The sequence below is a fragment of the Nycticebus coucang genome, chromosome 5, assembly GCF_027406575.1.
Source record: "Nycticebus coucang isolate mNycCou1 chromosome 5, mNycCou1.pri, whole genome shotgun sequence".
In the NCBI taxonomy this organism is placed as follows: domain Eukaryota; kingdom Metazoa; phylum Chordata; class Mammalia; order Primates; family Lorisidae; genus Nycticebus; species Nycticebus coucang.
Window position 1 is genome coordinate 38,294,629 of NC_069784.1, and position 144,179 is coordinate 38,438,807.

General features: G+C 38.4%; 1 protein-coding gene, 1 non-coding gene and 3 pseudogenes across 2 annotated transcripts; 4 read left to right on the plus strand and 1 right to left on the minus strand.

The window, feature by feature from the left end:
- The window catches only part of LOC128585446 (zinc finger protein 621-like), a 10,038-nt pseudogene extending 6,226 nt beyond the window's left edge, over window positions 1-3,812 (plus strand).
- Window positions 3,813-5,173: 1,361 nt separating this feature from the next.
- LOC128585447 (calcium-binding mitochondrial carrier protein SCaMC-1-like) lies at window positions 5,174-88,557 on the minus strand. Its single transcript, XM_053590559.1, has 10 exons — window positions 88,282-88,557; window positions 54,919-55,045; window positions 48,928-49,015; window positions 38,667-38,778; window positions 23,643-23,801; window positions 17,266-17,418; window positions 11,120-11,227; window positions 8,846-9,013; window positions 6,794-6,944; window positions 5,174-5,548 (listed from the first exon to the last, which is right to left on the minus strand). The coding sequence occupies exons 1-10, from the start codon at window positions 88,555-88,557 to the stop codon at window positions 5,367-5,369; spliced, it is 1,524 nt and encodes a 507-aa protein (XP_053446534.1). The 3' UTR covers window positions 5,174-5,366.
- Window positions 81,510-82,179, plus strand: LOC128586287 (glutathione S-transferase A4-like; annotated as a pseudogene).
- A 1,816-nt stretch (window positions 88,558-90,373) lies between the features above and the next one.
- On the plus strand, window positions 90,374-91,214 carry LOC128585448 (cdc42 effector protein 3-like; annotated as a pseudogene).
- A 15,217-nt stretch (window positions 91,215-106,431) lies between these two features.
- Window positions 106,432-106,538, plus strand: LOC128586879 (U6 spliceosomal RNA). Its single transcript, XR_008380337.1, has one exon. It is a non-coding gene; the product is annotated as a U6 spliceosomal RNA (small nuclear RNA).
- Window positions 106,539-144,179: the final 37,641 nt, after the last annotated feature.

The window sequence follows — 144,179 nt, forward strand, 5'->3', positions numbered from 1 at the left end:
GCCTATGTTTTCATTGGGAGGAGTGTTTTAAATTTTTTTAAAAAAAACCTATACAAACTCATTTATTTGAGGAGTAATATTTATAAATTAAATGTTCCATGGATTTTTAATCTTTGTTTTTATCATGTATTTTGTACATCAACAATTTTCTCAGTTTCTGGTTAGCACAATTTTATTTGTAGTATTTAAAAAATATACTTTATCTAAGTATTAAAAACTTTAGGCAAATGTATTACTATTGTCCTTTTTTAAACAGTTTTATTGAGATATAATTCACATATCACATAATTCACCCATTTAGAGTGTAAAATATAAAAACTTTTAGTAAACCCACAAAGTTGTGTAACCATCACAATTAATTTCAGAACATTTCCATTATCCCTCTAGAAAGCCACATACCTCTTAGCCAGCTCCTCTCCCAACCTCCCCATCTCTCAAGCCCTAAACAACCACTAATATACTTTCCATCTCCATAGATTTGCCTATCGTGGACACTTCACATGAATAGAATTATACACTAGCTTGTCCTTTGTGGTTGGCCTCTTTATATTAGCATAATATTTTCAAGCCTCATCTAGGTTGCAGCATGTATTGGTACTTTCTTTTGATTGCTGAATAATATTCCGTTGTACAGATATGCCACATTTTCTTTATCCATTCATAAGTTAACAGACACTTGGATTATTTTGACTTTTGGGCTATTCTGAATAAAGTTGCTATGAATGTTTGTGTACAAGTTTTGTGTGAAAATATGTTTTCAGTTCTCTTGAATATATACCTAGGAAAGGAATTGCGTGTCATACAGTAATTTTATTTTAACCATTTGCCAGACTTTTCCAAACTGCTTGCACCATCTTACATTCTGACATTGTATGAGAGTTCAAATTTCTGCACATTCTCCAATTTCTTTGCCAATACTTGCTACTATTTGCACACTCATATGAGCTTCCTAGTGGGCGTGAAGCTATATCCCATTATGATTTTGATTCACATATCCCCAGTGAACAATGATGATAAATATCTTCCACTGTGTTTTTCGGCCATTTGCATATCTTCTCTGGAGAAATAGCCATGCAGAGCTTTTGCCTATTTTTAAATTGGGTTACCTGACTTTCTATCATTAATTTGTAACCACTCTTTATCTATTCAAAATGTGAATCCCTTATCAGATATATGAACTGCTAAATTTTTCTCCCATTGTTAGTTGTCTTTTCATTTTCTTGATGATGTCTTTAAGAAACATAAAAGTTTTTTAATTTGATGATATCCAGTGTTTTCTTTTGCTGTGTGTGATTTGGATGTCATTGCTAAGAAATCATTGCCTAATCCAAGATCAGAAAGATTTCTAGCTATGTTTTCCTCCAAGAGTTTTACAGTATTAGCTCTTACATTTGGGTCTTCAACTCATTTTGAGTTGATTTTTGTGTATGGTGTGAGGTAGGGTTCAATGTCAATCTTTTTCCTGTGGATATCCAGTTGTCCCCAGCACCACTGCTGCAAAGACTATTCCTTCCCCATTGCATCATCTTGGTGCTCTTGTCAAAAATCAGTTGACTATAAATGTGAGGGTTTATTTCTGACCTCTACATTCCATTGATCTATACATCCATCCTTATATATCACATTGTCTTGATAAATGAATTTCCATATAAATTTTTGCATCAGCTTGTCAATTTCTGCAAAGAAGTCAGGTGAGATTTTGATGGGGATTCCACTCTATCTGTAGAACAGATCCTCTGATCCATGAATATGGAACATCTTCCTATTTATCTAGGTCTTCTTTCATCTTTATTTTTTAATTTTAAAATTTTATTTCAATGGATTTAGGGGAAACAATTTTTTGTTACATGAATGAATTGCATAGTGGTGAAGTCTGGGCTTTCAGTACATCCATCACCCAACTAGTGCACATCGTACCCAACAGGCAAGGTTTTAGCTTTCACCCTCTCCCCCTTCTGAGTCTCTAGTGGCCATTATGTCACTCCGTATGACCAAGCATACCCATAGCTTAGCTTAGTGAGTAAGTTAGAACATGTGGTATTTGTTTTTATGTTCCTGAAATGCTTCACTTAGTATTTAGCCAGTGGTCCCACATCAGCTGCTGCAAATGAGTTCCTTCTTTTTCTGTGGTGCACATATACACACACATACAGAGGGTGTCAAAAAAATGTACACATTTTAAGAAAGGAGAAAACTTGTTATCAGCGAGTTCTGCATACCAGGTCTGCCCAGTGCTGGGCTCCTCGCTGCCAGAGACTGGCAGCACATCAAACCCTTTCCCCAAAACTTGGTCCTAATGGCAGCCCACTCCTCCCTGGCTAAGAGCTTGGGTATCTGGGACTCGCCAAACCCACTGAGAATGGCTGCATGGCTGTCTAGAGCCCAGGTCCATCCCCTTATCATGGCTGCATGATCATCTTTTCTGCCCTAAAGAACTTGTCCTGACAGCCTTCTGTGACCAGACCTTGCTTTTCCAAACCCAGAAGACAGTGCATGAAGCCAGGAGACGTCAGTCATGTGTCTCCTGTTGGCCTCAGGAGTCAGTGACCTTCAAGGATGTGGCTGTGTACTTCACCCAGAATCAGTGGGCTAATCTGGACTCTGCACAGAGGACCTTGTACAGGGAGGTGATGCTGGAGAATTATGTAAATGTAGCTTCCTTGGTAGCGTTTCCAATTCTCAAACTCCTTCTAATCTCATAGCTAGAGAAAGGGAAAGCACCATGGGGCCCAGATCCCTGAGACACAGAGGTTCTGAGAGGTATCAGTTCAGGTGGTGAGTCCTGGATCATGAATGAAGAACCAGTTGTAATGCAGGAGCCCTCTGAAAAAAGAGTTGCACAGAGCACAAGTAGGAGGACTCTGAAGAAACAGTTCTCAGCACTTTGATTTTAAAAGTGAGGCGGACTTTTAGTCTAAATCCAAATCTGATATTTCTAGGTCAAATGAAGTTCTATAAATGAATGTAAGAGCAGTGGGAAAATCTTCAGATACAACTCAAAGCTTATTTGGCATCAGATGAGTCATGCTGAAGAAAAGCTCTTTAAATGTATGGAACATGGCGAAGCTTTGAAGTCCAGCTATGACTCTACTGTACATGAGAAAAACCACTTCAGAGAAGGGCCCTATGAATGTAAGGAGTGTGACAAAGCTTTGAGTTCCAATACGGCCTTAACTCACCATCTGATGATCCACACTGGAGACAAGCCCTCTGAATGTAAGGAGTGTGACAAAGCTTTTGTAAGAGTGCAGCATACCTTCAGCATCAGAGATTGCACACAGGGGAGAAACTCTATAAATGTAAGGAATGTTGGTTGTAGGTCACTTTTTATTGCCCATCAGAGAATACATACTGCAAGGAAACCTTACCAATGTAAGGAGTGTGGCAAAGCCTTCATTCAGAAAATAGCCTCCATATAGCACCAGAGAGTTCACACTGGGTAGTAACTGGATGAATGTAAGGTGTGTGGGAAAGCCCTCAAATGGTATGGAAGTTTTGTTCAGTGTGAGAAGTTGCCCTCCTAGGAAAGAAAGCCTGTCAAGGTTCTTGGGTCACCTCTGGTCAGTCCCCAGTGCCCCTCTCCAGCCTTATCTCCTGTTCCTCTCCAGGGGTCATGCTCTGCTCCAGCCATGGCTGTGCCTTCACTTGACTTTCCACATACTATGTTCATTCCTGCCTCTGGGCCTTTGTTCATGCTGCTGCCTACAACTGGAATACCTTTGTCACCCACGCAAACAGTACACGTCTTCCAGGGTCTTCCTCCCACTGTGAAGCCTTCCTCAATTATTCTGACCTCCTCTTTTTACCCGTGAGCTTTATCTTGGTGCTCCTATGGCTCAACAAATCTTCAACCTAATTTATGTTGCATTGTATTTTTCCCCCACCATATGTTTGTTACAACTCTTTCAACAAAAACTTCTTTGTAATGTATATACACTTAAAGATTGTGAACTTCCCCATTTTCATGTTACTACTGTAGCTGTTTAAAAAGTCTTCATGTACAATGACCAACATTGCTCAAATTTTTTTACACCCATTCTCAGAGTTCACATAAGATTTGCCTCTCCCCTTCTAGTGATCTGTGTCTTAGCTCAGCTCAATTTCCCAATTCTCTACATTCTCCTACTTTAGGTTTCAGCTCTCCTCCCTTGTATACAAGGTTCTCAGTTCTTACCACCATAATTGGGATGGGCCAGAGTAGAATATTTCTCAAAAATTTCTTCTCTTTATTCTAATTCCATGTCCATCTTCTAGCTACCTATTTAGTTTCCCAGATACCTTGGTACTAGGAAACAATGTGCCCTGGAGGATGAAAGTATTCTGATTAATGGAAAGTAATAAGCTCTACTATAAATTAGTGATTTTGCATTGTGATCAATAGCTCAGTCTTGTTAGTTATTTTTGTCAGTCTAGTACCAAGACGCTAATAATTTTGAGGAAATCAATACAGTGAATTTTTTGAATTGGCAGGGGTAAGGATCAAACCCTAGACTTTAGTTTAGTTAGGCAGTCCTTCATTTGAGAGCTATTTGTGGCCAACTATCCCCTTAATACTGTCTCGCCGCACTTAATTCCAACAAGAATATAATTTATTTTTTCATAAAATTGAGGAGTAGATATTTAGGATATCCAAAGGTTGACTCAATAATCTCTTAAGTTGAAATAAGAATTACTTCAACAAGTAGAAAATAATGGATTTAATTTTTAAAATTCTTTCTCTCAAAAGTTTCAACCAAAAGATAGAAAAAAATTTGTTCAATGTTGATTTGTTCACCATACCAACTTCCTGATAGAAGCTGAAAATATCAAGAACTAAAATGAACCAACAGTGTTTATATTTACAAATAAAAGTGCCCAGAGATGTAATAAATATGTTATTATTCCATTAACAATGTAATAGAAGCAATTATGAAGTCAACTTCCCTTGGTGCTTAAAGAAGTGAAACAGAGACTCCAATCATATACTATAACATCAATTTTAAATGCATTGATTTTTCTTTTTGTGTATAAAACATTTTTAAGCCCAGCTTTTTAAAGAAGTTCTTAAATACAAAAACATTAATTGATGAAATGTTTTATAATGTTACTCCATATATATTCAAATTCAATCACAAACAAATTTCAAGTAAGAATTCAAGGGAGAATACCAGGAAATGTAAATAGAATTCTATGGTTATTATGAATTTTAAATTATTAAAGAATGTTACCAAAATTATTATTTAATTTATATATTTTGTAATAGATGAAGAGAAAATATTTGAACAATTATTTGATACTTCTTTCTTTTTAGGAAAAGATACAATCTCTTTATAACATAGGTGTTATCTTCAATTAAGTGATTACAGCAATGACATCAATATGATATTTCACCTCTGGGTTAATCCCAAAAGTGGTGTCACTTTTTCATAAGCCACACAGCCGATGCCTACTGCAGGAAGCAACTTTATGATGTTTGGGGTGATACCCCTGAAAAATCCCAGTTTTCCTTCTTTACTATATATTTCTTGTATGAGCTTAATCATAGAAACTGGTTCTCCTTTTTCTGTGGCTATAAATTGGGGGGAAAAAAGTGCAGTTCAATATTTAATCTTTATACATTAAAATAATCCAATTATAAATGAGAATTTACAGAGACTGAAATTACTTCAGAATAACCCCCTTTCCCTACCTACAGAATAGGCCTGTGTTGTTCTATCTGATAGCCTCTAGACACCTGTAGCTATTTAAATTTAAATTAGTTAAAATTAAATAAAACTAAAACTTCAGTTCCTCAGTTGCACTAGCAACATTTCAAGTACCTCATGGTCACTTGTGAAGAGTGGCTATTGTACTGGACAACACAGATGTAAAATAATTCCATCATCACAGAACAGGGCTTGACATTGGTTCATGAAGGACCTCAAAGCAGCATTTGGAATTGGGTTTGACACAGATAGTTTGAGAGAAGAATGGATGCGCGTGAGATGGATAGAAAGAGTCTGCATCTGGATTACAATATAAATTAAAAATTTAACTAAAAAGAGAGGGATAAAGAGAATGTAAAAGAGTGTCACTTACCATATGATCTGTAACTAGTTTCCTAAAGAAGATTAACAATAGGATGGGGGTGGTGGGGGGTAGGTTTTTCTTGCAAAGTGATAAAAATAATTTCTTAAAATCTAAATTCCTACCACTTCACTCTGAGAGGAACAAAACAGATACCCTCCCTTCTCCTTAATGTCTCTCCCCTAAGGGGACTGGAATACAAACAACTGAGTTCAATTCTACACATGCTTCAAGTTCTTGATGCAGGATATGACAATGACAGCAGAACTGGGGGGAAGTCCATGTTCATATGGAGTAAACGTTGATTCAATTTGTAGAAAGCAAAGTCTTTTCTATTTGTCTGTATAGTACTTCCTAAGTGTAAACCCCTTAAAGAGATCATCCATAACTGAAGAAAAATGTAGAGAATTTCACACGCAACTTTAGGAAGAAATAAAATCTAAAATTCACAAAAAGCTCTATTCAACAACATGATGAATTAAAGATTCTTGCTTTAAAAAATCAGAAACTTAGCTTTTGATTTATCAGTTCCACACATTTTCTGGTTTTGAAATCATTAATTTATACTCACTTAAAACATACTTTTAAAACATAGGGGTTTTTTGTTTGTTTTTTTGCCAGGGCCGGGTTTGAACCTACGACCTCCGGTATATGGAGCCAGCACCCTACTCCTTTGAGCCACAGGCACTGCCCAAAACTTAGTAATTTTTAATTCATTAAAACAAACCCAAAACAAAAAGGACCTCACCTTTAGCCTGCATGCGCGTTCTGAGCAGGTTCATAGGGAAGCTGGCTAACTGACCACAAGTGTGAGACAATGTGCTACACCCCAGCAAAATCATTATCCCAGGATTTACAGAGTTTCTTGAATAATGTTCTATCCAATAATTCTTCAAAATCTGGCAGAGAAGAGAGTAGTAAACATTCTTTAACTACCATGTAATTCCAAGTAGACTAAAGCTTTATTATAGAGAGGCTTTGACCCAGGATAAAGCACACAGATGTTTTCAAATAATCGTATTCATGAAACCTCAGTTTGAGTTCTCCTATGTTTGTGTCTGTGTGTTTTGTTTGTTTCTTTTTTTGTTTGTTTTGTTTTGCCTTGCTTGTTTTTGGTTTGTAATGATATTCAAAGACCTGAGCAAAAATTTGTAAATTATCACAGTAATTAACAGAATATTGTAGAGAGAAATACTAGACAACCCACTCTAGGTTAACAACATTTTCTCAGCTTTTAAGAAAGTCTTTCCATATTTGCTTTTCCTTGAATAAAATGGCTGGAAGAAGTTATTTAGAAATGAATTTAAAAAAATCACCAAGTACCTTTAAGAACTGTTCATTTATTAAAGGATAGCAACTTTACCATTTCATATCAGGGTGATTACTACAAAATTTGTGTAACATGATGCTTTTGAAAACTAAATTACAAAATGTCTTTACTGAGTGCGAACTTATTACAGTAACAATAAAGAGAATACATAATGGCATTCTGGTATGCAAACAAAAGATGCCAACCTATAAAAATCAAAGAATGGTGATAGCCCAACATAAATAGCAGCAACATTTATTTTAGTAAGATCATAGAAGCAAGAAATCAAAAAAGGAAAAGAAAAACACACACATGGTATATTAATCCCACACTCTGGTTCTTATGACCAAATGGGATATATTGTTCATGAAACAGATAAAAGGTCAGAAAATGAAATGAATAGCTGAAAGGGAGGAGCAGGGAGAACCTAGAATCCTAGCTGAGCTACACTGCACGGCCAGGGTTTTTGTCACATCTCCACAATGCTCTCTTCCCCAAACCCCAATTACTCCTATCTTTCATTCTAATTTTTATAATTGTTCAAGTATTTCCTCAATCTTACATTTACATACATCAGATTCTTCTGGGCAGTTAAAAAACCTGATTCCCAGGCCTCCCCTTGGGATAATTAAACCAGAAAATCTTGAGATAGGGCTCCAGGATCCACATCACTGTAGGTGATTCTGATTGGCATCTACTATTTTATCAGAATTTAAATCTATAATTATTACTTTAAAAAAACAATCATACACTATAACCCAACTATAGCACAAGACTGTGGGGAAAGGGCCAAGGAAGGGGAAGGGAGGAGGGAGGTTTTGGTGGAGGGAGGGTAATAGGTGGGGCCACATCTATGGTGCATCTTAGAATGGGTACAGGCGATTGCACTAATGTACCCAGCTATGATTTAACAATAAAAAAAATACAAAAAAATTAAAAATTATTATTAGAATACCAGATGTCTAACATACAAAATGATAAGCTAAATAAAACAATTTAATTTACTTCCTAGTCAGAAGCTATTTTGTGGAAAGTCATTTATAACCATATTATTTTTTAAAGTTTGTTTTTTTTTGGGGGGGGGACACAGAGCCTCAAGCTGTCACCCTGGTCAAAGTGCCATGGCTTCACAGCAACCTCCAACTTCTGGGCTCAAGCGATTCTCCTGCCTCCGCCTCCCAACAGCTGGGACCACAGGTGCCCGCCACATTACCCAGCTATCCCTTCCTGCAGCCATCATTGTTGTTTGGTGGGCCCAGACTGGATTCGAACCTGCCAGCTCAGGTGTATGTGGCTGGTGCCCCAGCCGCTTGAACTACAGGCTCCGAGCCTATAACCATATTTTTGAAATAAAAAAACTGTTGTGTTCTTTTCAAACCTAACACATACTAACAATATAATCAGTATAACCTAATTCTTTGTACCCACAATGAATCCTAAACAATAAAAAAAAAATCTAGCACATAACATCATATGAAAGAATAAACTCACCTCATAAACAGCAAAATCTAAGCCTGCATAAGGTATAATACCCAGGAAATTAGGAACATAACCTTTGAAAAAGGTTCTGACACCTTCCTGTTTCAGAAGCTTCTTGCCACAATCAATAATCCCTGAATACTCTCCAGTTTTACCTACAGCTAGTCTGGTCTTTAGTACCTAAATGCAAAAGAAGACAATAAAGATATATTGGTCAGATTCACTCAATTTATGTAGCAATCCAGTGAGCTGTATACTACTTCACAATGTTTACAAGTTATAAAAATAAAAAAGAAAGCAATCCTAAATGTAACTGTTAACGTCCCAATAATTTTCTCTCAATTATAAACTGATAAAGGACATAAATTTTTAAATTACTGAAACAGGAAAAAAATTAATCACTATACCTTTGATTAGTATTGTTAGTGTTTCAAAATAAAGCAAATACAGCCAAAATTTGAGGTGAAAAAAAGTATATGGTCATGTTAAAGTGAAGGACCAGTTGAAGAAAAAAAGACTCTGTATACGCTTAAAATATATACTCTACAGTGACTGTTGTAACAGCGACACCAATAAACGGCAATTTTATATGACCTGGGTTCACTTTGTGCTCATAAAGTAGTGATATCACAGAAGCTATGAGGACTAACAGCTTTTAGTCCTCGGGCAGAAGAGTAGGCTCCAGTAGGCTGAATATAATCAATGTTCTATGCCCAGTGTAGCTCCCCTCATAGTCTCACTACTCCCTGTCATCTTAATTCCCACTAATTTAATTTAAAGATGCCCTATGTCTATTTGGAGAAATGGCTCTCCAAAAAAGCCAAGACAAGCAAAGTATAAACTTTGTCTTGGTTGGGCAAACTATGTGTCGTGAAGGGGTGGCCTTTACATGGTCAGTAGGAAGCCTTTTGTTTCAGGGACTTCTCGGAAGGACCAGTTAGTTACCGGTTCTCAACCTTTAGTCGCAGCCCACAGGAACTGTATTAAAGGGCTGCAGCATTAGGAAGGTTGGGAACCACTGCTTTAGATAATCCCGTTCTTAAAATTCTGCCCTCTCCAAGGCAGTGAAGTCTCCTCTTACCCAACTTAATCTGTCTTCTTCACTGGCATGTTTTTTTCTCTTACTTCCTAAATTAAGGTCTTCTTCAGCATTCTTTTTAAATACTACTTTTTTCTTAGGCAATTCCATGGTTTCAAATACCAACTCTCTCAAATGAGACATTAAGATTTGAAATCTCATGTCTCAGTATCACATTTGTTGAAAATCATAACTTGATTGTCCCACCAACAGCTCAAGTTAAATATATACAAATCCAGATTCATCACCTCTCAGAGGCTATCTCACTTCCTCCATTCTCTACCTGTGCAACTCTCCTAAACACTCAGGCACAGAACCCAGAACTTCATCATCTTCCTTTCCCTTTCCCCTGCTTTTCAAGTTGAAAGTTCTCAACACAGCTCTAACAGGAATCAATTTCCCTAGTCACTATCATATTTCAAACTCTTATTATCAATTCCCTGAACAATGGCAGTGTCTTGTATCTAGTTTTCCCATGTTTCTAGTCTCTCCCACTCTAAAAAACATCACTGAGGTCAATATTAAGGCTCCAAGACTAATGGCTTCTTATTTTTTAAGAAATTAAAATGAAATTCCTTAAACTGTATTCAAGATCCTTTCTAAACTGGCCCCGGCCCTTCAGCTATGCTATTGTTCAGTCCAAACCTACAAATTTACCTTTTGGAAACCTCCATTCCTTGGTTTAAGCTGCTATTCCCACCTAAAATGCCTTTCCTTGTAATCCTTTCATGTCAAAATTCTAAGTTAAATGCACATATTCTATTCATGTCTTTCGTGAAACTCCTAACTTAAAATAACTTCTCTCCCCCTGAATTTCCATAACACTTCATATGGAGTTTCTATTTCTTATTTTAGATGTTTTATGTCCCCTTCTAGATTGAATCCCTACATGGCATCTAGAAAAATGCCTTAAGCTTATTATCTGTACAATACAAATTTGCCTGATAAGTGAATAAGTGATTCTATCAACCAATCAACAGCAAGAATATCTTCTTGGTCCATCTACAGTCCTGCCTTTGTCCTAAACAACAACAAAATCTATGGAGGCCAACTGATACTTGATATAAGATTTCAATTCTACAGCTATTCAATTCTATAAAGCTATTAATTTTACAAATACCAATCTAGGATCCATTTATTAAAAGTTATAAATTGCACTAAAAGCATGACTTTAATTAAAATGTTATAATAATTATAATAATACATACCTCCATGGGGTAAATACAGGTCTGGGCAGTTACACCAGCCAATGACCCAGATAGAAATCTTTCAGAAATTCCTATTTGAGCACCATCAAAACTAAGCCATTTCTTATACTGTATAAATAAAAGTATTAAAAGTATAATATTACTGAAATAGGATATACATTTTTCTAAGTTTATAACGTTAATTAGTAGTATAAACTTATGTTTAAAAGTGTATTAGATATCCAATATTAGCATGACGTAGAATACCTGATTTAAATTTTTATGCAATTAATTATCCAATAAGGAAAGCCCCTCTATTTAGTCTCCTTTTTCCTTTTTTTCCTGAAGAATAAGTTAGCAACATTAAATCACTTAAGCATTTATTAATGATTGTGTCATTTCATAAGGGGTGTACAAATGACATAGGGGGACAAAGATTGTATCTTTTATCTCTTTTTAGCACCATTTATTATGTGTGGAAGGTACTTCATATTGTTTAGTTACTGGATAATCAGGAAGAGCAACTTAATGTGAGAGGCTCATTTTTTTAACAAGGAATGGTTTACTCTGATTAGTTCAAGTAATAGGTAGGTTATTCCAAGAACACGTGTGAACAAAAAGGAAAATGTCAATCTAAGCCTAAAGGTCAGGCTTCATGGGGAGTAAAGGTAAGTCAAGTTTCATGGAGGTCAAAATGGAAAATCATTTAAGATCCAAGATAACTCTAACAAGCAGGATGATTTCTCGCTTACCTTTTCTAGTAGTCTATCATCAGTGTGATTTGGCTACTTTCTATGAACTAACTGTCTGGTTCTCAGATCAGTAACTCACCATCAGCAAGTGTTATTGCTTCGTCTAATACAGCAGAGATGGCTGTCTGTTCCCACTAGCCACTTTCTTCTTCCTTTTAGTAAGAGGACTGATGCAGCTATACACGACATTTCCTTTCTCTCCCCTGAAAATAGGCTGCATAGCTAAGTGACCAATTTTGGCCAGTGAGATATGAGGGCCAGTTGGGTGTAAAAATACTGACACATTACTTTAAAAATGCTTATGTTTCTTCCACCTGAGAAATGACCAAACTGTTTTGGTCAACCTTTGAAGCCATGTTTGAAGATGGCAGAGCTATACTGTTAAGCCCAGTCTGACTTCCCTCTATCTTATTTAAGCTACTGTACTTTGGAATCTTTTTGTCACAATAGCTTATAATGAGCCCTAACAAGTACAAAAACGGGTTGCTAGATGTAGGGTGATGCCATAATAAAAACCTGGTTTTATTATCAGGACACAGATAGTACAGACTGAAAAGATGATGACCTTTTAATGCTCTGTGCAAATGCTTGATAGAACTGCTTCCTGTGAAAACCTAGAGGGTAGACCAGGTGCTTTTTGAGCCTAAAGTTCTAAGAGAAAACTGGTTGCAAAATCTCTGACTGTTGGAATGTTGGTCAGTGTTGCCTGCTCTTTTTACTGTTTAGAAAAAGATCTATGAGACATGCACTAAAACATCTCTTAACTTTTTGCTTCATGGCCTTCTCCAAAGCCAGTCTGCAAGAAGTGGAAGGGAACAGAGCTCAGCTAACAGAGTTTTCCTTGCTTAGCTTGACAATCAAGATACGTGTGGCTTCAGATTTAGTAGAACCACCTGTTTCTGTACCCCCAACATGAGGAAATAAGATTGTACTAAAGAGTTTGGCTATCTGCAAAAATCAGATATTCACAACAGAAACATCAAAGATCACTAATCACAGACCCACAACAGATACAATAATAATAAAGTTTTGAAATATTGCCAGAATTACCAAAATGTGGCACAGAGACTTGAAGAGAGCACATGCTGCTGGAAATACGGAAACAACAGACTTGCTTAAAGCAGAGTTTTGACCAAAACAAACCTTCAATTTGTAAAAAATGCAGTATCTGTGAAGCACGTTAAAGTGGACCACAATAAAATCTGGAACTGTACCATTTGCTGGTGGCTGATATAGGTTTCCCCAGAATTAGATGCTCACAGGACAAGTCCCTGGATGACCTTGGCAAACCAGTCTCTCTTTCCTTTCTTTCTTGTAGTTCTGAAGAGTAACTTCAGACTGTGCCAGAAATGCAATATCCTGATATGAGGAAAAACAGGCCAAAACAGACTGGGCTGGGCTCCCCAACGATCCTAAAACAGGATGTCCTGTGATGATGTAGGCTGGCATGCCAAGTTGCCCCCAGAGATGAATGCCTTTCAGAATCCCCCAGCTGCAGTCTGATGTGGGACACACCCACCCAGGATAACGTTCGTGAGATCTGGAAAACTGAATCCCCATGACTCTTAGACAACTGTTGACCTTTTTGTGTACTGAGTAATAAAGTTACTTCATTTAACTTTGAGGAAGTCACTTTGGAAAAGTGTCCTGCATAAAAGGGGATATGTCCTCCTTTGGTTCTTTCCCTGGTTGTTGCCTGGAACTTAGATGACATGGCTAGAGTTCCATCTCTAACTCCAGAAGAAAAGGACCACACCCTACAAGATGATAGACAGTGAACTTGGAGCAAGGCAGTTTCTTTTCACTTTCAGTCCTAAACTGCCAATCTTCAGACTTCTCTTTGTGAAAAAGAAGTAAACTTGTATCTCATTTAAATAACTATAGTTTGGGGTTTTCTGCCACATATATCTGAACCTAATTCTAGCATATAGAAATGGTAAAAGCCTAAAATATACTATGGTAGGAAAAGGAGACACCAAAGTAGGATACTTATCAGGAAAGGCCAAGACTTGGGTATGTGAGACGGAGAAAGGGGTAACCCAATGACATAGAAAATGTGAGCAAAATCAGGAAGACAGGGAAAGTATAACTTATTGAAGTACAGTAAAATTCTCTTCATTGAAGCAGTATGTTGTCAAGCAGTAGAAGCACCAGACATGTTCAACAGGGATAAACTATGGAAGGTTTTAATGCTGGGATTTTACACAGGGTTAGGAAGTAAATTATAATAACTCATTTTGCCTCACTCCATACAATACTGTTCCTATGATAAGGTGCTCTGCTATAGGTTATGGAAAAAGATTGAGTCCTCAAGAAAACAGTTAAGAAAAGAAGGTTGGGCTTTGAATTGGTGAGAAAACAAGTGAGATCATAAATAAAAAACTGAGCAGGAACAACTTTTGTTTTTCACATCCCATGTGGCACTCCTTTCATTCTCTTTCGTTCCAGAGGTGGTGTGCCCGTGGAAAGGCTAACAGGAACCAGGGTGGAGCCTAGGGGAGCAGAAGCAAGAAGAGACTTAAGACTGTCTCCAGTCAAGTCTTATGCTAAAGAGGGAAAAAGATGTCTTCTGCTGATTATTTGTGACTGTAGGATAATATTTAAAAATAAACATATCCTACATCAAGCACACAAAGTGAATTCAGTGTGAGTTTAAAATGACTTGCTTTTCTTCCAGAGGCTTAAGGGACCCCCCTGTGATACACGCAGAGTTGGCTTCCCTGGAGTTATTCCATAAGCCATTTCTCTGAAGCTGTGCACCCCGTGAAGCCTGAGATCAAAGGGCATGCCGCCCTTCCTCAGAGATACGGGCCAGAGGGTTGACGTATGTTAACAACACATTGTCAGAGGTCTATAGGTGCTCTGCCCTGAGGGAAAGACACAGTCATTACTTCATATTGAGTAAACTGAGTGAATGATTGAAGATATTCTTCCATTAACTCTGTTCCCCTGTGGCTACTTTCTTCTTTATGATTTTGTTTACACACCTGCCCAGAGATTAGTCAGTGTTTAGAAGATGTTTACTGCAAAAGTGATTGTGTTGATGTGGTAACAGGATATTTCCTTTTTAGTAGATTTCAGATAGATAAATTGAGGTAATGGTGAAAATAACAGATAATAGATTGTGTATGTGACTAGAAAGGTATAAAATCAAACCCCTAAATAAAGATCTTTGCTACACGCCATCTCATCTCGTGTAGTCTGTTTCTTGACTTAATAATTACAGGAGTGAGTTTACACCCATGACAAAGCTGCTGTTTGTTTGTGTCTCTGGTCATGCAACAGTGACCCACTCCAACTCATCAGGGCTGCAGATTAGAAAGAAATTTGAAGCCAAAGTTCCAGTTAGTAAGAAACAGCACATTTGCCTGGAATGTCCTTTATGCCGTATGTATGTCACCATAAGTAGTGAGTATGGCATATTGATGATTTAGGGTCCAAGTCATTTTTTTCTATCCATGCCTGATCTCATAAAAAACAATATATATATATATATTGGGCGGCACCTGTGGCTTAAAGGAGTGGGGCACCAGCCCCATATGCCGGAGGTGGCAGTTTCAAACCCAGCCCCAGCCAAAAACTGCAAAAAACAAACATATATATATATTCCTGATAACAATCATGAATACACAAATTGATATCCTTCCTTTAAACCTTTGCAACATAGTATTTTTGTCACCTGAACTGATATTTTCATTTATATAACTGCACCTTGAACTAAACTTGAAATTTAGTTTGGTAGAGTGTAAAGTCTAGAAGGGTAGAAACAGTATCCCCACTCTCAGCATGAAACCTAGCACATGGTAGGCACACAATAAGTATGTGAATGCACAAAACTGCCAAAATTCAAAACCTATTGAAAAGATTTTTATAGACACACTTGCTACCTGCCATCACTTTAAACTCATGACTACTAACTTCAATGACCCTTGCTACCAACAGTCTTATTTCATTTCCTCCATCCCTGCTTTCCCACTCACCTTTAAGACTATTTCATACCTTCTTCTCTTTCCCCCAAACCTCCTGTGTGTCCTTGCCTCGCATTTCACTGGAGGAACTGAAGCTCTAAGAAGAGTTGCTGTGCCTGGTTCACTATGTAGCACTTCTCCTGTAACTGTGTGTAACGCATCTTGCCAAAGCCAAATCCTTCCATGAGCACTAGTTCTCATCTCCTCTCACTCACCCAAAGATTCAAGGACAATTCCCTACTAAAACTCCCCTTTCTTTGTATTAGTGATTCCTTCTCTATTGACTCACTCCCTAAATGTCCAAGATTTCTTCTTCCGTTTCTAGAAAACATTCTCCTGGCCCCACCCTCTCCAATTACCACTGCATCTTCCTTCTCTTCACAGTAAAACTCCCTGAAGAGTTGTAAATTTCCATCTCCAGTTTCTATCCTCTATTTTCCCCAGGGCCATTATCACAGCCTAACGTACCATATACGCATTTTACTTGTTTGGTCACTATCTCCTCCCGCCTACATTCTAGTATGAATTTCACAAGAAGCAGCTGCTGGGGGTGGTTGTTTCTGTTTAGTTGAGGTTTTTCCCCCCTGTTTTATTTGCTGAAACATCATCATGTAGAAAGGGGTTTGGAACACATTAGGCACTCAAGAAACATTTGTTGCTAAAAAAAAATACTTGAATGAGTAAGCCGATCCCCATTTAAGAAAGAGATGTATGCTTTTAAGATGTGCATTACAACTAAGTCTAGTATCCTATTGATTTATTTACTTGTTTTTCACATGTTTGAGTTGAGAAAGGATATTATCAATCTTTTATATTTTCTTATAATTTTGAAATCCTATAACTTTATGAACAAGATCCTACAAAATAAACAGTTTAATGCTATATGCTATAAAAATGTTTAAAGAAAAGGGAATTATTACAAGATTTGGAGCAAATATGGAACACTTGAGAAGCACACAGAGCTCTCTAGAACTTATAATATTTGAAAAGAGATAATATCTCATCTCAAAGTGAATCGTCTAAGCAAAAGTAAAATCCTAAATCAGATTAGTAAATTTTAAAATTCAGTGCATATTATTAATCTGTTCATCATTTAACTAAAATAAGAAATTGATCTTGTAGTCAGTGACAAATGACATGAAATTTCAACATTCAAATTGTTCAAAAGATAACCCAATGATGACATGTTTTGTGGGGCCTTCCCAACTGTGACATTGAAACTAAAAGAATAACTAATAGACAACAGTGGTCTATTGGAACTACTCTTGTAAACAATAGCAATATGAAAACACAAAAATAATCAAATGAGAATAAAGTCACTAAGATATATATTGACAACTATTGGTTGGGCACACTCCAGTTTTCTCTTTCATGGAAATCTAAATATTTTTAAATTAAATTTAAAATCTGATTTCTGTTTAAAATTTCACAGATAATATTATTTTACCTGTTCATATGCCCCGACCTTCAGTGCCGTCTCTGGTGCAATTTTAAAAATATTTACACCATTTCCTCGCCAAAGAGAAAAAATTCCTCCTTCTCTTATCATTTGCTCAAACCCACTAATCAATCTCAGTTTCCTTGTCTGTGAACTTTGAACCTAAAAATGAATAACAAATTTATTTATTGTATTCATTTTATAGGTATTATGGTATGGGTGATGCTATTGCTAATAAAATAAATAAACACATATATAAATTCACTATTTTCAATACCATCTAAGTTTTCCTTCAGAGACAAAATTGATATATTAATTTTTCCTGCCTCCAAATACATATTTTAATGACTCTAACACATCAAATAAAAAAGACTAATGTAAGGAGAACAGAAATAACTAAATAACCAGAGAATTTCAGAATAAGATGTGTTGATGCTACCAAAATATTACAAGACTATTAAAGAGTACATTGAAATATCCACTGGAAATAGGATAAATGAAAATCCATCATTTCAGCACTGGACACCCCTAGTACAAACCTCTCCCACATGTTGGGGGTTGATATGTGTCCCTCAAAATTCCCTCAGAATATGACCTGGTTTGGAGACAGGGTCTTTTCAGAAGTAATCAAATTAAAGTGAGGTCACTAAGGTGGACCCTAATCTGACTACAAGCCTTATAAAAAGGGGACATTTGGACAGAGACACAACACACACAGAGGAAAGACAACGTGAACAGAAAAGGAGAAAAGACTGCTGTCTGCACGTTAAGGAGAGACCAGGAACAGATTGTTTCTTACAACACTCCAAAGGAGCCAACCCTGCCAGCACTTTGAATTTGGACTTCCAGTCTGCAGACTATAAGACAAGAAATTTCTTTTATTTCAGCCAGTTTGTGATACTCCATGACAGCATCCATAGCAAACTAATATACACGGATTATAGGTCATTTTAATGTCTTCCTTTATGCTAGTCTGTGTTTTCCCATTTTCCTCAACTTTTTTTTTCTATATACATATACATGTGTTTATTTGGTTTCCACTTTTTGTCTTCACAAAATTAAAAAGGTTTAAATTTTAATAACGATAACAATGTTTAAGATAAGGACTAGAAATAAAAACCTCGTAAAGAACGAACGAAGATGGGAGGCGCCTGTGGCTCAGTCGTTAAGGTGCCAGCCCCATATACCAAGGGTGGCGGGTTCAAACCCGGCCCCAGCCAAACTGCAACCAAAAAATAGCCAGGTGTTGTTGCGGGCGCCTGTAGTCCCAGCTACTCGGGAGGCTGAGGCAAAAGAACCACTTAAACCCAGGAGTTGGAGGTTGCTGTGAGCTGTGTGAGGCCACGGCACTCTACCGAGGGCCATAAAGTGAGACTGTCTCTACAAAAAAAAAAAAAAAAAGAATGAACGAAGATAAATACATTCAGAAAAGAAATCAGACGATTGCTGCAACAAAATATTGTGCAATAATAATAATAATAATGCAAAAAAAGTAACATTCACATTGTCAGATAAGAGTATGTCTATTATAGAATGCTTTGACTCTGAGGTTCAGTGTGGAATCAGCATTAACTTCTTATTGTTTTTTTTCCAAAGTCTCAAAAAATAGACAACTAATATTCATAAATAAAAATAAAAGATAATTTCAAAAAAAAGATCATGCCAAATCTTATAGACAACAGAAAAAGAAAAACTACTTCAAAATCATTCTACTTCATGTAGATATACCTGATATTAAAGTTGGAAAAAATATATTATAGACGGAAATTACAAACATATTTCACTTATAAATGAGGATGCAATATCCTAAACAACATATTAACAAGTTGAATTAAAAATCAATGTTCAAGTAATGTACTTTGGTCAAAATTAAATCCAATTTATGTGAGAATTAGTCACTATTTTCTTTTCTTTTTTTTTCCTTTCCCTTACCCCCTCCCTCCTTCTCTCTCTCCCCTTCCCCCATGCCCCACCATGTCATTAATTGTCATTAATTGTCCTCATACCAAAGTTAAATACATAGGATTCATGCTTCTCCATTCCTGTGATGCTTCACTAAGAATAATATATTCCCATTTTCCTAATGTATTATTTTATTGTAAGAAAAATGTTAATTTTAAAAAGCAGAAAGTTAAAACATTAATAAAATATCCCCCTGTCTATAGTAATAAAAGAAAAAAAATAATGAGAAAACAAGGCAAAATGGGCAATCAGATCTCCTATGGGCAGAATACTTCTAGAAAAGAATTCAGATATATATATATATCCTTAATAATGTTCACACCATTACTTGAACTTCTAGGAATTATTTTGAACAAATAATCTTAAATACAGAAAGAATTCCTAAACCATGGCATTTAAAGTAAAATTATGAATAATTTCTTTTAAAGGGGGGGTTAAAAACCTACATGTCAGGCTGGGCACAGTGGCTCACGCCTGTAATCCCAGCACTCTGAGAGGCCAAGGCTGGTGGATTGCTTGAGCTCAGGAGTTGAAGACCAGCCTGAGCAAGAGTTTATTTTTTTATTTTAAAAATAAAAATGTACATGTCTAAGAATAGGAAAAAATGATAAGTTATGACCTATACACTTGAAATAGTAGATAGACATTAAGAACTATACTTAAAGAATATGAAGTAACATGAAAACACGCCCATCTTACAGCATTAATCACAAAATCAAAAAAGTAATCACTACTCTGTAAAAACTTTTTTTTTTTTTGGTAGAGACAGAGTCTCACTTTTTCACCCTGGGTAGAGTGCCGTGACATCACACAGCTCACAGCAACCTCCAACTCCTGGGCTTAGGCGATTCTCCTGCCTCAGCCTCCCGAGTAGCTGGGACTACAGGTGCCTGCCACAATGTCCAGCTATTTTTTTGTTGCAGGTTGGCCGGGGCCAGGTTTGAACCCGCCACCCTTAGTATATGGGGCCAGCGCCCTACTCAATGAGCCACAGGCACCACTCTGTAAAAACTATTTTTAAAGGACAGGAGCATAGTATAATGATCATTTTGGGTAGCAAGAAGATAGATAATTTTCTACTTTCTATTTTTCTATTCCAGATGTTCTTAGTAAGCACATATTCATATTATTTAAAAATACAATTTTTTTCTTTTTTTATTAAATCTTTTGTACATAGATCATAAATACATTTATGCCATTTTCAATGTGTTGATTCTTTGTACAAATTGGAGTGCTTACATCATACTAATCAACATAGCTTTCACCTCATTTACCCAATTATAGCATTAGGATATTTGTGTTCTACACATGATAGATCCAACTTGTACTTGCAATGTGCTCCATAGGTGTGGTCCCCCACTATCTTCATAACTACAGAAAGTCTTTAATATGGCTTTGATAAAATAGTGTTATTTATTCATTTTATTTCTCTACAAAAATGACAGCCTTCAGTTTTTGAGCACTATGTGCTAAGCCATATGCTAAGTCCGTTATAAAATATTTTTCTTTTTTTTTTTTTTGAGACAGAGTCTCACTATATCACCCTCGGTAGAGTACTGTGGTGTCACAGCTCACAGCAACCTCAAACTCTTGGGCTTAAGCATGATCTTGCCTCAGCCTACCAAGTAGCTGAGACTACAGGTGCCCACCACAACACCCAGCTATTTTTTTTTTTTGCAATTGTCATTGTGTTTTTTGTTGTTGTTGTTTGTTTTTTTGGCAGTTTTTGGCCAGAGCCAGAACCCGCTACCTCCAGCATATGGGGCCAGAGCCCTACTCATTGAGTCACAGGCACCGCCCAGTTTTTTTTTGTTGTTAATTGTCATTGTTTTTTAGCTGGCCGAGGCCAGGTTCGAACCTGCCAGCTACGGTGTATGTGGCTGGCACCATAACCACTGTGCTACGGGCACCAAGCAGTCCCTTATAAAATCTTATTTAACTTTTAATACAACCCTTGTATTAGGATCCCATTTTATAGACCCAGTTTAGAGTGATCAAATGATTTGCCCAAAGTTATAAAGTAAGTATCAAAGCCTGATATCAAACCCAGGGCTCTCTGACTATAAAATTCTTGCCCTCCCTTAAACGACATTAAACTACCTCTGACCACATAACACACGTCTTCCACTTCAAATAATTCCTTTCCAGCTGTGGGAAGATCAGAGTAATATCAGCATCAATAAAGATGGCAAGTTCTAGCAAAGTCATTTCACTGTCAAATATATACATAAAAGAAAGCCATGAGTTCCAATCTAGAACAGCATAAAAGGACAGCAGTTCCTTCCTTCCCTTGCTCTCCCCCTTCCTATGTGTCTCCGTCTCTGGACACTACTTTACTCTGTCTGTGTCTATTTCATTTACACTTCTTTTAAATTTTCTAACATGCTCAATTACTGATGAAGCTGAGTTTTCTATTTTATACTTCTACCTGAAATAGAGGATTTTCAACTGCTCCTCTTTCTTAACAACTGACTGAATTTACAGGAGTCACTCAACTAAAAAGAATAATAGGTTACACATGAAATCAAACACGCAGAAGGATGCTGTGTTATTTGTCTTGCTATGGTATGCCTTCAAAGTATGTTACCTGGCTCGGCGCCTGTAGCACAGTGGTGATGGCACTAGCCACATACACCCAAGGTGGCGGGTTCAAGCCTGGCCTGGGCAGCTAAGCAACAATGACACTGCAACAAAAAATAGCTGGGTGTTGTGGTGGGCAGCTGTAGTCCCAGCTACTTGGGAGGCTGAGGCAAAAGAATCACTAAAGCCCAAGAATTTAAAGTTGCTGTGAGCTGTGACGCCATGGCACTCTACCCAGGGTGACATAATGAGACTCTGTCTCAAAAAAAAAAAAAAAAAGAAGGAAATCATCAATATTACCTATATTAGCCTACTGAATTAAAGGTCATTTCTACTGAATGCCTTGACCAAGATACCACCAATATTTGTATGAGAAATAATAGGCAGGAAGTAAATGGTATTTACTACCCCCTTGGTGGTCCCACAGTACTGTGTGTATCCTCTAGGCATACAGCACTTATATCACATTTTATTATTACTTGCTTCATTGTCTATTTTCCTACACAGACTATAAATTCTCTAAGGACAAAAACTAGGGCTAACATACTATTATAGCCCATAATGCCTATAGGAGGCCTGACATGAGATGTGAAATGAATAAAGGAAGCCTCCCCCCACCAAAGCTATTCTTCTATCAGTCTTCATATTCCAAAAATGACATATCTATATAAATTTAACTCTTAATTGAGTCAAATATTTTTTAGAATGAGGATGAAGTATAAATAAGTAGTTTTTAGATGTATATCATTATAGCTTTTACACAGGTAATTCACATTACATCATAAGTATTTCTATTACCAAAATGTACAAATATTATTAAAAAAAAAAAAACAATAAAACACCCAGGTATATAAATTTAATTACAAATTTAAATTCACTAGATTGTGCATTATTCATTTTTATATCTTATATTCTAAAACATTCAGCAAATATTGAACTTTTAATTATGATACTTAACAGGTAAACCCAGGGACTATTTTATAACTACTATTGACAATCTATTCATTGAAATAAAAGTAATTGGACAACATACAATAATACACTTTAAGTAACTTATTTTCTACCTCTTAGAAATATTCTTAGCACTTAAATATTACAGTAGAGTAAGAACCATGCTATTAAGTTGATGTCAAGAGTTAGAGATAATCAATAATAGATTAACAGGGTCTTATCACTTCTCTCATGGATTTAGTTAAGTTTTGGAAAAATTCAAATGGAGTGGTTCTATTATTATTTCAAATAAAAATTACTTTGAATAACACATAAGCACCTTTAAGAAAATTAAGAAATCTTTTTATTAGAGAATATACATATTTGTTTAAAAAAGAATTAAAAAAATAAAATTAAGGAATATTTTAATACTGAAACTAAGAGAATTTACATTCTCATAAAAATATAAAACTTTAGGCCAGGCCCAGTGGTTCACACCTGTAATATTAGCACTCTGGGAAGCCGAGGCAGGTAGATTGCTTAAGCTCAGGAGTTAGAGACTAGCCTGAGCAAGAGGGAGACCCCGTCTCTACTGAAAAAACAACAACTAGAAAAGAACTAGCTGGGCATTGTGGCAGGTGCCTATAGTCCCAGCTACTCAGGAGGCTGAGGCAGGAGGATCATTTGAGCCGAAGAGTTTGAGGTTGCTGTGAGCTGTGATGCCACATCACTCTACCCAGGGCAACAAAGTGAGACTCTGCCTCAAAAAAAAAAAAAAAAAAAGAGAGCGAGAAATGTAAAACTTTAATGAGAAGTAGTATAAAATGTGCCAAAACATTTTTTTAAAAATTTGAAAACTGGTAAGGACTTTTCAAGTGACTTTAATTCTTAAGGAAGTGAAGCATGCAAACTACCTGCATCATGACTTTCAAACGGTCAAAAGGTGCCGTGCATGTCCGTGCAACTGCACTAGCTATTCCTGCTGCCACCAAACGTTTCCACCACTCTCCAGACTTTTTTTCGTGTTCGGTAAATTCATCCGGAATAGATATACTCTCTCCAATGTCAATCATCTGATAAATTGGGGGAAAGAGAATTAAACAATAAAAGTGTAAACACTTGATACATTAAAAAGATAACTTTTTACAAAATTCAAGAGTAGCATCTTACATGCTTTCATTAACTTATTATTTGCATTGACTTTTTTCAAATGTCACCTTTCTTTTTCAAAAGTCTTTGCATTTCACTTTATTTTCAGTAATCATACATGCTTTCACTTAAGGTTGACCATTTTTTCTAAATTTTGGGGCCATGTGGTTCACTGAAAGAGTGCCAAATGGGACTCTGAGGATCTAGATTCCACTATTTGTTAATCAAGGTGGACAAGTCCCCTCTATGCTTCTTATTTTTCCCACCTTCATCTATTCATTCAGTTTGTACCCCTCCTTCCAAGCACCTTTCCACCTCTGACTTCATTTACCACTCCCTAGAACATTTCTCCTCAGCTCTCTACATGGCTTCATCCCTAACAACCTTGGTCCATGAACATATGGGTGCTCAATATTTGCTGAGTTAATAAATTAACATGCCAGACCCATTGCTATATATTAACAATACAATAATGCAGAAGTAAATTTCTGCCCTCCTGGGGCTTACAGGGTAATATAGCAACAGAAAAATGAATTATAATGCATAGAGTAATAAGTATAATAAAAACGTAGCAAATAAAGATTTCTTAAGAAGAGAGTATAGAGGCACTTAGTGGAGTATAAGTTTTATTTTTTATGAAAGAGGGACTAATGGAACAGTCAGGGACTGCTTTTAGATGAAGTAACTTAGAAGCAGCAAAACCTCAATCTGACTGTGTATTCTGACCTCAGAGGCTATCTTCTTGTGTGTCACACTATATTATCTCCCTGTAGAAGCAGGAGTAACAAAGGGAGTGTTCTAAGCAAAGGAAATAGTGCATTCAAAGACATTATACACTCTGAGAACTGCAAGGCTATATGTAGCCATAGGAGGAGGGCAAAGGAAAGTGCAAGGCCCAAGAATAATGTCAAGGTTTCTGGTTTGGGCAACTAGGAAGGTGGGAGTGCCATTCAGTGAAAAAAGAAAAGAAGGTCTGTGGAGCAGAAGATAACTAGTTTGTAGAGGTTGTGTTTGTGTCTCTCAAGTGATAGTGATGTCCAATAAATACTTGCATTGCAAAAGGAAGATGTAGTTTAAAGACATAAGATTTAGAGTCACTAATCAGCCTATATTTGGTAATTCAATCTGGGACACTAAGTGAAAGTGGCTTAGTGTCAAAAGAAAAGGATCAAATAAAGAGGCCAAGGGGGGGGGGGGGGAAATAGCTGAACCTAGAATACAGAAAAAAAAAAAAAACTAATATATAAGACAGACTGAAGAAGATCCTTAGAGGAGATAGTAAAGTAATGGCTAGGCTGGGCATGGTGGCTCAGGCCTATAATTCTAGCACTTTGGGAGGTCAAGACAGGAGGATCACTTGAGGTTAGGAGTTCAAAACAAGATTTAAAAAGTAACTAAATCTCCAGAAATGTCAACAAAAACAGAATGAAGAAGCAAAAAACAAAATTTAGAAAGAAAGATGAGAAAAAGGTAGAATAGAAATTAACTGTCAACAGGTACCAGGGAACTTTCTGGGGCAACAAAAATGTTGTAAAACCAGATTATTCTAAAAATGATCACACCATTCTAAGAATTTACTAAAGTCATTGAATTTAACTGCATACTTAACAATGAATGAATTTTATGATATACAAATTATCATTCAATAATTATTTTTTAAAATTTGAAAAACTTCCTTACAATCTGTAACTATAAAAACAACTTCTACCAAACATCATATTAGTAGAGAAATTTTAGAATCATTTTCTTTAATATCATGAATAAGAAACAATGATTGCTATCCCTGTTACTATTTAAAATAGTATTACAGATTCTAGACAGGATATAAGTTTAAAATTTCTTTAATGTGAGAACTCAAAAGAAATATAGTGAGATACAGGAATCTTCTTTTACTCTTCTACATGTGAATATCCAATTTCCCCAGGACCATTTGTTGAATAGGATGTGCCTTCCTCAGTGTATGTTGTTGTCGGCCCTGTCAAAAATCAGCTGGCAATAGATATATGGTTTTATTTATGGCTTCTGCACTTTTTCCATTAGCCTGTGTGTCTACCTTTATACAAATATGCTATTTGGGTTACTATGCCCTTGTACTACAATTTGACATCACGTAATGTCATGCCTCCAGATTTGTTCATTTTGCTTTGGTTATTCAGGCTTTTTGTGTTCCATATGAAGTTTAGAATTATTCTAGATCTTTGAAAAATGACAGTGGTATTTTAATTTGAATTGTTTTGGATCTATAAATCATTTTGACCAAAGTGGACATTTCAACAATGTTAATTTTTCCAGTCCATGAGCATGAGATGTTTCTCCATTTCATAGAAATCATCTATGACTTCGTTTATCAGTGTTTTGTAGTTCTTCTTAAAGATGTCATTCATTTCCTTGGTTAAGAATAATCCTAGGTATTTCATTTCTTTTATAGCTATCGTAAATAAAATTGAGTTCTTGATTTGATTCTCAGCTAGACTGTTATTAGCACATAGAAATGTTACTAATTTTTGGTACACTGAATATGTACCTGAGATTTAGATTAATTCATTGATCAATTCTAGGAATCTTCTGGAGAAGTCTGTAGGATTTTCTAGAAGTAAAGTCAGATTGCTGGTGAACAAAGATAGTTTGAGCTCCTCTTTGCTGGTTTGGAAGCCCTTTAATTCTTCTTCTTATCTGATTGCTTTGGCTAAGACTTCCAGTTCTGTGTTGAATAGAAGTAATGAAAGTAGGTATCCTGGTCTTGTTCCAGTTCTTTTGGTAAATGCTTTCAACTTTTAAGTATAATTCAGAATGATGCTGGCTGTGGGTTTGTCATATATGACTTTTATTATTTTGAAGAATGTTCCTTCCATGTCTAGTATATTGAAAACTTTTATCATGAAGGTGTGCTGGATTTTATTTAATGTTTTTTTCTTCAACTATTGACATGATCATATGGCCTTTGTTTTACTTCTTTTTATGTGGTGAATCACATTTATTGATTTGCTACTCAGAACCCTCTTTGCATCCCTGGGATAAAACCAAATTGATCACAGTGGACTATCTTTTTGATGTGCTGCTGAATTCAGTTTGCTAGTATTTCGTTGAGGATTTCTGCATCTATGCTCACAAGGGATACTGGTCTATAGTTTTCCATTTTCATTGTTTCCCTTCTTCACTTTGGTATCAAGGTGATACTGGCTGTGCAGAATGAAGCAGGTAGAGTCTCCTCCTTAATGTTACGGACGGTTTCAGTAGAAATGCATTAATAAATGCATTTATGGTACAATTCAGCTATGAATCTGTCTGGGCCAAGGCTTTTTCGGTTGGAAGTATGTAGGATAATATTTAAAAATAAACATATCCTACATCAAGCACACAAAGTAAATTCAGTGTGAGTTTAAAATGACATACTTTTCTTCCAGAGGCTTAAGAGGCTTGGACCCCCCTGGGTTACTCGCAGAGTTAGGCTTTTGGAGTTACGAATTTCTTAGGCCTTTTCTCTGAAGCAGTACACCCCGTGAAGCCTGAGATCCAAGGGCATGCCGCCCTTCCTCAGAGATATGGGCCAGAGGGTTGACATATGTTAACAACATATTATCAGAGGTCTATAGGTGCTCTGCCCTGAAGGAAGGTCACAGTCATTACTTCATACTGAGTAAACTGAGTGAATGCTTGAACATATTCTTCTATAAACTCTGTTCCCCTATGGCTACTTTCGTCTTTGTAACCTGCTCATAAACTAGTCACTGTTTAGAGGAAGAGATTTACTACACAAGTGATTGCATTGATATGATAAATATTTCCTTTCAAGTTAAAATTCATCTAATAGATAATGGATTAGGTGTGTACGTGACTGGAAGAGTATAAAACTAAAACTTGGAATAAAGAATTTTGCTATATGCCATTCCAAGGTGTATAGTCTGTTTATTGACATAATAATTACAGGAGCGAGTTTACACCGACAGCAAAGTTGCTGCTCATTCGCGTCTCCGGTCACGCAATGGAAGTATTTTTTATTACTGTTTCAATCTCGCTACTTGTTATTTGTCTATTCAAGATTTCTATTTATTCCTGATTCAGGCTTGGGAGGTTGTGTGTTTCCAAGAATTTATCCATTTCCTCTAGGTTTTCTACTTTTTGTGTATGGAAGCTTTTGTAGTAGCCATGATAATATTTTGTATTTCTGTGGTATTGGTTGGAATGTCTTTTTTTCATTTCTTATTTGTGCTAATCTGAGTCCTTTCTCTTCTATTTCTGCTTGATGTAGCCAGTGGTCTATTAATTTTATAAATTTGACTCAAGATGGATTAAAGTAATCCATCTTGTAGTATTAAAGTAATCTAAATGTAAGAGCTGAAACCATATAAATTATGGAAGAAACCATAGGAAAAACTCTTGTAGACATCTGTCTAGGCAAAGACAGATTAAATCCTAAAGGCAAATACAGCAACAACAAAAATAAATAAAAGAGATTTAATTAAATTAAAAAGTTTCCACACAGCAAAAAAAAGAAGAGAGAGAGAGTAAATAGACAACCTACAGAATAGATAGCTGCAAACTAGACATCCAACCAAAGGCTTACGTTCAGAATTTACAAAGAACTCAAATAAGCAAGAAAAAGATAGACAACCCCCTTGAAAAGTGGGCAAAAGACACGAACAGAGTTTTTTTCAAAAGAAGATATACAAACGCCCAACAAACATATGAAAATGTTCAACATCACTCATCATCAGGGAAATATAAATTAAAACCCCTATAAGAATGGCCATTATTAAAAAATCAAAAAGCAATAGATGTTGATGTGGATGTGATGAAAAAGGAACACGTACACATTGTTGGTGGGACTGTAAATTAGTACAACCTCTGTGGAAACCAGTAACTAAAAAACTAAATGTAAACCTACTATTAGATCCGGCATTCCCAAAACTGGGAATCCATCCAAAGGAAAAGAAGTCATTCTAACAAAAAGATGCCTGTACCTGAATGTTTATCGCAGTATAATTCAGAACTGCAAACATGTGGAATCAACACAGGTACCCATCCCTTGGTAAAGAAAATGTGGTATATGTACATCATGAAGCACTACTTGGTTATAAAAAGGAATGAAATAACGTCATTTGCAGCAACTTGGATGGAACTAAAGAACATTATCCTAAATGAAGTATCTCAGCAATGGAACAACAAACACCATGTATTCTTAATAACTGGAAACTCAATGATGGGTACACCTGGTCATAAATTGGTATAAAGCACATTGAAAACTAAGGAGAGTTCAGCAAAGTTACCAGATAGAAGATCAACTTATAAAACGAAGTTTTTCAAAGCAAAAATAACCAACTAGAAAATTTAATAGGGAAAAAAAAGATAAAATTCACATTAGCAAAATCTATAAAGTACCTAATAATTAACCTAACAAAGTGTATAAAGACCATTTCAGAGAAAAATGTAGTACTCTAGTAAAAAATATAACAGGAGATATGAACAGAGAATGATATCATGTTTGTGGATGAAGCAACTTAAAATTATAAAGATACATGTTTTACCCAAATAACTCCATTGCTACAACAGGCTAAATTTTTGTACCCCCCAAAATTCATATGTTGAAACCCCAATCCCAGTATGATGATATTTGGAGGTGGGGCCTTTGGACGATAATTAGATCATTAGGGCAGAGCCTTTAATGATCAGACACCTAGCTATCTCTCTTTCCACTGTATAAGGGCACAGCAAGAAGATGTCCTAGGCCAGGTGTGGTAGATCACACCTGTAATCCTAGCGCTTGGATGGCCCAGGGGGTGGATTGGGCAGTACCCATAGCTCATTGAGTAGGGCACCAACCACATCCACCAGGGCTGGTGGGTTCGAACCCAGCCCCGGTGAGTTAAAAACAAAAAACAAGGCGGGTGGATTGCCTGAGCTCACAGGTTCAAGACTAGGCTGAGCCAGAACAAGACCTCGTCTCTAAGTACATTGGATATTTTTTCTTCCATTCTTGAGATGCTTTACTAAGTAGGATATTTTTCAGCTCCATCCATGTAAACATAAAAGAGGTAAAGTCTCCATATTTTTTAAGGCTGCATAATATTCCATGGTATACATATAACACAATTTATTAATCCATTCATGGGTCTATGGGCACTTGGGCCACACTTTCATATGAAGAATAGATCACAAGATGATGGAGGGAGGAGGGGATGATGGGAGTGGAGGGTAGAGATCAGATCAAGGGAGGGTGAATGGTGGGATCACACCCATGGTGCATAATGCAAGGTACATGTTGGATCTATTAGTATAGAGTATAAAGGCAGTGCCTGTGGCTCAAGGAGTAGGGTGCTGGCCCCATATACCAGAGATGGTGGGTTCAAACCTCGCCCCAGTCAAAAACTGTAAAAAAAAAAAAGCCTTAATTTAGCATATAAATGTCTTAACACAATAATTAATTTAACGAGATGAGGTTATATTAACCAGTGTGAGGTAAGCATTCCTACTTCTATATGAAATCAGCACATTGTACCCCATAAATTCATTAAGGTATACATGATCTATGTGTTTATGATTTAATAAAAAAATAAAAAATGAAGACCTCATCTCTAAAAATAGCCTGGTATGGTGGGTGCCTGTAGTCCTAGCTACTTGGGAGGATGAGACAAGAGAATGGCTTGAGCCCAAGAGTTTGAGATTGCTGTGAGATATGATGCTACACTCTAGCGAGAGTGACAAAGTAAGACACTGCTTAAAAAAAAAATTTTTTTTTAAATAAATAAATAACCTTTTCCAAAATATAAAAAAAGAAGGAATACTACCTAACACATTCTATGAAGCAAACATCACCAAACCAGGAAAAGACCCGACAAGAAAAGAAAATTATAGATCAATATCACTAATGAATATTGATGCAAAAATATTCAACAAGATCCTAACAAACAGAATCCAGCAACGCATCAAACAAATTATACATCATGACCAAGTGGGTTTTATCCCAGGGTCTCAAGGCTGGTTCAATATACGTAAATCTATGAATATAATTTAGCACATAAACAAATTTTTTTTAAAAAGACCATATAATTCTCTCAATTGATGCAGAAAAAGCTTTTGATAATATCCAGCATCCCTTCATGATCAGAACACTTAAGAAAATTGGTATAGAAGGGACATTTCTTAAACCGATAGAGACCATCTACAGCAAACCCACAGCCAATATCGTCTTGAATGAAGTTAAATTGAAATCATTTCCACTCAGATCAGGAACCAGGCAAGGTCTCCAGTGCTCTTTAACATTGTAATGGAAGTTTTAGCCATCACAATTAGGGAAGAAAAGACGATCAAGGGTATCCATATAGGGTCAGAAGAGATCAAACTTTCACTCCTCGCAGATGATATGATTGTATATCTGGAAAATACTAGGAATTCTACTACAAAATTCTCAGGTTACAAAATCAACACTCATAAATCTGTAGCCTTTATATATACCAACAATAGCCAAGCTGAAAAAACATCAAGGACTCTATTCCATTCACAGTAGTGCCAAAGAAGATGAAAGATCTCTATAAAGAGAACTATGAAACTCCAAGAAAAGAAATAGCTGAAGATGTTAACAAATGGAAAAACATACCATGCTCATAGCTGGGAAGAATCAACATTGTTAAAATGTCTATACTACCCAAAGCAATATATAATTTTAATGTAATCCCTATTATAAGCTCCACTGTTATACTTTAAAGATCTCAAAAAAAATACATCATTTTATATGGAATCAGAAAAAACCTCAAATAGCCAAGACATTACTCAGAAATAAAAACAAAGCAGGAGGAATCACACTACCAGACCTCAGACTATACTATAAGTCAATAGTGATAAAAACAGCATGGTACTGGCACATAAACAGAGAGTTAGATGTATGGAACAGAATAGAGAACCAAGAGATGAATCCAGCTACTTACCATTAGTTGATCTTTGACAAGCCAATCAAAAACATTCAGTGGGGAAAAGATTCCCTATTTAACAAATGGTGCTGGATGAACTGGCTGGGGACCTGTAGAAGACTGAAACTGGACCCACACCCTTCACCTTTGACTAAGATAAGACTCTCACTGGATTAAAGATTTAAACGTAAGACATGAAACTATAAAAATACTAAAAGAAAGTGCAGGGAAAACTTTTGAAGAAATTGGCCTGGGTGAATATTTTATGAGGAGGACCCCCAACCCCTGGGCAATTGAAGCAGCATCAAAAATACACTACCGGGACCTGATCAAACTAAAAAGCTTCTGCACAGCCAAGAACACAGTAAGTAAAGCAAGCAGACAGCCCTCAGAATGGGAGAAGATATTTGCAGGTTATGTCTCCGACAAAGGCTTAATAACCAGAATCCACAGAGAACTCAAATGTATTAGCAAGAAAAGAACAAGTGATCCCATCTCAGGGTGGGCAAGGGACTTGAAGAGAAACTTCTCTGAAGAAGACAGGTGCATGGCCTACAGACACATGAAAAAATGCTCATCATCTTTAGTCATCAGAGAAATGCAAATCAAAACCACTTTGAGGTATCAAATAACTCCAGTAAAATTAGCCCACATCACAAAATCCCAAAACCAGAGATGTTAGCGTGGATATGGAGAAAAGGGAACACTTCTACATTGCTGGTGGGAATGCAAACTAATATGGTCCTTTTGGAAAGATGTTTGGAGAATACTTAGAGAAAAATCACATTATAACAAAGATATTTGCACCAGAATGTTTATTGCAGCCCAATTCATAATTGCTAAGTCATGGAAGAAGCCCAAATGCCCATCGACCCACAAATGGATTAATAAACTGTGGTATATGTACATCATAGAATATTATGCAGCCTTAAAGAAAGATGAACACTATATCTCTTTCATGTTTACATGGATGGAGCTGGAACATATTCTTCTTAGCAAAGTATCTCAAGAATAGAAGAAAAATGATCCAATGTACTCAGCCCTACTATGAAACTAATTTATAGCTTTCATATGAAAGCTATAACCCAATTGTAGCACACGAATATGGGGAAAGGGGCAAGAGGGTGGAGGGAGGGTAATTGGTGGGACTACATCTACGGTGCATCTTAGAAGGGTACAGATGAAACTTACTAAATGCAGAATATGAATGTCTGAACACAATAACTAAGAAAATGCCATGAAGGCTATGTTAACCAGTTCAATGAAAATATTTCAAATTGTATATAAAACCAGCACATTGTACCCCATGATTGCATTCATGTACACAGCTATGATTTTATAAAAAAATAAAATAAAATAAATAAATAAAATATAAATAAATAAAGGTGGCACCCATTGCTCAGTGAGTAGGGCACCAGCCACATACACCCAGGCTGGCAGGTTCAAACCTGGCCCAGGCCAGCCGAAACAACAAAGACAATTGCAACAACAACAACAAAAAAAATAGCCAGGCATTATGGTGGGCTCCTGTAGTTCCAGCTACTTGTGGGGCTAAGGCAAGAGAATTGCTTAAGCCCCAAAGTTTGAGGTTGCTGTGAGCTGTGACGCCACAACACTCTACCCAGGGTGACAGCTTGAGACTCTGTGTCAAAACAAAAAGAAGAAGAAGGGGAAGGGGAAGAGGAAGAAGGGGAAGGGGAAGAGGAAGAAAGGGAAGAGGAAGGAGGAGGAGAAGGAGAAGAAGAAGAACCTCTCTAAGGCAGGAAGAGGGCATTCACTAAGAATGGCACCATACTGACACTCTGATTTGGGGACTTCCGGCTTTCAGAACTTTCAGAAATAAATGTCTTCTGCTTAAGTAACCCAGTGTATGGTATTGTGCTACAGCCGAATGGACTAACTGAGACAGAAATTGGGACTGAGAAGTGGAATGTTGCTGTAACAAACACCTAAAAATGTGGAAGCAGCCTTGGATCTGGGTAATGAGTAGAGGATGTAAGAATTTTGAAATACATGCTAGAAAATGCCAATATTTCCACGAATGGACTTTTAAAAAGTGATTCTGATAAAGAATCAAAACTAAAACTGTCTTCTTAAGAGAATACATAGTAATCATGAACAGAATGTTAGTAGAAATTCGGATGGTAAAGGCCATTCTGATGAATCCTCCAGTGGAAATGAGGAACATATTACTGGAAACTGCAGGAAAGGGATCCTTGTTGTAAAATGGCACAGAACATTGCTCAATTGTGTTTGTGTGTTCTTGTGTTTTACAGAAGGTAGAACTTGTAATCAGTCAGTGAAAATTGGATCTGTACCTAAAGTGATTTCTAAGCAAAGTGTTAAAAGAGAGGCTTAGTTCCTTCAGACTGTAGTAAAAGGTGAGAGGAGAGAAATAAGTTGAAGATAGAATTATTAAGCAAAAAGGAACCAAACTTAAATTAGTGAAAAAATTCTCAACCTATCAATATTACAAAACATGGAAATCATGCATTCAGATGAGAACACTAGGATGTGGTGAACTGACCGTCTGGAAAGGAGATTGGTTTGAGTATGAACCATGGTTGTGATCAGCAATCTCAACAGAAACCAGGAACAGAGACAGAACCATACCAGCAGAAACATGACGGCTGAGACTAAAAGAAACAGAGAAGATGGGACAAATTAAGGAAGTCTGTCAGAATTTTTAGACCTTATAGGACTGAACCACAGAGCTATTTAGCAGTAAATATGCACTGTTCAAGACAAGGGAATGATCCCAAAGGTGAGTGGAAGATGGTCAGGGCTGCTATTCTTACCACAGGCCCAGGGTGCCAGGGGCTGAATCAAAGGACTGAACTGCCTCCACCTCAGTTTCTAAGGGTAGGACCAACACCCAGTGGAGCCAGGGAGCCAGGAACACCAGGAGCCACTGGAATACCACTCTCACTGGGCAGAGCCATGGATGAAAAACCACTGCCCCCAGAGGTCTGGAGGGCAGAACATTAAAATGGGTATCTTTTTTTTTTTTAAATGGTTATCCTTTAGCCTTAAGATCTCACAGAATTTGCTTTGCTAGGTTTTAACTCACTTGGGACCCATCATCTTTCTGTCTTTCCTATTTCTCCCTTTTGGAATGGGAATGCCCATCCTATGCCTGTCCGATCATTGTATGTTTTGGAAGTACAGTCTTGTTTAGTTTCACAGGTTCACAACTAGAAAGGAATTTTGCCCCAGGATAAATTGTACCTCAAATCTTACTCATATCCACTTTAGATGATATTTAGATGGGACTTCGGACTTCAGACTGTAGAGTTAATGCTGGAACAAGTTAAGAATTTGAAGGCTGTTGGGATGAAATTAATTTATTTTTACTTGTGAAAAAGACTGGAATTTGTGGGGCCAGGAGCAGAATGAAATGGTCTGCGTTCTGTGTAGTCTCCAAATTCATCTGTTGAAATCCTGATCCAAATGTGGTTTTTGGAGCAGAGGCCTTAAGGAGATAATTAGGACATGAAGGTGGAGGCCTCATGAATGGAATTAGTGTCTCTGTAAAATGAGGCCAGAGAGTGAGTTAGCTCTTTCCACCATGTGAGAATACAGAAAGAAGAAAGGACCACTGTAAATCAGGGAAAGGATACTCACCAAGAACCTGACTATGCCAGCACCCTGATCTTGGATTTGAAGCCTCCAGAACTACCAGAAATAATTTTTTATTGTTTAAGCCACCTAGCCTAGATAATTTGTTATAGCAGACCAAACTAAGACAACTGTAATCACAATCAAGTTTCTACAAATATGCAGCTGAAATTAAAGAAATTCCAAAATCTACATGGAAAAATAAAGACCCTTAAAGAAAACTAGGCTAATTTTGATTAGAAAGATCAGTGAAGTTAAGTGGAGGAGGGGAAGAATGAGGGAGTATTTACCAGGTCAGTATTATATTAATACTATACAGCTATAATAATAAAAACAGTTCAATATTGGTATAAACAAAAAAAATTCAATAGAACAGAAGTACATATGGATATGTGAGAAAAATGGCACCACACTGACTTTGAAAAGAATGAACCGCTTAGTAGATTATAGTGGGAAAATCCCCTCAATACATGAAAACAATAAATCACCACTCTACTTTTAACCATGTATAAATATAGATTACAGATCAGTTAAATGTAAATGAGGAAACTATAGAGTTAATAAAAGAAAATGTAGAACATATTTGTGACCAAGAGGTAGGGAAATACCTCTTAAATAAGACCACCAAGCCATTGTGTTTTTTATGAATTTACTTACCAAAATTAAGGATTTCTGTTCAACTAAGAATAGCAGGGGCAAAACAAACAACAAACAAATGACATGCTAGAAAAAAACATTGGTAATTCTAAGTTCAACAAGGTATTAATATGAAGGATAAATATGTAACTCCCATGAAACAACAGGGACAAGACTAAAAATTCATCAGAAATTGTCAAAGGATTAAACTGACAATTCATAGAAAATAATATGTGATAGCTAATATTTCTTTCTTTCTTTTTTTTTTTTTTTTGAGACAGATTCTCACTATGCCCTTGTTAGAATGGCATGGTGTCACAGCTCACAGCAACCTCAAACTCTTGGGCGTAAGTGATTCTCTTGCCTCAGCCTCCTCCCAAGTAGCTGGGACTACAGGTACCCACCACAACACCTGGCTATTTTCTTTTTTTTTTTTTTTTTTGCTGTTGTAGTTGTCATTGTTTGGCAGGCCCAGGCCAGGTTCAAACCCACCAGCCCCAGTGTACGTGGCCAGCGCCCTAACTGTTGAGCTATAGGCACCGAGCTGATAGCTAATATTTCTATGAAGCTATGTTCAGAATGTAGTAGTACTGAACATAGGGGGGTCAAAGAAATGCACATTAAAACGATGAGCTATCACCTGATACCCATTAGACCCTTCAGAATGGTACAGATTTGAATACTGAACAATGCCAAACCAGAACTTCACTCTTGCTGGCAGTAAATTGGTATAACAAGCCATTCTGGGAAACAAGTACGCCAAGAGTTCATGAAACTAAAATAAAATTGAGTCTGGGTACCCTAATGAAATGTACAAATGTACGTGTTTCCTGCGACTCAAAATTCTTTGTGATATCCCCTGAGGTACATAAGAGGGAAACATTTTTTTGAGGGTGTGGAGTTGGAGAAAGCCAAGATGACCATTACTAGGGGAGCTGACAAAGGAGATGAGACATATGCACACTACGTAATAGTTAGAAGGAACAAATTAGATGCACAAACAACAACAAGGACAAGTCATAAAGTAAGAAACCAGATGTGGCCGCTAGCACAACACTATCTATATGCCATATTTTACAGTATATAACGTATGCTTTTTTGCCCACATTTTTGAGGGAAAAATAAGGGTGTGTATTATACATGGGTAATTCAGCTCAGGAGTGGGGGAGTCCAGCAGGCCTCCTGGGGCTGCCATACCCTCCTACCTGGGACAGCCAGGCATATGGGGTTCAAGTTCAGGAGTATCCAGATCCACTGGGAGCAGGCCAGAGCAGCCTCTGCCAAGCACCACAATTGGGGGGAAAGGCAGTGGCAGGGCTAGTGAGGCAACCACAGCCATGCAAGGCGTGGGCTGAGGTCTGACACCCAGCCACATGTAAGGGACCAGGAGTCCCACACAGCTCTCAGAGACCCTACGGGCTGCACGTGGACTAAACAGCTTCAGAAGCTCCCACCTCACCAGCTACATGCAAGCGTGGCCATCTCTACAGCAGCCCATGACACGGTGGGAAAAAAGGGCTCCTAGGAGAGAGGGAAGGGGGCAACCTTCACAGAACTGGCAGCTGCTGGAGGGCAGGTACAATCTGCAAGTTTACCAGGGGAGCATTAGACTTCCCTAGTTGCATCTCACCCATCCCAGAGATGGCCACATTTTTTGAGGGGCATTCTCCTGAAAGTTTGGGCCAAAAATGTGAGTGTGCATTATACCCAGGAGTGCTTTATGCACAGTGGCAAAATACAGTAAATGAGAAACACACACATAAAATAATATTGCACTCTCCCTGACAATAAATAAATATTCAAGAACACAGGTTAAACATTGGAATAGGTGCCTACAATATTAACTAACACTTGTTAAACATTTACATGCCCAGCCCTGTTTTAAATATAGTAACTAATTCTCAAGTTTCCTCAGTAATACTGAGGCATAGACAGGTTTTATATAACTAATGGGTGGCAGATAGAGGATTCAAGCCTAGCCAGTCTGATTCCAGAGCCTGTGCTCTTTTTCTTCCCCTATTGTCTATGGAAAGGAGCCAAAAACTCATGAGGGTAAATGACAAGGGCATGCCATGAACAAATGATCAATTTAACTCTCCTAAAAAAAGAAAAGAAAAAGAAGTCTTTAATTGCAAGTCTTTTTTCCTTACAACTCCAAGTCAAGTGTTTATATAAAATAAGCAGGTAGATTACATATTTGATACTTCCTAGCTCTAAAATTCTGAAATCCTAATATTTGACTTTACATTTTCTATGATAGAAGACTCAATCAAGTACATCTTATCTGTGAAACAAGAAACAAATATTACTTTCCAGTTTAATAAGGCAGTCTTAACTACTCTATCATAGTAATTAATTCTTAACACAAAGTACCTATTAGTGTTAAGAATTAAATTTAAGTTCTAAATTTAGAAAAAAAAATGGTGGTCACTATGTTTGTAGATAACATAGTTATCCCCTAACACCCCTTGCTAAATTTGTAGGCTATTATAAGAGGGAAATACTGTAACTTTACCCACTGAGACAGCAAGTGTTGTAGGGATTATGTTACCATTATAGCAGCCATGGACGTTTAAAGCAAAATTAAACAGAGTTAGATGCAAAGTAATCTTAGATGCAAAGTAATCTTACAGTAGAACGCTTCCAGAAATGAATAATATCAGTGATATCTGTTGCAGGATGAAGTAAAAAGTAGTACTTCCATTCATCCCAGTCTATTGTCATTGTCCCATCAGTATCTATGCTGAAATTAAAAAATAAAAACTGCTTATAACATTTATAACAAAGTTAGCACCATTATAGAAATTAATCAAATCTTCCTTAAATAGTTATTATTGGAGCCGCTCCTTTGGACTTCATGAATATCACCATATTTCCATATTTTTAAAAATAGACTTTATTTTAGAACAGTTTTAGATTTTCAGGAAAACTGTGAAGCTAGAACAAAGACAACTTCAAAGTGCTGAAAGACAAAACAGTCACCCTAGAATTCTACATACAACAAAAATAACCTTCAAAAATGACAATGAAGGCTCAGCGCCCGTAGCACATTGCTTATGGCGCCAGCCACATACAACGAGGGTGGCGGATTGGAACCTGGCCAGGGCCAGCTAAACAACAATGACAACTGCAACAAAAAATAGCCAGGCATCGTGGTGGGCACCTGTAGTCCCAGCTACTTGGGAGGCTGAGGAAAGAGAATTGCTTAAGCCCCAAGAGTCTGAGGTTACTGTGAGCTGTGATGCCACAGCACTCTACCTAGGGCGACACAGTGGGACTCCTTCTCAAAAAAAAAAAAAAAATTACAATGAAATAAAGATATTTTCAGATAAAAAAATAATTATTAAAAAATTCGTCAGTGGGCAATGTATGCAACTTCAGTCTGCTTTCACTTATGACACTGCCTGGTTAGTACCTGGTATTACCTCCCCTACTTGCCTGAAACTCTGAAGCAGAAAGTTTTGGCTCTGTCACATCTGCATCAAACAGAGATATGACTAATGTTTACAGAAGTTCTATAAGTAACTTTTGAATACATAATTGCTATTTGCAATGCAAATTTTATCTTAGAGTATGATTTAGCAAAATATGTATTTCCAATATTCCAAAAAGCATAGCAAGATATAATTTTATGAGTAATGGCTTGTAGTGGTATAAATACCACTTCTCAGATCTGAAAAAAATCCACAGATTAGGGCAGCACCTGTGGCTCAGTGAGTAGGGCGCCGGCCCCATATGCCCAGGGTGGCGGGTTCAAACCCAGCCCTGGCCAAACTGCAACAAAAAAATAGCCGGGCATTGTGGTGGGCGCCTGTAGTCCCAGCTACTCGGGAGACTGAGACAAGAGAATCATGTAAGCCCAAGAGTTAGAGGTTGCTGTGAGCTGTGTGATGCAACGGCACTCTACCGAGGGCGGTACAGTGAGACTCTGTGTCTACAAAAAAAAAAAAAATCCACAGATTAATAAAACTACCAAGTTTCTATCAAAATTTTCCTACTTATTAGTACTTAAAAAAACATTTTAATTATAAGAAACATTATTTCTCATTTAATTACTTTATGGATAGACAACATATTTGTATAATTCCAATTCGTTTTTATCTTTCTTTCTCCCAAAATTAATTTTTTTATAATTTCAGGTTAATTTGAGGGTACAAAGAAATAGGTTACAATCTTTGTAGTTGTTAGGTAGAGTCCCTCTTATAATTGTGTCCTGCCCCCAAGAGGTGTGCCATACAGTCTAACAGTGTGTCCATTAAGTGGGAGCACACCCATCCCCCTCCCTCCTCCTCACTGTCCCCTCACTGGTTCCATCTCTTACCACCTTGAATTGATTGGAGTTTTTCTCTTATGTGGGTATGTATTAGATGATCTACTGGCTTCAAATTAGTATTGAATACTTGCTTCTCCATTCTTGTGATGCTTTACTAAGAATAATGTGTTCACTTCCATCCAGGTTAATACAAAAGATATAAAGTCTCCATCTTTTTAATGGCTGAATAGTATTCCATGGTATCATATACTATAGTTTGTTAATCCATTCCTGGGTTGATAGGCATTTATGTTGTTTCCACATTCTGGCAATTGTAAATTGAGCTATAATAAACAATCTAGTGCAAATGTCCTTATGAAAAAATGATTTTATTTCATCTGGGTAGATGCCTCAAAATGAGATTACAGGATCAAATGGGAGGTATAATATGAGTTTGAGCTTTAAGACTTCGTAATGAAGGCTATTCTCAGTGGGATTAGATGATATCTCAGGGTGGTTTTGATTTGCAATTCTCTGATGATTAGAGATGATGAGCATTTTTTCATATGTTGGTTGGCCATTCTTCTGTCTTCTTCAAGGAAGGTTCTGTTCATGCCTCTTGCCCAGGGGTAGATGGGATTTTTTATTCTTTTTTTGTTGATTAAGTTCTCAATAGATTCTACTTATCAACCTTTCATCAGAATCATACCATTCAAATATCTTTTCCCATTCTGAAGGTTGTCTTTGCTTTAATTGTTGTGTTCTTAGCTGTGCAAAAAGTTTTCAGCTTAATTAAACCCCATTTGTTTATTTTTGTTGTTGTAATTGCTGCTGAAGTCTGCATAAAATCTTTTCCCAGTCTGGCATCATCAAGAGTTTTTCCCACACTTTCCTCTAGGATTTTTACTGTTTTGTGCCTTAGATTTAAATATCTTATGCATCTTGAGTCAATTTTTGTAAGTGGCAAAAGGTGTGGGTCCAGTTTCAAGTCTTTTACGTGTGGTTATCCAGTTCTCTCAGCACCATCTGTTGAATAAGGATTCTTTTCCCCCCTGTATGCTTTTGTTTCATTTATCAAAGATCAGATGGCAGTAAGACACTGGTTTCATCTGTTTGTTTTCTATTCTGTTCCATATGTCTGTATCTCTATTTTTGTGCTAATACCATGCTGTTTTGATGACTGGGGACTTATAATATAACCTGAAGTCTGGTAGAGTGATACCTCCAGTTTTGTTTTTATTACTAAGAATTGCCTCGGTTATATGAGCTTTTTTCTGGTTCCATACAAAACAAAGTACTATTTTTTCTAGTTCTTCAAAGCATGATGTTGGTATTTTGAGGGAGATTGCATTGAATCTGTAGATTGCTTTGTGTAGAAAAGACATTTTTTTTTTTTTGGCCGGGGCTGGGTTTGAACCCGCCACCTCCAGCATATGGGACCGGCGCCCTACTCCTTGAGCCACTGGCGCCGCCCTAGAAAAGACATTTTAACAATGTTGATTCTTCCCAGTCAAGAGCATGGTATCTTCTTCCATTTGTTAACGTCTTCTGCTGTTTCTTTTCTTAGGGTTTCATAAGTCTCTTTGTAGAAATCTTTCACCGCTTTTGTTAGGTATATTCCTAAGTATTTTATTTTCTTTGAAGTTACAGTGAAGGGAATTATATCCTTGATTTGCTTCTCATCTTGGCTGCTGTTGGCATATGAAAAGGCTACTGATCTGTGGATATTGATTTTATACCCTGAGATGTTATTGTATTTCCTGATCACTTGGGTCTCTATGGTTTTCCAAGTATAAAATCATAGCATCAGCAAAGAGTGAGAGTTTGACCTCCTCTGACCCCATTTGGATGCCCTTTATATCCTTCTTTTGCCTGACTACATTGGCTAGAACTTACAGCACAATGTTTAATAATCGTAGAGACAGTGGAATCCTTGTCTGGTTCTAGTTTTAAGTGGAAAAGCTTTCAGTTTTACTCCAGTCAGTATAATATTAGCTGTGGTTTTGTCAGATGGCTTCTATCAGCTTAAGAAATGTTCCATCTATGCTTGTTTTCTTAAATATTCTTGTTAGGAAAGGATGCTGAATTTTACTAAATGCTTTTTCTGCATCTCTTGAAAGGATCATATTGTTTTTTGTTTTTTGGGTTTTTTTTTTTTTTGCTTCTACTGATATGGTGGATTACATTTACGGATTTCATATGTTAAACCAGCCTTGCATCCCTGGGATGAAGCCTACTTGAACATGATGTGTAATTTCGTTAATGTGTAGCTGTAATCTATTAGCCAAGATTTGAGGAAGGTTGAGGAAGGTTCCTTCCTTCTCAGTGTTTTGGAATAGGTTCTGCAGTATAGGTACAAGCTCATCTTTGAAGGTTTGATAGAATTCTGCTGTGAAGCTGTCTGGTCCAGGGCTTTTTTTGTTGGAAGCATTTGTATTATTTCTGAAATCTCAGAATCTTGGTATTGGTCTGTTCAAGAGATCTATTTCTTCCTGTTTAAGTCTAGGGAGATGGTATGATTCCAGGTACTGGTCCATTTCCTCCACACTGTCAAATTCTGGGCACAAAGTTTTTGGTAGTAGTCATAAATAATCTCTTGTATCTCTGTGGTATCAGTTGCTATATCCTCCTTTTCATTTCTGATTCAGGTTATGAAAGATTTTACTTTTTTAATCTAGCCAATGGTTTATCAATTTTATTTATCTTTTCAAAGAACCAACTTTTGTTAATTTTATGAATGAATCTTTGTTTCAATTTTATTTATTTCTGATTTAATTTTGGTTATTTCATTTTTTTGTGCTAGGTTTGGGATTGGCTTGCTCTTCCTTTTCCATTTCTTTAAGATGATTCATGAGGTTGTTGATGTGTTCTTTTTCTGTTTTTCAGATGTAGGTATCTAACATGATAAATTTCCCTCTTAGGACTGCTTTTGCAATATCCCACAGATTGTGATGGCTTGTGTCTTCATTATTATTATGTTTGAGGAAGTTAATGATTTCTTCCTTTATCTCTCACTTGACCCAACTGTCATTCAGCATAAGGTTGTTTAGTTTCCATACCTTCCTGTGGGGATGAAAACTTTTGTTGGAGTTGAGTTCCACCTTTATTGGTTTGTGGTCTGAAAAGATACAAGGTATAATTTCAATTCTTTTGATTTTTGTTGAGGTTTGATTTATGTCTTAGGATATGATCTATTTTGGAGAATGTTCCATGGGCTGATGAGAAGAACATATATTCCTTAGCTTTGGGGTGGTGTGTTCTGTAATGTCTATTAAGCCAAACTGTTCTAGGGTTCCATTTAAGTCTCTTTTATCTTTGTTTAGTTTCTGTTTAGAGGATGTGTCCAGCTCTGTAAGAGGAGTGTTAAAGTCCCAAGCTGTTATGGTGTTATAGGATATTATATTACTCAGACCAATCAAGGTCTGTTTCACAAATCTGAGAACATTTATGTTGGGTGCATAAATATTTAGAATTGGAATGTCTTCTTGTTGTATTATTTCCTTGACCAGTATGTAGTGACCTCTTTTAAATCTTTTACATTTCCTTTCTGATACAGCATATGGTCAGTTCTTATAAATTTTCTATGCATGTTTTCTGCATTTTTTTTTTTTTGAGTCAGAGTCTCACTATGTCACCCTTGGTAGATGCCCCTGTGGCATCACGGCTCACAGCAACCTCAAACTCTTGGGCTTACGTGATTGTCTTGCCTCAGCCTCCCAAGTAGCTGGGACAACAGGCACCTGCCATGATGCCTGGCTACTTTTGTTGTTGTTGTTGTTGCAGTTGTTTAGCTGGCCTGGACGGGTTCAAACCTGCCAGCCTCGGTGCATGTGGCCAGCACTGTAACAACTCTAGTATGGGTGCTGAGCCCATACTCTGCATTTTTGTGTGCAATATGCTATGTATGTTTGCAGAATAAATATCAATGGTGACACTGTTCAAATATTCCATCCTTAATGACATTTCCTGTCTGTTTTCTCTATTACTGATAAATCTGTGTTAAACTGTCTTATAATAGTCACTAATTTATCTACTTTTCCTTGTAGTTTCATCAATTCCTGCCTTATAAACTTGGGGCTATAGTTTGAAATCCATATGAATTTAGAATTGTTATATCTTCTGTGTAAATTAAATTCCTAATCATTATAAAAAGTCCCTTTTGATTTTTAGTAATGAGTTTTGCTTTCTCCATCCTTTCTCATTCAACATTTCTGTTTATTGGAAAATATATTTCTTATAAAGTATATGTTTATTTAGATTTTGTCCATAGCAACAGCCCAAAAAAGACTGATGCTTTCAAGTACTTAAAACATTCTGACTTTCAGATATAAGATTGAAGGCAGAATGGGGACCAAAGACCCCATTTTTGGCAAGGGAGAACACCCCCAGAAAAAGGAAAAAATAGAGAAATAAGCTGAGTAAAGTGCAATAAAAACAGGTCAGCTGAACCAGCTACTAAATTTCTTATATGAGCAAATTTCTTGCTTTTCCTAGAAGCTTGAAAATACCCCTGCTGGGCCTGTGAACAATCTGAAGAAACAATGAGGAAGTTGCATGTAAGGCATGGCAAGAAACATTAACCAAGCTGTCTCCTGCCTAGTCAACAGCCAAAGCAAATACCCATTGTGGAGAATTGTATTTGACCAGGGCAGAGATCAACGGAACAGCCTGAGTCCTGAAATATGGGTAGGAGAGCTTATATCCCTTATCACAGAGGAAGACCCTCTGGATGGAGATCAGAGGAAAATTCTTCAGAGGAGATTGATGCTGGTGGTGTTTTACTCCATAGTGAACTAATGGGATTAAACCCCCCTCCAAAGGATTTATTTTGGAATATGTGTGCCCACAGATAGGAGGCTGCCCCCACACAAGGCTCAGGTTTTGGATTTCTCAAGACTGCTCAGACTCTTAAAGTTAATGATTATAGAAACAATAGGAGCTGACATACTTACTCAGAGAAACTGCTGATGTTTTGTTCCCTTCCACAGCTTACCCTCTGGGCTAATGAGGAAATAGCCTTCCATAAAAGCTGAGTGGAACTGACACTCGGGGCCACCGCTGTGAACCCCACAAGCTAGCAGTGGTCCCTTGTGTTCCCACCTTTGAAAACTCTATTCTATGTGTCCTCTTTGTCTCTTGCTGCTTCTAACCTTATTTTTCGTGGCCAGCTCCACAGGTCTTAAAGAATCCTGCCCCCAGGGTAAGGCCCCAGTCATAAGATAAGATTAAGTACATACATCTCATGTTAGATAAAAGATAAGATTCAAGAAAACCAAAAAGGAGTAAGAAACTACAAGAAATTATCAAACATATTTGGGAAAAAAAAAACAAATGAAACTTCTATAAATAAAAAGCATAATTAAAAAAGTAAACTCAACAGAATGGTTACATGAACATAAGATATGGAAGAAGACAGAGTTAGTAAATCTGAAGATATATATTAATGACTCACCCAGAATGCTACACAGAAAAAGAAAGGATAAAATATGAAAAAGGAGAATGAAAAGAATGAAAAGGAGGCTATATTTAAAGACAAAAAGATTGATAATTTTCCAAAATTGTTACAAGACATGAACACACAATTTCAGAAGTACAACATTAATGCTGAGGAAGTATAATTAATAAAATGAAAGCCAGGCCTATTCACAGTCTTAGCTATACAAAACACTAAAGACAAAAAGAAGATCATAAGAGGAGACAGACAGAAGAGACCAATTCTCTACCAAGGATCAATAATCAGACTGACCCAAACTTCCATCTAATAGTAGAATCTAAAAGACTGTAGAATAATACCTAAAAAACACATATTTTTTAAATCTAAAAGAATAATATTTTTCTGAGAAATAAACAATTGCCAAACTAGAATTATATCTCTAGCAAAACTCTTTCAAGAACAAAAGTAATACAGACATGTTTTCAGATACTCAAAAACTTAAGAGTTCAGTAACAATATATTTTCACTAAAGGAATTTTCAAATGATAATAGTTCATGAAGAAGAAAAACTATCCTACCCAGAAAAAAATGGGTAGTAAATAAAATGCTAAACAAATTTTCTATACAAAATAACAACTGCAGTATTTATTCAGTTAAAAGAGAACAAAATAGCATATATATCAGGAGATAGATAATATTTAGAAAGTATTCTAAAGTCTTCCCATTGTTTGAAGAGGGGTAGATATTTTTTAATCTTTAAATTTGTACAGTAAAATGTCAAGACCAATTATTAACAAGAAATAAAGAATATAAATTTCAAACCAGTAAAACATGACTATAAAAAATGAAAAAAAAAAATCAAAATACCAACATCGTACTTTCAAGATTTGGAAAAAATGATTCTGCGTTTTGTATGGAACCGGAAAAAAACCCCGTATAGCTAAGGCAGTTCTCTGTAACAAAAATAAAGCTGGGGGCATCAGCATACCAGATTTTAATCTGTACTACAAAGCCATAGTGCTCAAGACAGCATGGTACTGGCACAAAAACAGAGACATAGACACTTGGAATCGAATTGAAAACCAAGAAATGAAACTAACATTTTACAACCACCTAATCTTCGATAAACCAAACAAGAACATACCTTGGGGGAAAGACTCCCTATTTAATAAATGGTGTTGGGAGAACTGGATGTCTACATGTAAAAGACTGAAACTGGACCCACACCTTTCCCCACTCACAAAAATTGATTCAAGATGGATAAAGGACTTAAATTTAAGGCATGAAACAATAAAAATCCTCCAAGAAAGCATAGGAAAAACACTGGAAGATATTGGCCTAGGGAAAGACTTCATGAAGAAGACTGCCATGGCAATTGCAACAACAACAAAAATAAACAAATGGGACTTCATTAAACTGAAAAGCTTCTGTACAGCTAAGGAGACAATAACCAAAGCAAAGAGACAACCTACACAATGGGAAAGGATATTTGCATATTTTCAATCAGACAAAAGCTTGATATCTAGGATCTATAGAGAACTCAAATTAATCCACATGAAAAAAGCCAACAATCCCATATATCAATGGGCAAGAGACATGAATAGAACTTTCTCTAAAGACAATAGACAAATGGCTAACAAACACATGAAAAAATGTTCATCATCTCTATGTATTAGAGAAATGCAAATCAAAACAACCCTGAGATATCATCTAACCCCAGTGAGAATGGCCCACATCACAAAATCTCAAAACTGCAGATGCTGGCGTGGATGTGGAGAGAAGGGAACACTTTTACACTGCTGGTGGGACTGCAAACTAGTACAACCTTTCTGGAAGGAAGTATGGAGAAACCTCAAAGCACTCAAGCTAGACCTCCCATTTGATCCTGCAATCCCATTACTGGGCATCTACCCAGAAGGAAAGAAATCCTTTTATCATAAGGACACTTGTACTAGACTGTTTATTGCAGCTCAATTTACAATTGCCAAAATGTGGAAACAGCCTAAATGCCCACCAACCCAGGAATGGATTAACAAGCTGTGGTATATGTATACCATGGAATACTATTCAGCCATTAAAAAAAATGGAAACTTTACATCCTTCGTATTAACCTGGATGGACGTGGACGACATTATTCTTAGTAAAGCATCACAAGAATGGAGAAGCATGAATCCTACGTACTCAATTTTGATATGAGGACAATTAATGACAATTATGGTTACGGGGGGGAACAGAAAGAGGGAAGGAGGGAGGGGGGTGGGGCCTTGGTGTGTGTCACACTTTATGGGGGCAAGACATGACTGCAAGAGGGACTTTACCTAACAATTGCAATCAGTGTAACCTGGCTTATTGTACCCTCAATGAATCCCCAACAATAAAAAAAAAAAAAATTAAATGAAAAAAAAATATCATAAAGGAAAAAGGAGAAGCACATAAAGACCAAGATGGCAGAAGGCAAAAATGTATGAATAGAAACAAATCTAATCAATGATTCATATATATATATATATATGTGTGTGTGTGTGTGCAAAAAGAAATTGTCAGGTTGAATAAAAATAAAATCCAGATATAAGTTGTTTATAAAAGACATACTCAGCTCCTTCTGATGTTGCCCCATCTTCCTCCCACACAAACACAGACAGCCTCATTAAGCACAGTTTGAAAAACCCTTCCACTGGTAGTATGTGTAATTTTACTTGGGTTCTGATACGTAAATGATCTAGGGAATGACTTTGCAAGTTGGTTTTGTTCTGTTTTGTTTTTTAAAGACAGAGTATTAGTTTGTTGCTCTCTAAGGAGTGCCATGGCATTGTAGCTCACAGCAACCTCAAAGTCTTGGGCTCAAATGATCCTCTTGCCTCCCCCTCCCAAGTAGCTGAGACTACAGGTACCTAACCACAATGCCCAGCTATTTTTAGAGATGGGGTCTCACTCTCACTTAGGCTGGTCTCAAACTCCTGAGCTCAAGCAATCTACCTACCTCGGCCTCCCTGGGTGGTAGGATTGTAGGCATGAGACACTGTGCTGGGCCTTGCAAAGTTGCTTCTAAAGGGATAGGCTCAAAGTAAGACAGAATTAACTTAAAAAGTAAGTTTGTTTACAAACTTGTAGAATAAGGTAGAAAATGCCACATTTATAGCAATTTGTTTCTAACATGGAGTATAAAATACAAATGAAAACTATTAAAAATAAGGATAAGGACTGACCTTTTAAGAATCGCAGTTGCCTGAGCTTCAGAAACAGGCATACCGAGAGATTTCAAAGCATCAGCTAATTCTGAAACTTCTATAACTCCTTTAAAAAGTGAAAAAAAGTCAAGTTAAAGTATCTGAAAAGTCAATAAGACAAAATATACTTAGAATGCAAAAGTCTTTAAAAGCCCATATATAATTTATTGGTCTTTAATCCCATAGTTCAAAGACTAAAAAGCTCCAAAAACCAAAAAACTTATTGTAAATTTGGCACCAAAGTTTATTTGGTGGCAAAAACTGCATTAAAATGACATGAGGTTCATTTTAGCCAATTACTTACCTAATTTAGTGTGAATATTCCTATTTTACTGCTGAAATATTCGTATATATCATCACGTGGTGATACCCAGTACCCCACTCAAAGGAGTAGATAACATACCATATATGCAGTGTATTCATTTTCTAAAATCCAGATTTTAAATTTCAAGACACAGCTGGCCCCAAAGGTTTCGAATAAGAGACTCAGTAGCATTTCTATATACCAATAACAGTCAACCTGCGAGTCAAATCAAAGACTCAGCACCATTCATAATAGCTACAAACAAAATAAAATATGTAAGAATATACTTACCCAAGGAGGTGAAAGATTTCTACAAGAAGAACAGTGAGACACTGAATCACAAATGACACAAACAAATAGAAAAACATGCTCATGGATCAGAAGAATCAACACTGTTAAAATAGTCATACTACTCGAAGTGATTAATAGATTGAAAACAAAATAATTATTCAGTTCATATGAAACCCAAAAAAAGCCTAATAGCCAAGGTAATCTTAAGCAAAAAGACAAATCTGGGGGCATCACATTACCAGACTTCAAACTATACTCGAGGCTATCTTAACCAAAAAAGCATGGTATTGGTATAAAAACAGACATAGACAAATGGATCAGAACAGAGAACCCAGACATAAAACCATCTACCTACAAGCAACTGATCTCTACGAAGGAGAAACAACATACACTGAGGAATAGGAGCCCTATTCAATAAATGCTGCTGAGAGAACTAGATAGCTACATGTGGAAGAATGAAGCAGGACCCCTATCTCTCAACATTTATAAAATTTACAAAAATTAATTCAAGATGGGTAAAGGGCTTAAATTTAAGGCATGAAATCACAGAAATTCTAGAAGAAAATGTAGAGAAAAACTCTTCTAGACATCAACCTATGCAAAGAATTTATGACTAAGACCCTAAAGACTATTATGGCAACAACAAAAATAAATACACAGGACTTGATTAAAGTAAAAAGCTTCTGCACTGCAATGGAAATAATCAACAAAGCAAAGAGACAACCTACAGGATGGGAGGAAACATTTGCAAACCATAAATCCCATAAAGAGCCAATATCCAGAATCTACCAAAAACTCAAACCAGAAAGAACAGAACAGCCAACCCCATTAAAAAGTGGGCAAAAGACATGAACAGAAGTTTTTCAAAGAAGATAGATAAATGGCCAACAATCATATGAAAAAAATGCTCAACATTTCTCATCATCAAGGAAATGCAAATTAAAACCACAATGAGATATCTCCTTACTCCTGTCAGAATGACTATTACTAAAATATCAAAAACCAGTAGATGCTGGTGTGGATAAAGAGAGAAGGGAATGCTTATACATTCGTGGGACTGCAAATTAGTACAACCTCTATGGAAAACAGTACAATGATTCTTCAAAAAAATAAAAATAGACTTAATATTTGACCCAGCAATCCCGCTACTGAGTATCTACCCAAAGGAAGTCACTTTATCAAAAAGACACTTGTACTCTGAATGTTTATTGCAACACAATTCACAATTGCCAGGATACAGAATCAACCTAAGTGCCCACCAATTTGTGAATAGATTGATAAAATGTGGTACATATTATATACACAATGGAGTACATAAAAAGAAATGAATTAATGTCCTTTGGAGTAATATGGATGAAACTGGAGACATCGTCCTAAGTGAAGTATCTAAGAAATGGAAAAACAAATAACACATGTACTCACTAATGAGTTGGAACAATTTATGGGCACATGTGGGCACAGAGAGAAGTAAAAGTCATTGGACATCAAGAAGGAGGTATGAAAGAGAAGGGCAGGGGGGAAACCTAAGTGACACAATGGACACCAAATGTATTCTGGTGATGGGCATACTAATAGTCCCGACTTAAGCATTATAAAAATCTATCCATGTAACAAAAACATTTGTACCCCCTTAATATTGTAAAATAAAACAATTTTTAAAAAACTGATAACCTACTATGCAAATTATGATAAATGTGAGAGAATCCCAAGATTAGTAAACACCAAAGAGTTTACCACTTTGTATGAATACACTAATTATTATATCATGCTGTGCTAAATAGACTAGGTCCATATAGGACCTATGAATAAAGTGCAATGGAAGGGTAATAAAGGAGTAAAAAGCAAGAGTAACAAATGAGGTGCTAGCAAGGATAAACAAGAGACCATCAAAAAAAAACATTTCAATAAAAGATGGAGTATGAGCAAGGTATATTTATTTTACAAAGATTTATTGTGAATTTACCTATGGTTTTAGAAATCAGTACAGTTAAGTATCTGAGGAGGAGGGTAATGATTCCGAAGGAGTACAAAAGGGATGCTTCTGCGATACCAGTAATATCCTACTTCTTAATCTGGATGGTATTTTCATGTTGTATGCTTGCTTTGTGAAAATTCATGGAGCTTTACATATAATTGATTATAATTTATGGACTTTTCTGTATATGTTATATATCAATGAAATTTTCCCACAAAAATAGTAAGTTGGTACCAAACTTAAAATCCCATTTACTAGCTCTGACCTTGTCTGGTAATTAACCTATGCCTCTCTTCTTGATGCCAGTAGCCCTAAGTGTTCCTTGGGATAAGATGTATCTTTCCAATTGCTGCCAGTAGCCCTAAGTGTTCCTTGGGATAAGATGTATCTTTCCAATTGCTGCCAGTAGCCCTAAGTGTTCCTTAGGATATAGATGTATCTTTCCAATTGCTGCCAGTAGCCCTAAGTGTTCCTTGGGATATAGATGTATCTTTCTAATTCTGACCTGTCATCACTTGTCAGTCCTTACATTGTCTTCCTCCGTGTGTGTCTCTCTCTGTCAAAATTTCCCCTTTGTAAGGATACCAGCGTAATGGATTAGGGCCCACTCTAATGACTTCATGTTAACTTAATTATTCCTGTAAAGATCCTATTTCCAAACAAGGTCACATTCTGAGGTACTGGGAGCTAGAACTCAACATATCTTTTTGGAGGACATAATTATGCCCATGTCATAGTCTGTTTTCTTCTACTTAGAATACCTGAAACTGGGTAACTTACAAAGAAAAGAAAGTTATAACAGTTTTGAAGGCTGTGAAGTCCAAGTTTGTGGGGTGAGGGTATTCTTGTTCATGAGGACTTTCTGCAGAGTCCTGAGCCAGGGCAGGAAATCACATGGCAGGGGCTGAGCATGCTAGGTCAAGTCTCTTCCTCTTATAAAGCCACTAGTCCTGCTCTTATGATAACCTATTAATCCATTAACCTACTAATCCATAAATGGATTAATCCATTTGTGAGGGCAGAGCTCTCAGACCTAAACACTTCATAAAGGCCCCACCTTGGGCTTAAGTTTCAAAATGAGTTTTGGAGGGAACAAATCCTAACAGTTCAAAAAAAGGAGGTGTTCTCTTTCTCAACCTCTAAAGGCATCCTGGCCAAGGCAAATTGGCTGAGCTCTACACAAAGGTGGTGACCCAGGCATCAGCAAAGGCAGCAACCCAGAGAGCAGGAGCTCAATCAGACTAGCACTGATGTTTGCAGCCAGCTGGTCAGCAGCCCTGGTGGCAACAGAGATTCAACTCCACCCATCGTTACAGCTCAGGCAATCAAAACAAATGAAGCCGGTGGGAATAGGATTCCCAATAGGGAATTCCAAAATAGTATTTCTGTAGGACTTACGGGACTGAGGTGTGAAGTTCCAGTTTGATTAGTCAAGGCAGAAATTAAAAGAGCTATCAGGCTGTATTACTATATTATTTTGGGATGTCTTCCTAGCTGCAGAACTTATTTGCCTCAGAAAGAGTATTCTTTATTACCAAGCTCTACAAGCACTGATTCGTAGTTTTACCAGGGACAAAAATAGCAATATATTTTTATAATAGCATTCTAATTTCACTAATTATCTGACACAGTGGATTTTCAGCTTCACAAATCATGATCATGGTGGTAACAATAACAGTAAAATTCTGTAATACTGAAAGCAAAGAGTAGACCTATCAGTCCTATGTCAACAGCAAAGGATGACCAGGTCGAATTAACAGAGATTTGTTAGTTCTTCTAATGCTTCTGGGTACTGTTTCAGTAGGAAGGGCCAGAAAGCCCTAAAGTTCCTGCCGGAAAGTGAATGGAAGCATGTAACAATGAAATTAGAATATTAAGGGAGCTGTAACCACTTCTATACTCACAAGTCCCTAAAGCCTGAAACCTTCAGGTTACACTTTTTCCTTTTAAAGTTATATTGTAAACTTTTTCACTTTATTTGCTATTCTTCACCAACATAATTTTTAATGGCTATGAAATATTCCATTTGTAAATGGGAGTTATATAATCACTCCTATATGGTTAGACATTTAGGATGTTTCCAATATTTTACTCTTATAAATAGCACTGCAATCAATATTCATGCTGACTTGCAAAGGAACTCTTTATTTTACTTACTACAAATCTTTCCTTCCTCCCTCTCTCCCTTTCTTCCTTTCATAAAAGTATTTATTTTCACACTACTAAGAAAATTTATCATCAAAATATTTTCACAGAAATATCTCTAACTGATGTACTTTAGGATAACAAAAGAATCCCATTCTCCTGTCTTATTTTAAGCAAGAAAGGATTTTTTGTTACAACTCTTTAACACAGACTTAACTAAAGGAAGAACATCACTTCTGCTTCCATATGTATGTAGCTAAATCTCAATAGATAGTTAGAACCTAATTATTTCCTACTTAAGAAATATACATATTAATTTTTAACTGGTACTAAATCTTTTTCTTGACTGAAAAAAATCTAAGTGTATCTGAAAAACTATTTTAAAGGATTCTTCTGATGTATTCTTAACTGAAACAAAGCATTAAAAGAAAAAAGTAGGACACTAAACTATATATAGTTTCATTTAAAGAGAGGGAAGTACAGAGAAAACCAAATGTGACTGCAGTTTCATTTAAAGAGAAAGGGAAGGAGAGAGAGAAACCAAGGAAAAAAGAGACAAAAAGCCTAAAGGAGGTGGCACCCATAGCTCAGTGAGTAGGGCGCCGGCTACATACACCAAGGCTGGCAGGTTCGAACCCGGACACGGCCTGCTAAACAACAATGACAACTGCAACAAAAGAAAAAAGTAGCTGGGTGTTGTGGCGGACGCCCGTAGTTCCAGCTACTTGGGAGGCTGAGACAAGAGAATCACTTAAGCCCAAGAGTTAGAGGTTGCTGTGAGCTGTGACATCACAGCACTCTACCAAGGGTGACATAGTGAAACTCTCTGTCTCAAAAAAAAAAAAAAGTCTAAAGGAAATAAAAAAACATATCAAATGTTAAAACTGATTTCTACATAGCAGAATTACAAGTAAATTTTACTTTCTTTCAGGACCTTTTCTGTGATATCTAACTTTCCTGCAACCAATGCATTTTCATAATCAACAAGAAAATTTTAAATGTCATTTTTTAAATTATAATAGTTATAGCTCATACATGTATGTTGCAAAAAAGTAGAAAGACCTTCTTACTAAGCAAAGAAGCTTTAAATTCATTAAGACAGAGCCTTCTACAAAAATTATTTAATTGCTACTAGACAACTAGTAAAAATAACTGAATCTTTGATACTAGGAGTAAATTAAAGGGTAGTAAAAGTACTCTTTAGTACTGATAGTTATTATTCATGCTTAACTGTGGATAAAAAACACGTACATACCATCTTTATTTTTGTCCAGACTATTAAATGCCAGTCTCATTTTTTTCTCATGATCTTGAAGGTACCGCAAAAACTCTCCAAAGTCCAATTCTGAATCTTTGTTGATGTCTCCGGCCTTCAAAATTACCTACAAGGAAGAAGAAACTCACTGCAGAGCTACATCATAAGTAAAGCCACTGTACCTTGTTAACATTTACACATTTCACTCGTGCTAATTATAATTTCCATAAGCATCCATTATTTTAGTTTTACAGTCATAGCTACAAGGTTAAGTATACTAAGCAACTTTTAAAATTTGTGCAATAGTAGAGTTAATAGCCACCATGCCACTCCAAATAAGTATGAATCTTATTAGTAAGTAATTACCTGAGGTAAACAAAGAATGCCAAGTACCTCAGGGGAATAAAGATACTGAGACACATAGGATTGGCCATCAGGAACCTCACAATCTGTTAGCTAAATGAGATAAAATACGTGGAATTTAAGTATGTCTCCTAGCTTAATAGTTTGAGAGCTATCCTTGTAAAATAAGAGTGTACGTTCAAATCTCGCTTTAGACCTGAGGCTTTTTTTTTTTTTTTTTTTTTTGCAGTTTGGGCCAGGGCCGATCTCAAACCCTCCAACCCCAGTATATGGGGCCAGCGCCCTACTCCTTGAGCCACAGGCACTGCCATAGACCTGATGCTTTTTTAAATTAAAAAAATTAATTTATCATATATGTTTATTAATATATTATAAATTATATATAAATTAAATATAAATTTTTATTAATATATTTATAAATATGTTTATAAATATATTAATATTATATATTAATATGTTTATAAATATATTAATATTAATATATCATATATGTTTCCAGCAAATTCCTACCTCACAGGGCATTGTCTTATTCAGCTTTGTGATAGCAATACCTGCATAAAGTGTGGCATAAATAGGTCCTTAATAAATATATACTGAATTCAAAAATAAATGCAACAATCCAGATACTAGACTAGCACTAGGGACTAAAAGACAACAAGATAATAGTCTCTGCCATGAAAGAAGTTACAGACTAGTAGAAACCACTCATATAACCAAAGACAATGTGTTAGGTGACATAATGGGAATATATTTAAGTGACATTTAGGGGAATTCAGGAGAGTCTTCACAGAGGAAGAATACTTCAGCTGAGACTGCAGAGAAAAAAATAGGCATTAGCTGGACAGATAAGTTAAAGAAGATATTCTAAGAATATGTGATAGTATTTTCAAGAAGGCAAAATATATGTTAATTACAAAAACATAATAATAATGGTGATAATTCTAACAGCTAATACTCATTGAATACTTCTAAGCACTTTATATATATAAACTCATTTAATCTTTATAATAACCTTAGATATTTCCAATTTGCTAAGTACAAAATGCAAGGTATAAAAGCAGGAGATGAGTAAAGCAGGGGAGAGATCATGAGAGGATTTACATGCCACAAAAAGGATTTCAACATAATCCTGAAGGTGTTTCTCAATGAGTGGGATACATATGGTGTATACATACAAATATACAACACTAAAACACAGTGTAAGAAAATTATTCCTGTTCCAATTTTCTTTTAATCCTTCTGAGTATATCACGGAGAACATTTCAATGTGCTAATATGTCTCAATACTTAATTTTACAGAAAAAAAAAGTATAAGTCTTAGGCTCACCTTCATCAGATAATACAGACAATCCCTGAATTATGATGGTTTGACATACAATTTATCAACTTCATAATAGGTTTAATGGGGTAGTAAATGCATTTTGACTTAAAGTATTTTTGGCTATGATGAGTTTATTAAGACATGACTCTGTCATAACTCAAAAAGCATCTATATAGTATTAAGCCAGATTTTTTTTAATAGCAATTTGTTTTCAATTTATTTATTTTATCCTCACTTATAATCTTCTAGTTTTCCATTTATGGCAGCGATGTCAGCAAGATGGCAGAATAGGAATTAGGAAATCTCAGGCTCCACTGATCCCCAAAGGAAGTTCAATTAGCAAATATCCACAGACAAGAACATCTTTTTGAAAACTCCAATACTTGCCAATAAACCTAAGACATCTGTGTGGTCCAGAAAACAAAATTAGAAGAGTAAGAAAAATGGTCTCACTTTGACCATTACTGCCCCTCTCCTCCACTAAGTCAACACACACCAGACAAAGAGGAGTTCTCTGGGCTCATAGTCTCTACAGGGGGGAAGAGACCCAGAGGCAGACATCTGGCTTCTCTAGCATTTTGAAATCCTTTTCAGTTTTCCAGTCTCATCTCATGGGGAACACTAGAGAAAATGTCATGGCTCAATCACTGGAACTAGGTAGAAACAAAAGAAAGGAGACAGAAATCATAGTGACCAGCATGCAGATCTTGATGGTACCTCTGTGTTCCTGACAGCTGTGACACCTGATTGGAGATAACAGTGAATTTCATAGCTGGCCCACCAAGGTAACCTGGTTACTTTCCCAAGCACAGTAGGAAATTCAACATAGCTTAAATCCCTAGATGCCTAGACTCCAGACCCAGCCTCAGAGTCCATCTAACACCACTACCCAGGCAAACACCCACCTTCACCCATTTCAGAGAAGCACAGGGGTTAGAACAGCTTGACCAGGTAATTCAAACAGTGGCTTGACCCAACCAAAAGCCCAACCCACAGTTCCACAATGACAGGGAGGTAATAATCACACTTTTCTAAGTAGCATAGCCTATGGTCCCATCTGTCATAAGTGGCACCTCCACCTAAATTTGGAGCCCAGCATATAGCCCTGCCCAACTACAGATCCCAAATAGCAGATTGCCCATCCATAGAATACACCTATGACTGGCCTGGCCAGAAGCCATCACAGTCCTGCCTGATAGCAGAGCCCAGCCAGTCATCTTCCACACCTGACATCAGAACAAAGGCAGTTTCCCAGCCAACTAGAGAATTCATGACAAGCTCTGCCTGCCCAGAGTCATCACCAGCTGATCTTTCTAAAATCATAAGCTACACTAATGATAAAGGTCTAACCCTGCCAAAAACAACTATAAAGAAGAGGGTGTCTTGCAAATGTGCAGAAAACCAGGGAAAAACATAAGGATTATAAAGAATCAGGGAATCGTAACACTTCCAAAGAAGAATATTGGGCCAATAAAGCAAAAATAATGGACCCTAAAGAAATGGAGGTCTATAAAAGACTGACAATTCAGAATAATCTTCCCAAAGAACTCAAACTAGACCTCCCATTTGATCCTGCAATCCCATTACTGGGCATCTACCCAGAAGAAAAAATATCCTTTTACCATAAGGACTGTTGCACTAGACTGTTTATCACAGTTCAATTTACAATCACCAAAATGTGGAAACAGCCTAAATGCCCACCAACCCAGGAGTGGATTAACAAGCTGTGGTATATGTATACCATGAAATACTATTGAGTCATTAAAAAAGATGGAGATTTTACATCTTTTGAATTAACCAGGATGGAAGTGGAACACATTATTCTTAGTAAAGCATCACAAGAATTGAGAAGCAAGAATCCTATGTACTCAATTCTGATATGAGGACAATTAATGACCTAGTACATGGTGGAGGGTAGGGGAAGGGAAGAGGAGAGAGAGTAAAGGAGAGAGAAGGTGGGGGGTCATGGTTGTGATACACCTTTTGGGGGCGGGACACAATTATAAGAGAGACTTTACCTAACAAATGCAATCAGTGCAACCTGGTTCTTGGTCCTTCAGTGAACCTCCAACAATAAAAAAAATCAGTGAACAAGAATATATGAATATAAAATTTAATGAAATTTGGAAAACAAAGCAAGAAGTTTGAGAAAAAGAAACATTAAAGAGAACCAAATAGAACTCCTAGAGATGAAATTACTACATTCCTTTTGGAAAGATATATGGAGAACACTCAGAGATCTAAAAATAGATCTGCCATTCAATCCTGTAATCCCTCTGCTGGGCATATACCCACAAGACCAAAAATCACAACATAACAAAGATATTTGTACCAGAATGTTTATTGCAGCCCAATTCATAATTGCTAAGTCATGGAAAAAGCCCAAGTGCCCATCGATCCATGAATGGATTAATAAATTGTGATATGTGTACACCATGGAATACTATGCAGCCTTAAAGAAAGATGGAGACTTTACCTCTTTCATGTTTACATGGATGGAGCTGGAACATATTCTTCTTAGTAAAGTATCTCAAGAATGGAAGAAAAAGTACCCAATGTACTCAGCCCTACTATGAAACTAATTTGGGGCTCTCACATGAAAGCTATAACCCAGTTACAACCTAACAATAGGGGGAAGTGGGAAAGGGAGGTGGGGTGGTGGGTAGAGGGAGGGGGATCGGTGGGATCACACCTGTGATGCATCTTACAGGGGTATTTGCGAAACTTGGTAAATGTAGAATGTAAATGTTTTGGCACAGTAACTGAGATAACGCTGGAAAGGCTATGTTAACCATTGTGATAAAAATGTGTCAAATGGTCTATGAAGGGAGTGTATGATGCCCCATGATCATATCAATTTATACAGTTATGATTTAATAAAAAATATATATATAATAATAAAGAACTCCTAGAGATGAAGAAAATAAGACTCAACTGAAAAATTCAATACAAAGCATCAACAACAGGCCAGGCATAGTGGCTAATGCTTATAATCCCAGCACTTTGGAAGGTCAAAGCAGGAGGACTTATTGAGACCAGGAATTTAAGACTAGCCTAAGCAACAGTGAGAACTCATCTCTACAAAAAAGTAAAAAAAATTAGGCATGGTGGTGCAGGCCTATATTCCTAGCCGCCTGGAAGGCGGAGGCAGGAGGATCACTTGAGCCCAGGAGTTGGAGTTATAATGATCTATAATCACACCACTGCACTCCAGCCAAGACAACAAAATAACACCTTGTCAAAGACAGGGGTGCCTTGGGCACCTGTAGCTCAAGGGTAGAGTGCTGGCCCTGTGCACCACGGCTGGAGGGTTCAAACCCAGCCCACGCCTGCCAAACAAACAAAAAAAGGGAGGGGAAGAAGGAAAGGATGGAAGGAAGGAAAAAAGGAAGGAAGGACAAATGAACCTTTATAACAGGTCAGCTATGCTTGTCTGAATTCAGGATCATTAACGTATATAAAAAAGCAGGTTCTTGCCACTTTTTAGCCACTTATCCTCCTTGTTCCCTGGATCCAAAGCTAATAACTTGTATTAAAAATCTAGGTGATAGAAACCAAAAAGTAGCACCTCATCAACACACAGGAAGATGTGTATAATTATTGGTATTAAAATAGCCAAGATGTAACCCACATTGGGCTTTTCTATTGTATAAGAACTTCACAAATGTCCATTTTGGAACAGACTATTAAAAAATGTCTTTCTTCAAAAAACTTCTTCTAGAAATATGATTTAATTATCTCCTTTTAAAGAATTCTTCCTTCTTATTGGATTAAACCCTTCTTTATCTGGCTAACTCTTAATTATTCTTTACGTCTCAGCTTACTGTTATCTCCTTAACAGATGGGCCCTCATATGGGACTATGTGAAGCAAACTAACATACAAATTACAGCTATCCCTCAGGTAGAAGGAAGAAGAAAAGAAGAAAAAAGAGGAGAAGAGGAAGAGGAAGAAGAAAAAGAAGGAGGAGGAGGAGAAAGAAAAGGAGAAGAAGACCAATTCCAGGGAATTAATAAGGAAAACTTCTCCAGTATCCCTAGAAGTTCAGAGATCCACACACAAGATGGTCATTAAACACCAGGAAGATTCACAGCACATGAAAAGCTCCAAAACACATAGTATTCAATCTGGCCAAAGTAATAATGAAGAAGAAAATTCTTTTTTTTTCTTTTTTTTTTTTTTTTTTTTTTTGAGACAGAGTCTCAGTTTGTTGCCCTTGGTAGAGTGCTATGGCATCACAGCTCACAGCAACCTCAAACTCTTGGGCTTAAGCAATTCTCTTACGTCAGCCGCCCTCATAACTATCACTACAGGCGCCCGGCACAATACCCAGCTTTTTTTTTGTTGTTGTTGTTGTTGTTATAGTTGTCATTGTGGTTTAGCAGGCCTGGGCCAGGCTCGAACCTACCAGCCTCAGTGTGTGTGGCCGGCGCCCTAACCATTGAGCTACAGGCGCCGAGCCTTAAAAAGAAAATTCTATAAGCAGCAAGACAAAAGCACTGCCTAACCTACAAAGAAAAACTCATCAGCTTAACTGTAGACTTTGTAGTAGAGACCTTCCAAGCCAAAAGGGATTAGGGCCCCTGCTTTAGTCTTCTTAAATACAGGAAGAGCCAGCCAAGAATCTTGTATCCTACAAAACTAATTTCACAAACAACATAAAAATAAAGACTTTTCCAGAAAAGCATACACTGAGGGAATTTGTCATGACCAAACCTGTATTAAAGGAAATACTCAAAACAGCATTATATAGAAATCAGCACAATAGATGTCCACCACTGAAAAATTATCCCAAAGCTAAAGCTCACAGCTAATATAAAATAACAGCACAAGAGAGAAAACAAAGCCATAGGTACTACCCAACAAGATGAACAGAATAGGCTTGGTGCCGGTAGCTCAGTGGCTAGGGCTGGCAGATTTGAACCTGGCCCTGGCCTGCTAAACAATGACAACTACAACAACAAAAATAGCCGGGCATTGTGGCAGATGCCTGTAGTCCCAGCTACTTGTGAGGTTAAGGCAAGAGAATCATGTAAGCCCAAGAGTTTGAGGTTGCTGTGCTGTGCTGTGATACCACAGCACTCTACCAAGGGCAACATAGTGAGACTCTGTCTCAAAAAAAAAAAAAAAAAAAGATGAACAGAATAGCATCCCACACATCAATACTACCACTCAACACAAACAGTCTGAATACTCTACCCAAAACACATAGACTAGATAAATGGATGGAAAAAACACAATCCAGTATCTTCTATCTCCAAGAACACATCTAACACACAAGGATGTACATGGGCTCAAGGTGAAGGGATGAAAAATATTACTGCACACAAATGGAAACCAAGAGACAGCAGGTGTAGCTATCTTCATACCTTAGAAAATTGACTTTAAATAAACAATGGTAAAGAAAAACAAAGATGGTCATTTTATAATAGCAAAGGGAGAAATTCAATAGGAAGACATAACAATCTTAAATATATGTGAACATAACATAGGAGCTCCCAGATTCATAGAACAAATTCTACTAGATCTAAGTAGAGAGATAACAGTAGTATTGTAATTGTCAGGGACTTTAATACTACTGACAGAGCTGAACAGAGATCATCAATGCAGAATATAAAGAAACACAGGACTTAAATAGGACTCTAGAACAAATGGATCTAACTGACATTTATAGAACATTCCCCCCCAAAACTACTGAATATGCATTCCTCTCATTAGCACATAGGACATTCCCAAAGACTACTCATATCTTATATCAAAAAACATTCTCAACAAATTCAAAAACCTGAAATCATATCAAGTATCTTCTCAGACTACAATGCAATAAAACTAGAAATCAATTCCAAGAGAAATGCTGAAATCTACAAAAGGCATAGAATTAAACAACCTGCTACTGAACAATCCTTGGGTCAATGATGAAATAAAGATGGAAATCAAAATATTTCCCTAAGTCATAGACGAAGGGGACATACACTATCAAAATCTATGAGATTAAGCAAATGCAATTCTCAGGGGAAAATTAATGTCTACATCACAGAAAGATCACAAATTAACAACCTAATGTTACATCTCAAGGAACTAGAAAAATAAGACCAAACTAAACCTAAAGCCCATAGAAGAAAGGAAATAACAAAGCTCAGAGCAGAACTAAATGAAATGGAAACCAAAGAAACAATACAAAGCATTAGCAAAACAAAAAGTTGGCTCTTTGAAAAGATAAACCAAAGTGACAGGTTGCTTGCTAGATTAACCAAGGACAGAAGAGAGCTGACCCAAAAAAACTCAAACAGGAATTCCAAAGAAGATATTACAACTAATACCAGAGAAATAAAAAATATCATCTGTGACTACAATAAAAATCTCTAGGAGGCAAGATGGCTGACTAGAGCCAGGTTTACACCCACCCAGAAGGAGATGGCTCCCATCCAGAAGGAGAGTTAAAGGACAGAAGTTTACCAAGTAAGCTGATGCTTTGGAGCTGAGCCAAGAGAGAAGATTGATAGTGCACATCACCCCTGCTAAGGTGAGCTGCAACCTCAAGGAAACAAACAATAGGTACAAAACCCATCACCAAGCAGATGGGAGTCCCCTCCCCCATGAGAATGGCTCGCAGTATACTTTCTACAAACAAGAGAGCAGAGTTCAGATCTCCTATTTTATGCCACAGGAGAGACCTTCTAAAAACTAGAATTCCTTCCCCAGAGAGGACCCACTAGTGTGCCATGGCATTCTGCTGCCAGGCATAAAACTGAACATTTACTCTACCTACAATTTTGAACTCCCAGCATTCCCCTCACCTCTCACCCCGTAGTCTGGAAGCCTGTCCCCCATGGAGTCCAGATTCTTGGGCATTTTCTCAAGAGGTGTGGACATGGAGTGGGCTGTTACAAGTCTGTGCTGAATTGGCAGCATGGGTGTAAAGTGGGATTGTGGAGTGAGGGAGCCACCTGGGAGAGGGAGAGACGGTGCCCCACAGCACAGCACAGCAGCGGCAGTGGTGGGAACAATAGGGCTCACACCCCTGGTGATGTTTTGGAGAAATACTTCCCACCTCTCTTAGCAAGCAGAGGGAGCCCAGCCTCTGCTCCAGTGTTGGCCACCGTGGAACAGACCTGGAATGGAAACACAGGCCCCGTGAGCAAAAGGTATGCCTGAGGTAGTACCTGCCCAGGCGGGCACAGCGGGGATGGAGAATAGAATCCATGTGCACACAGAGGCAGCATACTCCCAGGGTGGGGCTGAGTTAGAATTGCTGCTTTTGTGAGCCCAAGATGCAGCCAGCCCCCAGGGGAGCATAGCTGGGACAAAAGTAGGTGAGGTAGCAGCATTAGCCCAAGGAAGGGCAGAAACTGAGAACCATTTGTGAGCTCTAACCATGCCCACCCCAACACAGAGTGCAATGGAGACAGAGACGTCAGCTCCATGAGAATTGGCACAGTGGTGTGGCACAGGGCAGGGCCGAGCCCAATTTCTGTGAACTCAAGCAGCACCTGGCCCACAGGGGAATATAGCTGGGACAGAAACGCAAATTCTGCAAGAATATAAGTAGCAGCAACATCAATTGGGGGCGGGGCTAGAACTGAGGGAAACTCCTCAGCCTCCATTAAGCACCCAAGGTAGTACTTCAGCTCTCTCTGCCAGCTGGTGGCAGAGTGCAGTAGCCTGGCAAAGGAGACATAGATCTCCCAGTGATTCAAGCAGGCGCAAACCCCTGGGGCATTGGCTCATTGGAGGAAAATGGGTCACAGCCCTGTGGGGTTACCAGTGACTGGGCATGACAGAGGTGCAAGGTGGAGAAGGAGACATCAACCTCCCAGGACTAATTCATTTGCTGGGTAGGCCCTTCTGACTCCATGGAGCATCAGAGCAAATCATACTCAAGCTGCCAGCAGACCCCTACTATCTAGTTGCTGGAGACCTTTTGAACTCACCCACTGGAGACTGGGTGCTGACTAGGACAACTTATTTGGAACTCTTGACCTGGGCCAATCACACAAGGACCATCCAAGGTGGTACCCTGGTTGTGTTGTTGTGGGAAGGTTTGATTTTCCTTTTCCAGTTGTTGCCCATGGCGGGTGGGGTGTCTTAGGTGCTTGTATTTCTCCACAGCCGAGACTTCCACCTAGAGTTACTGATTCACTAGGATTGGACAGAGACCAGCTGAAAACAAGACAGAGCCACTTTGCCCCACCACACCAAGCAGGTCCCCAGTGTCTCACGCCGTTAGCACTGTATGGGTCCTTCACAAAGCTATAGGGGAAAACCTTCAGTCACCAGTCCCAGGTCTTGGGCAAAGGGCTGGTTAATCACTACTCCAGGAGACCCCAATCCAATTTCACCTTATCTGCTCATCTAGCCAAATGGTAAAAAATAATCATGAGGAGGAATCACTGGAAAAACTCTGGCAACATGAATAATCAGAGTACATCAACTCCCCAAGGAATGACAAGGCAGACACACCAGAAGATCCCATTCATAAACAAATGGCTGAGATGTCAGAAATCGAATTCAGAATTTGGATTGCAAATAAGATTAACAGAATGGAGGTAAAGGTGGAATTAGAAATTCAAGGAGCATTTCAAAAGTTGTCTCAAGAATTCAAAGACAAAATTACCAAAGACTTTGACACATTGAGGCAAGAACTTACAACTCTCAGAGATCTGAGAAATACAGTAGAATCACTCAGTAACAGAATGGAGCAGGCAGAAGAAAGGACTTCTGACATTGAAGACAATGCTTTTGAATGCTTCCAAACGCTCAAAGAGGAAGAGAAGTGGAGAGCAAAAATGGATCATTCTCTCAGAGACCTCTGAGACAATTTGAAGAAAATTCATATTCACCTTATAGGAATTCCTGAAGGCAATGAGGTTGCTTCAAAAGGCCCAGATGCTCTAATCCAAGAAATAATTGTGGAGAACTTCCCAAACATGGCAAGAGATTCTGAAATTCAGTTAGCAGACAGTTTCAGAACCCCAGCACGACTCAACCCAATTAAAGCATCTCCTAGACACATTATAATTAATTTTGCCAAAGTTAACATGAAGGAGAAAATTCTGCAAGCAGCCACATGTTAAAAAAACATAACCTAAAACGGGAAGAATATTAGAATGACTGTAGGTCTCTCTGCTGAAACTTTTCAAGCTAGAAGAGGGTGGTCATTGACTTTTAACCTATATCCAGCTAAACTGAGTTTCATATATGGTGGAGAAATTAAATACTTTAATGACATTCACATGTTGAAGAAATTTGCCATAACTAAACCAGCTCTCCAGGATATTCTCAGACCTGTCCTCCATAATGACCAGCACAATCCTCTACCACCAAAGTAAACTAACTCAGAAAATTTTGATCAAATTCCAACTTCCACAGTGGCAAAAGGATTAAAAATGTCCACTGGACATTCGAAAAACACAATACCCAAAATACTACCAGTAGTATTGAAAATACTACTTATCAATATTCTTACAATACAATCAATATTCTCAATTATGGGAATGGCTTAAATTGTCCTCTAAAGAGGCACAGGTTGGCTGACTAGATACAAAAACTCAGGCCAGATATCTCCTGTATGCAAGAATCTCATCTTACCTTAAAAGATAAATATAGCCTCAGGGTGAAGAGATACTCATCTATAATTCAGGAAAATGGCAATCAGAAAAAACCAGGTGTTGCAATTTTATTCACAGATGTAATAGGATTTAAACCAACAAAAGTAAAGAAAGATAAGGATGGTCACTTCATATTTCTTGAGGGTAACACTCAACATAATGAGATTTCAATTATTAACATTTATGTACCCAACCAGAATGTGCCTCAATTTATAAGAGAGACTCTAACAGACATGAGCAACTTGATTTCCTCCAGCACCATAATAGTAAAAGATTTTAACACCCCTTTGGCAGTGTTGGATAGATCCTCCAATAAGAAACTAAGCAAAGGAATTTTAGACTTAAACGTAACCATTCAACAATTGGATTTAACAGACATCTACAGAACATTCCATCTTAACAAAACTGGATACGCATTCTTCTCATCAGCCCATGGAATATCCTCCAAAACTGATCACATCTGAGGTCATAAGTCTAATCTCAGCAAATTTGAAAGAATATAAATCATTCACTTGCATTTTATCAGACCATCATGGAATAAAAGTTGAACTCAGTAACAATAGGAATCTGCATACTCATACAAAAATATGGAAACTAAATAACAATAGCTGGGTCATAAATGAGATTAAGAAGGAAATTACCAAATTTTTGGTGCAAAACAATAATGAAGACACAAATTACCAGCACCTCTGGGATACCGCAAAGGCAGTAAAAAGAAGGAAATTTATAGCATTGCAAACCTCCCTCAAGAGAACAGAAAAAGAGAAAGTTAACAACTTAATGGGACATTTCAAGCAACTGGAAAAGGAAGAACATTCCAATCCCAAACCCAACAGAAGAAAGGAAATAATCAAAATTAGAGCAGAATTAATTGAAATTGAAAACAAAAGGATTATACAACAGAGGAACCAATCAAAAAGTTGGGTTTTTGACAAGGTCAAAAAAATAGATAGGAGGAATCACACTACCAGACCTCAGACTTTACTACAAATCGATAGTGATCAAAACAGCATGGTATTGGCACAAAAACAGAGAAGTAGATATCTGGAATAGAATAGAGAACCAAGAGATGAATCCAGCTACTTACCACTATTTGATTTTTGACAAGCCAATTAAAAACATTCAGTGGGGAAAAGATTCCCTATTTAACAAATGGTGCTGGGTGAACTGGCTGGCAACCTGCAGAAGACTGAAATTGGACCCACACCTTTCACCATTAACTAAGATAGACTCTCATTGGATTAAAGATTTAAACTTAAGACATGAAACTATAAAAATACTAGAGGAGAATGCAGGGAAAACCCTTGAAGAAATTGGTCTGGGTGAGTATTTCATGAGGAGAACCCCCCGGGCAATTGAAGCAGCTTCAAAAATACACTACTGGGACTTGATCAAACTAAAAAGCTTCTGCACAGCTAAGAACACAGTAAGCAGAGCAAGCAGACAGCCCTCAGAATGGGAGAAGATATTTGCAGGGTATAACTCTGACAAAGGTTTAATAACCAGAATCCACAGAGAACTCAAACGCATCAGCAAGAAAAAAACAAGGGATCCCATCGCAGGCTGGGCAAGGGATTTGAAGAGAAACTTCTCTGAAGAAGACAGGCGCACGCCTTCAGACATATGAAAAAATGCTCATCATCTTTAATCATCAGAGAAATGCAAATCAAAACTACTTTGAGATATCATCTAACTCCAATGAGACTAGCCTATATCACAAAATCTCAAGACCAGAGATGTTGGCGTGGATGCGGAGAAAAGGGAACACTTCTGCACTGCTGGTGGGAATGCAAATTAATACATTCCTTTTGGAAAGATATATGGAGAACACTCAGAGATCTAAAAATAGATCTGCCATTCAATCCTGTAATTCCTCTGCTAGGCATATACCCAGAAGACCAAAAATCACAACATAACAAAGATATTTGTACCAGAATGTTTATTGCAGCCCAATTCATAATAGCTAAGTCATGGAAAAAGCCCAAGTGCCCATCGATCCACGAATGGATTAATAAATTGTGGTATATGTATGCCATGGAATACTATGCAGCCTTAAAGAAAGATGGAGACTTTACCTCTTTCATGTTTACATGGATGGAGCTGGAACATATTCTTCTTAGTAAAGTATCCCAAGAATGGAAGAAAAAATACCCAATGTACACAGCCCTACTATGAAACTAATTTGGGACTCTCACATGAAAGCTATAACCCAGCTACAACTTAACAATAGGGGGAAGTGGGAAAGGGGGGGGTGGGTAGAGGGAGGGGAATCGGTGGGATCACACCTGTGGTGCATATTACAGGGGTATTTGCGAAACTTGGTAAATGTAGAATGTAAATGTTTTGGCACAGTAACTGAGATAACGCCGGAAAGGCTATGTTAACCACTGTGATAAAAATGTGTCAAATGGTTTATGAAGTGAGTGTATGATGCCCCATGATCATATCATTGTATACAGTTATGATTTAATAAAAAAATTAAAAAAAAAATAAAGGTCAAAAAAAAATAGATAAACCTTTGGCTAACTTAACCAGGAATAAAAGAGTAAAATCTCTAATTTTATCAATCAGAAATGACAAAGACAAAATAACAACAGACTCCTCAGAAATTAAAAAAATCCTTGATGAATATTACAAGAAACTCTAGTCTCAGAAATACAAAAATGTGAAGGAAATTGACCAATACTTGGAAGCACACCAGCTTCCTAGACTTAGCCAGAATGAAGTAGAAATGTTGAACAGGCTTATATCAAGCACTGAAATAGCATCACTATCCAAAATCTTCACAAAAAGAAAAGCCCGGGACCAGATGGCTTGACACCAGAAAACTACCAAACCTTTAAAGAATAACTAGTACCTACATTACTTACCCTTTTCCAAAATACAGAAAAAGAAGGAATACTACCCAACACATTCTATGAAGCAAACATCACCTTGATCCCCAAACCAGGAAAAGACCCAACAAGAAAAGAAAATTATAGACCATTATTTCTAATGAAAAATGATGCAAAAATATTCAATAAGATCCTAGCAAACAGAATCCAGCAACACATCAAACAAATTATACAACATGACCAAGTGGGTTTTATCCCAGGGTCTCAAGCCTGTTTCAATACATATAAATCGATAAATAAAATTCATCACATAAACAAAATAAAAAACAAAGACCATATGATTCTCTCAATTGATGCACAAAAAACTTTTGATAATATCCAGCATTCTTTCGTGATCAGAACACTTAAGACAATAGTTATAAAAGGGACATTTCTTAAACTAATAGAGGCCATCTACAGCAAACCCACAGCCAATATCCTATTGAATGGAGTAAAATTGAAATCATTTCCACTCAGATCAGGAACCAGGCAAGGTTGCCCATTGTCTCCACTGCTCTTTAATATTGTAATGGAAGTCTTAGCCATCGCAATCAGGCAAGAGAAGGCAATCAAGGGTATCCATATAGGGTCAGAAGAGATCAACCTTTCACTCTTCGCAGATGATATGATTGTATATCTGGAAAACACCAGGGATTCAACCACAAAACTCTTAGAAGTGATCAAGGTATGCAGCAACATCTCAGGTTACAAAATCAATACTCACAAATATGTAGCCTTCATAAATACCAACAATAGTCAAGCTGAAAAAACAGTCAAGGACTCTACTCCGTTCACAGTAGTGACAAAGATGAAATACTTGGGAGTTTACCTAACAAAGGATGTGAAAGATCTCCATAAAGAGAACTATGAAACTCTAAGAAAAGAAATGCTGAAGATGTTAACAAATGGTAAAACAAACCACGCTCATGGCTGGGAAGAATCAACATTGTTAAAATGTCCATACTACCCAAAGCAATACACAATTTTAATGCAATCCCTATTAAAGCACCATTGTCATACTTTAAAGATCTTGAAAAAATAGTATTTCATTTTATATGGAATCAGAAAAAACCTCGAATAGCCAAGACATTACTCAGAAATAAAAACAAAACAGGAAGAATCATGCTACCAGACCCCATATTATATTATAAATAGATAATGATCAAAGCAGCATGGTAATGGCACAAAAACAAAGAGGTAGATGTATAGAACAGAATAATCAAGAGATGAACCCAGCTACTTACCATCATTTGATCTTCGATAAGCCAATTGAAAACATTCAGTGGGGAGAAGACTCTCTATTTAACAAATGGTGCAGGATGAACTGGCTGGTGACCTGTAGAAGACTGAAACTGGACCCACACTTTTCATCATTAACTAAGATAGACTCTCACTGGATTAAAGATTTAAATGTAAGACATGAAACTATAAAAATACTAGAAGAAAGTGCAGGGAAAACACTAGAAGAAATCGGCCTGGGAGAATATTTTATGAGGAGGACCCCCTGGGCAACCGAAGCAACACCAAAAATACATTACTGGGATCTGATCAAACTAAAAAGCTTCTGCACAGCCAAGAACATAGTGAGTAAAGCAAGTAGACAGCCCTCAGAATGGGAGAAGATATTTGCAGGTTATGTCTCTGACAATGTTTTAATAACCAGAATCCACAGAGAACTCAAACATATTAGCAAGAAAAAAAGAAGTGATCCCATGTCAGTGTGGGCAAAGGAGTTGAAGAGAAACTTCTCTGAAGAAGACAGGTGCATGGCCTACAGACACATGGAAAAAAATGCTCATCATCCTTAATCATCAGAGAAATGCAAATCAAAACCACTTTGAGATATCATCTAACTCCAATAAGATTAGCCCACATCACAAAATCCCAAAACCATAGATGTTGGCGTGGATGTGGAGAAAAGGGAACACTTCTACACTCCTGGTGGTAACACAAACTAACACCTTCCTTTTGGAAAGATGTTTGGAGAACACTTAGGGATCTAAAAATAGACCTGCCATTCCATCCTTCAATTCCTTTATTAGGTATATGTTCAGAGAACCAAAAATCACTTTATAACAAAGATATTTGTACCAGAATGTTTATTGCAGCTCAATTCATAATTGCTAAGTCACGGAAGAAGCCCAAGTGCCCATCGACCCATGAATGGATTAATAAATTGTAGTATATATACACCATGGAATATTATGCAGCCTTAAAACAAGATGGAGACTTTACCTCTTTCATGTTTACATGCATGGAGCTGGAACATATTCTTCTTAGCAAAGTATCTCAAGAATGGAAGAAAAAGTGTCCAATGTATTCAGCCCTACTATGAAACTAATTTATAAGCACCCACATTTCCATATGAAAGCTACAACCCAACTATAGCCCAAGATGAAGGGGAAAGAGGAAAGGAAGGGGAGGGGAGGGAGGAGAGGGTGTAGAGGGAGGATAATTGGTGGGACCACACCTACGGTGCATTTTACAAGGGTACATGTTAAATCTACTAAGGGTAGGATATAAATATCTTAACACAATAACTAAGAAAATGTAGTGAAGGCTATGTTAACCAGTTTGATGGAAGTATTTCAAATTGTATACAAAACCAGCCCATTGTGGTGGCGCCTGTGGCTTAAAGGGGGTAGGGCGCTGGCCCCATATGCTGGAGGTGGCAGGTTCAAACCCAGACCCAGCCAAAAAATAATAATAATAATAACTAGCATATTGTACCCCATAATTGCATTAACATACACAGCTATGATTTAACAAAAGATACAAATAAGTTTTAAAAAAGAAAAGAAAATCTCTATGCACATAATCTAGAAAACATAGAGGAAATGGACAAATTCCTGGAAACACAAAACCTCTCAAGCAGGAAATACAAATCCCAAAAAGACCAAAAATGAGCATCAAGATAGAAGCATTAACAAAAAATCTCCCAAGAAATAAAGCCTCACAACAATTGGTCTGACAGCCAAATTCTACCAGACTTACAAAAAAGAACACCAAAAATTATTCTGTAATATTATAAAGAGAGAATACTTTCTAACTCATTTTATGAAATCAGTATACCATGATACCAAAATCCTGGAAAGGACACAATAAAAAAGAAAACTACAGAACAATATCCCTTATGAATATAGATGCAAAACTCAACAAGATATTAGCAAATTGAATTGAATAGCACATTGAAAAAATAATCCACTATGACCTAGTACGCTTTAATCCCAAAGATGCAAGGATGGTTCAACATACATAAATCAATAAATGTGATTCACTACACAAAAGTAAAAACAAAGATAATATAACCACCTCAATAAATTCAAGAAAAGCATTCGACAAAATCCAGATGCTTTCATAATAAAAACCCTGAAAAAATCAGACATAGAGGGAACACACCCCAAAAAGCCATATGGAACAACCCATAGCCAACATCATATTGGGTGGAGAAAGGTTGAAAGCATTCTGCCTAAAACTGGAATAAGACAAGAATGCCTAACATAGTACTGGAAGTCCTAGCGAGACCAATGAAGTAAGAGAAAGAAAAGAGTATTCAAATCAGCCAACAATAATATACACTGGGGAAAGCAAACCCTATTCAATAAATGGTACTGGGAAAATTTAATAACCACATGCAGAGGAATTAAACTGTCTCTCACAGTATATAGAAATTAATCCAAGATGGATAAAATATTTAAATGTAAGGGGAGGCGGAGCAAGATGGCAGCCGAGTAACAGCTTCCTTGCATCTGGGCACCGTGAGTCTGGGGAGATAGGACTCCAGGCATCTCTGGCTGGTGGGAACCTGCCTATCATCACCCCTGAGAGGATACAGGGAGTCAGTGAGAGACGTCTGGACCCCAAGAGAGGAGGACTAAAACAGTGGAAAACCGGCAAGTGGTCGCGTGTGTTCAATCCGTCTAAACCCGCCCACAACTGTAAGTTCAGTAGCAGCGAGACTGCAAACCAGAAAGGCCTTACCTGTGAACTGTTTTGGTGTCTTTGGACTTGGAACTCAGCTGAACTGCCTTGGGGAGAGCCTGAGCGGGAGTGCGGAGAACTTTGGCCTTTGTCTAGAGCCCCAGTCTGAGCCGTTGAGCCAGACGGAGCTAATAGTGTTTGGCTCTGGGTCACAGGCAGCCATTGTGAGCGATCTGCCCCGGAAAGCTCTGCCCTCAGGGTCCCAGAGCTGGAATTGGGTGGGAGCTGGTAACCCAGCAACCAAGTAGCCTAAGGGCGGGGTCTGAGCCGCCTTGCAGCCCTAACCCTGGGGGGCAGAGGGAGACCAATTTTGGCACACAGGGTAAGTGGATAGCCACTTTAGCAGTGATTCCAGCGACAAGCACTTCCCTGGGAAAGCTTCTGCTCAGCAAGTGAACAAGCGCAAAGTGCCTTTTAAGTGGGCTGAAGAGAGATTTAGGGTGTCTACCTGCTGGGGTTTGAGAAACTAGCAGCCTCCAGTCGTATCAGAACTGTGATTAACATCTCATACCCCAGAAGACCACGTGTTGCCCAGACAATATTCAATAACACATACATACTGCTTTGTTTTTGGTTGTGTTTTGTTTTTTTTTTTTGGTTTGGTTGTTTTTTCTGTTTATTTTGATGTTGTTGATTGTTGTTTTGTTTTTTAAGTTCAACCTTTTCCATACAGATCCTTTTTCTTTCTCAATGTTTCTAGTTTAATTATAATTTCCCATTGCTGCCTATTTCAATAATTAGAACTTCATTTTTGTTAGTGTTTCTACCGCTATTATTTGGTTTTTCCAGCCAATTTTATCCTGTAAAGTTTTCTGTTTGCTTGTTTTGGTTTGATTTATAGCATTTTTGTCTTTCCTCTCTAATTGGTGGAGGTGGGGTACTGGGTCTGATCAGGTTAGCAAAGAGCTGCTGACCTCAAGGGAACCACCCAACTGGGCACCCCCCAGAAGGTGGGGTTTTTTTTAAGGTTGTATCAAAGTACCCTACTGTACACCTATATTGCTCTGTCTCCCTCTTTCTGTGCCTCTCTTCTTTTTTCAATATTCCTTTTACCCACCCCCTCTCCTTTCTCTATTTTTCTTTTTTTTTTCTTATCACCGGTCCTCCTTTCTTTCATCCCTTTTTTGCACTTCAACCTTCTCACCCTCTGGTCCTGTAACCCTTAGTCCACAGGCACGAGAACTTAAAGAGCAAGAGGAAATGAAAGGAAAATTAGGGCAAGGAAACAGATAAAAGAAATTGCTCATGAGGAAGAATCAGCAGAAAACTCCAGGCAACATGAAGAACCAGTCCAAGTCTATAAACGTTATCCACCATATTAACAGAGGCAAAAATAAAGATCACATGATCCTCTCAATAGATGCAGAAAAAGCATTTGATAAAATCCAGCATCCTTTTCTAATTAGAACACTGAAGAGTATAGGCATAGGTGGCACATTTCTAAAACTGATTGAAGCTATCTATGACAAACCCACAGCCAATATTCTACTGAATGGAGTAAAACTGAAAGCTTTTCCTCTTAGAACCGGAACCAGACAAGGTTGTCCTCTGTCACCTTTACTATTCAACGTAGTGCTGGAAGTTCTAGCCAATACAATTAGGCAAGACAAGGAAATAAAGGGAATCCAAATGGGAGCAGAGGAGGTCAAACTGTCCCTCTTTGCTGATGACATGATCTTATACTTAGAGAACCCCAAAGACTCAACCACAAGACTCCTAGAAGTCATGAAAAAATACGGTAATGTTTCAGGATATAAAATCAATGTCCACAAGTCAGTAGCCTTTGTGTACACCAATAACAGTCAAGATGAGAAGCTAATTAAGGACACAACTCCCTTCACCATAGTCTCAAAGAAAATGAAATACCTAGGAATATACCTAACGAAGGAGGTGAAGGACCTCTATAAAGAAAACTATGAAATCCTCAGAAAGGAAATAGCAGAGGATATTAACAAATGGAAGAACATACCATGCTCATGGATGGGAAGAATCAACATTGTTAAAATGTCTATACTTCCCAAAGCAATCTACCTATTCAATGCCATTCCTATCAAAATACCAACATCATACTTTCAAGATTTGGGAAAAATGATTCTGCATTTTGTATGGAACCGGAAAAAAACCCGTATAGCTAAGGCAGTTCTCGGGCAGCATACCAGATTTTAGTCTGTACTACAAAGCCATAGTGCTCAAGACAGCATGGTACTGGCACAAAAACAGAGACATAGACACTTGGAATCGAATTGAAAACCAAGAAATGAAACTAACATTTTACAATCACCTAATCTTCGATAAACCAAACAAGAACATACCTTGGGGGAAAGACTCCCTATTCAATAAATGGTGTTGGGAGAACTGGATGTCTACATGTAAAAGACTGAAACTGGACCCACACCTTTCCCCACTCACAAAAATTGATTCAAGATGGATAAAGGACTTAAATTTAAGGCATGAAACAATAAAAATCCTCCAAGAAAGCATAGGAAAAACACTGGAAGATATTGGCCTGGGGAAAGACTTCATGAAGAAGACTGCCATGGCAATTGCAACAACAAAAATAAGCAAATGGGACTTCATTAAACTGAAAAGCTTCTGTACAGCTAAGGAGACAATAACCAAAGCAAAGAGACAACCTACACAATGGGAAAGGATATTTGCATATTTTCAATCAGATAAAAGCTTGATAACTAGGATCTATAGAGAACTCAAATTAATCCACATGAAAAAAGCCAACAATCCCTTATATCAATGGGCAAGAGACATGAATAAAACTTTCTCTAAAGACGACAGATGAATGGCTAACAAAACATGAAAAAATGTTCATCATCTCTATATATTAGAGAAATGCAAATCAAAACAACCCTGAGATATCATCTAACCCCAGTGAGAATGGCCCACATCACAAAATCTCAAAACTGTAGATGCTGGCATGGATGTGGAGAGAAGGGAACACTTTTACACTGCTGGTGGGACTGCAAACTAGTACAACCTTTTTGGAAGGAAGTATGGAGAAACCTCAAAGCACTCGAGCTAGACCTCCCATTTGATCCTGCAATCCCATTACTGGGCATCTACGCAGAAGGAAAAAAATCCTTTTATCATAAGGACACTTGTACTAGACTGTTTATTGCAGCTCAGTTTACAACCGCCAAAATGTGGAAACAGCCTAAATGCCCACCAACCCAGGAATGGATTAACAAGCTGTGGTATATGTATACCATGGAATACTATTCAGCCATTAAAAAAAATGGAGACTTTACATCCTTCGCATTAACCTGGATGGAAGTGGAAGACATTATTCTTAGTAAAGCATCACAAGAATGGAGAAGCATGAATCCTATGTACTCAATTTTGATATGAGGACAATTAATGACAATTATGGTTATGGGGGGGAGCAGAAAGAGGGCAGGAGGGAGGTGGGTGGGGCCTTGTTGTGTGTTACACTTTATGTGTTACACTTTATGTGGGGCCTTTATGTGTGTTACACTTGCAAGACATGATTGCAAGAGGGACTTTACCTAACAATTGCAATCAGTGTAACCTGGCTTATTGTACCCTCAATGAATCCCCAACAATAAAAAAAAAAAAATTAAATGTAAGGCATGAAACCATAAAATTCTAAAGAAAATGTAGAAAAAAATCTTCTAGGCAGCAGGCTAGGCAAAGAATTTATGAATAAGACCCCACAGGCAATTACAGCAATAACAAAAAGAAATAAACAGGACTTATTTAATAGCTTCTGAATAGCAAAAGAAACCATCGACAGAATAAAATAGGCATCCTACAGAATGAAAGAAAATATTCACAAACTGTCCAATAAAGGGCTAATATACAGAATCTATAAAGAACTCAAACAAGTCAGTAAGCACAACCCCATTAAAAAGTGGGCAAAAGACATGAATAGAAGTTTTTCAAAAGAATATAGACAAATGTCTAACAAACATGAAAAAATGCTCAAAATAACTCATCACTGGGGAAATTTAAATTAAAACCATGAGATACCACCTAACACCTATCAGAATGGCTATATAATAGATGTTGGCATGGATGCAGAAAGAACAGAACACATACACTGTTAGTGGCACTATAAATTAGTACAACCTTAATGGAAAACACTATGGAGATACCTGAAAAGAAATAAACATGTATAGACCTACCATTCTATCCTCCTATCCCATGACTAGGTATCTACCCAGAGGAAAATAATTAATTTTATCAAAAGGATTCCTGCACCCAAACATTTACTGAAGCACAAATCACAACTGCAAAGATGGAGAATCAACCTAAATGTCCATCAGTTTCAGTAGATCACAAGGGGCCTCTGAGATTCTACTAGGAATGAAAGTGGGTTCCTTGCCTTGGTGCTGCTTCAAGTAACTGTCCCACCTGGGAAGAAGGGCAAGGGTAGCCCATCTTGGTGCTACCCCATCTTAGTTCTGCCCCAATCAACTACCACACCTGGGAGAAGGCAGAAACCCTGCTAATCTTTGAAACAATGCAGGGAATCTCTCAGCCTGCAGGCCAGGCAGCCCAGGCACAATAGGATTTGGAAGGTGACCTAGAGCAACCTAACACTAATTATCACATTGTTAACTGTCCATCAAAGTGGTTCCATGCAGACATGATGTCAGAACCATGAAGGCCCAGTCCAAACAGTAGAAAATAGGCCCCCAGACCATTACCAGAGATTTTCTGTTACAACAAGGGGCCCATTTATTGTCTGTGGTAAACATATCTTCCTCTGTAAACCTATCTTTCTCTTCCTCAATAAACCTCATTTTGCACTTGCTTTGCTTTGGGTAATCTGGTCATTCTTCCCAAAAGCACACTAAGAACCAAGACTGAAACAACTGCCAACCCAAAAACTTCATTAGTGTTTTAAGAAAATGTGATACATATATACCATGGGGTACTACTTAGCCATAGAAAGGAATGAATTGATGCCTTTTGCCACAATTTGGATGAAACTGGAAACCATTATATTAAGTGAAGTATCTCAGAAATGGAGAAACAAACACTACCTATACTTTTCAATCATTTGGAACTAATTGATGGGCACACATGGGCAGAGAAACATCAAAGTTCTTGGATATCAAGAAGGGAGAGAGGGTGGTGCCTGTGGCTCAAAGGAGTAGGGCACCAGCCCCATGTATACTGGAGGTGGTGGGTTCAAATCCAGCCCCAGCCAAAATCTGCAAAAAAAAATAAATAAATAGAAGGGAGAGGCAGTAGGGGGACAGTGTTAAAAACCTACCTAACTTAACATAAGGACACTTGCACTAGACTGTTTATCACAGCTCAATTTACAATCGCCAAAATGTGGAAATAGCCTAAATGTCTCCCAAATCAGGAATGGATTAACAAGCTGCGGTATATATATACCATGGAATACTATTCAGCCATTAAAAAAATTGTAAGACAGACTTTACCTAACAAATGCAATCAGTGTAACCTGGTTGCACCTTGTACCCTCAATGAATCCCCAACAATTAAAAAAAAAAAAACAGGGGAGAGGAAGAACAAGATGGTGGCCAAGCAACAGCTTCCTTGCAACTGGGCATGCTGAGACTGGGAAGAGAAGACTCCAGGCATCTCTGGCTGGTGGGATCTGCCCAGAAACATCCCTTTAGGGACATAGGGAGTCAGTGAGAGACTTCTGGACCCCATAAGGAGGACAATACCAGTGGAGAACTGGAAAGTGGTTGCATGTGTTCATTCAGTTTAATCCCGCCGGCAGCTGTAAGTATAGCAGCAGTGAGACTGCAAACTGGCAAGGCCTTACCTGTGAGCTGTTTTGTTTATTTGTTTGTTTGTTTGTTTTTTGGACTGGGCACTCAGTTGAACTACCTTGGGAGAACTTGGGCAAGAGTACAGAAGACTTTAAGCTTTGTCTAGGGCCCCAGACTGAGCCACTGAGCCCGACAGAACTAATAGTGTTAGGCTGTGGGCCGCACAGAGTCAGTGTGGGAGAACTGCCCCAGCAAGCTCTGCCCTCAGGGTCACAGAGCAAGGATCGGGTGGGAGACCTTGAGTGAGTAATCTAGTGACTGATCAGCGTAAAGGCGGGGACTGAGATGCCTTAAAGCCTTGGCCCTCAGAGGCATAGAGCGAAACCAGCTTTGGCACACTGGTTAAGTGGATAGCCACTTCAGGAATGATCCCAGCAACAAGTGCTTTCCTGGGAAAGCTTCTGATTAGCCAACATTAGCAGTTTAAAGTGCCTTTTAAGCAGGCTGAGGAGAGATTTAGGCTGTCCACCCTGTGGGGTTTGAGAAATCAGCAGAGGCCTCCAGTATCTATCTTGTATAGCTGTATCAGCATTGTGATTAACATCTCATACCCCAGAAGATCACCTGTTGTCAAGACAATATTCAGCAAGATATATATACCGCTTTGTTTTTGGTTTTGGTTTTTTGTTTTTGTTTTTTTATTTATTTCAATATTTTCCCTCTAGATTTTTTCTCTTTTTTTCTTCCTTTTCTTTCCTCATTGTTCTAGTTTAAATATAATTTTCCATTGTTGCCTTCTTTAACAATTAGAACTTCATTTTTGTAGTGTTTCTACCCTATTATTTGGTTCCTCCCACCCCCAATTTTATATCATAAAGTTTTCTGTTTGCTTGTTTTGGTTTGATTTATAGCATTTATAGCATTTTTGCCTTCCCTCTCTACTTGGTGGAGGTGGGGTACTGTGTCCGAACAGGCTAGCAAACAGCTGCTGACCTCAAGAGAACCACCCAACCTGGCACCCCCAGAGGCTGGGGGTTTTTAAGGTTGGGTCAAAGTACCCAACTGTACACCTACACTGTTCCTGTCTCCTTCTTTCTGTGCCTCTCTTCTTTTTGTCAATATTCCCTTTTACACACACCCCTCTCCTTTCTCTTTTTTCTTTTCCTTTTGTTTTTTTTTTGTTGTTGTTGTTGTTCTATTTTCCCTTCTTGCTCTTCAATCTTCTCATCCTTTAATCCTGTGCCAAAAGGACTCATCGAAACCCTAGTCCAGAGTCACGGTAACTTAAAGAGCAAGAGCAAGGGAAAGAAAAATTAAGGCAATGAAATAGATGAAAGGAAATACCCATAAGGAAGAATCACCAGAAAAATACAGCAAATTAAAAACCAATCCAGAGCAACTCCCCTCCCCTCAAGGGAAGGTGAGGTAGCTAGTGCAGAGGATTCCACCTATAGAGAAATGTTAGAAATGACAGAAAGGGAATTTAGAATACAAATGATGAAAACAATGAAGGAAATGATGGAAACAATGAAGGAAACTGCTGATAAAGTGGAAAATAACCAAAAGGAAATCCAAAAACAGAATCAAAAAGAGATGAACAATATGAAGAATATAGAAAGGATATAGCAGAGCTGAAGGAATTGAAGCAGTCAATTAGGGAACTTAAAGATGCAATAGAAAATATCAACAACAAATTGGACCATGCAGAAGAAAGAATCTCAGAGGTAGAAGACAAAGCTCTTGAGATAACTCACATAGTTAAAGAGGCAGAAAAGAAGAATGAGAAAGCAGAATGTTCACTGACAAAATTATGGGACTTTATGAAGCATTCAAACATACGAGTTATAAGTATCCCAGAAGGGGAAGAAGAATCCCCCAGGGGAATGAAAGCCATACTAGAGAATATTATAAATGAAAATTTCCCAAATATCACCAGAGATTCTGACACACTCCTTTCAGAGGGATATTTGACTCCAGGTCACCTCAGCTCTAACCAAGCTTCTCCAAGACACATTGTGATGAACCTGTCCAAAGTCAAAACAAAAGAAAAGATTCTTCAAGATGCCAGGAGTAAGCACCATTTGACCTACAGGGGCAAATCCATCAGGGTGAATACAAACTTCTCTAATGAAACATTTCAAGCAAGAAGACAATGGTCATCTACTTTTAATCTACTTAAACAGAACAATTTCCAGCCCAGAATTCTATATCCTGCTAAGCTAAGTTTTAAAATTGACAGAGAAATCAAATCATTTACTGATATACAAACATTGAGGAAATTCGCCACAACAAGACCAGCTCTACAGGAAATACTTCAACCTCTTCTACACACTGACCATCACAATGGATCAACAGCAAAGTAAGAACTCAGAAATTAAAGGACAGAACCTAACCTCCACAATGATGCAAAAGATAAAACTAAGCAATGGACTCTCACAAAAGAAGATGAATAGAATACTACCACACTTATCAATTATCTCAGTAAATGTTAATGGCTTGAATTCCCCACTGAAGAGGCATACATTGGCTGACTGGATTAAAAAACACAAGCCATCCATTTGCTGTCTGCAGGAAACACACCTATCTTCAAAAGACAAATTTAAACTCCAAGTTAAGGGTTAGAAGATAAATTTTCAGGCAAACAGAATTCAGAAGAAAAAAGGAGACATTCATGAGACACAGCCTAGAAGAGATAAGAAAACCCCAAGGCAGGAGTCATGTCAGCCAAACCCAAGCTCTATTACTTCCATGGCAGGGGCAGGATGGAGTCTATCTGCTGGACTGCTGGCTGCAGCTGGAGTGGAGTTTGAAGAAGAATTTTTTGAAACAAGAGAACAATATGAAAAGTTGCAGAAAGATGGAAGCCTGCTTTTTGGCCAAGTGCCTTTGGTTTAAATTGATGGAATGCTGCTGATGCAGACTAGAGCCATCCTCAGCTACCTCGCTGCTAAGTATGACCTCTACGGGAAGGACCTGAAGGAGAGAGTCAGGATCGACATGTACACTGATGGCACCCTGGATCTGATGATGATGATAGCAGTGGCTCCCTTCAAACCCCCTACAGAAAAAGAGGAGGCCTTGGCTTTAGTGGTGAAGAAAGCTAAAACCCGCTACTTGCCCATCTTTGAAAAGATTTTGAAAGACCAAGGAGAAGATTTTCTCGTTGGCAACAAATTCAGTTGGGCAGATGTAAAATTGCTGGAAGCTATTTTAATTGTGGAAGAATTGGATGCTTCTGTTCTTTCTGACTTCCCTTTGCTAATGGCTTTTAAAATACGTATCAGCAACATCCCCACAATTAAGAAGTTCCTGCAGCCTGGGTGTCAAAGGAAGCCGCCCCCAGACAGCCACTATGTTCAAGTAGTCAGTAACATTCTGCAGTTCTAACGGCAGCAGGTCTCGTGATGGCAAGAGTGACAATCTAATCACAGCACCAGCACATGCCACCCATAGTGAATAACAGGCAAACTGTAGGTTCTAGGGGCTAAGAGTCTGAAAAGAACAAGCCATGCTGCCATCAGTGGCAGACACTGAATAAACGCAATAGAAAACCAAAAAAAAAAAAAAGAAGAAGAAGAAAAAAGGAGTTGCAATCCTATTTTCAGATACATGTGGATTTAAAGCAACTAAAGTCAAAAAAGACAGAGATGGTCACTTTATATTGGTCAAGGGAAAAATACAACAAGAAGACATTTCAATTCTAAATATTTATGCACCCAACTTAAATGCTCCCAGATTCTTGAAACAGACCTTACTCAGTCTGAGCAACACGATATCCTATAATACCATAACAACAGAGGACTTTAACACTCCTCTTATAGAGCTGGACAGATCCTCTAAACAGAAATTAAACAAAGATGTAAGAGACTTAAATGAGACCATAGAACTGTGCTTGATAGACACATATAGAACACCCCATCCCAAAGATAAAGAATATACATTCTTCTCATCACCCACGGAACGTTCTCCAAAATTAATCATATCCTAGGACACAAAACAAACCTCAACATAATCAAAAGCATTGAAATTTTACCTTGTATCTTCTCAGACCACAAGGCACTAAAGGTGGAACTCAACTCCAACAAAAATCTTCAACCCCACACTAAGGCATGGAAATTAAACAACCTTCTGTTGAATGACAGTCGGGTGCAGAAAGAAATAAAACAGGAAATCATTAACTTCCTTGAGCATAAAAACAATGAAGACACAAGCTATCAAAATCTGTGGGATACTGCAAAAGCAGTTCTGAGAGAAAAATTTATTGCTTTAGATGCCTACATTCAAAAAACAGAAAGAGAGTGCATCAACAAACTCACAAGCCATCTTATGGAATTGCAAAAAGAAGAACAATCTAAGCCTAAACACAGCAGAAGAAAAGAAATATCCAAAATTAATCAGAGATCAATGAAATTGAAAACAAAAGATTCATTCAGAAAATTAATGAAACAAGGAGTTGGTTTTTTGAATAAATAAATAAAAGAGATAAATCTTTGGCCAGACTAACTAGAAATAGAAAAGTAAAATCTCTAGTAACCTCAATCAAAAATGATAAAGGGAAAATAACAAATGATCCCACAGAGATACAAGAGATCATCTCTGAATAGTACCAGAAACTCTATGCCCAGAAATTTGACAATGTGAAGGAAATGGATCAATATTTGAAATAACACCCTCTCCCTAGACTTAGCCAGGAAGAAATAGAGCTCCTGAACAGACCAATTTCAAGCACAGACATTAAAGAAACAATAAAAAATCTTCCAACAAAAAAATGCCCTGGTCCTGATGGCTTCACACCAGAATTCTATCAAACCTTCAAGGAAGAGCTTATTCCTGTACTGCAGAAATTATTCAAAAAAATTGAGGAGGAAGGAATCTTCCCCCAACACATTCTACGAAGCAGAAATCACTCTGATATCAAAACCAGGAAAAGACCCAACTAAAAAGGAGAATTTCAGACCAATTTCACTAATGAATATAGATGCAAAAATTCTCAACAAAATCCTAGCCAATAAATTACAGCTTATCATCAGAAAAGTCATACATCATGATTAAGTAGGTTTCATCTCAGGGACGCAAGGCTGGTTTAACATATTCAAGTCCATAAACATTTTCCACCATATTAACAGAAGCAAAAACAAAGACCATATGATCCTCTCAATAGATGCAGAAAAAGCATTCAATAAAATCCAGCATCCTTTTCTAATTAGAACACTGAGGAGAATAGGCATAGGTGGCACATTTCTTAAGCTGATCGAAGCTATCTATGACAAACCCACAGCTAATATTTTACTCAATGGAGTAAAACTGAAAGCTTTTCCTCTGAGAACTGGAACCAGACAAGGTCAAACTCTCCCTCTTTGCTGATGATATAACCTTTTACTTAGAGAAACCCAAAACCTCAACCACAAGACTCCTGGAAGTCATCAAAAAATACAGTAATGTCTCGGGATATAAAATCAATGTCCACAAGTCAGTAGTCTTTGTATATGGCAATAATAGTCAAGATGAGAGGCTAAATAAGGACACAACTCCTTTCACCATAGCTTCAAAGAAAATGAAATACCTAGGAATATACCTAACAAAAGAGGTGAAGGACCTCTATAAAGAAAATTATGAAATCCTAAGAAAGGAAATGGCAAAGGATATTAACAAATGGAAGAACATACCGTGCTCATGGCTGGGAAGAATCAACATTGTTAAAATGTCTATACTTCCTAAAGCAATCTACCAATTCAATGCCATCCCTATTAAAATACCAACATTGTACTTTTAAGACTTGGAAAAAAATGATTCTGTCTTTTTTATGGAACCAGAAAAAAAACCATATAGCTAAGACAGTTCTTAGTAATAAAAACAAAGCCAGGGCATCAGCATACCAGAATTTAGGTACTACAAAGCTATGGTGTGCAAGGCAGCATGGTACTGGCACAAAAACAGAGATATAGACATTTGGAATCCAATAGAAAACCAGGAAATGAAACTAACATCTTACAACCACCTAATCTTTGATAAACCAAACAAGAACATACCTTGGGGGAAAGCCTCCCTATTCAATAAATGGTGCAGGGAGAACTAGATATCCACATGTAAAAGACTGAAACTGGACCCACACCTTTCTCCACTCACAAAAATTCATTCACAATGGATAAAGGACTTAAATTCAAGGCATGAAACAATAAAAATCCTCAAAGAAACCATAGGAAGAACACTGGACGATATCAGCCTGGGGAAAGACTTCATGAAGAAGACTGCTGTGGCAATTGCAACAACAAAAATAAACAAATGGGACTTAATTAAACTGAAAAGCTTCTGTACAGCTAAGGAGACAACAATCAAAGCAAAGAGACAACCTACACAACGGGAAAGGATATTTGCATATTTTGAATCAGACAAGAGTTGATAACTAGGATCTATAGAGAATTCAAATTAATCCACATGAAAAAAGCCAACAATCCCATATATCAATGGGCAAGAGACATGAATAAAATCTTCTCTAAAGAAGACAGATGAATGGATAACAAACATATGAAAAAATGCTCATCATCACTAATTAGTAGAGAAATGCAAATCAAAACCACCCTAAGATACCATCTAACGCCAGCAAGAATGGCCCACATCACAAAATCTCAAAACTGCAGATGCTGGCATGGATGTGGAGAGAAGGGAACACTTTTACACTGCTGGTGGGACTGTAAATTAATACAACCTTTTTGGAAGGAAGTATGGATAAGCCTAAAAGCACTCAAGCTAGACCTCCCATTTGATCCTGCAATCCCATTACTGGGCATCTACCCAGAAGGAAAAAAATCCTTTTATCATAAGGACACTTGCACTGGACTGTTTACTGCAGCTCAATTTATAATCACCAAAATGTGGAAACAGCCTAAATGCCCACCAACCCAGGAATGGATTAACAAGCTGTGGTATATGTACACCATGGAATACTATTCAGCCATTAAAAAAAATGGAGAGTTAAAAAAAAAATGGAGAGTTTACATCGTTTGTATTAACCTGGATGGAAGTGGAAGACATTATTCTTAGTAAAGCATCACAAGAATGGAGAAGAAGGAATCCTCTGTACTCAATTTTGATACCAGGTCAATTAATGACACAGTGGGGAGTGGGGGAAGGGGAGAGCAGAGAGAGAAAGAAGGAGGGAGGAGTGGGGGAATGGAAGAGCAGAGAGAGGTGAGGAGAGGGGGGGGGTGGGGTCTTGGTGTGTGCCACACCTTTTGGGGGCAAGACATGATTTTTACCTAACAAATACAATCAGTTAACCTGGTTTCTTGTACCCTCAATGAATCCCCAACAATTTTTAAAAAAAACTACCTAACATGTACAGTGAACACTATTTGTGTAATAGACACACCAATAGTCCTGACTTAAGCATTATGAAAGCTATCCACATAAGACAAACATTTATACTCTCTACTATTTTGAAATAAAATAATATGCATACTTAGTAGATAAGACAAAAGCAGCACTCAAAGTGATGTTTAGGCCAAGCACAGTGGCTCACGCCTGTAATCCCAGCACTCTGGGCAGCCAAGGCTGGTGGTTTGCCTGAGCTCACAGGTTTGAGACCAGCCTGAGCAAGAGTAAGAACCTAACTCTAAAAACAGCCAAGTGTTGTGGTGGGCATCTATAGTCCCAGCTACTTGGGAGGCTGAGGCAAGAGAATTGCTTGAGCCTAAGAGTTTGAGGTTGCTGTGAGCTATGATGCCATAGCACTCTACTGAGGGTGACAAAGTAAGATTCTGTCTAAAAAAATTAATTAATTAAAAATAAAATAAAAGGGATGTTTATAGAGATAAATGCCTATTTTAAAAAATAAGAAAGCATATTACAAGGGCACATGTCAAATTTATTAAGAGTAGAGTATAAATGTCTTAATACAACATATAAACTTAAGGAATGGGAAAGAAAACAAACTAAACCCAAAGCTATCAGAAGGAAGGGCATTAAGATTAGTGAACATACACATGAAACAGATGAAAGAAATGTAATAGAGATAATCCACTAACCCGTAAGTTGATTCCTCGTCAACAAAATTGGCAAACCTTTAGCTAGATGGACTAAGAAAAGGAGATTAAAATTACTAAAATCAGGGCGGCGCCTGTGGCTCAGTCGGTAAGGCGTGGGCCCCATATACGGAGGGTGGCGGGTTCAAACCCGGCCTCGGCCAAACTGCAAACAAAAAATAGCCGGGCGTTGTGGCGGGCGCCTGTAGTCCCAGCTACTCGGGAGGCTGAGGCAAGAGAATCGCTTAAGCCCAGGAGTCGGAGGTTGCTGTGAGCTGTGTGATGCCACGGCACTCTACCGAGGGCCATAAAGTGAGACTCTGTCTCTACAAAAAAAAAAAAATTACTAAAATCAGAAATGAAAGTGGGGACATTGCCACTGCTTCTACAGAAATAAAAAGAATTATAAGAGAATACTAAATACAATCATATGCCAATGAATTGGATAACCTGATGAAATGGAAAAATTCCTAGAAATATAAAACCTACCTAGATCATGAAGAAACAGAAAATCTGAATAGATCAGTAAGTAGTGAGGAGAATGAAGAGGTAATCAAAAATCTCCCAACAAAGAAAAGCCCAGGACATGATGACTTCACCGCTAAATTCGACCAAAGCATTCAGAAAACACTAATCCATCTAAAAAAATAAATGGTGACTTTCAAAGGGAAAGAAAGAGGTCAGATGTTCTGACCCCTCACCTTTGAAACAAATACCTGTCTTGTCTGAAAAACCTGGCTATAAATTGAAAGCACGCTTCCTTCCTATGTCTGGTCATTACTAAATAAATAGGATCTAGATGGTTTGTACTTCTAACAACAAAAGCTCACTGATAAGACAGCTGAAACCAGGAGGAGTAAAATCTGAAGACTATTTAGGGGAAAACAAATAATTTTTCTTTTGATATCCTGACACTTCCATATAAATAGTTTTAAAACAATCAAGACTACATTACAGAAGAAAGGCATCCTTAATTCAGGCGAAGTTGTAAAACAATCAGCTGAAGTGCAAACCATGGATCAAGATCCGAACTCTCCCTAGACTTTTGATGAGGATGTCAGAAAGAGGGCAGCTCTGTGGCATTCATCTGAGCCTGTCATTTAGAGAAGATTCTGAAGCATCCTCTCCTAGGCTGAAAACTTCCTGAGAAAAGAAATGGTCTTTTACTTATGCACGAAGGCTAACACGGCCCCTGACATTCTGTGCTGGTTCAATAAATGTTAACGAGCCACGAGAAACGCTGAGCATCTTCCAAAAAGCCCAAAGGCTTTTGTCGCTATGAAAAAGAACTATTTTATTTCAAGAATAAGGCTGAGAATATGTTTCGTTTGGGCAAACGTGTACAAAGCTCACAAAGAGTTGACTCCCACCATTACTCCATGGGGCTTTAAAAGAAGCTGTGGGGAAGGCAAGTTTGACTTCATCCAACATCTCTCCGGAGTCCCGTTGCCACATTCCGGTCGCTCACCTCCTCATTCCGGCCAAAGGTGGAGCTCCAGTTATTCAGCCCCTCCCTGAGCTCCTGGATGTCCACCACTCCGTCCCCATTGTGGTCCAGGTCTTCGAAGAGGATCCCGTAGGGTAAGTAGTCGTCACCATAATCGTGACAGGCCGCGGTGGGCAGCACGAAGCCGCGCAGCCAGCGCAGCACGGCCCTTCCGGTGCCGACCCACGAAGGCCAGGACCACTCAGCGCCCGTGAGGGGCTCCCGCCACCCAGCCGGCACTGTGCCGCCTGCAGTCATCCTCTCGACGCCCGGGCTGGGCAAGGCGGCGCGGCTGCGCAGTCCGCACAGCTTCGGCAACTGACTGGCAAAGCCGCCGCGGTTCCGAGCCCGCGCGGGGCTGAGCAGCGGAACCTCGGGAGCGCCCCCTCGTGGGCCCCCGGCCGACCTGCCGCGCGAGAGCCGTCCGCGCCGGAAGCTAGAAGCCGAGGAGCAGACGTAGAGGTGTTTGGTGCCCGGAACGATCTGGATGGGACTATATCCGCAGAGCGGATGGCTTCTTAATTATTGGAACAAAGGTATTTTTTAATGTAACTGGATTCCAAAGGCTTTTAACCCCTGAAAGTTAGCAGTTCTGGTAAGTCTTAAATATTAATGATGATTTATTGCTCTGATAACAATAAATTGACTTCTCTATTTTCTGAAATGTAAAATTACTTGTTCAAGCTTCTTTTGTTTATTTAATAATTCAGAAGAGAACCTTTAGGATTTCCTCTAGCCTTCGCTCAAAAAGGTATAAAAACCTCTAACATAGCTGAATTCTTACTAAAATACTTTGAGAATCTTTTTTGATCTCATTTGAATTAATGCAACTTCCTATCAGTAGAAGGCTAGATATACTCATATTTATAATGAAATGGCACATAGGAATAAAAATGAAATAAAATTACATGTATGTATATCAGCATAGATAAGTCTAAAAATGTTGAGTGAAAAAAGCGCTTTTTTAGACTACATATGCATTATAATGTTGATTTGTATGGATACATTCATATGTAGAAAAAATTAAAATATACAAGGGAATAAAACACACACACACTTCAAGATAAGAACTATGTCTCAAGAGGGAAGAGGAGAGGTAGTGTTTGAAGCAAAATGACAGAAAGTTAAATAGTATGGTGAGTACATGACAGTCAGATGTATCATATTCTTTCTGAAATGCTCCCTATTTAATTTTTAAGCTCTATATAAAGACGAACCCAACGTACTCTTTTTTTACACAGACTGGCAAAACTGATCGTGGAAATATTTAATAAATAACAGAGATTAATTCAATAATAAACTGCTTCCATGTTTTGATGATGTTACTTTCACAAATAGTCTACAATTTAAAATGTTTGAATTTATCTATCCAGGTCAAAGAATACAAACCAAAATTCTATTTAACAAAGACCTGGAGTCTCGCTCGCATCTTCTTTCGCGGCCGCGGGGGCCAGAGAGGGCGGGAGCGCGGTGGTGGGGCCCGAGCAGCGGAGCCCCCCGGGGACCCGGACGCCGGCCGGGGGCGCCCTCACGCGGTCTCGGAGCGGATAATGCTGCGAGCAGGCGCCGCGCCGGCCCACCTGGCTGGAGCTGCGCGCACCAGCTGGAGCTACTTGCGCCCGCTGGAAGCGTCGGGGCTGGGATTCTCCGGATTCGTAGAAAGACTGCCTTGAAATTTCAGCAGGGCAGGCAGGGTTGAAGTGGAAGAATTGCAGCAGTCTCTCAAACAGCTTTCTCGTTCGTTTATTCATTCAACAAACATTTATTCAGCAGCTGCTATGAACAAGATACAGATCTCTCTCCCAGGTGGCACCCTGCAGGGGAGAGAGGACTGTTGGACAGCTGGTGGGTCTGAGGCTATAAGGGCAGTCCTGCCCCAAAAGGGTCTCCAGCAGAGAGTGTGACAAGGTTATGTGGGGATTCTGGAGTTCTGGCTCTGGTGTAGATCAGAAGGTTTCTCCTTGTTCTGGGAGGGGCTGGATGATGTAACCAACTCTCCCCGGGGTGGGGCCGTAACCACCCTGTTCTTAGACCCCATCTCATTTCAGAGCCAATTCTGAAGCACTTGAGAAAAATGACGTGATGGTTCCCATCAAACAGGATTTTTCAGAAACATACATCTGTGAAGAAAGTGGCCCCTTTTCCCTCTTGTGACACACATAATTCTCAAATTCCAAGATGCCAGCCAAGAAACCAAATTTATCTGAAAGCGGCCAATTACAAGAAAGGAATTTAAACTGAGGGACATTTTGTCAACTGATATGATCAGTCCTCCCTTGGAGACTTTCGTCACACCATTCACATCGGCAAAGAGGGCCAGCACGACGTTTTTGGAGACATTTCTTTCCTTCAGGGGAACTATGAGCTTTTACCAGGGAATTAGGAGAAAGTGTGCATGGGCCAGTTCCCTGGTCGTAACGAGTTCCTCCCAGCCAACAGCGCTTCAGACTGTATCTTCTCAGAAACGCCCTCTCCGGTGCTCAAAAATGCCATCACGCTCCCCACCGTCGGAGGGTCCCAAGCTCTCATTGTCACCATGACGTTTAGTTCTAAACAGGAGTCCTTTGGGCCTGCCAAGCTGCCCAGGCTTAGCTGTGAGCCGGTGATGGAGGCGAAAGCTCAGGAGAAAAGCAGTCTGCTGGAGAGAGGACCTCCAGGGCGACCCCTCGTGGGGCTCCAGTGGTTCTGCATCTCAGTCCAGCCAGGGCAGGGACAACCACGCCTCCAGCCAGTACTCGGACTGGCCTGCAGACGACGTGTTTGACTATCCTTCCCCGTGTGAGCTCGTCAAGAGAAAGACTAAGTCAGAGGAGTCGCTCTCCGATCTCACACGGTCCCCCTTATCCTTGCAGCTCCACTTTGGGCCCTCACTTTTGGATGAGGTGGATCCAAACGTCATGGATAAAACTATGTAACAAGATGCCAGCTCTTCTCCTCGGGAGTAAAAAGCATCAGACAACCACCACCAAAACTAAGCTTGACTAACCACAGTCGCACAGTTGAAAGAAGGGCTTCCTGGCTATGTTAGCAGTTCTGTGATGGGTTTTCTAAAATAATGTTCCTCCAAAATATTTTTTTTACATGTTTGCACAAACAGTTCAGGAAAAAATAAATAAATAAATAAATAAATAAATAAATAAAACCGCCCTGGCAAAAAGAGGAAGTGAGTCAGAACCCATTTTCGGCAGATCAGCTCACTTTTTTTTTTTTTTTTTCAGAGCTCACATTTCCTTTTTTTTTTTTTTTGAGATAGAGTCTCACTTGTTGCTTTTGGTAGAGTGCCGTGGTGTCACTGCAACCTCAAACTCTTGGACTCAAGCGAAGATCAGCTCACTTTTGTTGTTCGCAGACACGTAAGAAACGTGGCTTGGCTGGGATTGGCCCTGGCTATGAAGGGCTGGACCAGTCACATCAAGGAACTTTACAGAACTTCACGACACTCAGATGTTTTCTGAGCAAGAGGAAGTCAAAGTTTATTTAACACCTAAGTCTTTTTTTCTAGACTCTATTCTATCTTATATTATTTGGGCTCACTATAGCAAATTCTCCAGTGTTAAAGCTTTTCTCTGTTTTCACATTTGAACAACTTTGTGGCTTTGGGGGATTTTCTTGTAGTTCTTATGTATTCCTATATGTTTTATCTATACGGCAAAATTTTGACTGTCAGCTCCATGTTGGTAAGACACAAGCAAAGTATTACTGTAACTAAGTTATTTTTAAAGTTTATATATATATATTTTTTTTTTGGCAGTTTTTGGCCGGGGCTGGTTTGAACCCACCACCTCCAGCATATGGGACCGGCGCCCCACTCCTTTGAGCCACAGGCACTGCCCAAGTTAAAATATATTTTTACGTGGCAACAAAAAAAAAAAAGATCTGGTCCTAAAAATCAAGGAAATCCATAGACACGAGACAAATATGTGAGGGGATTTGTAGCTGTGGCAGTCTATAGTTAAATAGCAGGTTTGGGAGGGTTTCAATTTATTCAATTTATCTTATCAGTAACAAGTGTATTCAATTTATCTTATAACAAGACAAAACACTTTCTCTTCTACACATTGAATGGGAAAACAGCATATATATTCTAGAACACTTAACCCATAGTGGGTACTCAAACATTTAACTATAATCAACGTTTTATTAGTGCATTTCTATCTCTCTCTCTCCTTCAACTGTGATGCTTGAAAAAACTAATGATTTTATACATATATATGTGTGTGTGTATCATGTTTGTAAATGTATGTGTATAGAGTATATAAGATGTCAGTATATATGTGCTATGTATTCACATATACATATATATGTATGTACATACAAATATTTATTATCTTGCTTTATAGTTTAGTAAAATAAAACACATGACTGCATATAACCTATTTATTGTGCTCAGAAGGAAGTTTACAGTTTTCCCTTACTCCGTTAACACATTAGAAGCCAATTCAACTATGTGTTGATTCCCAGGAAGGGGAGATCCACAATCTAGTTCATGGGTATTCCTTTCCGTTTCTGTACCTGTCCTGTACAGACAGGTTGGTGGATCAAATCTACTTTGGCCGTCATGAGATTAAACTTTTATATAACCTTTTTCCAGTTAATTGAGCAGTATATAAAAACACTTCTAGCTCTATCAACAAACAAAATAAAGTGAAGATACATAAACTCACAGGTTAAAGTCAGAATATTTCTCCAAATTCAGAAATACAGAATGCACATCAAAACAGTTTCAACTCACATGCCACGTTACCACTCATAAATTTTATTCTAAAATACAGAAAAAAGGTAAGTGCCAAAATACTTCAGATCTACTGATTTTTTTCCAGTGTATTTTATTCTAATTAATCTCTGATCTTTATTATCATAATGCTATCAAGGGATCCAGCCTGTGATGTAATTTTTCTTCTATATTTTAGAATAGAAGTCCCCACAAACAGACTTAATTTCTAAAAGTTTTTAATTATAGGGGAATGGGGAGCAGAGGGAGGGAGGGGAGTGTGGGGCCACAGTGTGTGACACACCTCTTGGGGGCAGGACACTATTATTAGAGGGACTTTACCCAACAAATGCAAGCAGTAACCTGGCTCTTTGTACCCTCAATAATTCCCCTACAATAAAAAAGAAATAAAAAGTTGGTTTTGGGCGGCGCCTGTGGCTCAAGGAGTAGGGCGCTAGTCCCATATGCCGGAGGTGGCGGGTTCAAACCCAGCCCCGGCCAAAAACCAAAAAAAAAAAAAAAAGTTGGTTTTGGTTTTGTTTGGTTTTTTTGATACAGAGTCTCACTTTGTCACCCTGGGTAGAGTGCTGTGGCATCACAGCTCACAGCAACCTCAAAGTCTTGGGTGTATGCAATTCTCTTGCCTCAGTCTCCCAAGTAACTGGGACTACAAGTGCTCACCACAAAGCTTGGCTATTTTTAGAGATAAGGTCTCACTCTGGCTCAGGCTGGTCTGGAACTGGTGAGCTCAGGCAATCCACCTGCCTCGGTCTCCCAGAGTGCTGGGATTATAGGCGTGAGCCATGCGCCCAGCCAAAAGCTTTTAATTATAAGGCATGGTAACACAAATAATTTTCACATCATGTCCTTTATTTTTTTATTTTTTTTTTCATTTTTACGTATACATGTGTTTATTAGGTTTCCATTTTTTGCCATCAAAATGATGAGGCTTAAAATTTAATAACAATAACAATGTTTAAGATAAGGACTAGAAACAAAAACCTCGTAAAGAATGAACGAACATAAATACATTCAGAAAAGAAATCAGAGAATTGCTGCATCGAAATATTAAGCAATAATAATAATAATGCAAAGAAAGTAACATTCACATTGTCAAATAAGAGTATGTCTATTATAGAATGCTTTGACTCTGAGATTCAATATGGAGTCATCAGTTAGCTTCTTATTTTTTTTTTAGTCTCAAAAATAAACAACTAATATTTATAAATAAAAGTAAAAGATAATTTCAAAACAGATCATGCCAAATCTTATAGACAATAGAAAAAGAAGAAATACTTCAAAATCATTCTACTTGATCTGGGTACACCTGATGTTAAAATTGGAGAGAATATATTATTATAAAGGGGAAATTACAAACATATTTCACTTATAAGTGAGGATGCAACCCAAACAACATATTAACAAGTTGAATTAAAAATTAATGTTTAAGTAAACATGTCCTTTATTTTAGTCATAATTATGTGAACTTTAGGAACTGATTATAAATAAAACACCTTCTTTAAATAAATCCTATTTTAAAAGGGGGGATCTAAAAAAATGACTAAAAAAAGGGCTTGGTTTTGTTACTCAAATTTATGTTCCTTGTGCATGTACATTCCTTTCAAGTTTTATAAAATTTAGTTTAACAACTTAATCCCATCATTAATAGTTTAAGTACCCTGTTCCAACCTAAGGAAATTAAATTCCTCTAATTTCACAGCAAATGAAATCATGGCTTTTCATAAGAGGGGAAAATTATTCTTTTGAATTTTAACACTCCTTACAGTGTTTTGAATTTTAGCACTCTTTAACTAAATTTCATAATCTTGGGAAGTATGATAAAACTACAATATTAGAATAACTCAAAATCTGTAGTCTAAAATGGCAGAAATGGCCGGCAATCGCCTGTAATCCAAGCACTCTGGGAGGCTGAGATGGGTTGATCCTTTGAGCTCAGAAGTTAGAGACCAGCCTGAGCACGAGCAAGACCTCGTCTCTAAAAAAATAGCTGGGTGTTGTGGTGGGTGCCTATACTCCAACTACTGGGGAGACTGAGGCAAGAGGCTCATTTGAGCCTGAGAGTTTAAGGTTCCTGTGAGCTATGACTTCACAGCACTCTACTGAGGGCAACAGAGTGAGACACTGTCTCAAAAAATTAAATAAAATAAAATGGCAGAAATATCTGTGTCCTGAAAAACTTGAAAGGTGGGCTGATCAAATATAGTTACTAATTATTTGGGATGTATATTACAAATTTTAAAATTTATAATTTATCTCATTAAATCATGACTTTAGAGCCCATCTAAACTTTATAATGTAATTATATACAGGCATCTTGCAATATCTCTCTCAATATAAATTGAATAGAGGCAAAAAAAAAAAGAGGGTCTGGATAAGAATACTATGCATCCTTCATGTAAGTTTAAGATTTCAAACAGGTATTCCAGTCAGCCTTTCTTTATTCTAATAAAACTGAGTTTTACTATAGAGTATAAATGGTAGGGAAAAATATGAGGAACTCATTCAGTAGTTTTCCTACCTTTTTGAAAAACAGACTCAAGTATAAGTCCTCTCAAATTTTTCTGAATTACTTTACTCACATTGGTGACTTTATTGTAATATTTGCAATATTAAAGAACAAGAATGGGCTACAAATGTCTATATCTACAGATAAGAGTAAAGAAGCAATAGGTCACCATTATTCTGTTCACAACACTAGTAGAAGACTGAAGTATTCTGATACCATGAGATTCTGTTTAGAACTTTCCATATTGTTTGATTAGTTTAGAGAAAGAAAAGGACTTCATGCCTTACTGTTTTGCTATTATTACAATTTGAAATGCATTGGATTTCTTTTAATGCTTTCAAACAGAACAAAAATATGCTAATTGAAATGTTAGTTTTTTTAAAAATAAAGCAAATAATTCTGAAAAGCTTCAAAATGTTCCGGCTCACTAATATGAAATTATATTAGGTTAATTAGAAAATCAGGTCACAATGGACAATATAAACGGCATTTTAATCCACGTAAATGCAAATATCTATGAGTGTTCTTTAAAATTTGGAGAAATTTAAATGTATTTTATCATTGTTACAATTTTTGTTGGGCACTTTGCTCCCAACTGTAATCCCAGGAACTCAGGAAGCTTAAGGAAGTAAGATTGCTCGAAGCCAGGAATTCAAGAACAGCCTGTTAACACAGTGACACCCTACCTTTAAAAAAATCTGTTTTAATTAGCCTGATGCCTTCACTATGCCTATACTTGCAACTACTCAGACGGCTGAGGCAGGACAATTGCATGAAACCAGGAGTTCAAGGTTATAGTGAGCTATGATTATGCCACTATACTCCAGCCTGGGCAAAAGACCCTACCCCTAAATTTAAAAATAAAATTTGGGGCCAGGTGTGAGGGCTAATGCCTATAATCCTAGCTTTCTGGAAGTGCAGGGCATGCAGATTGCTTTGAGGTCAGGAATTTCAGATCAGCATAAGCAAGAGCAAGACCCCATCTCTAGAATAGCCAGGCATTATAGTGGGCACCTGTACTCCCAGCTACTTGGGAGGCTGAAGCAAGAGGAACACTTGAGCCCAAGAATTTGAGGTTGCTGTGAGCAATGATGCCACAGTATTCTACCAAAGGTGACAAAGTAAGACTTCTCTCAAAAATAAATAAATAAATATTAATTCATAAAAAATAATAAATTATAATTCTTGTTTATGTACAATTAAAATTCAATATATAAGTCTAATTTGCATGTTTATCTTTTTGAAAAATGGATATAACATCTTTTCATAGAGATCTTTTGCAATTTAAGGAAAAAGCCAAAACATTTTCATGTTTCTAAACAAGTGTGCAGATATTGACAGTTCAAGATTTTATTTCTAAAATATTCCTAAGAATAGTTTGTTGTTGTTGTTGTTTTGAGACAAAGTCTCAAGCTGTCATCCTTGGTAGAGTGCCATGGTGTCATAGCTCACAGCAACCTCCAACTCTTGGGCTCAAGCGATCCTCTTGCCTGGGTTTTTCTAATTTTTTTTAGTGGAGACAGGGTCTTGCTTTTGCTCAGGCTGATCTTGACTCCTGAGCTCAGGCAATCTGCTCCCTCAGCCTTCCAGAGTGCTAAGATTACAGGCATGAGCCACCTCATCTAGTCCCAAGAATGGTTTTATTGATTCATAAACTACACAGGAAGCAATTTTAAGAAATTTAGAGTGATGCCTCTGAAAAATCCTGTCACTTTAGTCCTTTTATAAATTTGAGAAAAGAAGCTGATCATATTTAGCTGTGGGACTCCTATTATGCTAGAAAATGAAAGGGAAAGAAAAAGTCAAGTTAATTTGCTATTTCAGCCTTCTTTTAAACACTGACTACAGTAAAATATATGCTAAAACAGATAATGAAATTAATTACAATATTTCAAAGGAGCCCCATGAGAATATCTCTAGTTCAGGATGGCATATAATCAGGCACTTTAATGGGCATATTTAATGCTCATCACTAATTTTCCTTCCTTTTAGAAACAAGGTTTATCCACTAGTGGTGAAATTTACTTATTATTATAGATTTATAATTTTAAGAATTTTCTAGATGGGGCAGCGCCTGTGGCTCAGTAAGCAGGGCGCCGGCCCCATATACCGAGGGTGGCAGGTTCAAACTCGGCCCCGGCCAAACTGCAACCAAAAAATAGCTGGGCGTTGTGGCGGGCGCCTGTAGTCCCAGCTACTTGGGAGGCTGAGGCAAGAGAATGGCCTAGGCCCAGGAGTTGGAGGTTGCTGTGAGCTGTGTGACGCCACGGCACTCTACCTAGGGCCATAAAGTGAAACTGTCTCTACAAAAAAAAAAAGAATTTTCTAGATGTATAGGTGGAGCCAGACTGACTCCATTTTGTATGGCCTGACTCCATCTTGTCCATAGTTTAAAACTTTGCAGCCCCCATGCCCCTCCCCTCCCATGTTGTTATAGGCCCCTGAGCATGTACACTCTGCAGAAACAGAAAGATAAATTTAGAGTTGCAAGACCTTGAAAAAACCCCACTCCTGTCTATGTGCAACTCTGGCTCTTCTTTAAGGCCTTTTGTGCCCACTTACCCCTCCCTATGGACGCTAATCTTGCAAGTTTTGCTTCTGTGACCGCTTCACTCTTAGAACACTACCTCCCAACTGAAAGCACAAGTTAAAAACCCTGTTCCCCTGCCTCTCTAGGTCAAGAGTCTTTTTTGGAGTATGAACCCTCTCTTGGTGGCAGCTAAATAAAAAGACCCTAAAACTCAACTGGACTCGGTGTGCTGGCATAATTCTCTATAATTCCACTCGCGTTTGGGTACAACCTATAGAGGTACCTTTACGGAATATCTCATGTCTTAAAAACATCTCAAACTCAGAAACAAACAAAAATATGCTTCTCATTCAGTATTTCCTTTCTCAGGTGATGGCTCCACCATTCACCTAGCTTTTGAAACTGGAAAACTGGAAAGCATCCATACATTTCCTTCTTCCTCATCTGACACACCCAAGCCATCCGCTGCCAACTTTACTCTCAAATCCATCTACTTCTCTCCCTGTCCACTCCCATGCCCCTATCTCCAACCACCTTCATCTCCCGCCTAGACTGTTAGAATGGACTTCTACCCACTCTTGTCATTTTCTTTCTCTCCCTGTCCACTCCCATGCCCCTATCTCCAACCACCTTCATCTCCCGCCTAGACTGTTAGAATGGACTTCTACCCACTCTTGTCATTTTCTTTCCATACCACGATCAGGGTGAACCTTTAATAATGCAAATCTGATATGTAACTCTCCAGCTTCAGTAATTTCCCATTGTGTGTAAAGATGGCGTGATTTGGCTTTTTTTCCTCCTCCAACCTCCCCTGCACCACTCCCTTGCTTTCTGCACTCCAGCCACACAAGCCACTTTTCAGTTTCTCAAATGTCCTATGCTTCTTCCCCCTTGAGGCTAGTTGGACTGTGCCTTTTCCTTTGCGTGAAAGTCACTCCCGGCTCTTTGCCTATGTAACTCCCCTCAGCCTTCAATTCAAGGAACACGTCCCAGGAAAATCTTTCCAGAACTGCCTCAGAGGACCCCATTACAACCCTTAGAGAACTCTACATTTTCTTTGTACCTCTAATCACAGTTTATAACTGTATACTTGTGTAAATCCTTAATCAATATCTATTTTTCCTACTAGATTATCCATTCTCTGAGAGTAGGAACCAGTTTCTTTTGGCTTACTCAAACCCCATGCATCTAGCACATTGCATAGTACCCAGCAACATTAAATTCTCAAACACTTGAACTAGGATTTTTCTAATTATTATATTCTTTTCTCAAACTTGATGTAGCTAAATTGAGTAAAAATCAGTAGAGAACCGAAAAGTATGCCTTCCACTATTTAGTCTAAACAGCCTATCCCTCCTCCTATACCCTCCCCGCCCCCCCCAAAAAAAAATTAAATAAGTCCTCTAAAATCAAGAGTAACTCCTTGAAAATTTAGAAAATACTTTCTTGCCATGGACCCTCTTGGAGAATGTTGCGCTACTTTATGGGCTTTTTGTGTGTGTGTTTTTTAATCAGAAACTGGGCAGTGCCTGTTGTTCAAAGGAGTAGGGCGCCAGCCCCATATGCCAGAGGTGGCGGGTTCAAACCCAGCCTCAGCCAAAAACAAAACAACAACAACAACAACAACAACAATCAGAAACTAACATCCCCTCCAATTTCTATAATTTTATAATGGAATAGGAACATGCTCATTTTTTTCTAATGTTGAGCCTACTTTCCCTGTTGACTTTCCCCCAACTTATTGTGAAACTACAGAAGGAATAAGCACATGAACATTTGTATAATCACCACCTAGATTAAAAATGTGACATTTTGCCATACTAACTGTTTTGTCTTTCTCTCTCCTAGCTATACATACATATAAATGTTCATGTAGGCATGTGTGTCTGGGCTATTTTGAAAGTTATAGACATGACACTTCACCTTTAAACACTCAGACATCTTCTAAAACAAGGACATTCATTAGCCTACATACCCATACTACCACAATTACATAATGGAAAATAATTCTCTACTAGTTTGGAGGCTGAGTTGGGAGGATCACTTGAGCCCTAGAGTTTGAAGCTAGCTGAGGAAACATAGTGAGACTATCTCTTAAAATAAAAAAGAAAGAAAAGAAAAATCTCTATACCATAGATACCCATTCCATATCCAAATTTTCCCACTTGTCCCAAAAATGCCATTTATAGATGTTTTTCAAACTAATATCCTAACCCAATTCACCCATTGTACTTGATTATTACGTTTCTTTATCCTCTTAATCAAGACTAGTACCAGTCTGTCCCCACCATTAGCACCACCACTTTCTCCAGCACAATGACTTTTTGAAGAGTCCAGCCCAACTGTCTTACATAATATCCCACATTCTGGATTTGTCTGATTGGTTTTTTGAGGGTATTTTTTGTTTTTTGTTTGTTTGTTTGTTTGTTTTGAGACAGAGTCTCACTATGTCGCCCTTGGTACAGTGCTGTGGCATCACAGCTCACCACAACCTCAAACTCTTGGGCTTAAGCAATTCTCTTGCCTCAGCATCCCTAGTAGTTGGGACTACAGGCGCCCACCACAACACCTGGCCATTTTGTTGTTGTTGTTGTTGTTGTTGTTATAGTTGTCACTGTTGTTTAGTAGGTCCAGGCTGGGTTTAAACCTACCAGCCCTGGTGTAGGTGGCTAGCGCCCTAACCACTGAGCAACGGGCACTGAGGCTGATTGTTTCTTAATGGTATCCTGTAACTCATTCCTTCATCTCCTGTATTTCCTATAGGTGTAAATGCATGGTCAGATGCCAGCAAAACTTTTTTGATAAAAATATTTCACAGAAGAATGCTATGCAATTCATATTACACAACACCAGGAATCACACAAATGTCAGCTCCTGTTTTTTTATTTTTGTTTCTTTGTTTTGTTTTGTTTTGTTTTTGAGAGACAGAGTCTCACTTTGTCACCCAGCAGAGTGCCGTGGCGTTCCAGCTCACAGCAACCTCCAGCTCTAGGGCTTAGGTGATTCTCTTGCCTCAGCCTCTCAAGTAGCTGGAACTACAGGCGCCCGCCACAACACCTATTTCTTAGCTGCAGTTTTGCTGTGGCTGGGTTTCAACCTGCCACCCTTGGTATTTGGGGGCAGCACTCTACTAACTGAGCCACAGGCACCGCCCTTCAGCTTTTGTTTTTTAATTTCAGATTAATATGAGGGTACAAATGACTAGAATACAATGTTTCCATGTGTTAGGTGAGGTCCCTTTTGCAGTTCTGTCCCACCTTCAGACGGTGTGCCATATACCCTTACATTGTGCCCATTAGGCGGGAGCACACCAATACCCCCTCCTACAGAAGTTGTAGTTCAAGTTCAATATGGGCGGGCCTTGGTAATTACATTAGATGTTCATGTAATACCTAATAAGGGTTGCTATCAAGGAGTAAGAACCAGAGACAAAGGGCAAAGATGAGGTAGATCATCCCTAACAAAGTCTAAAACCAACCTACAGAGGTTTATGGTGCTCTGTCTATATGGAAGGTACTTACCGGAAGCTTAACCCTGTTTAGAGAAAACATCACCCACAGTACACAACTTTTCATAAAAATGCTCATTATTGAAGCAAATGTAATGAAGCATACTAAAAAACAGGATTAATATTTCCAAGATATTAGAAGGAAAGATAGAGACTTTCACAAGACACCTGGAATCCATTTTTTAAAAAAGAATCAAATAGTGCGGCGCCTGTGGCTCAAGGAGTAGGGCGCTGGTCCCATATGCCAGAGGTGGCGGGTTCAAACCCAGCCCCGGCCAAAAACCACAAAAAAAAAAAAAAAAAAAGAATCAAATAGAAAGTCTAAAATTTAAAAATGCTAATAATAAGACTTCATGTGTGAATTTAATAGCACATTATATAGAATGAAACACAGAATTAGTGAGCTCTGGAGGATACGTTCAGTGAGAAAAAACATCCAAACTAAAACACGAAGAGAAAAAAAGAATAGAAATAACAGAAAAGAAGACAGCAGATATATGGGAGATGTGGAGAAGATCTCCACGCCTATATGCCCCTTAAGGAGAAAAGAGAGAGAATAGGATAGAACAATATTTGAAGAAATTTGATATGGAACTTTTCCCAAAATTGAAAAAAAAAGATCAAATCATAGATTTTAAAACATCAGAAGAGGTTAGGCGCAGTAGCTCACACCTGTAATCCCAGCAGTCTGGGAGCTGAGGCAGGCAGATTGCTTGAGCTCAGGAGTTGGAAACCAACTAGAGCAAGAGTGAGACCCCGTCTCAAAAAAAAAAAACATAGCGGGGCATTGTGGCAGATGCCTGTAGTCCCAGCTACTCAGGAGACTGAGGCAAGAGAATCACTCAAGCCCAAGAGTATGAGCTTGCTGTGAGCTATGACACCATGGCACTCCACCCAGGGTGACAAAAGTGAGACTCTGTCTAAAAAAAAAAAAGACTAAACAGAAAGCCAACTACATTTTAGGCACATCATAGTCAAGAAAACCAGAGATAAAATGAAAATCTTAAAAGCATATTAAAGAAAAAAATAGGTAAAACACAGTACCATATAAAAGCAGCTGTACTGAACAAAGGACTCCAATTATAATCTGGAGAGTAATCATAAAAAATTAAAAGAATATACAGGGGTGTGGTGGCTCACGTCTGTAATCCTAACACTCTGGGAGCCCAAAGCAGGTGGATTGCTTGAGGTCAGGAGCTCAAGACCAAACTGAGCAAGAGCTAGACCCCCTCTCTAAAATTTGCTGGATGCTATGCCCCCTGTTTTCCCATCTGCTCAGAGGTGGAGGCAAGAGGATTGCTTGAGCCCAAGACTTTGAGGATTCTGTATAAAAAAAAAAAAAAAAAGAATATATAACCAACAAGCTAATAAAAGAGAAATAATTAAATAATGAACATACCTGATTAATCCAAAAGGAAGTAAAAAAAGAAAGGAAAAGAACAAATTTAATCAATAGAAAATAAACATCAAGATAACGTAAGTTCTCTACTTGAACCCAGCTATTATAGTAATTTAAAATATAAATATAAATGTCCTAACACTAAATAAAAGATTTTTTTAAATAATACTGTAATTCTTAAAAGATTTGATAGTATGCTTTTCAACACACTAATTATAAGGACAGAGAAAATCTGAAAGAAACAGGATTTTTTTTTCTTTTTTTTTTATTGTTGGGGATTCATTGAGGGTACAATAAGCCAGGTTACACTGATTGCAATTGTTAGGTAAAATCCCTCTTGCAATCATGTCTTGCCCCCATAAAGTGTGACACACACCAAGGCCCCACTCTCCTCCCTCCATCCCTCTTTCTGCTTTTGCTCCCCCCCATAACCTTAATTGTCATTAATTGTCCTCATATCAAAATTGAGTACATAGGATTCATGCTTCTCCATTCTTGTGATGCTTTACTAAGAATAATGTCTTCAACGTCCATCCAGCTTAATACAAAGGATGTAAACTCTCCATTTTTTTTAACGGCTGAATAGTATTCCATGGTATACATATACCACAGCTTGTTAATCCATTCCTGGGCTGGTGGGCATTTAGGCTGATTCCACATTTTGGCGATTGTAAACTGAGCTGCAATGAACAGTCTAGTACAAGTGTCCTTATGATAAAAGGATTTTTTTCTTCTGGGTAGGTGCCCCATAATGGGATTGCAGGATCAAATGGGAGGTCTAGCTTGAGTGCTTTGAGGTTTCTCCATACTTCCTTCCAGAAAGGTTGTACTAGTTTGCAGTCCCACCAGCAGTGTAAAAGTGTTCCCTTCTCTCCACATCCACGCCAGCATCTGCAGTTTTGAGATTTTGTGATGTGGGCCATTCTCACTGGGGTTAGATGATCTCTCAGGGTTGTTTTGATTTGCATTTCTCTAATATATAGAGATGATGAACATTTTTTCATGTGTTTATTAGCCATTCGTCTGTCATCTTTACAGAAAGTTCTATTCATGTCTCTTGCCCATTGATATAAGGGATAGTTGGCTTTTTTCATGTGGATTAATTTGAGTCCTCTATAGATCTTGGTTATCAAGCTTTTGTATGATTGAAAATATGCAAATATCCTTTCTCATTGTGTAGGTTGTCTCTTTGCTTTGGTTATTGTCTCCTTAGCTGTACAGAAGCTTTTCAGTTTAATGAAGTCCCATTTGTTTATTTTTGTTGTTGCAATTGCCATGGCAGTCTTCTTCGTGAAGTCTTTCCCCAGGCCAATATCTTCCAGTGTTTTTCCTATGCTTTCCTTGAGGACTTTTATTGTTTCATGCCTTAAGTTTAAGTCCTTTATCCATCTTGAATCAATTTTTGTGAGTGGGGAAAGGTGTGGGTCCAGTTTCAGTCTTTTACATGTAGACATCCAGTTCTCCCAACACCATTTATTGAATAGGGAGTCTTTCCCCCAAGGTATGTTCTTGTTTGGTTTATCAAAGATTAGGTGGTTGTAAAATGTTAGTTTCATTTCTTGGTTTTCAATTCGATTCCAAGTGTCTATGTCTCTGTTTTTGTGCCAGTACCATGCTGTCTTGAGCACTATGGCTTTGTAGTACAGACTAAAATCTGGTATGCTGATGCCCCCAGCTTTATTTTTGTTACAGAGAACTGCCATAGCTATATGGGGTTTTTTTCCGGTTCCATACAAAACGCAGAATCATTTTTTCCAAATCTTGAAAGTACGATGTTGGTATTTTGATAGGAATGGCATTGAATAGGTAGATTGCTTTGGGAAGTATAGACATTTTAACAATGTTGATTCTTCCCATCCATGAACATGGTATGTTCTTCCATTTGTTAATATCCTCTGCTATTTCCTTTCTGAGGATTTCATAGTTTTCTTTATAGAGGTCCTTCACCTCCTTCGTTAGGTATATTCCTAGGTATTTCATTTTCTTTGAGACTATGGTGAAGGGAGTTGTGTCCTTAATTAGCTTCTCATCTTGACTGTTATTGGTGTATACAAAGGCTACTGACTTGTGGACATTGATTTTATATCCTGAAACATTACTGTATTTTTTCATGACTTCTAGGAGTCTTGTGGTTGAGTCTTTGGGGTTCTCTAAGTATAAGATCATGTCGTCAGCAAAGAGGGAGAGTTTGACCTCCTCTGCTCCCATTTGGATTCCCTTTATTTCCTTGTCTTGCCTAATTGTATTTGGCTAGGACTTCCAGCACTATGTTGAATAGTAAAGGTGACAGAGGACAACCTTGTCTGGTTCCAGTTCTAAGAGGAAAAGCTTTCAGTTTTACTCCATTCAGTAAAAGAAAGCAACAGGATTTTTTTTTTTTTTTTTTTTTGTGGTTTTTGGCCAGGGCTGGGTTTGAACCCGCCACCTCCAGCATATGGGACCGGCGCCCTACTCACTGAGCCACAGGCACCACCCGGCAACAGGATTTTTAAAACTATACCAAGCAAACACTAATCCAAAAAAGCTATTGTAACTATACCAATATTAAACAAAGTATTTTGTCTTTTAAAGGCAAAAAATATTGCAAGTTAATCCTAAATTTGTGTGCATATAATAATACAGCTTCAAAACATATAAAGCGAAAGTTGACAAAATTTAAGGAGGGACAGAGAAATCCACAATCATGGTCAGAGATTTAAACATATCACTTTCAGTTGCCAATAGGAAAAGCAGACAACAAAACTAGTAAAGATATAAAGCTGAGTAGGCATTCATCCTATGACCCAACAACTCTTCTCCTGGTATGTAGATCTGAGGAAAATGAGTGTTTATGTTTCCTAAAACACAAGTGCATAAATGTTCATAACAGCTTTATTCATAATGGCTTCAAATTGCGAACAACCCAGTTGTCCATAAACAGTACAACAGACAAATAAAATGTAGTATTCATGTAAAGAAATACTGAACAGCAAAGAAAAAGACAGCGTGCACCAAAATAGATGACTCTCCTAGACAGTACATAGTTTTCAAGACTATGTGAACTAATCAATGATGATAAAAGTCAGAATAATAATTACCTTGGGGTGAGAGTGTTTATTGACTGAGAAGGGCACAAAGGAGCATTCTAGGAATGTGCTATAGATTGATCTACTCCAGTGTAACACAGCACACTTGAACCTATAGTTAAATTTCCTCAGCACACTTAAATTATATTGATCAAAAAAAGAGTAAAAAAAAAGAATATACTTACTGTGTTTTGAACTTCTTCTGAAAATAATTTAATTAATGATCTTTAAAATTTTTCATAGCATACTTAAGGTCCTCTCCTGGAACACTGGTTGAAAAATCACTGAGTTCGATTTTTGGAGTGGTCAGCCTGTACGAGAATAGTGGCAATGGTAAGAGAGAGTAGTAGATAGATCATGAAATACTTTAAAGGTAGAAATGAAAGAACTTTGTGCTCGCTTCGGCAGCACATATACTAAAATTGGAAAGATACAGAGAAGATTAGCATGGCCCCTGCGCAAGGATGACACGCAAATTCGAGAAATGAAAGAACTTTGTGATGAAGGGAAAGAATGGTACCAAAAATAACTTTCAAATTTCTGGCAGAAAACATTATGTAGATGGAGTTCAGTTTTAGACATGTTAAGTTTGAGATGCCTGTGAATCAAACAAGTGGCAGAATTTCACGCATAGCTTAAGAAAGAGGTCTGGGCTGGAAATTAGTAGAACTTCTGTAAGTTGACCACTGACCACCTCAGGGACTATAACAAATTGGTTAACATACAGAGGTGGTCAATATAAGGCCCACTGTACTGATATGTACATGTGGTGCATGTCCAGTCTATGAAAATTAAGTCAATTTAAGAAAGTGGTTAATCTGGAGAAGTGGTCCACGATAGAGGGTCTACTGTATATTACAAATTTGTAAGTCACTGGTAGATAGATAGCTTTTTAATTTTTTTACTTTTTTGGGAACAGAGTCTCACTTTGTCGCTCTCTGTAGAGTGCAGTGACAGTCACAGCTCACAGCAACCTCAAACTCACAGACTCAAGCGATTCTCTTGCCTCAGCCCCCCAAGTAGTTGGGACTACAATACCCAGCTATTTTTAGAGACAAGGGTTCGCTCTGGCTCAGACTGGTCTTGAACCTGTGAGCTCAGACAATCCACCAACCTTTGCCTCCCAAGTGCTGGTATTACAGGCATGAGCCACCGCGCTTGGCCAATACAGATAGCTTTTAAAGCTATAGGAGAAAAGATCACTTTGGAAATGGAGGGGAAGAAAAAGTCTGTAGATCAAGCTCCGAAAAACTTTAAAATGTAGACATCAGATTGTGCCAAAAGAGTCATCACAGTTTATTTGAGTTTGGGCTCAACTTGAATCTTCTTGGACTTGAATAATCTTAGACAAATTACATAAATTCTCTAAGCTTCTTTTCTCATTAGTATCAGTTCCGTCTAAACAGTGTAGTATGAATATTAAGTAGAAAAATACTTAACACATGGCCTGACACATAAAAAGTACTTAATAAATCAGCGGAATTCTGTGGCTCATGTCTGTAATCCCAGCACTTTGGGAAGCCAAGGCAGAAGAACTGTTGAGGCCAATAATTCCAGACAACCTGAGAACACAGCAATTCCAAAAAAACTGAGCCATGAATAGTGACATGCATCTGTAGTCCCAGCTACTGGGGAGGCTAAGGCAAGAAAATCACTTGAGACCAGGAGTTTGAGGTTTCAAGGAGCAATAACGATTCCATGGCACACTAGCTCAGGCAACAGAATGAGAACCTGTCTCTAAAAAAAGCATTTCATAATCATAGTTATTGTTAGTTTACTAAAGAAGACCTTGAGTGGAATGAAAAACTAGAACTGAAAAGGGTTTTCTTGATTTGGCAAAAAATGGCATCAGCATTTTGGTAAAGCAGAAACTAGACTGGGTGGAGTTAAAGACTGAATAGATCCCTACTTCATACTGTGCATAAAAATAAATTCCAGGTAAAGATCTAAATGTAAAATGTGAAACCTTAACAGTGAAAATCCAGGAGAATACTTTTGTGATCTCAGTGTAAAAAGGTAGTTATAAAAACAACACATAGAAAAGCATAAAATAAATACTTGGTAAAATTGAAAACATCTTGACATCAAAAATACAGCATTAAAAAGGTGAAAAAGAAAAACCCTAGATAAAATGAAAATACAAGCTTGCACCTAATAAAAGATAGTGTTCAGAGTAGATAAGGAATTCTATAAATCAATAGGGAAAAGACAAATGATTAATAGGCAAGGACTAGAAACAGGAACCCACCAGGACCTACATATATTTTTTTTTTCTGTTTTTTTTTTTCTCTCCCTTTTTTTTTTTTTTTATTGTTGGGGATTCATTGAGGGTACAATAAGCCAGGTTATACTGATTGCAATTGTTAGGTAAAGTCCCTCTTGCAATCATGTCTTACCCCCATAAAGTGTGACACACACCAAGGCCCCACCCACCTCCCTCCTTTTCTCTTTCTGTTCCCCCCCCCCATAACCATAATTGTCATTAATTGTCCTCATATCAAAATTGGGTACATAGGATTCATGCTTCTCCATTCTTGTGATGCTTTACTAAGAATAATGTCTTCCACGTCCATCCAGGTTAATACGAAGGATGTAAAGTCTCCATTTTTTTTAATGGCTGAATAGTATTCCATGGTATACATATACCACAGCTTGTTAATCCATTCCTGGGTTGGTGGGCATTTAGGCTGTTTCCACATTTTGGCGATTGTAAATTGAGCTGCAATAAACAGTCTAGTACAAGTGTCCTTATGATAAAAGGATTTTTTTCTTCTGGGTAGGTGCCCCATAATGGGATTGCAGGATCAAATGGGAGGTCTAGCTTGAGTGCTTTGAGGTTTCTCCATACTTCCTTCCAGAAAGGTTGTACTAGTTTGCAGTCCCACCAGCAGTGTAAAAGTGTTCCCTTCTCTCCACATCCACGCCAGCATCTGCAGTTTTGAGATTTTGTGATGTGGGCCATTCTCACTGGGGTTAGATGATATCTCAGGGTTGTTTTGATTTGCATTTCTCTAATATATAGAGATGATGAACATTTTTTCATGTGTTTGTTAGCCATTCGTCTGTCGTCTTTAGAGAAAGTTCTATTCATGTCTCTTGCCCATTGATATAAGGGATAGTTGGCTTTTTTCATGTGGATTAATTTGAGTTCTCTATAGATCCTAGTTATCAAGCTTTTGTCTGATTGAAAATATGCAAATATCCTTTCCCATTGTGTAGGTTGTCTCTTTGCTTTGGTTATTGTCTCCTTAGCTGTACAGAAGCTTTTCAGTTTAATGAAGTCCCATTTGTTTATTTTTGTTGTTGTTGCAATTGCCATGGCAGTCTTCTTCATGAAGTCTTTCCCCAGGCCAATATCTTCCAGTGTTTTTCCTATGCTTTCTTGGAGGATTTTTATTGTTTCATGCCTTAAATTTAAGTCCTTTATCCATCTTGAATCAATTTTTGTGAGTGGGGAAAGGTGTGGGTCCAGTTTCAGTCTTTTACATGTAGACATCCAGTTCTCCCAACACCATTTATTGAATAGGGAGTCTTTCCCCCAAGGTATGTTCTTGTTTGGTTTATCAAAGATTAGGTGGTTGTAAAATGTTAGTTTCATTTCTTGGTTTTCAATTCGATTCCAAGTGTCTATGTCTCTGTTTTTGTGCCAGTACCATGCTGTCTTGAGCACTATGGCTTTGTAGTACAGACTAAAATCTGGTATGCTGATTCCCCCAGCTTTATTTTTGTTACAGAGAACTGCCTTAGCTATACGGGGTTTTTTCCGGTTCCATACAAAACACAGAATCATTTTTTCCAAATCTTGAAAGTACGATGTTGGTATTTTGATAGGAATGGCATTGAATAGGTAGATTGCTTTGGGAAGTATAGACATTTTAACAATGTTGATTCTTCCCATCCATGAGCATGGTATGTTCTTCCATTTGTTAATATCCTCTGCTATTTCCTTTCTGAGGATTTCATAGTTTTCTTTATAGAGGTCCTTCACCTCCTTCGTTAGGTGTATTCCTAGGTATTTCATTTTCTTTGAGACTATGGTGAAGGGAGTTGTGTCCTTAATTAGCTTCTCATCTTGACTGTTATTGGTGTACACAAAGGCTACTGACTTGTGGACATTGATTTTATATCCTGAAACATTACTGTATTTTTTCATGACTTCTAGGAGTCTTGTGGTTGAGTCTTTGGGGTTCTCTAAGTATAAGATCATGTCATCAGCAAAGAGGGAGAGTTTGACCTCCTCTGCTCCCATTTGGATTCCCTTTATTTCCTTGTCTTGCCTAATTGTATTGGCTAGAACTTCCTGCACTACGTTGAATAGTAAAGGTGACAGAGGACAACCTTGTCTGGTTCCAGTTCTAAGAGGAAAAGCTTTCAGTTTTACTCCATTCAGTAAAATATTGGCTGTGGGTTTGTCATAGATAGCTTCAATCAGTTTTAGAAATGTGCCACCTATGCCTATACTCTTCAGTGTTCTAATTAGAAAAGGATGCTGGATTTTATCAAATGCTTTTTCTGCATCTATTGAGAGGATCATGTGATCTTTATTTTTGCCTCTGTTAATGTGGTGGATAACGTTTATAGACTTGTGTATGTTAAACCAGCCTTGCATCCCTGGGATGAAGCCTACTTGATCATGATGAATGACTTTTTTGATGATAAGCTGTAATCTATTGGCTAGGATTTTGTTGAGAATTTTTGCGTCTATGTTCATAAGTGAGATTGGTCTGAAATTCTCCTTTTTGTTTGGGTCTTTTCCTGGTTTTGGTATCAGGGTGATGTTTGCTTCATAGAATGTGTTGGGGAAGATTCCTTCTTCCTCAATTTTTTGGAATAATTTCTGCAGTACAGGAATAAGCTCTTCCTTGAAGGTTTGATAGAATTCTGGAGTGAAGCCATCTGGACCAGGGCATTTTTTGGTTGGAAGATTTTTTATTGTTTCTTTGATCTCAGTGCTTGAAATTGGTCTGTTCAGGAGCTCTATTTCTTCCTGGCTGAGTCTAGAGAGAGGGTGTGATTCCAAATATTGATCCATTTCTTTCACATTGTCAAATTTCTGGGCATAGAGTTTCTGGTAGTATTCAGAGATGATCTCTTGTATCTCTGTGGGATCAGTTGTTATTTCCCCTTTATCATTTCTGATTGAGGTTACTAGAGATTTTACTTTTCTATTCCTCGTTAGTCTGGCCAATGGTTTATCTATTTTATTTATTTTTTCAAAAAACCAACTCCTTGTTTCATTAATTTTCTGAATGATTCTTTTGTTTTCAATTTCATTGATCTCTGATTTGATTTTGGATATTTCTTTTCTTCTACTGAGTTTAGGCTTAGATTGTTCTTCTTTTTCCAATTCCATAAGATCTCTTGTGAGATTGTTGATGTGCTCTCTTTCTGTTTTTCAAATGTAGGCATCTAAAGCGATGAATTTTCCTCTCAAAACTGCTTTTGCAGTATCCCACAGGTTTTGGTAGCTTGTGTCTTCATTGTTGTTATGCTCAAGGAAGTTAATGATTTCCTGTTTTATTTCTTCCTTCGCCCATCTGTTATTCAACAGAAGATTGTTTAGTTTCCATGCCTTTGGGTGGGGTCGAGCATTTTTGTTAGAGTTGAGTTCCACCTTTAGTGCCTTATGGTCTGAGAAGATACAAGGTAAAATTTCAATTCTTTTGATTCTGTTGGTATTTGTTTTGTGTCCCAGGATATGATCAATTTTGGAGAATGTTCCATGGGGTGATGAGAAGAATGTATATTCTTTATCTTTGGGATGGAGTGTTCTATATGCGTCTATCAAGCACAGTTGTTCTAGGGTCTCATTTAAGTCTCTTATATCCTTGTTTAATTTCCTTTTAGAGGATCTGTCCAGCTCTGTAAGAGGAGTGTTAAGGTCCCCTGTTATTATGGTATTATCAGATATCATATTGCTCAGACTGAGTAAGGTCGGTTTCAAGAATCTGGGAGCATTTAAATTGGGTGCATAGATATTTAGAATTGAAATGTCTTCTTGTTGTATTTTTCCCTTGACCAATATAAAGTGACCATCTTTGTCTTTTTTGACTTTAGTTGCTTTAAATCCACATGTATCTGAAAATAAGATTGCAACTCCTCTTTTCTTCTGAATTCCATTTGCCTGAAAAATTGTCTTCCAACCCTTGACTCGGAGCTTTAATTTGTCTTTTGAAGCCAGGTGTGTTTCTTGCAGACAGCAGATGGATGGCTTGTGTTTTTTAATCCAGTCAACCAATCCATGTCTCTTCAGTGGGGAATTCAAGCCATTAACATTTATGGAGATAATTGATAAGTGTGGTAGTATTCTATTCGTCTTATTTTGTGAGAGTCCATTGGTTAGTTTTATCTTTTGCATCAGTGTGGAGGTTAGGTTCTGTCCTTTAATTTCTGAGTTCTTACTTTGCTGCTGATCCATTGTGGTGGTCAGTGTGCAGAACAGGTTGAAGTATTTCCTGTAGAGCTGGTCTTGTTGTGGCGAATTTCCTCAATGTTTGTATATCCGTAAATGATTTGATTTCTCCCTCAATTTTGAAGCTTAGCTTAGCAGGGTACAGAATTCTGGGCTGGAAATTGTTCTGTTTAAGTAGATTAAAGGTAGATGACCATTGTCTTCTTGCTTGGAAAGTTTCATTAGAGAAGTCTGCGGTCAATCTGATGGATTTGCCCCTGTAGGTCAACTGGCGCTTACTCCTGGCAGCTTGCAGAATCTTTTCTTTTGTCTTGACTTTGGACAGGTTCATCACAATGTGTCTTGGAGAAGCTCGGTTAGAGTTGAGGCGACCTGGGGTCTGATAGCCCTCTGAAAGCAGTGTGTCAGAATCTTTGGTGATATTTGGGAAATTTTCTTTTATAATATTCTCTAGTATGGCTCCCATTCCTCTGGGGCATTCTTCTTCCCCTTCTGGAATTCCTATAAGTCGTATGTTGGAACGCTTCATAAAGTCCCATAATTCTGACAGGGAACGTTCTGCTTTCTCTCTCTTCTTTTCTGCCTCTTTTACTATCTGAGTTATCTCAAAAACTTTGTCTTCTACCTCTGAAATTCTTTCTTCTGCATGGTCTAACCTGTTGCTGATACTTTCCATTGCATCTTTAAGTTCCCTGATTGACTGTTTCATTTCCTTCAGCTCTGCTATATCCTTTTTATATTCTTCATATCGTTCATCTCTGATTTGATTCTGTTTTTGGATTTCCTTTTGGTTATTTTCCACTTTATTAGCAGTTTCCTTCATTGTTTCCATCATTTCTTTCATTGTTTTCAACATGTGTATTCTAAATTCCCTTTCTGTCATTCCTAACATTTCTGTATAGGTGGAATCCTCTGCAGTAGCTACCTCATGGTCCCTTGGCGGGGTTGTTCTGGACTGGTTCTTCATATTGCCTGGAGTTTTCTGCTGATTCTTCCTCATGGGTGATTTCTTTTATCTGTTTCCTTGCCCTAATTTTCCTTTCACTTCCTCTTGCTCTCTAAGTTCTCGTGCCTGTGGAAGTTGCGGGCGGGTTTAGACGGATTGGACACACGCGACCACTTGCCAGTTTTCCACTGTTTTAGTCCTCCTCTTGGGGTCCAGAAGTCTCTCGCTGACTCCCTGTATCCTCTCAGGGGTGATGATAGGCAGATCCCACCAGCCAGAGATGCCTGGAGTCCTATATCCCCAGACTCACAGTGCCCAGATGCAAGGAAGCTGTTATTCGGCTGCCATCTTGCTCCGCCGCTCCGGAACTTTATCAGGACCTACATATATTAATGTTTCCCCATTGTAACAGCCTTTACTTCATTATGTTCTCATTTCTCGCTTTTCCCTCATGTAGACTCCATAATCCATCATCTTAGCCAATACCTTCCATATCCCTTTACTCCCTACTGCCTTTTTCATTTCCCTTATTCATTTGGGAAAACCATAACCTTGAGTAAATACACTTCTCCATATTCTCTGCACTTGCACCTCCACAGCCTGCAGCTGCAGACATCCTTCCTCTGCTGCAACTGAAAAACAGGCACAGATTCCATTAAGAGTTTACACGATATGGTGGTGGAAAGATGAAGGGGTCCATCTAACAACTTGAGTTTCTTAAGTGAAGATTGGAGCACTCTGGTGAAAATGAAGCTACAAGGATGTGAGGGAGAGAGGATTAGAAAGGCAGGATGTGAGGGCCAGAAGTTTGAAGAGATTGGAGAAGGGATGGCATAGTTGTTGTGGAGAGGGGAAGACTATGTCACGAGAGGAATGGCTAAGGTTTTTCTGTGGTCATGAATTTATAGGATACCAACGTGTGAAACTTACACTGCATCATGCAGCTCAGAATAGGGCATACTGGCCGTAGATAGTTGTAATGCACCATTACACCAGCACCTGTGTCAGAGCTGCTGGGATACCGACCTCCACTCTGCTGTGACATGCAGTTGCTCTAGTCTGCTCTCCAAGAGGCTCTGTAACTAAGTAGTGCACACAGATTAGGCATGATGTGTCCATAAGACAGAAGGATCCAGGGTCCTGATGACTACAGAAACTGCATGTCAGCCTCAGAATGTATAGGTTTATGTGTGTCACAAATAAACTCAAACCTGAAGCACTGGTATTTCAGATTTGCTGTCCCCTACAACTGTTCCTAATTCTAACCAATAAGCATCCCCAGTTCATAGGCACAACTATTCAGAATAACAGATAACCAGAAAAATGCCTGTTATACCACAATAAAAATTAACAACAATATAGGATTTGAAGCTGTTAACTACATTGAAGTTAAAATGACTGTAGTGTTTTATATGAAATCAAGATATTAGAAATGTCTGTTTTACTAATTTATATAAATCTACATAGTAATGCTTTTTATGAAATAAATAATTCTAAAAATGATAAATGAGGCTCGGTACCTGGAGCTCAGAGGCTAGGGCACCAGCCACATACACCAGAGCTGGCCAATTCAAACCTGGCCTGGCCTGTCAAACAACAATGACAACTACAACCCCCTCCCCCCACCAAAATAGCCAGGCATTGTGACGGGCGCCTGTGGTCCCAGCTACTTGGGAGGCTGAGGCAAGAGAATCACTTAAGCCCAAGAGTTTGAGGTTGCTGTGAGCTGTGACGCCATGGCACTCTACCCAGGGTGACATAGTGAGACTCTGTCTCAAAAAAAAGAAATCATAAATGAAAACAGTGATGATTTCACAAATTGCCTCAACATTTCATTTATCCAGCATTTATTGACCACATATACAGTATGCTAAACATCATTCTGGCTGCTAGGGATATGAAGATAAAGTTAAAAGTCTTTAATTTCTACTGAGGAGCTCACAGAAACATAAACAAATCATTTTCTGTCGGCCTTACTTTCAGTATTTTTCCTAAACAAATTTCATAGATTTAGCATATGTACAAAAAATGCATTTTTTAGCCTTTAGAAAAGACAGCTTTAGTGGGGAAAAAAGGCTACATGTAGTTTGGCTCACTCACCAGTAGAGGATGATAAAACATCAGAATGACAGCTTCAAAATGCCTTGGGCCATGTTGTAGACATTTTTCTATAAAAAGAATTCATTCAACTAATATTTTTCCCCAGATTCAATGATATGTTTAGCTGTGATATAAAAATAAGTAAATCCATTCTGGATAAAATACATTCATGATTAGAAAAAAATAAGTTGTAAAAATTAGGAATTTTCACTTATTCCTGTTTTATTTATCATTCTTTTTTACATTTTCCCTTTGTATTGCAATATCATGAAAGCTTATCAACTGTGGAAATACATTGCGTCAGTTTTTTTCTCATAAATGTTGCAAATACAGTTTATTTTATCAGTATCTTTTCCAAGTTAATGGTCAACTCAGTGAAACCCAGTACAACAGTATACGGAGTCAGATGTGGCTGTAACAGAATAAGATGATCACATCTTTATGTGATCTGTGGGTAGCATCTCTCTGACGTAGGAAATTTGATAACACTCATGTAGGTCAGTTCCTTTGACTGTAATTCATCATATTCATGTGATAAAACTCTTCAAAATGCAATTATAGCAAATTCTGTAGTAAACCATGGTATGTTTTCTATTAATACAAAAAGAAAAAAAAAACACCTGTAATCCTAGCACTCTGGGAAGCCAAGGCGAGAGGATTGTTTGAGCCCAGGAGTTTGAGTTTGAGGTTGCAGGGAGCTATGGTGACACCACTGCACTCTGAACTCTAGCTGGGGACACAGTGTGAGACTATGTCAAAAAAAAAAAGGGAGGGAGAAGAAAGGAAGGGAGGGTGGGAGGAAGGAAGGAAAAAGGAAGGAGGAAGGGGAGGAAGGATGGAGAGAGGAAGGAAGGAAGAAAGGAAGGAAGGAAGGAAGGAAAAGGGAGAGAAAAGGTGGCTTTTCTTTATCAGAATGTGTTTTGTTTCAAACTACTGTGGAAATGCCCCTCTGGTTTATGTTTTATAGACCTAATTAACTCTCTCTTTTGAAGGATAAAATTGGCGATTATTTATTGAGCACCCATTGGATGCTCCATTTATGTGTATACAGAGATAGGGATTTTTGAAACTTTTAGTCGGGATAGTGTACTGCATTAGTTTCCTAGGACTGCCTTAACAAATCGCCAGAAACTAGGTGGCTTAAAAAAATAGAAATTTTACTCTTTCACAGTTCAGGAGGCCAGAAGACTAAAATCAAGATACTGGCAAGGTTGTTCCTTCTAGAGCCTCTGAAAGAGAATTTGTTCGCTCATTTCCTGATTTCTGGTGATTGCCAACAATCTCTGGCAGAACTGGCCTGTAGCTGCATGGCTGCAATCTCCGCCTCCATCACGCCTGCATCCTCCATGTGTCTCTGTGTCTTTCTGCGCCTTCTTATGAGGATACCAGCCATTGGATTTACCACCCTGATCCAGCATGACCTCGTCCTAACTAAGTGCATCTGCAAAGACCCTGTTTACAAGTAAGGTCACATTCTGAGGTTCCAGGTGACATGAACTTTAGCAGGACACTATTCAACCCAGTACAAGGACTGATGCTACTTAATATGTCTTCAAAGACATCTTAAAAGGGAAGAAAATTCCTTTATTGAAATAATACAGATATTGAATATGTTATATTGATAATAGATACATCCTGAAGTATACTCAACTGAATCTTGTTATCTTATTTTACTTTATTTTTATACTTATGTATTTACACATTTCCTTGTTCTATAGGGTGTTGAGGTATCTTACAATAAAAACACTTAGTATACAATGTGCACAACATAAAATGAACAGTGTTCATCATCAACAAAAAGCATGTGCTTTTTATCAACCCTGTGGAATTAGAGATTCAGCAATCAAGGAACATACAGTAAATCCTTACTATAAGTAGAGTTCAAATAGTTCAATCATAGAAAATTCATGGCCACATTATTTCCAGATTAAAAAACAAAAACATTTCGATTAGTCTTCTGGTTAATGTGTTTTAGTTTCTTTGTTTTCATTTATGAGCTATGTAAGAAATAGACTAATTATTACAAAATGTGCCCCATCCATTAAATTGATAAAGCCTCAATCACAAAGTAATCATTTCCTGACTCTTTACCCTGCAGAAGATAATACCTTTTGCTGGAGCTCATTGGAAAACTGCACCCAGGTGAAGAATGAAAGCCATTTACCAAGTGAGTTATACCCGAATTTACATTGTCTCAGAGATATTACCACAGTTTAAAGATAGAGAATCAAGACTAGGCTGGGCACTGTGGCTTAAACCTGTAATCCTAGCACTCTGAGAGTCTGAGGCAGGTGGGTTGCTTGAGCTCAGGCATGAGACCCTGAGCAAGAGTGAGACTCCCTCTCTGTCAAAAATAGAAAAATTAGCTGGGCATAGTACTGCACACCTATAGTTCCAGCTACTTGGGAGGCTGAGGCAAGAGGATCCCTTGAGCCCAGGAGTCTGAGGTTGCTGTGAGCTATGACATTATGGCCCTCTACCCTAGGGCAACAGAGTGAGACTCAGTCTCAAAAAAAAAAAAAAGACTAGAGAGGGCAGTGCCTGTGGCTCAGAGGAGTAGGGCACTGGCCCCATGTGCCACAGGTAGCGGGTTCAAACCCAGCCCTGGCCAAAAACTGCACAAAAAAAAAAAAAAAAAAGACTATAGAATACTAAAATACTAATAATAAATGGAAATTTAATCAGATGCATCATTCTCATTATCAGAAAGAAGAGTACATCAATTCCTTCAGAGAAGCCCACATTTTTGTAGTTATGAGTTGTTTAAAAATGTCTCACTGAGTGATGAAGGAAGCAGGTAATATCCTTTAAAAATTCTTAAAGTGATGACAAAAAGCCTTTATAAGGCTATTTCTTGTTAATTGTTTTGTTAAAGTAGAGGCCATAATACTAAAACACAACTCAGCCAAGGCAGTTGTGGGAAGTCAATGTTTGTTCCAGTTTATCCCAAACATCAAAGTGAGAGTAACTGACACAAATATCTTTGAAACACACCTCCAGAAATATCACTCTCCCACCTGGCCTTTTGTTAAAGATGGGATTGGTAGACTCTGCCAACCTGTGCCACCGTTTTAAAAATAACTCTGGTAAGAACAATCTCATCCAAATTTGGAGGATCAAAAAAAACTTTCTGACAGAAGTGACATCTGACATGAGAATTAAAGAATGAATAAGAATAAGTCATGGGAAAAGGGAGAGTGAAATGAGAAAAACACACCAGACAGTGAGAAATACACGTGCAAAGGCCTAGAGAGTAAGAGTGAGCATAGAACTGGAAGAAAACGAATACAGTATTTCCATATAGCTAACGGTAACCCAGCAGTCAGGTTGCAGCATCAAATCCAGGGAGTTGCTAAGAGTAGAAAAAGCACTTTGTTTTTCCAGTATCTAAGTGCCTCCCAAGTCTACCACAGGGATTGCTGGTAACAACACTCCTGGCACTGGCCTAATCAAGCAAAGCTTAACTCTCTCTACACACTTCTCAAATTAAACTTAACCTCAATTTTTGCATACTCAAAACATACCTACATGCCTGATTCTTGAAATTTCTAAGAGGTCAATAGCAGTTAAGCATGGTATCTCACACACATTTTTATTACCTATGAATTGTTTTACTTCCATTAATCTTTTTTTTTTTTTTTTTTTGAGACAGAGTTTCACTTTGTTGCCCTCGGTAGAGTGCTATGGCATCACAGCTCACAGCAACCTCAAACTCTTGGACTCAAGTGATTCTTTTGCTTCAGCCTCCTGAGTAGCTGGGACTATAGGTGCCCACCACAACGCCTAGCTATTTTTAGAGATGAGGTCTGGCCCTGGCTGAGGCTGGTCTCAAACCTGTGAGCTCAGGCAATCCACCACCTCGGCCTCCCAAGTGCTAGGATTACAGGCATGAGCCAGCACTCCCTGTACTGATAAGAACACAGAAAGCTAATATTTTGAGCTGCCAGATCTATCATGCTTTAAAAACAAATAAACAGACAGAAAGGTTACATTTTAAATAAAATCAAAGAAAATTAAATCTTTGGCCTGTCAGAATAGAACTCTGGATGAACACCTGAATGACTGTTATAAGGCAACTTGGAGTCTTCCTCAAGAAAGAGCTTTGGGGGCTTCAAATATAATACAGTAGAGCTAAGCTTTTTTTTCCCTAACTTCCAAAACCTGATGATAGCACAGGAATAAACTCAGAACAGTAAAGAGAACTGTAAGAGAATGGCCAGTGGATGAGAGTTTAAAACAAACACATGAAAGATGGGAAGAGACTAGGAAGCCATGGTTACACCAGAGGACCTGCAGCCCAGAACACGCAGGAAGGGATTTTGTGTAGGAGCAAGTTAGTCTCCAAGGCAGAAACCCACAGAAGCTCCAGGCTGAGCTGGCAGATGCTTCAGAGGGCAGGGGGCAAAGGAGAGGCCAAAATGGAAGGGTTCATTGAAAGCGAACTTTCAGCGCACAGTCTACAATGAGGCACCTGCCTGTGCTCCCCGCCCTCCTCTCCCACTCCTAAATACTAATACACAGAATATCAACATTGGTCTCCTGGTTTAAAAAAAAAGACATCTTCTCTTGAAAAACTGAATCCAGGGTGGCGCCTGTGGCTCAGTAAGCAGGGCGCTGGCCCCATATACCGAGGTTGGCGGGTTCAAACCCAGCCCCGGCCAAACTGCAACAAAAAAATAGCCGGGCGTTGTGGCAGGCGCCTGTAGTCCCAGCTACTCGGGAGGCTGAGGCAAGAGAATCACCTAAGCCCAGGAGTTGGAGGTTGCTGTGAGCTGTGTGATGCTATGGCACTCTACCGAGGGCAATAAAGTGAAACTCTGTCTCTACAAAAAAAGAAAAACTGAATCCAGACTTGGTGCCTGTAGCACAGTGGTTACAGTATGGGCCACATACAACCAGGCTGGCAGGTTCGAACCCAGCCTGGGCCAGCTAAACAACAATGATGACTGCAACAAAAAAATAGCCAGGCATTGTGGTGGGCGCCTGTGGTCCCAGCTGCTTGGGAGGCTGAGGCAAAGGAATCGCTTAAGCCCAAGAGTTGGAGGTTGCTGTGAGCTGTGATACCATAGCACTCTACCAAGGGTGACATAGTGAGACTCTGTCTCAAAAAAAAACAAAGAAAAGAAAAACTCTCTCCGTTGATGAGAATTAGCCAAGCTAAACATGGATGCCGTACTCCAAGTAAAGTACTCCATTCTTGCATCTTGGAGACCCAGATCTCCTCTATCTTCTAACCTTAAATTGAAGGTAACCAGTGGATACGTCTATTTCTGAAAGCAATGGCTGGCTATCCACCAAGATCTATGTTCTTTCTTCCTCAACATAATGCTGTCGCTGGGAGGTGACTCCCAACGCAAGGACTTCATTTTCCAGCCTCTATTTCATCCAAGTATAGTCATCTAACTGCCTGAGATGTCAATAGAAGTCATATGTGTCACTGACAGGCCAGGACTTTTTTTTTTTTAGACCGAGTCTCATTTTGTCACCCTCTGTAGAGTGCTGTAACATCATAGCTCACAGCAACCTCAAACTCTTGGGCTCAAGCGATTCTCTTGCCTCAGCCTCCCAAGTGACTGGAACTACAGATGACCAAAACAACATCCAGCTATTTTGTTTTAGAAATGGTCTCACTCTTGCTCAGGCTGGTCTCAAACTCCTGGGCTCAAGCAATCCACCTTCCTCAGCCTACCAGATTGCTAGGATTACGGGCATGAGTCACTGCACCCAGCCCAGGCCAGGACTTTTAAGAAAGCAGGCGTGCCTTTTCACTTTCTTGTTTACTTTCTTGCCAGCCAGAAGCAGAAGGCACCAAGGCCCGTGGAGATGCTAGTAACACCAGTAGAAGAAGCCTAGGTCTCTGCATCACCACCTGCAAGAAGCTGTTGACCCATCAGGAACATTCACATTATGATACAGATACAAAATAAACATCTATTGTGTTAAGTCACTAAGATTCAGAAGTTTATTTGGGTAACTGGCATTACCATATTCAATTACCTCTCCTTTGTACAACAGAGCTCCCACTAATTGGCAAGTATCCCATGTGAAAATAGACCTTTACATACAACAATAAAAAACTCCTAAAACCTACAACAGTCTCATTCTTCAATATGAGTATGACGGACAACTAAGATCACAAGAAAGAAAACAAGCAACCAAAAAGAGAAAGACAAAGATACTAACAATAAATTTTTTTTTTTTTTTTGTAGAGACAGAGTCTCACTTTATGGCCCTCAGTAGAGTGCCGTGGCCTCACACAGCTCACAGCAACCTCCAGCTCCTGGGCTTAAGCGATTCTCTTGCCTCAGCCTCCCAAGCAGCTGGGACTACAGGCGCCCGCCACAACGCCCGGCTATTTTTTTGTTGCAGTTCGGCCGGGGCCGAGTTTGAACCCGCCACCCTCAGCATATGGGGCCAGCGCCTTACCGACTGAGCCACAGGCGCCGCCCCTAACAATAAATTTTTAATTCGTGCTCTCAGAGAGATTTGAAAAAACATTGCTTCCACAAAACTAGAACTGGATACTTCTACTCCCTTATCCTGACCTCCACACACACAAACCAAAAGAAAAAGCCAAAAGAGGAAAGAGTGATTGCTGAAATTTTAAATACCAGAAGGGGTGAAAGACAGAGTCTAGGTTCTCTCCTAGAACATCAAGCAAAAGATAAAAGAGAGAGAAACATCAGAGACAAGATTAAACAAAGAGAATAAATTCAGAAGTTCCTATGCCCAGCGAATGGAAGTTACAAAAAGAAAAAAAAAGGGAAGAATGAAATAGCTTTTTAAAAATTATATACATAATATGTAGAGAGGTAAAAAAATTACATATGTAAATGATACTGTATGTATACTACATAGAGACATATATTTCTCCAGAGTTAAAAAAAGACATAACTATTCCTAATAAAGGGAATAAGCAAGTGTCTAATAAATGAAAAAAGATTGTCAAAATACGGCATCATGAAATTTTAGAATACCAAATGCTAAGAGAAGATTTTTTTTCTTTTTAAATTTCAGATTGATATAAGGTCACGAATGTTTAGGTCACATCGTTTTCATTTCTAAGCTAAAGTTCAAGTTGTAGTTGAGCCTTTCACCCAGGGGGTGTGCTGAACACCCCCACGTTGTGCACATTACTTGAGATCCTGCCAATCACTCTCCACTCCCTTCGCCTCCTCATCCCTTCTTCCTCCTCTCCTCCCCTCACTAGACTACAATACTTGTATTTTTCTCCCTTGTGGGTCTGTAGTTGTTCAGCTACTACTTTCAAATTAGTGCTGAGTACATGAGAAGCTTGCTTTTCCATTGCTGAGATACTTTACCAAGGAGAATGTTCATAAGTGAAATCATGCAGTATTTGTCTTTCTGTGACTAACTTATTTCACTTAACATAATGAATGTCCTCCAAGTTCACCTGTGTTATCACAAATGACGGGATTTCCTTTTTCTATAGCTGAGTAATATTCTGTTTTATGTATATACCATGATTTCTTCATCCATTTTTCTGTCGATAGACATTTAGGTTCTTTTCACATCTCAGCTATTATGAATAATATTTCAGTGAACAGAGGAAGAGAAAATTTTTAAAGCCTCTAGAGCAGTGTTTTTCAACTTCTTTTATCTCTCTTAAATAAAATTTAAGGGTTTATTATCAACACTTAAATTATGTTGATCAAAAAAAGAGTTAAGGGGCAGCGCCCATGGCTCAGTGGGTAGGGCGCCGGCCCCATCTGCGGAGGGTGGTGGATTCAAACCCAGCCCCGGCCAAACTGCAACAAAAAATAGCCAGGCATTGTGGTGGGTGCCTGTAGTCCCAGCAAGAGAATCGCCTAACTCCAGGAGTTGGAGGTTGCTGTGAGCTATGTGACGCCACGGCACTCTACCGAGGGCGATAAAGTGAGAGTCTGTCTCTAAAAAAAAAAAAAAAGTTACTGTGCTTTGAACTTCCTTTTGAAAATAATTTAATTAATGATCTTTAAAAAATTTTGGTGGCACCCCTAAGATCCTCTCATGGCACACTTGTTGAAAACACTGCTCTAGAGAGTAAGAGAAAAAAGGTCATTTACAAAGGAACAACACTATACCAACGTCAAGCTTATGATTAATACTTTGTGCCAGAATAGTGAAATGATGCCTTCACAGTTCTGAGGGGGAAATGTTTAAATATAGAATTCTGTGCTCCACCAACCTATAATCAATGTGAAAGCATATTAAAGACATTTTCAGATTTTTAAGATGCAGAAATTTCATTTCCCATCTGTTTTTTCTGAAGAAGATTCTTTTGGATATATTCCAGACAAATGAGATAGAAACCAACAAGGAAGAAGATGTGGAATCCTACATATAAGAAAAGAGTGGAACTAACTACAGAGTCTAATGGAAAACAATTCCAGGCTGACAGCTGTGTATGGGGTTCACAAAACAATCTAAATCAGAATAGAAACTCAGTGGGCCTCAAGTATAATAGTATCTTCAAGAAGAAAAATAAAATTTAGTTTGCACCAAAAAATAGAATGACGGCCAGGTGCAGTGGGTCACACCTGTAATCCTAGCAACTCTGGAAGGTGGGAGGATCACTTGAGCTCAGGAGTTTGAGGCCAGCTTGAGCAAAAAGATACCCTGTCTCTACAAAAAACAAACAAACATAGCTGGGCATTGTGGCGGGCGCCTATAGTCCCAGCTACTGGGAGGCTGAGGCAAGAGAATTGCCTAAGCCCAAGAGCTGGAGGTTGCTGTGAGCTGTGACGACACTGCACTCTATGGAGAGCAACAGAGTAAAACTCTGTCTCTAAAAACAAACAAACAAAAAGAATGTCTATGGGAATGGATGACACCAATGATGTGACGAAAACATGTTTCTTTTCTCAACAAGATTAAAGAAAGACAATAGACAATTCCAGGAAAGACAAACAATAAGAATTGTGTAAAAAAAAGTCAAAATACAAATATGAAGCCTGCTAAAATGTGGCATAATTTTAAGCAATTTCTGAAATTATAAAAGAAAATTTATTTAGAGACTAGTACATTCTTATGCAAAGGAGCCCAGAGGTCATGACCTTGGACTCTTTGCCTATACAATAAACAAAAATTAAATAGCCATAATAATATAAATTAGGGGGGAGATAATTGATTTTAAACTTTCTGAATCAATTATAAACAACAAATGAAAGATGGGCTACAATAAAGAAAGAACTTGATATTAACCTTAAACACATAAAACAAAAATATGGTTGACAGAATACAATGGATAGAAAGGAGAAAGGTGGAAGAAAGGAGAAAAGGACTAATAGCCTTATCAAAGTGTCTCCAGAATGCAATCACTTCTCGTCCACTCTCCACGAGCACCCTCTGGCAGGAACTATGATCATCTTTATCTCGGTTACTGTAAGAGCCTCCCAACTAGTCCCCTGATTTCACCAAGGCCTTCCCAGTTCCTGGAAGCTATACAAATTCTTCTAACTACAAGTCTGACCATGTCACTTCTCTGCTCAAAACCTTGTGATGGCTTCCCATTGTACCCAGGGTAAAAGCAAAAATTCCTGATGTTGATGTACATGGCCCTACATCAGCTCACCCTCTGTTACCGCTCTGACCTCTTTAGCCACCACACTGCCTTTTGCTCACTCCATTCTAGCCATACAAATCTCTTTGTCAATCTTTGAATGTGCCAGCCACACTCCTACCTTGGGCCCTTTGCTATTCCCTCTGTCTGGAACTCAGTTCCCTAAAACACTCACATGGGTAACTGTGGGAGTAGGTTTGTAGTGTAGTTTAGACCAGGCATTTCTGGAGGCTTGTTGACCAGAGGCCAAGTTCCTCAAGCCCCTTGAGGCTTGCAATAGCCTGGTGGTCTACATAGGATGTCTGGCACCCAGCAGGCTCAGGACTAGATTTCTGAGGGTCCTGCTGACAAGAGTCCAGGATCCTGCAAACCCCCTTTTCAGGTGGCACAGATAACCCAATTGTTACCTGGTGGCTAAGAACAGTATGCCTAGCAACTAAAGATTACTAGTGGCTGAGTCCTGCCCAGGCATGGACAGAAATCACTGAAGCAAGGTAGGTAAGTCTATCCCTGAGTTGTAAAGTTTAAGCTGTAATCACGTGGTGTGCCTGCATGATTTACCTTCCCTTTTTTACCTTCTTCTGACTGTTAATGATTACTTGAGGCCCCATGCTTTGAATAACTTATACATTAAGTTTATGTATTATGCTGTCAACATGATTCATGACTTTTGATTTAATAAAGAGACCTCTGGGAGAATGGCCAGTGCTGCACTTGCTGGCTGCACCTGAGACGCTGCTGGCTGAGGACACACCTCTCACAGGCTCACAGTGGTTATTTCAGCTCAGATAACTGAGGCTGAATTTTTTTCTCGAGTCAACTGCCCTCAGTGCAGATCTCAGCAAAGGTTGTGGGGACTCAGGCCCCCAGAGATAGCATCCCCCCCTGCCCTTAAGTCTTTGCTGAAATAATGCCTCTCAATGAGGCCAAATCTAACCACTTGATTTTAAAGTATTACTCCCTGCTCCCTGACTCCTGATCTCTCTTTTCCTGTTTTATTCATTTTTTCCATGTTGAACTTATCAACATCTGTTTTACAATTTATGTGTCTGAACACTCTCTCCACACACACACTAAAATGTAAGTGCCAATGAACCTGGAATCTCCGTTTCTTTCACTGAGCACTTGGAACAGTGCCTGTCACCAGGGTAGTCACACAATACATAATCTTTGAATGGATGGATACAGCTAAGGAGTCTGATGGGACAAAACCTACAGACTTAAGTATATTATTTAATACTATAAAAGTAACCAAGAATGAAACTGTAACAATAACTATCAAAAACTGGGAGAGAGTAGCAAAATCCTTGTTTTTATTATAGGGAGTGAATAGATAATTGAGAAATCAAGGCCTGGCATGGCGGCTCATGCCTGTAATCTTAGCCCTCCAGGAGGCTAATGCAGGTGGATCACTTGAGCTCAAGAGTTTGAGAACAGCCTGAGCAAGAGTGAGACCTTGTCTCTATTAAAAATAGAAAAATTAGCCAGGGGTGGTGGACGGCCCCAGTAGTCCCAGCTACTTGGAAGGCTGAGGCAGGAGGATTGCTTAAGGTGGAGGGTTCAAGGTTGCTGTGAGCTATAATAATGCCACAGCACTCTACTCAGGGCAACAGAGTGAGACTCTGTCCCAAAAAAATAAATAGAGAGGGGTGGCGCCTGTGGCTCAGTAGGTAGGGTGGCAGGTTCAAACCTGGCCCCGGCCAAACTGCAACAACAAAATAGCCAGGCATTGTGGTGGGCGCCTGTAGTCCCAGCTACTCGGGAAGCTGAGACAAGAAGATCATCTAAATCCAGGAGTTGGAGATTGCTGTGAGCTGTGATGCCACAGCACTTTACTGAGGGCGATAAAGTGAGACTCTGTCTCTAAAAAAAAAGTAAATAGAGAAATCAAGAAATGTCAGCAAAAGCATATAATTGAAAGTTTGGAGGTCATTACTAGAATACTAAAAAGGAAAAACTACTAAAAAGTTGTTGCTACTTCTATATACGTTTATATATTTATTATAAGCACAAAAACAGTGTTAAAGGGTGCATAACAGATTACTGGCAGTTGTAACTTCTTGGGAGCAGTTTAGAGAAATAAAGATGTAAAAATCAGTAATTAAGGCTGAGACATGAGGATCCCTTGAGCCCAAGAGTTAGAGGTTATAGTGCTACAATGATGGCACCTGTGAATAGGCACTGCACTCTAGCCTGAGCAGTACAATGAACCTGTCTCTAAAAAAAAATAAATAAAATAAAAATAAGCAAAAGAGCTCAAACTGGAATTCAAATCTTGGTCCTATAGCTTGATAACAAACACAAGCAAATTACCTTATGTCTCTGATTTTCATTGGGAATAATAATGCCTATGTTTTATGGGATTGAGATGGGGATTAAATAAGTAATTTAAAATTTAAAATTAAAAAAATCAGTAATTAAAAATTTTAACCTTTTCACCCAAAAAGGGGGGGAAAAAGGGGATGACTATAGAAAGTAGGACTGGGAAATAGGGCAGACAGCTGCTGTTTTCAGTACAAACTCTTCAATACTTTTTTTTTTTTTACTGTGTACCTATATTACTTTGATTAAACTTAAAAGAAAAAAATATAAAAGAAGAAAAATAATAAACGGTTCTAGGCTTGCTCCAACACATAAACAAATATCCAGTAGATTCTCCAAAGTACGCTATCATCATGACTAAGAAGATGTTGACTTTGGAAAATCTTCAGAGAAACTGTTACCAGTTGATCACCATGGCTATAAACAATAAAATGAGATGAAATAACATTAATCATTTGGTTTGAAGTACTTTATAGATATATGGATACTTTATAAGTACCCATATAGATTTCAAAATTTCCCCCTGTTATCTAAAGCAATCACTATTTGAAAACCAGCACCTCCTCTTCCCTCCACCTGTCAGCTAGTCAGGGAATTAGTACACTATTTTAGCATTTGTTCTTACTTTCTCCCTTCGGGACTATGTGGGTTGGCCTTGGCTTTTTATAAGTTTGCCAAAACCAAGAAAGACTAGCATGCCAAGCCAAACATCTATCACTAAATAGCAGGACAGCAGGAGATTTATTACTTTTGCCTAAAAGAATGTTTGCTACATCAAAATACTGAATTCACTAAGGATGAGACTCCAGCCCTGCTGGGCCATGTAGTCATAGTCATCAGGGTCTCAGGGAATACTGTGCTCTTCCCACTCTGACAGAACCCCGAAGGACCCAACCTTTCCTTGCAGAAACTGTCAAGAAAGAGGACTGAAAGGAAAGTTCTGACCATGGGCAGATATGAAATCTACAAAGAGTTCTTTGAATCATTTTTATTGTTTCTACAACAGTTAAGGGCTGAGATTCAAAATGGCCCTCAGCTGCCTATTCATAGGTCAGCCCTAGTGTCTAACACAAGTCCTCTTCCAACCGCTACCAGGCCAGAAGGGAGTAATAAAGACAGCTTTTTCTGGTCCATGCCTGTAATCTTAGCACTCTGGGAGGACAAGACAGGCGGATTGCCTGAGCTCAGGAGTTCGAGACCAGCCTGAGGAAGAGCCTCATCTCTAAAAAAAAATTGAAAAACTGAGGCAAGATGATCTCTTGAGCCCAAGAGCTTGAGGTTGCTGTGGGCTATCACATCATAGCACTCTACTCAGGGAGCCCGAGTGAGACCCTGTCTCAAAAAAAAAAAGACAGCTTTTACAAGACCTCAGGCAAAAGAAAAATTCTGGTTCACAACACTGATTGCATTCTAGAAGGAAGGGAAAAAACAGGGAGTAGTAACAAAGAACAAAAGGTTCCTATATTGCCTCAGTGTAACTACAGGGTAAGAATCAGGCTGTCAATCTGGTTTCAAAGAGCAACTTGCCATTCAAGCCATGTAAAATGTTAAGTGCTAAAATTTTATCTGTGGATTTATGTCAGTGCTTTTAGAATAAAGGCCTGGCACTTATTACAGACCCCACTGCATAAATTTACTGAATATAGTTTATTAAGTTGATTAGATGTACAACAATTTTGGAGGACAACTATCAAAGAAGACATTCGTTTTAGAAAAGCCAATACTGTGCCATTTGCTTTCTGAAGGCGTTTATTATATAAAGATTTATTGTGTGTTGAGGTCATTCTTGGTTCTGAAAAGGAAAACCATAATATTATCACATAATTAGCTACAATCCTCCTTGCCCTTTCAAATAGTGGGGCAAAGAGTCAGATAAGTGACCAAGCAAAACAAGTACCTGGTTTCAGAGCACTTTAAATTTCATAAAACCATTCCCGTGATGTTCAAATCTTTCAATGCCGTTAAAATGCGGAGACCTTTTAAAGCATCAGTAACCAGGAATTTCCATTAAGTCTTGTATATATAATGCCTGTTTTCCTCAGTCTCAGTATTCCCAATTCCATCCAGATGTCCAAGCCAGAAACCTAGGCCCAATTGTTGTCCTTTACTTCTCCCTCACTCTCCACCTGCAGGCATCCCCTACAAAGCCATATTGGCTACCATTCTAAAATACAACATAAACTTGTTCACATTTTCGGGTTAAGGCTAGTCACAGTCGACACTATCTCAGATTTGGGCTGCTGCAGTAGTAATTTTTTAAATAAAAATCATAGCAAGCACCTCATAATGCTTACTATGGGCTAGGTACTCATCTAAATAATTTACAAGCATTAGCTCTTCTTTTCCACTCACCAACCTGATAAAGCATTCTAATATGTTACCACTTTAAGACAAAGAAACTGATGCCGGGAAGTGACTTGCCTGAAGTCCCGCAGTGAGGAAGTGGAAAAGCCAGCAATCACTTCCCACTGACCCTTTGCATTCACGCCTGCCATCTGCTACTCTGATTTCCACACTCAAGTCAATCTGATTATTTAGAGAAAACAAGTAACTTTTCACAGAACCAGAAACTCTCTTAAAATGAAAACACAAAGCAACTTTATTCCTTTCTTCCCAACAGCCTGATCAAACCAGTCCTAAGGACAGGTTCTTTTAAGAAAGAACCTGGATAAATTCACCTAGAGTAAATCCCTGGACTTTTTTGGTACTCTTAGTTAATAAAAATTCTCCCTTTTCGTCACAAAGTAGTATCATTTCAGTATTAAATGTGTCCAGTCCATTGTGTTGGTCAAAACCCTGAACTTCATTACAGTTATTGCTTCCTCCCATCACCCACCCAAGATAGTCATCAGCAAAGGCCTCATCGAACTATGGCTTGAGCAAAAAACCAAACTTTTATTAGGTTCAACCACTGAAATTTCCATAGAAGTATTCCAGCTAGTAAATGGAAGAAAAAAATGATCATTCAATTGTCAACATTTAAAACTCTAAGGAATTAATGAATCTAGGCAAAGGTCCTCAATGGCTATTACACGCAATAGGAAGAGGGAGCTTTGAGAATATTCACAGGATATTAAGTGTACATTGAAGGCAGGTGTGGTGGCTTTACATCTGTAATCCCAGCACTGTGGGAAGCTGAGGCAAGAGGATCCCTTCAGGCCAGGTATTTGAGACTAGTCTGGACAACATAGTGACACACTGTCTCTAAAAAGTTTTTAAATTAAAAAAAAAAAAAAAAGCCAGGCACCATGGTGCATATCTGTAGTCCTAAGCACTTGGGAGGCTGAGCTGGAAGGATCACTTGAGCCTGGAGTTCAAAGTTTCAGAGAGCTATGATTGTGCCACTGTACTCCAGAAAAAAAAAAGAAAGATTACTGCATTGAGTACTGGGCTCTCTTTTTCTATTTACATTCACCTCCAGATGATCACATTCGGTCCCCAGCTTTTAATACATCTACACATTGATGTCTTCCAAATTTTTACCTCCGGTTATAACACTGCCTATAAAATTCTAGACTTCTATATTTAATGGCCTTCTCAAAGTCTATACTTGACTGTTACAAGGATCTCAAGCTTAACATGCACAGAACTCTATTTCTTCTGGGGCATCTATAAGTGAGCAGATGAATCCAAGTCACCTTCATCTCTCATCCAGCAACAGCCTCCTAACTCGTCTCCATATATGGAATTTGTCTCACAATATCCAGGATGAGTGGTGTTTTTAAAATGCAAATCAGATAATGCCAATCTCTAGCCCCTTGTTTGAAGCCTTTGTATAGCTTCCCATTGTACTCAATAAAATTCAGAAGTTTTTTTTCATGGCTTCTTGTCTACTCTGACATCATTTTCTACCACTTTTCCCATGGCTTGTTTCTCTGGTCTTCTTTTTTTTTTCTCTCTCTCTCTGGTCTTCTTATTGCTCCTTGAAAGCACCAACAGCCTCTGCCTAGAGCACTATTCCACCACATCCGCTCATGGCTCTGTCCTGCACTTCAACATCCTTGGGAAGCTGTTCTTGTCCAGCTTATCAAAAATAGCAGCTGGACGCAGTGACTCACACCTGTAATCCCAGCACTCTGGGAGGCTGAGGCAGGTGGATTGCTTAACTTCAGGAGTTCAACACTGAGCAAGAGCAAGACCCCATCTCTACTAAAAATAAATTTTAAAAAACCAGCCACACGTTGGGGTAGATGCCTGTAATCCCAGCTACTCGGGCGACTGAGGCAAGAGGATCTCTTGAGCCCAGGAGTTTAAGATTGCTGCGAGCTATGATGATGGTGGGCCACCCTACCCAGGGCAGGAGAGTGACAGTCTGTCTCAAAAAAAAAAAAAATAGCACTACCTTACCTCTTTCCACTTTCCACACCCACTTTGGCCCTTGCCTGCATCTTATTTTAGTTTTCTTCTTTGCACTTTCCACTACTTGATATAACATATATGTTTGTTTGTTTGCTTGCTTCTTTGTTTACAGACTGCCTCACCTCCGAATGGAAGCTTCATGAGTGCAGGAATTTTGTTTGCCTTGTCTATTGCTATTCCTTCAGTGCACAGAAGATTGGCTGGTAATGAGTGAGAACTCAATACATATTTGTTGAATATACAAATGATTTAATGGATTCCAAACAAGTGAGCATAAAGCCTTCCAAGTCTGACTCAGTTACAGTAAGGAACCTCAGTTAGGAATCCCTGACCCAGAGGCATTCTGCTACTTACTGACTGGCAGAATTTGGGAGAATTGTTTAATCTCCTGTGCCTTAGTTTCTTTATCTATAAAATGGAAGAATCATATCATCTGTTTCATTGAGTGTGAAGTTCAAATAAATGAATCCATGAAGTACTTAGACTAGAACAATGACTAGAACATAACAGGTACTTAATAAATGTTTGTGACATTGTCGTTAGAGAAATCCAGATTTTCAGAATTTAAATTGAGGAGGTAAAGGGGCATTTTGCATATTACAAAGGAATTTTGAAAATTATAACCAATAAATGTGTATTAAGATTTACAAAGCAGGCCTTAACTGCATGAGAGAAAAGATGTAGCAGAGAAAAGTTAGAATGAAAGTCTTAGGAACCTCTGCCAATTAAAAATCAATCAGCGATAGAGGAATTCTGAAAATATAATGTAGCCATTCAGATATGATTAACAACCAAAAATATCGGTTTATATACAACTTTTCAGGAACACATCTACGGAGTAAATCAAAGCATATCTTTATTCTTCAATATCAAATACCACATGCCACTCTAACCAGCAAAGACAGTTGGGTTTGTCTATACCATTTTTGTCTATACCATTTTGGGTTTGTCTATACCCCCTCTATACCATTTTACTGCTATATCCCTCTCTTACTAACAGCTTCTATCTTGGAGGAAGCAAAATCATTCTTGCTCTGGTACAGGTTTATCATATTAGTCCAAGGCAAATAAATTTGGCCCCTCCAAAAGGGTTCCACAAATGGAGATGTTTGATTAGCTAAGGTATGTGTTAAGAAATCAAATCTGAACCTGAGGCAGTAGATCGCTTGAGCTCAAGAGTTGGAAACCAGCCTGAGCAAGAGCAAGACCCCATTCCTGCTGAAAATAGAAAAACCAGTGGGGTGTTGTGGCAGGGGTCTATAGTCCCAGCTAGTTGGGAGCCTGAGGTAAGAGGATCACTTGAGCCCAAGAGTTTGAAGTTGCTGTGAACTATGACGCCATTGCACTCTACTCAGGGTGACTCAGACTCTGTCTCCAAAAAGGAAAAAAAAAAGGAATTATAGGATTAAATGGCAGATCTATTTTTAGTTGATCTCCAAACATCTAATAATCACATTATAACAAAGATATTTGTACCAGAATGTTTAATGCAGCCCAATTCATAATTGCTAACTCATGGAAAAAGCCCAAGTGCCCATCAATCCACGAATGGATTAATAAATTGTGGTATACGTACACCATGGAATATTATGCAGCCTTAAAGAAAGATGGAGGCTTTACCTCTTTCATGTTTACATGGATGGAGCCGAACATATTCTTCTTAGTAAAGTATCTCAAAAATGGAAGAAAAAGTATCCAACGTACTCAGCCCTACTATGAAACTAATTTATGGTTTTCATATGAAAGCTATAACCCAGTTATAACCTAAGAATATGGGGAAGGGGCAGAGGGAGGGTGATAGGTGGGATTACACCTGGGGTGCATCTTACAAGGGTACATGTGAAACTTAGTAAACGTAGAATATAAATGTCTTAACACAATAACTAAGAAAATGTCAGGAAGGCTATGTTAACTAGTGTGATGAAAATGTGTCAAACGGTCTATAAAACCAGTGTATGGCACCCCATGATCGCATTAATGTACAGAGCTATGATTTAATAAAAAAAAAAAGAAAAGAAATCAAATCTGCACATAAAAATAAAGTTAATAGTTGAAGCAAAACACTAGGTAACTTTGATAAAACTTGCTTTTAAATCAATTGTTTATTCATTTGTCTCAGCTTCTTTTCCTGCATGTCATTGGGGGGAAAAAATCTTTTCTTTTATCATCTACTATTACTGTTCTGTTTTTTTGTTTGTCTTGCTTCATATTGAAACTATCAAAGTGAGATCATACTACAGTTTCCTTTGGCCATGCTGATTTGCCAAACATGTAGCAGTCTTCCTGTTCCCATATGATAATCTTTTATCTCTTCTTAGTATTTTGAAGCATGCCAAAGAAAGGAAATGGTACTTGGGTGTCTGAACATACCTTACATCTAGGCCCTCCTCTCCATCAAACAAACTAACAAACCCAAAATAACCTTTTATAAAGATAACTCTTAAAATGGAAAGGAGAATTAAAAACCAATAAAGTTAAATATGTCATTAGAGGTATCATACTAAATAGGCCTACTTGAAATTCCTACTGTAATTCTTTCCAGATTGAAAATGAAACTCCGTAGTTATGGAATAAGGTCCTGCTAAAGATATTTTTTGTTACAAATGGACTCTCTTATAATAACAGACCTTCTCTATCCACTTACTGAGAAAGTGCTCCAGTAAAACTATTGTTAAACCCTTAAAAATTTACCTTAATTCTACTAAAGCCTGAATATCCTTTAGAAAGATTGAGATAATAAGTAGTATGTCTTCTGAAAAATTGCATTTCATTTCATATCAATATTGTGGGCTATTTATTTTATTATATTAACCACACCAGATTTAATCTAAAAAGCCTCTCAATTTAAGTGTTCAAAGATGGAAACCTTTTGTTGTTGCGAATGACAAAGATCTTTTGTGCTATTTTAAGAATCTCCTTGGCTAAAAGAGTTTGAATGCAGCAAGAAAATCTATATACCTTAGACACTTGGCTAACCAGGAAGGTCAAGTTAAGGTTATAGGAAACATTTCTCCAAATCATCAGTCTGAGAACATAGATATGATTAAGTAATAAAGGGAACGACACTGATTTAAGAAACCTGGACACTCAGCTTATTATCACAGTACAAAACTTAAAGATGTCTCCCAATGCACTTTACATTTTCATTACTAGCATCCATACAAGTGAATTTATATATATATTTCAGAATGTAATGTAAACATTTTCCTCACAGAACATATTTTCTATACGAATCTAAATATGTTTCTCCTCCTGCATTTCCTAAAATTGCTTAACGTATATCCACCGTCTCTGACACAGAGATTTATAATATTGGAGCCATTTCTTACTTCTTTGCCCTTATTGCATCACTGTTGCCAGGTCCTATTGATTCTAGTTTTACAGTAACCTCCCATGAGTCCCCTCGTCTCTAATCTCCCGCTAGTATCCTAATTCAGAGATTCATAACCTATTGTCTTAATAGCTAGCCTTCTCACTGGTCCCTGCTGTTAGCTCCTCTCCACCACCAAATATCTTGAATACTCTTGCCAGATTAATTTTCTTAATAAACTGTTATGATTTTTTTCATTCCTTTGCTCAAATGCCTTAAAATCTGAAAAATAAAGTCTAAACTCTCTAGCCTAGCATTTAAAACCTGGCTCTGGACACAATCCATGTTTTCAATCTGATTTTCCGCTACTTTTTCATAGCTGTTTTTTTCCTTTGTTTTAACTCAGATTCTTCGCCTCCCTAACTTTGTGCTTTCCTGCCTTGGAAATGGCCTTTCCTTCCTTCTCTGCCCTGGTAGATCCTATACTTCCTGTAAGGATCAAGGTCTAGCTCAATGCCACGTCCTCCACAAAGCCTTTTCTGAATCTCTCATCTGGAAGTGATTGCTTCCTCCTCTGAAGTATTCTGAAGGTAGTTATGTAAATGCATCTTTTTCAACTTTCTTCGTTTCCCTGTTATTAACTCCTTCAGAAGATCCAACTCTTACTTGCTTTTGTGGTCTCTAATTGAATAGCATAGCAATATTTGCATGTTGGCCAACTAAATAGATAAAAGTTGAAAAAATAAATACATATATAGATCCAATAAATAAGAAGTAATGTCACATCAGTTTTAAAATACTGAACTCATATTGTCGCTAGACACCAGCAAAAAAGAAAGAAGTACATTGAAAAAGAATCTGGGTAACAATATAAAAGAATCTTTTCTCAGAAATCATCCTCAAATTATTTATTCTAACCAATGCATTCTATTGCAAAGCTTGTGTGTAGTTTTTAATGGATAAACTAGCCTAATTCTTTCACTTCCACTTTCTTTATTATTAATCCTAGGCAATGCTGCTCATTTGGCTCTAGGTAGTTAAAATAACATTTGAAACAGAATCAATTTTTATTATAGCCAAAGTGAACCTAAAACCTGGTAATTCATTTCCTGAAAAATATAGTAAAGTCTGTGTTTCAGTATGAGCCTTTGAGATCATCTTTAAGATATCATCAAATTCATTTTTTTCACTTGTGCCCAGCACAATGCTTTATACAGGGAAACACTCAACATTGAATTAATCAATCAATCAATCAACAAAGTAAAAAATGCTGGTAGTACTTATTAGCTACCACATCTAAGTGAGGATCCTGCACCAAAAAATAGCACCAATAAAGAGCTGAACAGAAAGTTGGTACTCAGTAAATATCTGTTGAGTTATATTCATATAATTTTAGAGCTGGAGAAGGCCTTAGAGAAGATACATCTGAGACATGACTTCTTTGGGGAGAACGCAGCTTTTAACACAGACTCATGATTTCTTTAGCAAAAACAGTTCCTCAAAAACTGAAAATAATTTTAGGGCTGGAGAGGGCCTCAGGGATGTTACTGTCCCTCCTCTAGGAGTGCACAGTATTTTTCTTGCATATGCTTATTGAAGTGTATGTATTAAAAGTGCTATGTTTTCTCTTTAACTCCTCAAGTTAACTCCTTGAGGGCAAAGACATTGTGATGACCTACCTTCCCCAAGAGTCTGATACTTGGCAGGTTGTAGGCACTCACACGCTTGCTGAGCGAGTGAATGAGGCTGAATCTATACCTCTGTAATCCAATATGGTAGCCATTAGCCATTTGTGGCTATTTAAATTAATTAGAAATAAACAAAATTTGACATTCAGTTCCTTAGTCACACCAGCCACATTTCAAGGTTCAATCACCACACGTGATGAGTGACTACTACCATATCGGACAAACAGAGAATATTTCCATCATTGCCCAAAGTTCTATTGGACAATTCTGGCCTAGACTATTTCCCTCATTTTGCAGAACAGAATGAGGTCTAGGAAGTTGTAACTTGTTCAAAATCAAATTACCAGAAGCAGAAGTGGAATGAAAACTGGGAACTCATTAAAAAAAAAAAAACCTGGGAATTCCTATATTGATATACATTGTTGTTGAGTCATACCTCTGATTCATCTCAGAGTTATAAGCATATGTACGCTTAACTTAGAGCTCCAAAGATATTATGGGAAACACTGTCTTTGTCTTAGATTGTCATAGAAGATATTTTATTTTTATATTTTAATTGTTCAATGTGCATGTTTTATACAAATATATTTAACAGGTAAAAAGAAAATGTACCTGGAAGTTCTGTAACTTTGATGTAAAAAGAGAAATAATATTAATTTTAAAAATGCTTTCCAGGTGTCCAGCTAAACACAATATAATATTCTAGTTTTATGCCAATTTTGTCCACAGAATATATCAGGTAGTGTCTGGAGACATTTTTAAGTGACACAACTGGGGGTGAGGGAGATGCTACTGGCAACTGGTGAGTAGAAGCTGGGAAGGCTGCTAAACATTGTACCTTACAGAGGATAGCCCCCACAACAAAGAATTGTCTATCCCAATAGTTCAATACTGCCAAGCATGAGGAATTCTATGGTAATGAATGGACTGGCAAGATACCTTCCCCTACTCACACCCAGTATATAATGATGGAACAAATGTATTACAGTGAATACTTGCATGTGAGTAAGAGGGAAAAGGGAGACACCAGCCCACCACAAAAAATGTAATTCTCCAGGGAGGCATTGTCCTGGCCTTGAATTGGCAGTGAGAGATCCTCCTTGGCTTTCCCCTATTTCCTATCCCTGAAAGGAATCCCCTTTTCCACTGTCCTCTATGTGCAGTGTCTCCCGACTGAAAATTTTTTACTCTAAGCTCACATTCACAGTGAGTGTTGAAGGAGTGAGTGTTGAGGAACATTCTCTTCTTTGGGGAGAATACAGCTTTTAGTGTAGGCTCATGATTTCTTTAGAAATACAGTCTGTCAAAAACTGAAAACTTTTCAGATCTATCTGCTTCCGGTTAGTTCAACATGCCAGTAATAATAAGATTTCCTAGAGATAATCCTCAATCCTGATTTATTTCTTTCCTTCGTCACCCCTATGCCTCTCTTCATCTCAATTTAAGGTGGCTACTTTGAGGACACCAGACTTAAATGTAAAGGCCATACCCTAAGTAAAATCTTTGCTTTAGGGCTAGTCTTAACAGGCCCTTGTGGCTCAAAAGCTTTTTCAATCTTATTTCCTATTCTTTGAAGTATAAAGCAGTTAATTTTTCCAACCCCACAAGACTCCAAATTCCAGACTTTCTATATTCCTTTTTATTTTTTATGCTTACAAACCTGCCAATTATTGCATGAGCTCATCTCGTGGTTCTGATATCTTGCTAAATACAGCCAGGAAACATAACCTACTAACATTTCATCTTCCAACCTCTTCTGGAACTATGAGCTTTGTAGGCACCTTATTTTCCTTCCAAATTATTATAGGTATAAGGTCGATAAGAAAGCTTCCTATCTGCCCTCTAAAGATTCACTGAAACAACTGACAATAAACAGATTAACAGGAGAAAAGGCATATAAATTTATTAACATACACACAGACAGGGGTCCTGCACATGAGGCTCAAAGAAGAGCCAGATGGCTGAGGCTTAAATATCCTCTTCACCTGGAAAAATGAAATAAGGAATATAAACAATTTTGAGGGGTGGTAAATAATTTTCTGGAGAATTGGATGAGCCCAAGGAGTAGATAATAGTTTATGAATAGTTCCTTTTGGACACTGAATGGGACAAGTTACAGGAAGGTAAGGAGCAGAACTGCACTACAAACAAAGGTTGTTTTACTAAGTAGTTTCCCAGGTAATTTCTCAGAGCTGCTGTCAGAAAAATAGATTAAAAAATCTATCTGGGCCGTGACATATTTTAGTCTTTTCTCCAGTGGTTAATTTTTTTCTGGCTATTTAATGGGATTCCTAGGGAAGGAATCTTAAGACGATGGCATTTCTTTTGGAAGTTTCCTTCTCAGTAAAATACACTTCCAGAGAGAGCCCTTCTCTGTGCATGGGGAGGAGCAATAAAAAGATTAGAAAGTTCTTGGTTCTGGGCTGGCAAGGTGGCTCACGCCTGTAATCCCAGCACTCTGGGAGGCAGAGGCGAGTGGATTGCCTGAGCTCATAGGTTCCAGACCAGCCTGAGCAAGAGCAAGACCTCATCTCTAAAAATAGCCCAGCATTGTGGCGGGCGCCTGTAGTCCCAGCTACTCAGGAGACTGAGACAAGAGAATCACTTGAGCCCAAGAGTTTGAGGTTGCTGTGAGCTATGTATGACACCATGGCACTCTATCCAGTCTAACAAAGTAAGACTCTGTCTCAAAAAAGAAAGTTCTTAGTTCTGAGACAGCTTCTAAGGCCTTCCCATTCCCTTTCTTTCAAAAGGGTTTGGCACACCAAACACCATACTTCTGATACCATTCCCTGAGCCCCAACAACACAAGCCCCTATTTTACCAAATTTCTTGTCCTGGGTCCATTTTTGCAGCCTCCAGTAATTGTCTTCTTGATGCCTACTGGCTGCCTGACTAATTTGAACTCTTTATAAGAGCACCTTGCTTCTTTAATAATTTTTGTACTGGTTCAGTGCATGTAGCTCAGCAGCTAGGTCGCCAGCCACTTAGACCACAGCTGATGGGTTTGAACCCAGCCCAGGCCTGCCAAACAACGACAACTACAACAATAACAACAACAACAAAAATAGCTGGGCACTGTGGGGGGCACCTGTAGTCCCAGCTACTTGGGAGGATGAGGGCAAGAGAATTCTTAAGCCCAAGAGTTGGAGGTTGCTGTGAGCTATGACATCACAGCACTCTACTGAGGGCGACAGGGTGAGACTCTGTCTCAGAAAAAAAAAAATTGTATTAATTAGGTCAAAACTAGCTATTGTGGCAAAAATACCTCAAAAGGTCACAATGAAGGGTAGCACCTGTGGCTCAAAGGAGTAGGACGCTGGGCCCATATACCAGAGGTGGTGGGTTCAAACCCAGCCCTGGCCAAAAACTGCAAAAAAAAAAAAAAAGTCACAGTGAAGTTTGTTTCTTGCTGACATAACAGTTCAACATAAGTGTTCCTGGTTGAGATGAAGGGGCCAGGGTGTAATCTAGGTATCCGGGCTTGTGGAGGCTTTGTCATCTTCAACATGTAACTTCTAGAGTTTCCTTGACATTAAAAACTGACCAGCAGATTCCATACGAAAGGGAGGATCCTGGGTAGGAGGTTTCTATGGACCGGGCCTGGAATTGGTTCTAGCACTTCTGTTCACAATTCTTTCACCAATGGGGTGTAAGTAAATGTAGAGTGTGCATTTTCTAGGAAGTGTTCTTGACTGGGGAGAGCACACCTTTCTTCCTTCCATCTTGCTGACTGAAATTGAGAAATAGATGATGGCTAGATTTGGGCCCCGCTCCTAGTACGAGAGAGACAGAGAGAGAGAGAGAGAGAGGAAAAAGAAGGAGGAAAAGGAGGAGGAGGAGAAAGGGAGGAAGGAATAAAGGGTGGATCTTGAGCAGTAGTAATCTTAGACCACGGTTTGAAAACCACATATAAGGAGGATGGAGCTCATCACCATGTGTAAGGATGACGGGTCCCTGATGATGATAGAGCTCCCCTACCAGCTCTGGATTTATCTCCTGACTTTCAGGAAAGATGAGATGAGCTCCTGTCTTTAAGCCACTATTGTTTTGAATTTTCTTTCATTTGTAGCTAATTTTAACTTACATAATTATTCTGTAATTGTTTGGTATGGTTGCTTTCTTTTCTGCACATCCCCTCCCCTTTTTATTGGAGATCTCTACTAGTCTCATCTCAGAGTAGAGGGCACTGTACGAACGTGCTGTGAACTCCCTGCCAGCAGGTAGTCTCAGCACATGTCTAGCAGCAATATTTTTTTACCTGAGAGATAACCTTGAGCACTGGTCCATAAATTCAGATTTCAAGAAGTATTTATTGCATACCCAACTAGGTACTGGGCCAGATAGAAAATATACAAAGATAATTAGCAAACCACTTCCTGCCTTTGAGAAACTTGCATTATAGGCAGCGGAGAAGTGACTTAGACCTGCTACTTCAAGTTGCATTCCATCGTCCTATTTGAAAACGTTGGAAAGTTGAAAATCACATTTTTCAGATTCCCTTCCTGCTCAAGTTCTAGGTGCAAATAAGGCCTGCCAAATGTACTTATGAAAAAACAAGTGAAATGCATGCTATCTTCCTGCTGCGGTGTCACTTGCAAGCAAGGTGTGATGACGGGTATGTGGCATTCAGACTCCTCATGGTCCTCTGGAGTACGAGAGCCAGCAGTGTTGACAGCAGCAACAGCAGGGTTCTATTGTCAGCTTCTCATCCCGGCTACACTGTGTTTTAATCAGCCTAGGTTACCATTATGCTGTAGTAATAAGCAATCCCCCAAATCTCAGAGGAAGTGAAAGACCTGGGGCAGGACCCCCCACTCTGCCCTGAGCTCTGACGACCCCAATCAACCACAAGAGACGGCGCTTGATGCAAATAGCAAGAGGATTTTATTCCAGCATGCTGGGGCTTGACTCACAACTCTTTTAGGAGCCGAGGAGTCAAGCCCTGAACAGCAGGTTTTACAAGTTTATAAAGGCAAAAACCACAAAGTAGGGAGGGGCAGCAGACATAGCAGGGGCTTTAGTGAGGGGTAGGAGACATAGCACGGGCTTTAGGGAGGGGTAGGAGACATAGCAGGGGCTTTAGGGAGGGGTAGCAGACATAGGGGCTTTTCCAGATAAGAAGAACTCTGGTTCATTACTCAGCTGTCTTAAGACAAGATCAGCAGTTAAACATTTGCTTAGCTTTTTTCTTTCAGAACCAGTTACCGGTTATCTGCTTCAGCTCCGGGCTATTTCCTAGGACAGTTACAAAAGGTCACATTCTTATGGTAGGGGGCGAGGGATGCTGCTACATATCTGGTCCCCCCCCCCCTTTTTGGATTTGGTAGCACTTTCCTTCAGAAGCAAGACCACGTTGCAGAGGGAACTGAAATTAGTTCTTTCTGGCTGTGTCTTAGAGTGGGGTGTGGTGGCAGAGATATAACAGGGAGACAGATAAGTTTTAAAGCAGAGCAATGATATATTCAGATTTGCATTTTATGAAGCAAAGCTGTAGTAAAGCCAGGAGATGGGAGACAGCCTGTTACTTTTTTTTTTTTTTTTAATATGTAATTCAAGAAAAGTGTCTGGTGGACAAAATGTTTACTGCAAGGATGAGGGAGCAACAGAGCAACAGTTGCTCTCCACATGCTGACTCAGATCTGGGCTGCTTCAATCTTGCGGCTACTACATCTTAACCCAAAGTCTCCTCTGTGACTACTGTGGCAGGGAAGAAAGAGTCCAGAAAACTGTTCGCAGGCGTTTTCCTGTCTCGTTATTTCTTCTCTTCTTTTCTGGCTAAAACTAGTCACGAGACCCCACTTAATCATGGGGACTGGGAAATGAGGACCAGATATTAGTGACCACAAGTAATGTTTACCACAAGTGACGTGACTTTGAGCTCAGTAGTCTGCTGACTTCCATCTTTCCTATTCTTCCCAGGATTTCAGAAGCGCTGAAATGCTTGAATGAAATCCCTTTGTTTTTTGAAATATCTAGAGTGTTTTCAGCTTCCCGCAGTGAACCTTGACTAAATCGGTGAGTGCTGGCCCTTACCTCCATCCATTCTCCATCCTTCAGTGCTTTGTCCCTGCAGTGTCCTCTATGAACTATCTCCCAGGCTTCTTCACTCTCTTTGGTTGTTTTTGGATCATGGGAGCCACCAGCAAGAGATCAGAAAGTAGGTGAGAGAAATCAGGATATTATCTGCTCGTCTTTTCAACTTCCCACTAGACTGTGAGTCCCTTATCCTGCTCTCAACTCTGTAAAGAGTCCTTTCATTAAACTTTCCTCATTTAAACCCTTTTGAGTATGACATGTGTTTCCTGCCTTGGTCCTGACTCATACAAGATGTTTCACTATCAAACTACAAATATATTTGTTTAAAATAAAGAGTAACAGGGTATTTCCCATCTCCCAGCTTTACTACAGCTGGAGGGCTTCATAAAATGCAAATCTGAATATATCATTGCTCTGCTTTAAAACTCATGTGTCTTTCTGATATATCCCTGCCACCACACCCCTGTCTAAGTCACAGCCAGACAAAACTAATTTCAGTTCCCTCCGCAACATGGTCTTGCTTCCTCTGAGCCTTTCCATAGGCACTACTGTCTTCCTGGAAACTGCTCCCCACCCCCAGGCTCATCATTCAGGCCTCAGCTCAAATGCCACTTATCCCAGAACCACTCCTATAAGCTACTTAGCCTGGATAGATGTCATTATATTCTCCCCCAGCAGCCTCTATTTACCACCCTATAGAGACAGCACTCAGTGTTCCATTGTAGGCACCTGCCCCCTTCCTTATCTGTGTCCTTATCTGTGTAAGATCTAAGATACTAACTGTATCTCAGATCTAAAGGAGCTATCAACCTGAATGACACATAAACAGCACCTTTTTTTACTGATAAAGTTCAAAACCTCCTCCTCAGGCTACTATCCTCTTTTAAGTCATTGACAAAAATCAGAAAATAATAATTTTTGGTCACCCAGCCCCTCATTATTGCCTTCCATTCACTTCCTACACCATTTTAAGCTTACTTTGCCAATTTTATGGAGAATTCTGTTGCCAAGATCACTAATAACCTCCCAGATGATCAATTCAGTATCTTCTTTCCAATCCAGATCCTCAGGGATCACTCAGCAGCACTTTCTAGAAACTCATCTTCTGCCCTTCATGAATCATGGAGCTCTTTCTCTATAGCACTTTAATTGATCTGTTTGCATATCTATGTTTTCTTCAAGCCCTATGTGTCTTGTTCATTTGTATCTCTAGTCCCCGGCATAATGCCTGGCACATAGTAGGTCTTAATAACAATGAGTCTTACATGGTTAAAATGTTCTCTCTTGGCTTCCAGGCTGTCTTTCTTAAATCTTGTCTTCCTTTGCTGCTTATTCTCAGGGGCCCTGAAAATCTCTCCATCTACCCATTAAGCACTCTTCAGAGTTACTCATTGTTATCTAC

Coding starts and splice junctions, on each gene's coding strand:
- LOC128585447 (XM_053590559.1), bottom strand. CDS start 88,557: ATGACTGCAGGCGGCACAGTGCCGGCTGGGTGGCGGGAGCCCCTCACG. Junction 38,779..48,927: donor GCAACTGCGATTCTTAAAAG/GTCAGTCCTTAT, acceptor TTTTAATTTCAG/CATAGATACTGATGGGACAA. Junction 23,802..38,666: donor ATTTCTGGAAGCGTTCTACT/GTAAGATTACTT, acceptor CCAATTTATCAG/ATGATTGACATTGGAGAGAG.